Source organism: Sturnus vulgaris, chromosome W, assembly GCF_052056855.1.
Source record: "Sturnus vulgaris isolate bStuVul1 chromosome W, bStuVul1.hap1, whole genome shotgun sequence".
Classification (NCBI taxonomy): domain Eukaryota; kingdom Metazoa; phylum Chordata; class Aves; order Passeriformes; family Sturnidae; genus Sturnus; species Sturnus vulgaris.
The window spans coordinates 45,336,882-45,481,060 of NC_142282.1; the positions used below are offsets into that span (position 1 = coordinate 45,336,882).

General features: G+C 44.7%; 1 protein-coding gene and 1 long non-coding RNA gene across 7 annotated transcripts; one reads left to right on the forward strand and one right to left on the reverse strand.

Annotated features, from left to right (window-relative positions):
* Window positions 1-1,943: 1,943 nt before the first annotated feature.
* LOC148220236 (spindlin-Z-like) lies at window positions 1,944-100,682 on the reverse strand. 6 transcript variants are annotated; one of them, XM_088155472.1, is made up of 7 exons: window positions 100,305-100,601; window positions 51,515-51,740; window positions 48,822-48,873; window positions 34,664-34,712; window positions 8,709-8,962; window positions 7,490-7,723; window positions 1,944-5,652 (listed from the first exon to the last, which is right to left on the reverse strand). In XM_088155472.1, exons 4-7 carry the CDS (start codon window positions 34,687-34,689, stop codon window positions 5,453-5,455), a joined length of 714 nt encoding a protein of 237 aa, XP_088011598.1. In that variant the 5' UTR covers window positions 34,690-34,712; window positions 48,822-48,873; window positions 51,515-51,740; window positions 100,305-100,601; the 3' UTR covers window positions 1,944-5,452. The 6 variants fall into 6 exon arrangements, with proteins under 6 accessions (XP_088011598.1, XP_088011596.1, XP_088011593.1 ...); XM_088155470.1 differs by lacking the exon at window positions 48,822-48,873 and having other exon boundaries at window positions 100,551-100,682; XM_088155467.1 differs by lacking the exon at window positions 48,822-48,873 and having other exon boundaries at window positions 100,305-100,600.
* On the forward strand, window positions 100,606-104,999 carry LOC148220237 (uncharacterized). The gene is made up of 2 exons (XR_015798848.1): window positions 100,606-101,126; window positions 104,281-104,999. It is a non-coding gene; the product is annotated as an uncharacterized LOC148220237 (long non-coding RNA).
* The last annotated feature ends 39,180 nt before the right edge of the window (window positions 105,000-144,179 follow it).

Below are 144,179 nucleotides of genomic sequence, written 5' to 3' on the forward strand. Positions count from 1 at the left end.
CATAATTAATGCCATTAGGCAAATAGTCATTCTCTGTGACTGAACTGGGCACATATCAGTCCCATTTTCCCTCATCAGGCCTTGAAGGTCCTGTGCACTAGGCAGACTTCTCCCATTTCCTATCAGTCTCCAGGTTCCCTGGTGCCAGGCCAACTACTCTCCTCCTTATTGGCCTTGAAGGTCCCAGGCACCTGGCCAATCAGGTGGTTGTGACCCCGATACAGAACAGGGAAGCTTAGCAGCACACATAGCACTGCCTATAAAATCAAGCAGTTAAAAGTATTAAGTGAGACATGGACTGAAACAGCTGCTGGACAGCAAAACTTATGATCCTCTGATGGTCAGGGATGCCGCCAACATCATCTTCTTCTACTGAGGATTTAGTGACTCAAATTCTTTTACATCTTTCAAGCCTATATTATGATTGTTATATTGATATGGAAAGTCATGTATTAAGATTTGACCTGACATGCAGAAGATCCAGGTGATTAGAAGCCATAAGCTAAGCTATGCCTTGAAATTCTGTGCTATGCTACTTATAAAATTGTGCTACACTGATTCTGCTTATTAAAACACCTGTTCTACTCTGATCATACCATTCTATGCTGATCATAAAAGTCTGGTAAAAAATAAGACTTTAATTGTAACTACAATTTAGTTTCATCATCATTCTGCCAAGGATTTCCAAAATAATGTCTGTCCCTATAAAGCCAGGTGACAGCTTTTCCGCATAAGACAGATGCTCCAATCCTTTATTCATTTTTGTGACTCTTCACTGGTCTCTCTCTATAATGTCCATGACTCTTGTACTGGAGGGCCCAGAACCGGCCATGGTACTTTAGATGCAGCCTTACCAGTGCTGAATAAAGGGGAAGGATCACCTTCCTTGACTTTCTGGCAACAATAGCCCAATGCAGCACAGGATGCTGTTAGCCTTCTTTGCCACAAGGACACATTGCTGGTTCATGTTTAGCTTGGTGTCCACTAGGATGCTACAAACATACAGGCCTTTACTGCAAAGCTGCTTTCCAGTTGGTGAGCCCTCATCATGTACTGGCTCATGGGGTTGTTTTTCCCAGGTGTGGGACTTGGCACTTTCCCTTGTTGAAATTCATGAGGTTCCTGTCAGTCCATTTCTCCAGCCTGTCAAGGTACCTCTCAATAACAGAACAACCTTCTGGTGTATCAGCCATTCCTGCCAGTTTTGCATCACCTATGCACTTGCTGAGGGTGCACTCTTTCCCACTGTCCAGAGGTGTCAGCAACTTGGTGTCAAAAATATATTTTGGGCTATTCCTATAAGATTTTTCCCTCTATAATCAGATTTCAGTATTCAAAATCAAGCTTGGTAATTTACCTTAAACAACATAAAATAATTAAGTGTTCATGGATTAGTATGAAATACTTTATGTGCCTCAAGGAAATTCACAGCACTGTGCTATTATTCTCTTCACTGCTCATCATATCTAGTTTTGGATAAATTCTGCTTTTTTTTTTTAATGTAGTGAGTAAAATAAAATTCAAATTTTAGTTAAGCCCATTAATTCAAAGCAGTCCAATCTATCAGCTAAACACTGACAAACACTTCTACTGTTCCCTACTGCTGAACTACTGCTTACAGTGTGAGCTAGTGTGTTCTGGAAATAAGATGCTTCTTCATAGACTTGCATAAACCCCTGAAGAGGAATTTTTCTTTTTTTTTGTGAAATAAAATTTAAGCATTATGCTTTACCTCAGTGAAATTCCATCTTACTGACATTCATACAGATGAGAAAAAAAATTGACTTAGCAAGCAAACTTATTTCTTAGGGGAAAGTATTATACCAGCACACATGGCCCAACTAAAATACTAAGCCTTTTAAAATACTGAAAAAACTGATTATTTGCAGTCTGAAGTCGCATCACTACATTTTGCTCATGAGAATAAAATTTAAAGTCATGAGTTGCACATAAAGGATTTATTTTAAATGTTTTAAGGATAGAGTTACATCATAATTATAAAAATTACTTACAGAATTAAGTAACAGATTTAGTGTTCATACTTCTAAATGCAAAGAAAATAAAAATAATGAAACCAAGCTCTAAAGATGAAGTCACTACTTAATTTTAAAATGTGAACACGAAGACCTTTGAACTATACACATACCAAGAACCATCCAAATTGCACTAATGATATAAAATACAAAATGCACAACATTTTCAAGGAACCAGAAACTGTTTTTTACCATAATTATTTTTCCCTGGACCAACTGTAATTTATTCTATTTGAAGATAAATCCTCCACTTTAAAGAATACTTTAAATAAGATGTATACCTATTGTAATAAATAGGATTTTCCCCAAAGTATTTCAGTCTTTATGTAGTCCCACTTAGTTTAGGGTTTGGCATTCAAAAGAAAAAAAAAATCATTGTTTTATTTATCAATTATGATTTTATTTATTCTTTAACAGAATACATGGTCCCTTCAAATGCTGTATGATACATACAACTGGAAAATTACCTTTCGTTGGAACTATGTTTGCCTCACCGGTGCATTTAATCCTATTAACGACCATTCAAACAGCACAATAAGGAAATTCACAAAAAACTGAACACAAAATAAAAACAGAACAAACCCCAAACCTAAACATTATAACATGCAACTTCCGTTTGTTACATTGAATGTTCTAACCTTCTAAGCATGCAAAAAAGGATGATCTGCATTTAAGGTCATTTTTTTCCTTTTAAAAAGTTTTCCATGGCAGCTCGACATCATGCACACACAATATACAATACTACAGCAGGTAAATGAGAGGCCAATAACTTTTATACAAAGATCCATGGCTTGTGTCATCACAAGACCTATGATAAATTTGGAAAGTAATGTTGAACCCTTAAAACAAGGGACCAACATGTAGTTACTAGGGTAATGCAAGCACTGCATGCAGATCTGAAACATGAGCCTAAAATAAGCCCAAAACAGATGGCAGGGAGTAGAATAAGTCTCAAGTCTCAAAAAGGTGGTTTAAGCTATTAAAAAAACCAACCACAAAACCAAAAACACCCCTCCACACAAACCTTAAGGAAAAAAAAAGATGAAAAGAAAAAACCCATGCAACAGATAGTGGGGACATCTAAAAACAACCATAAAATTTGACAGTATATGCTGTATAGATTATATTCTAATTAGCAAAATATGTGGTATATTAGAGTGGCTAACATAAAACCTCACAAATGCAAGCCAAATGATAAAAATGTTCCAGTAGACCTAAACCTCAAATATTTCAAAACAAACCTCGTTGTTACATCCTTAGATATAAAGCTCAAAATTCATTGTACTAAGTTATTAGTGTATTTTGTGTGTAATCAATACACTCATTCTTGTGCCACAAATATCAACTTGGGCTCATGGAGCCAGGCTCAGCTTTGAGATTTACATGCAGGACTCTTAAGAGTCAATAGAAAGCACATAACAGATCTGCAGGATGAAAGCACTATGTTGCAAATCTGCTAATTTTGTTGAAAACACAATGAAAATTTACTGACTCAGATACTTGGTGCTTAAAGACTGGATTGAGAAGTTGTGAACTGAAAGACAATAGCCTGCCTTTGGCTGCCCATGATGAAATACAGGACATAATGCAAAATAGTAGCAAGGGACAAAGAATTGATACCATATTTATACAGTATTAACATTTAACAGCATAATGATGCACAAGCCTTAAGGCTAAAGCATGAAATCAGGCAAAAAAATGGACAGAAAAGGACTTAAGCCACTGAGTCTGATATTAATACCCACAATAGAGGTCAGACCCCTGATCTCTGATTAGCAGTATCTCTCCTGCATCCTTCCACTAATATCATAAGGTTGGATATCTATGTATTCTTCCTTTTCATCAATAGCGTTGCCTGTATTCACATTCTTCACATACTGTATTTCTGTGAAGCAGTAGTTTGAAGCTTGTAGAGCTCTGCTTCAACATGAAAATTTTGTTGCTGTGCTGTGCTGATCCTCATTACAATTATGATGCTTTTAAAAGTTGCTATTCTTAAAAAACCCAAAATACCCTAACCTTGATTTACAACTATCTTGCAAGATTAAAACTGTGAAAGGATTCTGCTGTTGTGGGGTATTATTTGCATCCACAATCTAATGCAGATGACTGAACCACTGAAATAGCCTATAGCTCCCATTAGATAGTACACCACTGGCATGCAAAACTCTAGTGTTCTGAGAATGAAATTCATGTTAATGGCATACCTCAAAGCAAGTACACCACAAAAGGCAACAACAGGTTTAAACTGTAGATTTGTCTGGACACTCCTTACGTGGAAAAGACAAAAATAGAATATATTGAAATGATGCCTTCTTGAACAAAAATGGTTAAAAACAATAGCAAACCCCAACACAAAACAAAGGAATACAGCAGACTGGGGAGAAGGCAACAAATGCTTCTCCTTCTCTAAAGGAGGTCATCAGTGTAAAAGGACCCCCTCCCCTATAAACTTGTATTTACCGTGTAAAAGATTAACTAATACTAGGTTTCTAAGTCTAGGTTGCTAAGTTCTGATATTAAATGAGAGACTACTGATTGCCAATGTGTAGTCCAAAGTCTGCTTAAATAGCATTATATACTGTTAAACTTGTGGCACCAAGCACTTGTATTCTGCTATGAAATGTGTATAACAAAACAGAGCACAACCTTTAGGATTAATGGCAGCTTTGTTGTGTATATTTTACTGGTTCCTACAACTTGTAAACACAGACCCTTAACCTTTATTTTCTAATTAACTGGATATACAGATTAAATATATTTTTATAGTTTAAAGCCTTTTCACTGAAAGGTGTATAAGTCAAACACGATATCCTACTGCCCTGTGACTAGTAAAAACATACAAGTATTTCCATGTACTGCAAGTTCTTAAAAAACTTAATTTGAAACAGAGTAGAAACACAGTAAATTGATGTTACTTGCGTTAGATACTCCTTACTGCTGCACAAACTGTTTAAACCTTTCAGAAAAGTCACCTCTGTCCCAACCCAGAAAACAAGGACTGCCAGTAGCCAAGAAATTAAATTTAATGTTGCAAAAGAAGGCATATGGAAAATAGCAAACTACACTTGCATGTGGCAGTTGAACAGGTGATGTAAGGTTGAAGAAAAAGTTAATCTAAGAAAAAATCTAGATTACAATACTAGATTCACTTCACACAGCTTGAATTTGCAACTGTTCTTTGCTTTTAACTCCCTACCACCCAAATATATTGATTTCCTTCAAGAAAAGGAGCTCTCTTACACAAGATGTGTCATGTTCATATACATTTGTATTATTCAGAACAAAACAGTTGCTGGCAGAGATTGTGGGTTCGCAGGGACATTTAAGCTTTCATTCAACTGAAAAACAGTCAATTCTGTGTCTACAAATTTTACATTTAATAGTTCCACAAATTTGGCAGAAGTTCATGATGATGTCTAGGATGTCTTCACCAAATCATAGACATAAATATGGAAATCATCATCAAACTTGATGAAATAGACAGATGGTTTGGCTTCAACTTGATGAATGACCATGCCAGTCCGTTTTGAGCCATCTTCTTTGGCATATTCCACTTGTTTGCCTACCAGGCTGTCTACAACTTCACCTGGTTCTCGTTCTGCAGGAGGTGAATCATCTGTAATATGAAAATAAAATGTACTTTGGTAGACATTTATGGATTTTCTTTTTCCAATATACAAAACTGCAGACTACTTTATAAGTTAAGAAAGTCACAAGTTCAAAATGCAAATTATGTCTAAAACAAGTTGTTTAGACATGTGCCTATTGCCATGCTTTTAGAGTAATCACAGATTTTATTTTTTTAAGTAATACTGTCTTCACTTTTATGAATTAAAAATTAGCACTTAAATTGGTTAGAAAAGTAAATCTTTTGACATGAAGGTTTACACATCAATTACAAAAATTGTTTATAGATAATTGAATTTGAGCCTCCAGCAGAACAAGGCACTGAGTATATTCAACAGAAAGGCAGGTGTACTAGAACTCACTATCCAAAATGTCATTGCAAATATGTCATTGCAACAAAACCACATCTTCCAAGCTAAGTGTAACCTCCTTAATCAATAATGCTTTAAAAAGGAGCTTTCAATTTTACACTAGAATAGATACTGTTGAGAAGTTTAATATTTGCTTTTCTAGCAAAATCTACCCAGAAGTATCCTTAAAGAGACGATTCTCATTGTCTGTAAAGGACCCAAATTCAGGGAAGGTAGCTCATAGTTTGGAGTGTCTTAAAAACAGAGGTAAGGAATCATAAAATATCCTGAGTTGGAAGGGACCCACAATAGATAGGAAAAAAAAAACACATTAAAAACTTAATTCTTAAATATGAGAAGCATGAGTCTTTTAACTTATTTTTCTAAGAAAGAAGAAAGCAAAGCAGAATTTAAAAATTAATTGCAAGGTATTTTGGGGTGCCAACTCTGAAAGAGCCTGCTTTGGTTTTTTAATAATGAAAGTCAGTTTTTCTATTAACATTTGTGGTTCTCTCTCAGGCCACAGATAAGTTGCTTTTTGTTAGGCTGGAAAAAATATAAAACTATAGGATTACTACAGAGGTTATGCAAATAAGTCCCACTTGTTTGCTCAGCCAGTGCTAGATCCGAAGGAAGACAGTCTCAGAAACTCAATGAATTAATTTTTAATGATATTTATGTAGTGCATTGCATAATTGCTGTTTGGCTATCAAGTTAATGATTTACTTTAAAGCCAAAGTTGCCTCTCTGTCAAAGAAGCACTTTTGAGGCACAAGACAAGTGAGATTACAATATTATCGACAAACTTTTTTCTTCTTTTTCTTTTTATATTTGCTGAAATCCCTTGAACAACACTGATTCTGCAAAAAATATTTATAGAAAAAAGACAATAACTTTCACATTAAAAAAGGAAGAAAAAATATCCCTCCTAACCTATTGAAATTTTTTTCCTGTTTATGTTTAAACATGAGAGAAAATGAATTTTGAAAAGACTAGTGCTTCTTTCCTCCAAGAAACTATTCAAAAACTTTCCAAATTGATGATGCTTACCAAATTAAATAACCTATTTTAGTTAGCCCCAAAACATTATTTTTATAACAACTGCTTCAAAAATACAAGTCCTTGATTTGTGACGCTTTTGTAAGACAATAGCAATGGAAAGATTCTAGTTTGTCCATGTGAAAAAAACTAAGTGTAATTTCTTCATAACAGTATGTATATCTTTATCAGAATTAGGAGTTATAATGGAAAATGATTCTCCAGTATTTATTGCATATTTCACCACTGACTCAAGAAAAATATTTCTGAAATTGTTTAATACAGTTGTTTTTTTCAGTTGTGTTGTAACCTTTGCTATTTTTGATACTTTAAAAGATACTTGTTTGTCAACTCTCTTTTCCATATATAACCCATAAGCTATATAATAATACAGAGGGATGCCACTTTTCAGAAGAAAAAAGTAACCAGTCTACTTACTAGAATCAGGCATTATGCGAAGGTCACCTTCTTTATAGTCATCTAAGAGTTGGTACATATACAACACAGGATCTTTTTCGTAGGTAATATAAAACCATGTGTTCATAATAGGAGCTCGAGCCAAGACCATCCCCCTCCATTCATCTTTTGAGCCATCCTCTGTCTCAAACATATGTTCCACAGCTTTGCCAATCATTGTGTCTGCCAGGTGGGCATCACTAATTCGAGATGAAGCTGAAATGGTAGCAGTTCATAAGTATGTCCATTCAAAAAGTACAGAAATAAATCTTTACAAAAAATAATCTTTATCCAGATTCATGAATAAATTAATTTGAAAGTTAGTCAATTCACATAAAAAACAAATAATGCCCATTTCAGAGTTGAAGACCGAAGAACAGCAGAACTTGAAGAATTATTTTAACATGTTAACACTCTTTATTGACATTTTCCATCATTGCACCCCCCCAATCACACTATCATAATGCAAGGTAAAGGGAGACCAATATAAGCCACAGCAAGGAATAGCATCTGTATTTTAAATATTTATACCAAAGAGGGGGAGGAGGGGAGGCTAAATCACAGAGCAGCTGTATGAAGTTATTAATGAAGGTGTTAGGTGTGGTTCCCCCTAACCCCATTCTAGAGACTGCTACCAATTTCTTTGCAGTCAGGAAACCCAAGAATTGATTCCATTCAGAAAAAAAAAATATTAGGTCAAACTTTGAACTTTAGTGTTTTGAAACACCTGCAGTTTAACAATTCTGTGTTAATTATAAAAGCAATAAAGCCTTGTTACTAGTTACTATGTTATTTCACTTAGAAAATGCTTTTTTCCCCTTCTCTTGTATTAATACTTAGTGAAAGCACATGAAAAAAATCCCCAACCAAACACATAATTAATGTCAAACACACACAAGACAGCATAGCCAGGACATTTCTCAGCTGGCTCAGAGATTAAATTTTAATAGAAATATCAACACTACATGTACATAAGCTCATTAGGGATAAGACTCTCAAAAAGAAAACCCACAGAATTTTCTGCATACCATTTAAAGACAAGACACAGCACTAATCTCTCTGCTATCATCAAAACTTTGTGAACTAAAAAAAAATAAAAATTGAACAGAGCATTTAGATTATCTGCCATGTACTGAAAAGTAATTTATTAAAATTTAAATGTTGTGACAACATATGCATATATAGGAAAAAAACCTCTTACCAACTCTGTCTGGAAGGACTTCAAGTGCTGAAACTCTTTCGTCTTTGTGCAGTTCTAGTCCATACACACAATCAAATCCATCATATTTTATAAGATAGAGGGAGGGATTTACAGGAACTTGATCAAGAACTGTGCCCTTCCATTGCGTTACAGGTCCACTCCCTTCTCTCCAGCCATGCTGTATTCTGCAGCCTACAATGTTCCTTCGTGGCTGAGAAATAGGTTTGCTTGGTCCAACATTGTTTCTATGCTTTCTGTGCACAGATACAAACATAACATTAAACAAGTACATACTCAAAATTCTACTCTGGACACGAGTTGCATGCTTTAGGAAGGCAATATATTATTATTATATATTAATATAAGATACATTAATTTATACAGCTTAGTGCACCTTATTCAAATTAGGGTATAAAGAATACTACATTGCCCTGGAAAAAGAAAAAATCCACAATGAAAAGTAGTGTAATACTTTCAATATTTTGTATAAGGTTGCTTTAATAATAGTAGTTTCTAAAACTAGTTTGCTTAAGCCAAAAGAACTATTTTAGGCATTGCTACACAGGACATCAAAAGTAAAACTTGCTTGTTAAAATCCTAAATCATCTCTGAAAGAGCAATGTCACCTAATAGTATATACTTTGGCTACTTTGTTGCTCTCCGCAGAACGGTAAACATAATTTCCTCACTCCAGTAGGAAGACTTCAGTGGAAACATTAGTGGTGGTTGATTAAAATTCTTCAGAGGATTTGTTTTCCCTAACTTGTCTTGTCACCTGAAGGAAATTTCACTTCCCTCTGCACTTACAGGTATCTTTGACTTCAAGTGTTTTTAAAGGCACATGGTAGCAACAACATTTTTCTAACATTCCTTTTTAGTACAACACAAGAAAAATTATATGCAAATGTCACAGCAAGAGAAGTGATAATTTTTAAAGCAGATAATAGATTAAATATACTTTTACCCTTCCTCATTTTTGTAATCTAACTTGCACGGGAAGATTCCTTCTGGTGAATGGCAGTTGCTCTGATAAACAGTCATGTAAGCTATTTGACAGTTTCAACCCACTAAAACAGTGTTACACAAGTTTTATTCTATTGAGTTAAATAAACTCAAACAGTAACTTGACATTTGTGAATACAACATATGAAGAAACACGAACATTATAACATTACATTGGTGATAAATGTGTATAATCATCTTTATTTAGCATGTTACAATATGCATATTCATTACTAGAGTGATACTTAGTGGGTTGCCTGATTAAAATTCTCATGAATGTTAGCTAATTCCAAAATAAATTTTTGGATTAATTACCAGTTATAGTACTCTTCATTTAAATGGTAATATACACATTAGAAGCATGCTTAAAAACAACATCTAAAAAAAGAAAAAACAGTTGCAGAAAACAACATCCATCCTTAGATTAGTGACAGTGACCAAAGAAAAATGTCTCTAGGAACAATGAAAGCTCAAAGAACAGCCCATGTATGATAGAGATCCAAAAGGCACAAACAACAATCTTATCAATGAAGTCTCATGAGTCTTAAAAACCAATAAAAACAGTATATAAAATTACTAATGCTGAAGATGTAATCATAACTATTAAAAACAAGATGTACAATTCCTTCAACAACTTGTCCCACCTCAAGACTTTCATTCTTCATGAAAGTCTTAGTAGAGGTCCACAGTATATTTTGTCAAATTTAATTTCTGTGATGATTTAACCTGATTAAGGTCAGTCTGCATTCACAATTTATCTTGTCAAAGTTAGTAGTATTATACAAATGCTAATCTCTTCCAGTTAAGTGGAATTCCTCTGCAGAGTTGGTTCTAATTTTCCACAGAAACTTGAACATATGTTCAAATACTCATTCTTGCTCAAGTCTTACTTTAAAAAAATTATAAGTCTCTGAAGAGTTTTATTCTGAATAAATGAGATTGAGAGAATCTGGTTCTTGGGCACAATTAAAATTACTTTATTTTGCATTAAATTAATCTGTTTAATTTTAACGAATCGCAATTCCATTTTAAGGCATCCTCACAGTGATGCCTGGAAAGGCTGACCTGGAACAGAGACTAGACGGAGCAAAAGGAATAAAATAGGTATTTATTGAAAGGATACACCTTGGGCAGTGCAAGAGCCTGGCTGGGGCTACACCCAAATCAAATCCAAGATGGATCCCAGTCAAGAGTTTTTACACTTTTATAAGTTTTAGTTCATCTACATATTGGGGTCAATTATCCAACAACAGCCCCAGGCCATGAAATCATAGCCCCCTGGCTTGCCCCTTTCCCTTAGCTGTTGTTTATGCTTTTTGGGTACTGGTTGTCCTTGATTCTCTAGCTAGGAAGGGATTGCTTTGTCTAACTACCCTGTGAAGAGAACTTACTAACACCTAATATAAACTTTCAGTTACACACTAAGCAGCAGAGATTCTGGAAAAATATAAAAGCTAAAACCCAAGGCATCAACAGAATAAAACCAACTGCTACTGAAGTTAAAAAGTTAAAGTTGAAAAAGGTAAAATAATAGTGTTCATGTTTAACCACACAGTTAATTTCACTTTCTGCTTATAAATCATAACATTTAAATTTGCACAATTAAGTGAAAAGCTTCAGTCACTTAAAAAATATGACAAAAAAAGCTACACAATACAGTTCAATTTGGTCACTACCTTTTAAAACACCTTGGAGAGAGCAAAAAGCATCATAAATGCAATTACAAATCAAGGAGCAGCTAAGTACACTTGCAGTTCAAGTTTTCCTTTGTTTGAAGTCTGGTACTACTGGACAGCCACTCATTGTCATTTGTATTACTATTTGTTATAGCAGGAAATATGATTTTCAAACAAATAAATTGCCAAAGAAGAACTATTTTTGCTTCCTACTGAACATGTAATAAGAAAGAAAACAGATTTCTAATTGACAAACAACAGAATTATAGAATGATCAGCCTTTAAAAAGAATTTAGAACAAATTCTTCTACCCTCTGCTATGGGCATCTTTCATTAAATCAGGTTGCTCAAAACCCCATGCAAACTGACCATGAACACTTTTCAGTGATTGGGAATCCATAGCTTCTCTGGGCAACCTGTTCCAGTGCCTCATAACCCTCATCATAGGAAATTTGTTCCTTATTTCGAATCTAAACCTATCCTCTTTCAGTTTAAAACCATTGCCCTTAGTCCTGTCAATATAGACCTTGGTAAAAAGTCCCTGTCTTTTCATATAATCCCCTTTTATATATTGAAAAGCAGCAGGTCTCCCTGGAACCTTCTCTTCTCCAGGCTGAACAAACCCAACTCTCTCAGCCTGTCATCATAGGAGAGGTGTTCCAGTCCTATGATTTCATTTTCATGGCCCTCCTCTGGACCCACTCCAACAGGTCCACATCTTTCTTGTACTGGAGACCTCAGAGCTGGATGCAGTATTCCACATGGGATCTCATTAGAGCAGAGGGGCAGAATTGCCTCTCCTGACCTGCCAGCCACACTTTTTTGATTCATCCCAGGATACAATTTGCTTTCTGGGTAGCAAGCACACATTGCCAGCTCATATTCAATTTTTCATCCACCAGTACCTCCAAGTCCTTCTCTACAGGACTGCTCTCAATCCATTCATCCCCCAGTCTGTATTGATACTGGGGATTTCCCTCACCCAGGTGCAAGACCTTATACTTGGCCTTGTTGAACTTTATGAGGCTCACATGGACTGAGCCTTTCAAGGTCCCTATGGATGGCATCCCTTCCCACAAGTGAGTCAACTGCTCTGCTCAGCTTGGTATCATCTGTAAACTTGTGGGTGGACTCAATCCCACTGTTTATCATAGAATCATAGAATTGTTTGGGTTGGAGGAAGACCTTGAAGATCATCTAGTTCCAACCCCCCTGCCACGGGCAGCAACACCTTCAACTAGACCATGTTGTACATAGCCCCATCCAACCTGGCCTTGAACATCTCCAGGGATGGGGCATCCACAACTTCTCTGGGCAAACTGTTCCAGTTTCTCACCACCCTCACAGCAATGAATTAATTCCTAATATCTAATCTAAACCTACTCTCGATTTAACCCATTTCCCCTTGTCCTGTCACTACATGCTCTTGTAAATAGTCTTGTCCCATCTAACCTGCAAATTCCCTTCAGGTACTGGAAGGCTGCAAGTAGGTCACCCAAAAGCCTTCTCTTCTCCAGGCTGAATAACCCCAATTCTCTCAGCCTTTCCTCGTAGAAGAGGTGCTGCATCCCTCTAATCATCTTTGTAGCCTTGTCTAGACTTGGTCCAACAGGTCAATATCTTTCCTGTGCTGGGGATCCCAGAGCTGGATGCCGCACTGCAGATGGAGTCTCACAAGAGCCAAGTAGAGGAGCAGAATCACCTCCCTTTACCTGCCGGCCACACTTTTGATGCAGCCCGAGATACAATTGGCTTTCTGGGCTGCTAGTGCACATGGCCAGCTCATGTCCAGCCTCTCATCCACCAGCACTCCCAAGTCCTTCTCTGCAGGGCTGGTCTCAATCTGTTTATCCCCCAGCCTGTATTGATACTGGAGTTTGCCCTGGCCCAGGTGCAGCACCTTGTACTTGGGTCATGTTATACCTCATGAGATTCCCATGAGCCCGCTTCTTGAGCCTGTCTTAGGTCCCTCTGGATGGCATCCTGTCCTTCAGGTGTGTCAACAGCACTATGTTGTTGATAAACATAATGAACACTACTTGTCCCAGTATGGACCCTTAAGGGACACCACTCATTACTGGTTTCTACTTGGACATTGAGCTGTTGAGTTTGAATGCAGTCATTAGCCAATTCCTTATCCAACAGTCCATCTATCAAACCCATGTCTCTCCAAATTAGAACAAATAAGTCCACATAGATAACATCAGTTGCTCTTCCCTTGTCCACTGATGCAGTCACCCCATCATAGAAGGCCACTAGATTAGTCAGGCATGACTTGCCCTTGCTGAAACCATGTTGGCCATCTCTAATCACCTCCCTGTTTTCCATATATTTAAATATGTCTTCCAGGCAGATATGTTCCATGATCTTACCGGGCATAGAGGTAAGACCGACTGGTCAGTAGTTCCCAGGAAACTCAGTACTACCCTTTTAAAAAATGGGTATGTAATAACCATGACCAGTATACTTCCATATAAGATAATAAGCAACTTTCTCAAACCTCTTTTTAAATTAATAGTATGTTGTTTCTGTGATAAGCATAGGAACACAAAGGATGTAAATTTTGAGATGGTATTATGAGAAAATCCAAAATGTTTCCCTTCTGTTTTATTAGAATTATCCTTAAAATTTCACAAAGTTTTGTTCCTAAAGACTGGAATAACATTTCAAAGCCCTAGGCATTCAAAATTTAAGTCGTCGTACATACATAAAACACACAGAGCCAGGAAAAGCAAATAATACCAAGTCCTGAAAACAATTCCTGGTGCTTCAGTTATGCACTCATTGTAAAAGGTCCTTCAATTCCACTAAGTTTCAGATCCTCTTATTTCAAAGGAATTATAGAATCATTTAGGTTGGAAAAGACCTTTAAGATCACTGAGTTCACCTGCAAACTTAACACTGCCAAGTCCACCACTTAACCATGTCCTGTGCTGGTTTTGCATTGAAGCCAACCCATGGAAGTGATTTTTCTGAGAGAAGCTGGTGAGAGCTTCTTCTATGTCTGACAAAAAACAATCAGTGATAGGTTTTGAGAACTGACAACCTGTTAAACCATGGAGGAAGTTGAACACGCCTCTGTGAACACACATTTTAAAACGAACAAATCCCAGGAATCTCTCTTTTGGTTCTGGCTTCTCAGTAGGTAACTAGTCTGGCCAGGCCAGACCCAGCACTGCCCATGGACAGAGCCGGGCCCTGCCTCTGCTGCAGCCCTGGCTGGGCTGGGTTCCTCCCCCCAGCGCAGCCAGGCAGGCCTGCGGCACGGCTGAAATGCTTCCACTGCTGAGTTTTGCCAGAAACCACCAGGCAAGGGGGAGGGGAAGCCATTGGCCTGTGGGTGCTGCCTCTGAGTTCTGGCCTGGCTGTGAATATCCTGACCACCCCCTCCCCCCAAAGCAGCTACTGCCGTTCTGGCCCAGGCCCCCAGCATGGCTGCTGAAAAATTCTCCATCATAAGCAGCTCTGATCACCACTCGGCAGGGGTCACATGACACTCTGCAGGCCTCTGGCAAGATATGAACTCTTTCACTGCACAGATTAAACCTGCAAACATTGATTCTCTCTCTTGAGTGAAAGAAAAGGACAGAGTGAAGACACAGAGAAACAACATGGAGACATCAAGGTCAGTAAAAAAGGAAGAGTAAAATCCCAGATAGGAGGATGAGAAGATGCTCTAACTTGGACTGTAATTCTGTTGTAAGGCTATGGTAAAGATATGATTGATACATCAGACTTTTTCCCTGTAAATCATGGAATGCATTTGGGGGGATGAAGCATTCTAACCACAGCCATGAGCAGAGGCACCAGTGCTGAAGCAAGGAGATGTTGAAGTAGCTGTGATTTGATGAGAAGCTTGAACAGAAAGAGAGAGAAGAGTGATGAAGACTCTTTGCCCCCAGGGAAAGAAGAAGACGACCTTGGTTCCCAGAGATGAAGATAATTTCAGAGCCAGAATAAAGAGAACCTTTGCTTTTGAACAGTTCGTCCTTAAAATAGTACCCCATAAATTGACATGGCCCTTGAAAACAGTTGTGGGAAAAGCTGTAAATCGAGGGGAGGGACTTTTACACAGTGATCAGATTTCCATTCTCCCTGGTGGTGGATTCGCTGTGACATTGAAGCCACGAGAGAACTGTTTTCTTGTGGAGAAGTCTCCATAGCATAATGAGAGAGACTCCTTTCCCTAAGTGAACTGGCAAAAGACTATTTTAGAGGTGGTAAACTGACTGATTTGTTTCTGTACATTGTCAGTGTGAGAGAAAAGAGGGTGTGGGGGGAGAAGTGTTCTGAAGGTTTTAGTCTGATTCTTATTATTTTTTAGTTTCTGTTAATAGTTTTCCTTTATACCCTTTAAAGTTTGAGCCTGCTTTGCTTTTTCTCCTAATCCTATCTCACAGCAGGAAATGAGTAATTAATTCTAGTGGGTACACTGGCAATTTGGCCAGCACTAAACCCACCACCTAAGCAACACCTCTACACATCTTTTCAATACCTCCAAGGATACTGACTCCAACACTTCCCTGGTCATTCTGTTCCAGTGCTTGAAAACCATTTCAGCAGAGATATTTTTCCTAATATCCATTTTAAACCTCCCCTGGCTAAACTACTGCTTGTTATTTTGGAGAAAAGACCAACATCCTCATCACTACAACCTCTTTTCAGGTAGCTGTAGAGAGATATAAGGTCCCTCTGAGCCTCCTTTTCTCCAGGCTAAACAACCCCAGTTGCCTCAACTGCTCCTCATAAGACTTGTGCTCTAGACACTTCCCCAGCTTTATTGTCCTTCCCTGGACACACTCCAACATCTCAATGTGTTTTTTGTAATGAGGTGCCCAAAACTCAACACAGTTCTCAAGCTGCAGCCTCACCAGTGCAGAGTACAAGGGGACAATCACTTCCCTAGTCCTGCTGGCCACACTATTGCTGATATAAGCCAGGATGCCATTGGCCTTCTTGGCCACCTGGGCAAACGCTGGCTCATGTCCAGCTGGCTGTCAACCAACACTCCCACATCCTTTTCTGCCAGGCATCTTTTCAGACACTCTTCCCCTAACCCATAGTGTTGCATGGAGTTTGTTGGGACCTAAGTGCGGGACCCAACACTTGGCCTTGTTGAACCTCAAACAATTGACCTTGACCCATTGATCCAATCTTTCCAGATCCCACTGCAGAGTCTTTCTACAGTCCAGCAAATCAACACTCACAGCCAACTTGGTGACACCTTGTAAGAGTTGGTCCGGAGTTCCCTCATATGCCTCACGACTGTTGGGAGGATAGAGGCTATCCCAAGGACCCCCACCCGCTTCTGAACAGGAGTTCTGGCCTGGTCGAGGTGGATGCTGACCAAGTGACTTTTTGCTGCTGCACTGTGCTTGCTGTGCTGCTACAGTACAGTGCCTTCAAACAGATAATGCACCTACAGCTGCTTCTCGGAGCACCACTGCATGTTCTGTCTCGGAGCACCTTACAATGGCCCACAAATCTCCCAACCTCTTGGCCAACCACCACTCGCTTTGGAAAAGGACTATAAAAAAGTGACCCTCTGGAGAAGCCTTTGAGATCTCCCCACAGATGAAGACCCGTCCATTGGCTGGCCCTTGAGGACGTCCGTCTCGTCTCGTTGGTAGCTATTTTCCCATCCCCCTCTTTTTCTCTCTCTCTATACTTTGTTTCCTATATCTCTCCCCTCTATCGCAACTGAGTTGTTGGCATTTAATAAAAATGCATTGCTGTTGTTGAATAAACTGATTTTGTCCCCTGCATTTTGCCTGTTTGCACCTCAGAGATCAAACGAACCATCACGACCCCCTCTCTGTATTAATAGAGGATCCTGACATTAAATTGGCGTCACGGACATGATATTCTGGCAGACAGAAGGGATGCAAGGTTGTGTGTATTCTGTAGCAGGGGAAGGAAGTCTTACTCCAGCCACACCTAGCTGGCCACCTTGAAAGGGTGAGCCTGTCTAGAAAGCAAGGGGGGCAATTCTGATTTCCCTCAGACTGCAGACACCTTGGTGTAAAGCATCCCCAGACTCGCTTGAGGGCTCTGTCGTCAGAATTTCACAAAAGATCTACTGGTGCAAAAGGCGGGACACTGTTGTTGTTGTCATTGTTGCTGTTTTATGATGTTTGACTACTTGGTGTAGTGAAGAGACAACCTGGTGTTTTGTAACTAAGGAGTGCCTCCCAAGTAGTTTGGTCTCTTCACCCTCACAGGGAAGCGAAGGGGGGCACGCAGTGAAAGCTGTTTTGTTGTGTGTAACTTAAGCAATAGACCTCCCTGTTGTGGTTTTTACCTATCCCTTCACAAAATGACTGAGAATTCCACTGTAACAGATAAAGCTGCATTTTATGCTCTATTAGCTAAGTATAGCACCAGACCATCCCAGGGTGGGGAGGAATGGGAGAACAATAATTGGTTTAATCTAGAAAATGTGATTGATAGAATATGTTCTTTGCAACATGAATCAAAGTTCAAACTGGGCAAAAATAAAATCATACTCTGCTCAGTTTTGGAAGCTTGTCTTATGGCAGCTATAGAAACTCGCTCTAAGCGAAGAAGTGAGGAAAACACAATTATAGACTCTTTACAAAACCTCGTTCAAATTTGGCAAAAAACAATTAGATGAAGAAAGGAATGAGAATCATTTGTTACGAGCTGCCCTAAGAGTAGAACGAGCCAAAAATTCAAAGCATGCTGACTCACCGAAAGAAACACAGGAGAAGGAAATTGTTCACATTAATCAAATATACCCTCAAAAAGACCTAACTTTGACAAAAAATTGTGGGGGACACTGCTGCCCTAACTTGAAACCTGTGATTAAAATGGAATATGATTATATCAATGATGCACCCCCCAAGCAACATTCTCCACAAGTTTTGAACAATGTACCAAAGCAATCTCCTCCACAGGTTCTGGGAGTTGAGCCAAAGCAATACACCAGCACTAGGCTTTCCCAAGGGTATAAACATTCCCCCACTTTGGCCCACCACTCTTTAGCCCAGGAATTAGAAAAGATACCCAATCCTGACAATATAGCTGTTTATCAATATATTGATGATATTCTTGTGGGAGGAAATGAAATAAAAATAGTGGGAGATATCCAACAGAAAATAATCTCTCATTTGGAAAGCCTTGACTTACAAATTCCCCCAGAGAAAATTCAAAAACCTTCTTGGGAGGTGAAGTTCTTGGGAATTTGGTGGAAAGGAGGAATGACATATATTCCACCTGACACTCTAACCTCCTTGGATCAAATTAAATTGCCTGAATCCAGGAAAGAGCTCCAACAAGCTCCAGGATTATTAGTGTTCTGGAGAAAACACATCACAGTCATTATTGAGACCCCTGCACCTCACGGGGTGGCCCAGAGATCCTCAGTTAGGAAGTGGTATGCCCAGATAGAACATTACTGTAACATCTTCTCAGTAACAGAAGGAGCTGCAAAAAATCTGGCAATACAAGAAACTGAGAGCTTGGCTAATAGCCATGACAAACCTGCCTTGGTAATTAAAGTAGCCCCTCCTTTCTCTCCTGAACAATCAGAAAATTCTTGTTTCACTGATGCTTCTGCCAAACGAGAGGGAAAGGTGGGGAAATACAGGGCAGTTGGGGAGCTGACAGTTGTTTGGAGTGTTTTCCAACTTGAGGTACAGAATACCTCTCTTGTTTACATCTACACTGACTCTTTTGCTGTGTTTAAAGGAGGTACACAGTGGCTTACTTTTGGGCAGCAGAATGCTTGGGAAGTTAACAGAATTCCAGTCCATGCTACATGCCGTATAGTTCCATCATTTTAATCTCCTGCCTCCTGGAGGCAGACTCTGTGTTTACTTTTCACAGAAGAATGCCGAGGGACATGAAGAAGCACCCTCTTAGTGTTGGATAGCAAGAACAATGTTTTTTTTCCTCCCTTTATAGTAACACAAGGTGATGATGTCACGATAACATGTGAATTAATTGCTGAATCCCTCATTGAACCTGCATACAGTTATGACACAGGACTTTATGGTCATGTTTTATATTGTGAAATTCAAAATTAGAATTGTTGGCTAAATTTAACTGCTGTACAATTTTCCTATAAAATCATGTGTAGTAAAAACAATATAAAATACTGGGGAGAACTTGATGTTGATGTTGTAACACCTACCACCCAACCACTGGTTATGCTGAGCACTAGAATTTTTTTAAATTGGACCATTTGTAATTAGGAAAACTGGCAAACAACAAATATTGTTTAACTCGACATGGTTTCTTAAACAAGTCAAATTGTTAATGCAATGCAATGTCTCAGAAATTCAGCCAGCTTGTTCACCTTTTCTGTAAAGGGGTGGACAACCTGGTTGCGAAAGCGGAATCCTTTTAAGAAACAAACAACAAGAGACATAACTGGTGTTGTGGGAACAGAATTGGGAATTTTGATTAGCATCGATTCAAAAGTACTAATGAATAAATTGGCTACCACAGCTGGAGATGTAACCAAATTACAACAGCCCCTGCAATCGTCCTTAACAGCTTTGGGAACCCAACAGTGGTCGTTATCAAACATATTGCCAAATTGGGAAAAGGTAAATGTAAATGACCACAAATTGATAATTGATGCACTTGGTGCTACTCAAAATAACATCTCTCTGGCTCTCAGCTTTATCCAGGCTCAGTTGTGGATGCAGTCAGTTGCTGCTTCAATTATAAGAGAAGGTGAGGAAGGCACTTTTCTCACTGAAATTCAAAAAATAGTCTGGGACAGTGCCACCAATTTTGAAAGAGAATTCCAGTCCTGGTGGAACTTAGTAAATTTTACCTATGATCCCAGCACAAACACAGCCACAGCCTTTGTACTGACAATTCGTAATGCTTCAGTGTATTCAATATTCCCTATCATTGCATTAGGGCTGAACCATGACGGAGCTATTCTCTATCCTTTCGAGTATAGGGAATGGGCCCGTCAAATTGGTGAAAAATGGCAAACTGTTAATTTGGAAACTTGCATTGTCTGGGAACAACAAGGGTTTATCTGTGAAAGTAATGCAATCAGAGCTCAAGATATCTGCTTGGACACAGAACAGAATGTTTGTAACTTTGAAATTCATCCAAACGAGATTCCTGAAACTGTACTGGTATATATAGGCAATGGATGTGTATGCTTTAGAACTGCTTGTGATAGTATTTTTATAGAAAATTTAGTAGTGAACACTAAAAATCATTCAAACCTTTGTGTCTGTAACTTTACTAGGATTGCAGGATGTGATTTTTCTTATGTAGCTCCAGTTACTTCTTATCCAAATCGGTCACTGTTGATAAACATGATTTTAACTAAAATGGCTTTTTTTTTAAATTGTATGGTATTTTGAAATAAAAAAATTATTTTCTTTGTAATCAAAAATTGATTTATTTGTAATCTAAAATTGAAAATTCAAATAATTTAAAAAATTGTTTAAAATTGTTATTCCTAAGCAATCAAAAATTGAATATATATGTATATGTTAATTGATTTGTTTTATTTTCCTTTTTCTCCTTTTCCTTTTCATTTTCTCTTATCTTTTTCCTACTTTTCTATTCTGTCTGACTCTGTCTCTGTTTTCCGGGATATGCTACCAACTTGAACGGGTCCTGACGACTTCACAACTGAAGGCTCCACAACAACACTACAAAGGAGCGGTCCTGACGGCGATCGTGAGTCACGGGGTGGTGTAAGAGTCGGTCTGGAGTTCCCTCATATGCCTCATGACCATCGCGAGGATAGAGGCTAGCCCAAGGACCCCCACTCACTTCTGGACAGGAGTTCTGGCCTGGTCGAGGTGGATGCTGGCCAAGGGACTGTTTGCTGCTGCACTGTGCTTGCTGTGCTGCTACGGTACAGTGCCTTCAAACAGATAATGCACCTACAGCTGCTTCTCGGAGCACCACTGCATGTTCTGTCTCGGAGCACCTTACAATGGCCCACAAATCTCCCAACCTCTTGGCCAGAAGCCACTTGCTTTGGAAAAGGACTATAAAAAAGTGACCCTCTGGAGAAGCCTTTGAGATCTCCCCACAGATGAAGACTAATCTATTGGCTGGCCCATGAGGACGTCCGTCTCATCTCGTTGGTAGCTATTTTCCCATCTCCCTCTTTTTCTCTCTATACTCCGTTTCCTATATCTCTCCCCTCTATCGCAACTGAGTTGTTGGCATTTAATAAAAATGCATTGCTGTTGTTGAATAAACTGATTTTGTCCCCTACATTTTGCCTGTTTGCACCTCTGAGATCAAACGAACCCCCGCTCTGTATTAATAGCGGATAGTGACACACCTGCAAACTTGGTGAGCATATGCTTGATCTCCTAATCCAGATCATTGATAAAGATATTAAACAGGACTGGTCCCAATACTGGGCCCTGTGAATGATGCTGAATTGAGTTTTGCCTTTTTTTCTTTTATATATTTTCTATATTCTTTACGTGTATATTTGTAGCTCTGTAGCCTATCATAGTATTTGTAGCTAGCGTTTTACCTATTCTATTAGACAGAAAGACAAAATAAATTCCCCAGCGGGTCCAAGCTGAGGGTCTAAGGTTAGATTCTCTGTGAAGTCAAGGTTGAAAATAGCTTTCTGGGGCACATTTTCATAAACCAAGTTTAGTTCCTATCTAAAAGAGGGGGAATTCAAAGAGGGTTGAACGGGGGGAAAATTGCCTCACCACTTATGTCTCTAATTGGGGACTTTTGTCATATGTGGTAATTTGCAAAACATAAAAATTGTATGCACATTATGCTACATGTGCATCTTCAGCATTTTCCACCTGGTGAATTGTGCACCTAAGGATCCTTATAAGGGTAACTCATTTTTATCACCTGTGTCTGGCTCATGATTTTAGGGCCAGCAAAAAGGCATCAGGGAACTCCACTAGTGACTGGCCACCAACTGGATTTAATGCCATTCACCACAACTTTTTGGGCTTGGTCATTCAAGTGGTTTCCCACTCAGTGAAGAGCACACCTGTTCAAGTCACAGGAAGCCAATTTCTCCAAGAGAATGCTGTGGGAAATGGTATCAAAGGCTTTACTGAAGTTCAGGTAGACAACATCCACAGCTTTTCCCTTGTCCACTAAGTGGGTAACCTTGTCATAGAAGGAGATAAGGTCAATCAAGTAGGGCCTGCCTTTCATAAACCCAAGCTGACTGGATGTGATCAGTTGGTTGTCCTGTATGTACTGCATGATGACACTCAAGATAATCTGTTCCATAACATTCCCGAGGATCAAGGTCCTGCTGACAATCCTGTAGTTCCCTGGATCCTCCTTCCAGCCCTTCTTGTAGATGGACATTCCATTTGTGCACTTCCAGTCAAGTGAGACCTCCCCAGTTAACCATGGTTAACTGATGGTAAATGACTGAAAGTGGCTTAATGAATACTTTCATCAGCTCCCTCAGTACCCTTGGATGGATCTCATCCTGCTCCATAAACTACTGGATGTTTAAGAGGTGTAGCAGGTCTCTGACCATTTCCCCTTTGATTGTGGAGACCTCATTCTGCTCCCTGGTTGTCTTCCAGGTCAGTGGACTGGGTACCCTGAAAACAACTGGTTTTGCTATTAAAGACTGAGGCAAAGACGACCTTCAGTACCTTGGCTTTTTCCCCATCTTTTGTCATTATGTTTCCGTCCATTTCCAATAAAGGATGGAGATTCTCCTTAGCCCTCCTTTTATTGCTAATGTATTTATAGAACAGTTTTTATTGTCTTTTACAGCAGTAGTCAGATTAAGTTTTAGTTGGGCTTTGGCCCTTCTAATTTTCTCCCTGCACAACCTCTCAACATCCTTGTAGTCTTCCTGAATTGACTGCCCCTTCTTCCAAAGGTCATAAACTCTCCTTTTTTCCCTGAATTCCAGCCAAAGCTCTGTTCAGCCAGGCTGGTCTTCCCTGTCAGCTTATCTTCCAGCACACTGGGATGGCCTGAGACTTTAAGATTTCCTTCTTGAAGAATGTTCAGTCTTCCTGGACTCCTTTGCACTTCAGCACACCCTCTCAAGGGACTCTTTCAACCAGGCCCCTAAACAGGCTGAAGTGTGCCCTCCACAAGTCTAAGGTGGCAGTTCTGCTGACTCCCCTCCTTACTTCTGCTACACCAAGCAGGAACTTGTCACCATTGTCCCCTATCGTTTCAGTCACCACATTCTGCCAAGCAGAGAGGATAGGAAATCTTTCATATCATGTGTCCTGTCTGCCTGACAGCTCTGCCCCAGGGAAGGTAGAGGGAAATTCCAGCAGACTCTCTTTCACTCTCCCTGTTACTCCTTAACAACCTACTCACCACGTCCTAGAGCTCTGTCGCTAAGTGGAGGAGTTCCTCTACCTGGGTGCACCTCCCCCAGTTGTGCTCACTGCTGCTGTCCAGTAGTGGCATAAGAGTAGGATATGCCCTGCAGCCCCACACTTGGGTAGCAGTGTCTTCCTACCAGAGCTTTGTCTGGAAAGCTGTGTCATTCAGTGTGGGTGCAGAGTTTAGAGTGTTCGTAGCCTTCTGCCAGCTAGATACTATTGCTCTCTGGTTGTGTTGGCAGAGCTACAGTACCTTTTTTGAATGCCCTTCCCTGCAAACTGCCCTGTTGGCTTGCCCTGGTCACTAGCACTCCCTAGGGGCTTCTTTCATACCGAGGTGGGGGGGTTGACCACTGTGGCTTCTGGCCCCATCCAGGTCATGTCAGCAGCTGTAGCACAAGTGTGAGCTCCTGGTGGCTCTTGTGGCTCTCCCAGGTTCAGGAATCCCCCTTATGCTATGGATCATGCTGGCACCAGAGCTACTCATCTCAGTGACTAAGTATTTATCTTGAAGATATTAAGCTGATAAATAAAGTCTTGTTACAAGAAAAAGTTTTATTAGCAGAACCAGATAATGGAAAGTTCAAAGAAATTTAGAAAAGAGTGCAAATGAAGCAAATTAGCAATGGTCAGTATAATTTCTTGTCCTAGGGTGATGTTATGGTGTTTCTATCTCCAATCGTGTGTCCTGATTATGTTTGGTATTATGTCCTGTGCTTCCAGGACTGACTCTGAGAGTGAAGCTTTGTTTTGTCTTGTTATCAGCCGGCTCACCTCCCCCATGGTCTATGTTTAGGAGAGGTTTTAGCTCGGTTTGCTTGCTTGCTTGCCTGCTTGCTTGCCTGCTTGCTCGCTTCTGCCTCTTTTTCTTTCCTTCGCTTTGCCCTTGCTTTTTTTTTCTTACTAGTTAGTTCAGCTAGGCAGTCCAACTTTTTTCCCTGGACTGTTTTTTTCTCTTCCACCCCGTCCCCTCCCTCTCCTGGATACCATCTGAACCTGTTCCGGACGGGGACCTGGGAAACCCCAAGAAACACCGGGAGTCTACACTCTGTCACCTGTAGCAGTCATCCCCAGCGCCAGAGACTGATAACTGAGCGACCACTCGCCAGAGAGACTGAACTTGTCATCCCTTCAGAACGGTGAAAGAGTTTTTTTGTCAGCTGGTGTTGTCTTTTTTCCCTGTGCTGGGGAGTGTCTTGCTTGTTAAATAAACAGGTTTTTTCTCCCACTCTTCTCCGAGGAAATTCTTCCCGAACCCGGTGGGGTGGGGGGGAGGAGTCGTGGGGTTTGCTGTCTGGGGGCTCCTTCTGGAGGTTTTCCCCCAAATTTGCCCAAAACCAGGACAAATATATTGGCGCCCAACTCGAGGCTCGAGAAAGTGGGAAAAAACCCTGTTCTAATAATAATAATTTGGTTCAAATTCTTTTGTGTTGGTATAGAGCAGTTATTGGCTATGTTGTTGGAATTCATGTCTTTTGGGGTGGAGGCCTGCATGGGTTTTTGGTCCTTAGGGTTTTTTGAAGTCTTAATACCTCTGTGGTCCCTGGGTTTATTTGCTTATCCAGAAATAGCTCCGGTATTGTCCCTAATGCGTAGTTTCTGTAGCAGAGGGGCATTGACCAAAATATCCATCGGGCTGGGCTTGGTTTTAATGGCCTGCAGGAGATTTATAAAGGTGCTGGAGTCTGTTCCAGGAATGTATGGTTCTTGGTTGTGGTTGTGCACTCAGTTTGTTAGAGGAGAAGCAGGGGATGAGGCTTTTCAGCCTTTGTTCTCCTTCTTCTCCTCTGAATTTGTTACATCCTTATTAGAGAATGTTCAGTTCCCCCTGAGTGTTAAAGAGACCATCTTTCTGGTGTTTAATATAGTAAGCTTTCTCTATACAGTCTGCAGTTTCTGTAGAATGAGAGCTGAGATTTCTAGAGGGGCTGAGACCCCTGACCCCAGAGTAGAGCCAGGCGTGAGGAATCCTGAATGGTGTGGGAAATGGGAGGATATGGGCCAAATCTTAAAGGAATTTTCTGACCTACATCCTGGGATTTTCCATGTGAACAAATTCAGAACCCAGCTGAGGTGGCAAAGTACCTGAAAGAGAAGTGCCATGGTAATTCTAAGGAGAAGAAGATCATTGCAGTGAGCTGGGCCCTGGCATATGCTTACCGTACCCTGCTAGATACTGTAGGGCAGCAGACAGAGGAAGGGGAGCAGGCAGATAAATCAGCCACTATCCCAGTCACTCAGGCTGCAGCCAACACCCCAGGCTCGAGGCCAGCAGCTAAACCAGACAGTGAGCCTAAGCCAGCAGCTAAACCTGTCAGTAAGCCTCAACCAATGGCTGTTGCTACCAGCACGAGAAGTGGAAAGTGCACAGACAAGACTGATAGACCAGTGGATGACGATGATGATGATGATGCAGGAGAAGGACCCTCAACGCCTCCTGACATAAAACCAGGAGTTAAAGCAACTGGTACAAGATCAGAGGCCAATATTGAGTCTTTTTCCCTAAAGGACCTCCGTGGCCTAAGAAAGGATTACACCCGACGACCTGATGAGTCTATAATTAGTTGGTTGGTCCGTCTTTGGGATGCTGCAGGCGAGGCTACAATTCTGGACGGCACTGAAGCCAGGCATTTGGGATCCCTGTCACATGATCCGGTCATCGACCAAGGAATGACGAGGGGGCCTAACCCTCACAGCCTCTGGGCACGGGTCCTGGACAGTGTAGCACAAAGATACCTGTGTGCAGACGATCTTTATATGCAGCAGACCCAGTGGAAGACGATAGAACAAGGGATCCAACGCCTGAGAGAAACGGCAGTGGCAGAGATTATCTTCTCAGATGACATAACAACTAGGAATCCGGACTTGGTACCGTGTACATCTGTGATGTGGCGAAAACTTGTACGACTTGGGCCCCATGAATATGCTTCTGCTTTAGCAATAATGAAGCGGGATGAGAGGGATGAGACCGTGCTTGATATGGCAAAGAAGCTCCGAGCATATGCAGATGCTGTGCATGGCCCAACACATGCCAGAATTGCAGCTGTGGAAACACGTCTGCAGAAATTAGAAGACAAGATAGAGGAGAATCATAAAAGACTCAAGAGGAGATTAAAGAGGACCTTCTCCAAATCTCAGCAGTACAAATTAGAGGCCCTGGTATCCAACGCAGACGTTCCCCTGATGGGGAGAGGAGGTACACCCCACGAACTGAGCTGTGGTTCTTCCTACGTGATTGCGGAGAAAACATGAGGAGATGGGATGGAAAATCTACTGCTGCTCTGGCACAACGGGTGCGTGAGTTGAAGGAAGGCAAGACTCAAAGAGGAAGTTCCACCAAAAGGAGAGCAGCTCCAGTTGCCCGTAGCCAAGCTGCCAAGTATGATGATGATGATATGTCTGATCCCCTTGAAGGAACCTCTAAGACATATGCCCAAGGAAAGAAGGATAAACAGGCTTAGAGGGGCCCTGCCTCTAGCCAGGGAGAGGCGAGGGAAAATCGTGTCTTCTGGACTGTGTGGATTCGTTGGCCTGGCACATCGGAACCACAAAAGTATAAAGCTTTGGTTGATACTGGTGCCCAATGCACATTAGTCCCATCAAGATTTATGGGGGCAGAATCTGTTTCTATTGCTGGTGTGACTGGTGGATCACAGGACTTTACCTTGGTGGAAGCTGATGTGAGCTTGACTGGACGTGAATGGAAAAAACATCCTATTGTGACTGGCCCAGAGGCCCCATGCATTTTGGGCATAGATTACCTCCGAAGGGGGTATTTTAAAGATCCAAAAGGATTCAGGTGGGCATTTGGGATAGCAGCTGTGGTGACAGAGGGCATCCAGCAATTGAACACCTTGTCTGGACTGTCTGAGAATCCAAGTACTGTAGGACTTCTGAAAGGAGAAGAGCAAAAGGTACCAATTGCCACTTCCATAGTGCATCACCGACAATACAGAACAACTCGAGATGCTGTGGTTCCCATCCATAAAATGATCCGTGAGCTGGAGAGCCAAGGGGTGGTCAGCAAAACCCACTCACCCTTCAACAGCCCCATCTGGCCTGTGCGTAAATCTGAAGGAGAATGGAGACTGACCGTAGACTATCGTGCATTGAATGAGGTGACTCCACCACTGAGCGCTGCCGTGCCGGACATGCTGGAACTGCAGTACGAGCTGGAGTCCAAGGCAGCAAAGTGGTATGCCACTATCGATATCACCAATGCATTTTTCTCCATTCCTCTGGCAGCAGAATGCAGGCCTCAGTTTGCTTTCACATGGAGGGGAGTGCAGTACACCTGGAATCGACTGCCCCAGGGGTGGAAGCACAGTCCTACTATCTGCTATGGACTGATCCAGACTACACTAGAAAAAGGTGAGGCTCCAGAACATTTACAATATATTGATGATATCATTGTGTGGGGGAACACAGCAGCAGAAGTGTTCAAGAAAGGAGAGAGAATCATCCAAATCCTCCTGGAAGCCGGCTTCGCCATCAAGAAGAGTAAAGTTAAGGGACCTGCTCGAGAGATCCAGTTCCTGGGAGTGAAGTGGCAAGATGGACGGCGTCAGATTCCTACTGATGTCATCAACAAAATCACAGCTATGTCCCCACCAACCAACAAGAAGGAGGCACAAGCTTTCTTAGGCGCCATAGGTTTTTGGAGGATGCACATTCCTGAGTACAGTCAGATCGTGAGCCCTCTTTACCTGGTTACCCGCAAGAAGAACGATTTCCATTGGGGCCCTGAGCAGCAGCAAGCCTTTGCCCAGATAAAGCAGGAAATTGCTCATGCAGTAGCCCTTGGCCCAGTCAGGACGGGACCAGATGTGAAGAACGTGCTCTACTCTGCAGCCGGGAACCATGGTCTGTCCTGGAGCCTGTGGCAGAAGGTGCCTGGTGAGACTCGAGGCCGACCATTAGGATTTTGGAGCCGGAGCTACAGAGGGTCTGAAGCTAACTACACCCCAACAGAGAAGGAGATCTTGGCCGCCTACGAAGGGGTCCAAGAAGCCTCAGAGGTGGTTGGCACAGAAGCACAACTCCTTCTGGCACCCCGACTACCGGTGCTGGGGTGGATGTTCAGAGGAAAGGTTCCCTCCACCCACCATGCCACCAGTGCTACATGGAGCAAGTGGATTGCCCTCATTACACAGCGCACCCGGATTGGAAAACTGAATCGCCCTGGGATTTTGGAAGTAATTACAAATTGGCCCAAAGGTGAAAGTTTTGGTGTCACAGATGAGGAGCAAGAACCAGTGACCCGGGCCGAAGAAGCCCCACCATATAACCAACTGCCAGCAGAGGAAACACGCTATGCTCTATTCACCGACGGTTCCTGTCGCATTGTGGGGATGAATTAGAGGTGGAAAGCAGCCGTATGGAGCCCCACACGACGGGTAGCAGAGGCCACTGAAGGAGAGGGTGGATCCAGTCAACTTGCTGAACTCAAAGCGGTTCAACTGGCCTTAGACATTGCAGAAAGAGAGAAGTGGCCAAAGCTTTACCTTTATACCGATTCATGGATGGTAGCCAATGCTCTGTGGGGATGGTTGGAGAGATGGAAAGAGGCTAACTGGCAGCGTAAAGGAAAACCAATTTGGGCTGCCGAAGAGTGGAAAGATATCGCTACCCGGTTAGAGAAATTACCTGTGAAGGTTCGCCATGTAGATGCCCATGTTCCCAGAAGTAGGGCTAATGAAGAGCAGCAAAACAATCAGCAGGTAGATCAGGCTGCAAAGATAGGGGTGTCAAAGATAGACCTTGATTGGGAACACAAGGGAGAGTTGTTCCTAGCACGATGGGCCCATGATGCCTCAGGCCACCAGGGTAGAGATGCCACCTATAAGTGGGCACGAGACCGAGGGGTGGATCTAACCATGGACAGTATTTCTCAGGTTATCCATGACTGTGAGACGTGCACTGCCATCAAGCAGGCCAAGAGGGTGAAGCCCCTCTGGTATGGGGGGCGGTGGTCCAAGTACAAGTATGGAGAGGCCTGGCAGGTTGATTACATCACACTGCCCCAGACACGCCAAGGCAAGTGCTATGTACTGACCATGGTGGAAGCCACTACTGGATGGTTGGAGACCTACCCTGTGTCTCACGCTACAGCCCGTAACACCATCCTGGGCCTTGAAAAGCAGGTCCTTTGGAGGCATGGCACCCCTGAGAGGATTGAGTCAGACAATGGGACTCATTTCAAGAATAGCCTTATCAACACTTGGGCTAGGGAACATGGCATTGAGTGGGTGTACCATATCCCCTACCATGCACCAGCTGCAGGGAAAGTGGAAAGGTACAATGGACTGTTAAAAACCACCTTGAGAGCATTGGGTGGGGGATGTTTCAAAAACTGGGAGCAGCATTTAGCAAAGGCCACTTGGTTAGTTAACACCCGGGGTTCCACCAACCGAGCGGGCCCTGCCCAGTCTGAGTCCCTGAATATAGTAGATGGAGACAAAGTCCCAGTGGCACATATCAGAGGTTTGTTAGGGAAGGCAGTTTGGATCAATTCTGCCCCGAGTACAGACAAACCCATTCGTGGGATTGTCTTTGCTCAAGGACCAGATTGTACATGGTGGGTAATGCAGAGAGATGGAACAACACGATGTGTGCCTCAGGGAGATCTGATTGTGGGGTGAGGCAGCATGAGACAGAAGGAAATATGTAAGTGTCAAAGGTCTGAGTAAGTGAGATAGAAGGAAATGTGTAAGTGTCGAAGGTTTGAGCAAGTGAGATGGAAGAAAATGTGTCCGAGTAAGTGAAAGATGGAAATTTCTACTTGCTGAAGTTTTTACATGCTGTTTAGTATGTTCACGATATGGAGATAAGGGGTGGAATGTCCTAGGGTGATGTTACGGTGTTTCAATCTCCAATCGTGTGTCCTGATTATGTTTGGTATTATGTCCTGTGCTTCCAGGACTGACTCTGAGAGTGAAGCTTTGTTTTGTCTTGTTATCAGCCGGCTCACCTCCCCCATGGTCTATGTTTAGGAGAGGTTTTAGCTCGGTTTGCTTGCTTGCTTGCTTGCCTGCTTGCTCGCTTCTGCCTCTTTTTCTTTCCTTCGCTTTGCCCTTGCTTTTTTTTTCTTATTAGTTAGTTCAGCTAGGCAGTCCAACTTTTTTCCCTGGACTGTTTTTTTCTCTTCCACCCCGTCCCCTCCCTCTCCTGGATACCATCTGAACCTGTTCTGGACGGGGACCTGGGAAACCCCAAGAAACACCGGGAGTCTACACTCTGTCACCTGTAGCAGTCATCCCCAGCGCCAGAGACTGATAACTGAGCGACCACTCGCCAGAGAGACTGAACTTGTCATCCCTTCAGAACGGTGAAAGAGTTTTTTTGTCAGCTGGTGTTGTCTTTTTTCCCTGTGCTGGGGAGTGTCTTGCTTGTTAAATAAACAGGTTTTTTCTCCCACTCTTCTCCGAGGAAATTCTTCCCGAACCCGGTGGGGTGGGGGGGAGGAGTCGTGGGGTTTGCTGTCTGGGGGCTCCTTCTGGAGGTTTTCCCCCAAATTTGCCCAAAACCAGGACATTTCTATATTTCATGGAACCATGCAGAAAAATTATTTAAAATAGGGCCTGAATTAGAATTTTGATACTACTACAAAATGTCAGTAATGGGAGATCATGTGATCAGAGAATTGTTATAAACTATTTTTCCTTAATATTCAGATTGTGAGGCACATTACTAAAGACAGAAGTTGTAAAGTACTTTCTGTACTCCTTCAAAAGCCATAATTCAGTTGTGAAATTAATTTTCTAAGGATTACAGGTGTATTGGGCATACATGGCAAAGTTTTGGTAATGGACACACATACACATACAGACGTGACAACACCTGCAGGAGTAGCCTCTATGAGAAGGAATCGGGCTATCCTGTGCCAGACACAGCTGGTTCCAGCTGGCTTGGCAATGGTCCCACTGACAGCTAAAGTGGAGACAATCAGCAAAGTTTATGGTGCCTTTGTGAAAACATATTTAACAAAGAGCAAAAAGAACACCATTGGACAGGAAGAGGAGGGGAAGAAAAGGATCCATGCTGGAGCAGTTAGGTATTTAATGAAGGAACTGAGGCCCATGGAGAACCCACAGAGAACCCATGCCAGAGCAGAGTTTAACTAACAGGACTGTCTCCCCTAGAAGAGACCATGCTGAAGCAGACTTTCCTGACAGGAACTGGGACCTGTAGAGAACCTATGCCAGAGCAGGAGGAAATTAAGTACAAGACTCTAAACTCCCCTCCCTCATTTCCCCTGCACCCTGGGGGTGGTGGTGAGTCTGGAGTGAAGGAATGAATTTAAACATGGGAAAGGAGGAAAGAAAAGTGTTGTTTTAATGTTTGTCTTCCTGTTTCTTACCACCTGAATTTATTTAAATTTGCAATAAATTAATCTTCCACAAGTCAAGCCTGTTTTGCCTGTGATAGTGCCTGGTAAGTGTAGAAGGGCATCTCCTCCCCACAAGGCCTTATCTGCTGCTTGTTAGCTGGTGAAATAACTCAGGGCATCTTGCCCCTCACATGAGCTTCACATGAGCTTTGGTAAAATAACTAAATCAGGACAGCTTTTCTTGTAGTGAGTTATTTCAGCACCATGGCAGTAAGACTTTCAATAAACATCTTGCTGTGGAAGTGAGATGTGGACAGATAAACTGGAATTTCTGACTGACAGACACTTCACTTTAGAAACTATAAAAGCTACACAGAACTTTCACAAAGCAGAAATCTACACGTTCCTTGGAAATGTGTGGGGCTTTCTCCCCAAAGTTGGGACACCTCCTGATCTGCCATTCTTAGAACTTGGAGGCCAGAGCAATTTTAGTTGCAGGCCACCTAAATTTTGGCTGCTGCCAAAAATCTGAGGCTAAGGCAGGGCTTGTCTGAAGCTCCCATTTGATCGGTAACAGTAAGCAATCTTCTTGTCTTTATCTTGACCCATGAACTTTCTCATTCTGTTTTCTCCCCTTGTCTCACTGAGGAAGGGGAATAAGCAGGTAAGTGAGAATTTGGCTCATAGTCAAGTATAATCCACCACAACAAGTTAGTTTAAACTGTAATAAGAAATTCACAAGGGATAAGTACAGTGATAGTTAAGTGGCAGATAGAACCTCCACCTCAAAGTCCTTAAACTGCCAACTATGAGAAACTGGTAAGATGTTATACTTACACTGTGCACTATTTATGCACCCAGAGTGGAAAGGATAAGAGCCAAGAGACTGCTGACTGATCTGACACAAACAGAGTCAACTTTTTATTCACAAAGATCATCACTACCCATTGACACTGACAGAACATTCAGAAGAACTGCCCTTTTGTAGCTGACCATGTGATCCCCTTCCAAAAGGGTCGATGGTTAACTAACATTTTAGTTAAAAAGAATTTAGAAGACTAATCCACACAGCTCATTTTATCCCTTCCTCAGTTACTGGACTATGTCCTGTTCTAGCCCGTTGGGTTTTCCCTCCCCTATGAACTTATGAACTGAGTTTAGAATCTCCACTATGGCCTTCAAGTGCCAGTAACTTGTTCCTCTTTTTCTTTTAATGAGGAATGTAAAAGTCATCATAACTAAATCAATGACAAAGTATGCATTATTAGTTCATGGTCTGCTGTAACGGCTCATGGTAGTATCAGCATACATTTTTAAACAGTGATTCATATCTCACTTGTTTACTATAAACATGTCTACAGTGCTACTTACTGTTCATTTCAAAAATATAAGCAATAAATATCAAATAAAAACAACTCTATACTAGTGTCTGTCATTTGTAGAGAAGTCATTGAGCAGCACACAAAGTCATCTTGGTTTGGTACAAAATAAAACCTTTACCAAACAATTCTTAAACAATTAAACTAGACTAAATCCATATAAAACTCAGTTGGGCACTTAAGTTAAATACCTCAAAATCACTTGACTTAATATGCCCCATAAAAGCCTTTATGCTAAAAAAAATATATAACCTATTTAGGTATTTAAATAAGTGTATATCAAACAACAAATAAAGACAAATCTAGCCACCCTCAAGTACAAAAGACAACCCACCTCTGATAGTCTTCCCATCATATACTCCTTTCTCTGAGCGGTTGAAAAAGAACAAGAGAAATTAAATTTTAACTCTACCTGTCTCTAGACAAATAAATGTTTATCTCTGCCTTGTAAGGAGACAGACAAGACTGAATAGTGAAGAGTTGGTGGAAGGAATTAAGAGTAGTTTTATATCAGGTGTTGTGTCTGGGAAATAGTTAATATTAATTCAAATGTTAATCATGGAAGATATTTCTGCCAGACAAATTGTTTTGGATTGATGCCTCTTGTATATCAGCATTATAGGACTTCATACTCGAAATATAACTAATAGCATTTTAATAAATTTCACTTTTTTCCACTTTGTTTTAGAATTCACCCACCAGAGATGCAGCCAGATCCAACATCTAGCTGTTAGAAAAGAAGGTAAATTTTGTCAAAGCTACTACCTATATCTTCTCACATTTACTCATAGCAACATTTAGCTACTACTATCTCAAATTCCAGCAGAATGAATAATAAATGTGATGAACTCATAGGATAAGCAAGTAGCCTTCACACAAATAGTAGCCATACTACAGTACATTGATTATTTTTTTAAAAAGGTAAAATAATCCTTTTCAAAAACTAAAGCCGTAATGAATCCTAGAGTACATATGCCCAATTTCTGGCTTGCAGTCTCTTGTTTCTGAATTATAATTTACAGAACTTTACTGACACAGTATTTTCTCTCAGAATAACACTCAAAATGATGTTTAGAACTTTACCAATTGTGCATTCTTTTCCATTGTCCTCCCAAAAGAATTAAAGTCTGATTCTACACACATACACTGTTTGAATACTGCTCCACATTTTTTTCAAAATGACTGGAACAATACAGATACATTTCTAGAATGGTACTGTCAGTTATTGAGAACTACACTTGAGGAAGTATTAGGAACTTACTTGTGGGAAGTTCTTTTCTTCATCATGCTCGCAGAGACTCCAGCATGACCTACAATATAAATGAAGGAATTATTGAAAAATAAAATGTGTTCATATACAATGTCAAAAAGGTATAGAAAAGTTCTCCTTTTCAAGTAAAAAACTTAAACACATCATGATGTGGTTTATCAATGAGTTTCTACAATGGAAGAAGGCTGAGAAGACAGGCAAGGACTATGTACTCATAAAGCTAAGTGAATTAGGGAGTTACTGATGACAACTTTTACAAAAAGATGAACTAAACACAAAGGAGACTGAAGGTAGTCTTTGTTATAGATAAATGGCTACAACAGTTAAGGGATTAAAATGGCTGTATATCTGCCCTTGAGTTGATAATATCATCAAATACATATATTCCTGCATTAGTGAGGCCAGAATGGGTGGTTGTATACACGGCTCAGCCAAACTCATAAAAACTTAGTATAGAGTCAAAACCAAGTATAAAAACTAAGTATAGCATATACAGTATAAAAACTGTATGACTAACAGACAGAAAATTAAGTAGAGCAACAGGCTTAAGTCAGTTTCAACCCACATATTTCTTCCCAACAACTGGGGATACCCAGCATTGTGATGGAGACCAATAATGACAAACACATTTGTATTGTGATACAACTGTACTTGCAACTGCTATACTCTGCTGTATGTAACTTGTACTTGCACTGTGATTTAACTAAATTGCTGTATCATTCTGCTAAATCCAAGTTCCATGTAATGTCAAATAAATAAATTAATGTATTGGGTTTGCATGGCCTGTTTTTCGCAGTGGGGGGGACTACAGGGGTGGCTTCCATGAGAAGCTGCTAGAAGTTTCCCCCATGTCCAACAGAGGCAATGCCAGCCAGCTCCAGGATGAATTTGTTGCTGGCTAAGGGTGAGCCAATCAGAAATGGTAGTAACACCTCTGTGACAACATATTTAAGAAGGAAAAAAAAGTTATTGTGCAGTTGTAATTGAAGACAGAGAAGACAGGAGTGAAAATATGTGAGACAAACAGTTCTGCAGACACCCAGGTCAGTCCACAAGGAGGGGCAGGAGATGCTCCAGGTGCTGGAGCTGAGATTTCCCTGCAGCCCATGAAGTAGACCCACGCCAGAGCAGGAAAATGCCTGAAAGAAGGCTGTGAATCTGTAGGAAACCTGTGCTGGAGCAGGGTCCTGGCAGGGATCTGCAGACCCATGGAAAGACAAGCTCATGCTGGAGCAGGTTTCCTGGTAGGACTTGTGACCCCATGTCAGACTCATGCTGGAGCAGCCTTTTCCCAAAGAACTGCACCCCATGGAAGGGACCCATGATGGAACAGTTCATGAAGAACTGCAGCCCATGGGAAGGACTGCCACTGGAGAAGTTTGTGGAGAGTTGTCTCCCATGGGAGAGACCACATGCTGGCACAGATAAAGGACTCCTCTGCCTGAGCAATGGCAGAAGCAACCTGTGATGAACTGACTGTAACTCCCTTCCCCATCTCTCTGCACTGCTGGCAGGGAGGAGGCAGAGATCAGGAAGGAGGGAGGGATGGGGGGAAGGTGTTTTTAGGATTTATTTTACTTCTCACTATCCTGCTCTGATTTTGTTGGCAATAAATTAATATCCCTAAGTTGAATCTGTTTTACCCATGATGGTATTCAGTGAGTGATCTCTCCTGATCCTTAACCCATGAGCCTTTCACTATATTTTCTCTCTCATGTCCAGTTGCAGAGGAGAGTGACAGAGCAGCTTTGGTGGGTACCTGGCATCCAGTGAGGGTCAACCCACCACGCTTCAAAAAACTAACATTGGCATTAAAGCATTAAACCCTCTACACATGGAATATCTAAAAAAACACAGTCAGAGAGTGTTGGACACATGCATGTTATCAATAAAAAACCCCCTCATATATCTGTAGAAATGTTCAGAATTTCATCTATGGACATTTAAATTCACACCTACATAGAAATACTTAATTGAGGTTTCTCTACAGATCCAAACAAATTCTTAAACATTATGTGCATGTTCCAAGCACAGCTTTGGCATATGTATTCAGAAAATTAATTTTCATAATACCAATAGTATCACACAAGAGTTAAGCACTGAAAGTGCAATTAAAGCTTTAATAAATATTTTAATATTTGGATTTTCCTATGGAGAAATAAAAGGACATATCACGTGACAGAAGTGGCAAAATTAAAATATGACTACATACATTTTGCTTTTCAACACTCAAGCTTGTACTGAATCCATGGAAAGATGTGTCTCCAGTTTTAACAACAGCTGGAATTTCAAGTTTTCAAAAATTAAGCCCTCCAGGCACATAGCTAGAGGAAAGATGCTATTTGCAATAAAGACCAAGTAAATAGAACTTCCCTTGAACATGTTTATAAGAACTAACAGCTAGAAATTAAAAGATATCTCAAAAAGTATGACTAGAAACCCAAAAGACTTTTAAGATTTGACTGCACCAACTAAACAAGCATTTTCACCCTGTCATTAGCCACCCCTAGTATAATAATGAGGAAACAAGTTTAAAAACATCCTTATTAAAAAAAAAAATCTGTTCTCACAAAGTAAAAAGACCACGAACACACAGATTTCATGTTTTCCATTACTGGTTGATGAGAAAAAGTAAGATTTAACTAAATCAGTTCAAGTAGTTAAAACACTATAAAAAGCATACCCACATATTTAGCAGGATGGTTCAACACAAAACTTGTTTTCTGTCCTCTGCTCAGAGACTCTGAATCTTACTATACAGCGCAACACATTTAGCCTTCCAGAACAAAAGTAGCTCAAAAGATACACAGAAGGAAGATCTATTATAGAAGCTGCAAAAATTACTAAGGACAAGCTATGCACTCTAGTCAAATGAGTGTTTGCCCTGTTCAGTAACTGTTCACCTTAGGCACCTCTTATTTTTGATAAAAGTCAAGTTTTACAGCCAGATGTCTTTTTTTCTCTCAAATTCACTTAAGTGCAAAATTTCTTGACTATTCATACACCGTCTCCATGAATGAAATTACATGTACCAAACTAACAAATATTTACAACACTGAATTGAGAGTTTGAGAGTAGATTACACTATATTGCTGTCAGATAAAAATGAGCTTGACAGGTTGTCCTGGATTAGGGCAAATTTGAGAGGAAACATCTGAATGGGGTCCCTCTAGGAAACAGACTCAAGCGACCCCTCTCCTAACTGGTTTGAGAATAGACTTCCTCGGAGAGAAGTGGAAAAAATTGTTTATTCAACAGGCAAAGCACTCCTCAGCACAATAATGAACAATACTAAGCAACAAAACCTCTTGCCTCTCCGAAGAGATCACAGATTCAGAAGAGTCCCTTCCATGGGTTGCAGCCTGGCTCACTCAGTCTCTTATCAGTCCCTCCAGCATTGGGAAATGCCACGGCCCAGGTGAGGCCCGGTGGGCCACAAGTGCAAGCTCCCAGAGATCTTCTGGGTTTTTTCAGTCCAGAGCAGGTTCAAACAATTCCAAGAAAAAAGAAAAAAAATACAGTCCAGGGAACTTCTCTGACTCAGCTAGTCAGAAACTAAACTAAAAGCAAAGGAGCACTCTCTCCTGCTGTCCACTGCAGACAACACAGTCTGTGTGAAAGATGTAAGGGAGCAAGTGTAATCTCTGATAACAAACTCTGTACCTCTTCTCCCCCCCTTCACTATTGGAACCAGTCTTAAAGTTGCAGAACTTAATATACAGCACAAACAGAACAGACGATTGGGGATACAAGCATCATAAAGTCACCCCAGGACACAGATCCTGACTGATTTTAAGAACTTGCTTGCTTGTATACCTAGCTCTAGGGAAAAAACAACAGAGAAAACTGTGTACTGCTCAGTTTCTTGGTTGGTAACTTGAGTTAGTCCCCAGTTTATTAAAAATTGACAGCATTTAGATGAATAACGTGAATACAGCCTACTAACAAGAAGAGATGGTAACAAGGTACATGAAGAACCGAGCACAAGAAAGACATGGACCTGTTAGAGTGAGTCCAGAGGAAGGCCACAAAAGCAATGTCCAAATGCCTCTTAAACACTGACAGGCTTGGGGCATCAACTGCCTCTCTAGGAAGCCGGTTGCAGAGTCTGACCACCCTCTAAGTAAAGAAATGCTTCCTAATGTTAAGTCCAAACCTCCCCTGATGGAGCTTTGAACCATTCCCACATGCCCTGTCACTGGATAAGAGAGATGAGCTCATCACCTCCCTTTCCAGTTCCCATACTCAGGAAGCTGTAGAGAGCAATGAGATCACAGTTTAGCCTTTTTTCACAGAATGACAGAGAACCACTAGGTTGGAAGAAACCTCCAAGATCATCGAGTCCAACTCATGCCCTAACACCCAAACTAGACTATGGCACCAAGTGACATATCCAAACTTTTTTTAAACACATCCAGGGATCATGACTCTACCACCTCCCCAGGCAGACCATTCCAGTACTTTATTATTCTTTCTGTGAAAAACTTTATTCTTATATCCATCCAATATTTCCCTTGGCACAGCTTGAGACTGTGTCCTCTGGTTCTGTCGGTTGCTGCCTGTTGAAAGAGACCGACCCCCACCTGACTACAACCACCTTTCAGGAAGTTGTAGAGAGTGATAAGGTCACCTCTGAGTGTGCTTTGCTCCAGGCTAAACAACCCCAGCTCCCTGAGCCGTTCCTCATAGGGCTTGTGTTCCAAGCCCCTCACCAGCCTTGTTGCCCTCCTCTGGACACGCTCAAGCATCTCAACGTCCTTCCTAAACTGAGGGGCCCAGAACTGGACACAGTACTCAAGGTGCAGCCTCACCAGTGCCGAGTATAGGGGAAAAATGACCTCCCTGCTCCTGCTGCCCACACTATTCCTGATACAGGCCAGGCTGCCATTGGCCTTCTTGGCCACCCGGACACACTGCTGGCTCATGTTCAGACAGCTATTGACCAGCACCCCCAGGTCCCTTTCTGCCTGGGCACTGTCCAGCCACACCGTCCCCAGCCTATAACGTTGCAGGAGGTTACTGTAGCCAAAATGCAGGACTCGGCATTTGGACTTAGTAAACTTCATCCTATTGGACTCTCTCCATTCATCCAACCATTCCAAGTTTCTCTGCAGAGCCCTCCTACCTTCCAACAGATCGACACATGCTCCCAGCTTAGTGTCATCTGCAAATTTACTCATGAAAGACTCAATACCCTCATCCATGTCATCAATAAAAATATTGAACAGAACTGATCCCAGCATAGACCCCTGAGGGGCACTACTGCTGACTGCCTGCCAGCTGGATGCAGCACTGTTCACCACCACTCTCTGGGCCTGGCCCTCCAGCCAGTTCTTAACCCAGCAAAGAGTGCTCCTGTACAAGACATGGACTGCCAGCTTTTCCAGAAGTATGCTGTGGGACACAGTGTCAAAGGCCTTGCTGAAGTCCAAATAGACAACATCCACAGCCATTCCCACATCCACCAGGTGGGTCACCTGGTCATAAAAGGAGACCAGGTTGGTCCATCATGACCTGCCCCTCCTAAACCTATGCTGGCTGGCTCTGATATCCTGGCCATCCTGTAAATTCTGCATGATGGCTCTTAGTATAAACTGCTCCATTACCTTACCAGGTACTGAGGTCAGGCTAACTGGCCTATAATTACTAGGATCCTCCTTCCTACCCTTTTTGTGAATGAGTGTCAAATTGGCCAGCTTCCAGTCATCTGGAACCTCACCAGTGAGACAGGACTGTTGGTAAATGATGGAGAGTGGCTTTGCAAGCTCATCTGCCAGTTCCCTCATCACCCTGGGATGGATCCCATCTGGTCCCATAGATTCATGAATATCCAAGCATCTCAGCAGTTCTCTGACTGCTTCCTCTTCGATAACAAGGGGGCCATTCTGCTCCCTAACATCATCTGCCAATCCAGGAGGACAGTTGTCCTGAGGACTAACCGTCTTTCCACTAAAGACTGAGGCAAAGGTGGTGTTAAGCACTTCCGCCTTCTCCTTATCCACAATTACTAAGTTCCCTGTCTCATCCAATGAAGAACAAAGGCTGGTCTTACGCTTCCTTTTGCCATTAATATATTTGTAGAAACATTTTTATTATCATTTTCAGTTCGAACTGAGCTTTGGCCTCCCTAATTTTTTTCCTACATGCCCTGGAAGTCCCCTGAAATACTTCCTAAGACACCTGACCCTCCTTCCAAAGATGATACATGCTCTTTTCATTCCTAAGTTCCTTCAAAACCTTGTTGCCCATCCAGTCTGGATGTTTGCTTTGTTGACTCATTTTTTGGAACACAGGGACAGTCTGCTCCTGTGCCCTCAAGATCTCTGTTTTGAAACACATCCACCTTTTCTGAACTCCTTTGTTTTTAAGGGCTGCTTCCCTTGGAACTCTTTGCATAATTCTCCTAAATAGACCAAAATCTGCCCTCCGGAAATCCAATGTAAATGTCTTGTGTTCCTCCTGATATCACCAAATATCGAGAACTCTATAATTTCATTATCACTGTGCCCCAAGCAGCCTCCAACCACATCTCCCACCAGCCCATCTCTATTCGCAAACAATAGATCTAATATAGTTCGTCCTCTGGTGGGCTCAGTCACCAGCTGCGACAAAAAGTTGTCCTCCACATACTCTAAAATCTTCCTGGACTGCCTTTTTTGTGCTGTATTAAGTTCCCAGCAGATGTCTGGCAGGTTGAAGTTGCCTACAAGAACAAGGGCTGACGGTCCTGAAACATTCTCCAGCTGCTTATAGAATAAGTTGTCCACCTCTTCTTCCTGGTTGGGTGGATAATAAGAGACTCCCAGTAGGATGTCAGCCTTGTTGGCCTTCCCCTTAATTCTTACCCATAGGCATTGAACTCCATTATCATTAGTTTCAATACCTATGGTGTCAAAAGCCTCCCTAATATAAAGGGCCACCCTTCCATCTCTTCTCCCTTTCCTGTCTCTTCTGAAGAGCTTGTGGCCATCCAGTGCAGTGCTCCAGTTGTGAGTCGTCCCACCACATTTCCGTGATGGCAACTACATCATAGCTTTGCTGTTGCACCATGGCCTCCAGCTCTTCTTGTTTGTTCCCCGTGCTTTGTGCATTGGTATTCATGCACCTCAGCTGGGCTACTGATTTCACCCCTAACTCAGGCTTACCACCCTTGGGCCTTCTCCCAAACAGCCCAGCTGCATCCCCTTCCCCCTTCAAACCTAGTTTAAAGCCCTCTCAATGAGTTCTGCCAGTTCATGAGCTAAAATTCTTCTGCCCTTAACAGAGAGATGCAGCCCATCCAGTTCCAGCAGGCCAGATGCCGTAAACATTGCCCCAAGATCAAAGAACCTGAAATTCTGCTGATGACACCAACTCTTGAGTGACTTGATGATGTGAACTCTCCTATTCCTTTCACCGTTTTTCTCAGCTGCCAAAGGGAGTTAGGAAAAGACTACCTGCGCCCCTCCGCTATCAACCACTTGACCCAGTGCCCTAAAGTCACTTTTAATTGCCGGTACTGGTTTGAAAGCAAAACCACTGAGAGACTCCAAGTCAGTAATACAATTTAATAGGAAAAAAGAGAAAAAAAATTTAATACATGCAATAATACAAAAGAAAAACACTGACAGAGTCAGAATACAACCTGACACCCTGTAAGTCAGGGTGTTGGCAGCAGTCCATATAAATGGTGGCTGCAGTCCTCCTGGATGACAGATGTGGTTCAGTTGAAGCAGTGGTCCTGTAGAAGGTGCAGTTTTCCTCCAAAGGTCCAGCGATGATGTGGAAAAGGTCCGACTTCCCTCTGGGATCCAGTGGAAAGGGCTACCTTGGTGTTCCAAATCTCATTTTTTATCTAGGTAGGAAAGGCTTGGCTCCTCCCCCTGGCTGGAGCATCTCCCAATGGGATGATGTAATCTTATCAGTCACACAATAGGACTTAATGGCCCATTAACAGAATATATCTTCTGGAGGAAGGATGGGTTGTGAAAAGATAAATATGACTGTCCCCCTGATTTTATCAGATGGCACATCAGCAGAGGATATCTCCCACAGAGATAAGGATCACCACCCCTCCCACATTTCAACAGATGGTGATAGAATATACATTTTTGCATTGCAACCCAGGACATTGCCCTGACACTCCTCTTTTCAATCTCATCACTGCCAGCCTGGAGTATCAGTAGTGGGTAATAATCAGAGGGCTGAATCAGTCCAGTGATATCCTGTACCCAGGCCCCTGGGAGGCATCAGATCACCCTGTGGGATGGGTCAGGTCAAAATATGGGGCCCTCTGTTCCCCTCAGAAGGGAGTCACCCACTACAACTACCCTTCTTTCCTTTTCATGTTAGAGGTGGTGATCCATCTGACAGTTTAAGCGTAATTGGGAGGCTCACTGGGCAGATCATTTTCTTCTAAATAATCTGGCTGACTCTCTAGATCCAGGGTCTCATACTGATTCTGAAGTAGAACCTGGATAAGGGATGGGGGTCAGGTGGAATTTTTATTATTACCTCCCCGAGCAGGGATCCATTTCCACTCTATCCACCATATGGCCTCCTATTTCCTGACAGTGTGAGGTATGGGAGTCCTCTGACTCCTGGTGGGCCTCCCTCAAGGATGGAAGGGTGGAACTCCACCAATCTATTTCCCTTTCACTTTCCATAATACTCCTTAGTCTTTCAACTTCCCCTCTAAGCTCGGCCACCAGTGAAAGGAGATCATTCACCTGTTCACACCGCAGACAGGCTTCTTCTGCAATGCCATCTGGTACCAATGATATGCGCAAACACTCCTCGCAGGAATGGGTCTGTACAGACACGTCCTTTTTGGAGGGTTCCATTTGGTTACACACACTTGCACTAACTACAGTTTTCGATTGTGTAAAAACCATTAATAACAGAAACCCCGAAAACAACCAACCAACAGAAACACAGGAAACAACATACAGCAAATCTTACTAGCAGGAAAAAACCTGCAATCCTGTCTGCCTGCTCTGCCTGCACGAACTGCCCCACAAACTGTTGTGCCACACCCTCAGAGACATGCCATGTCCCTGTTTGTCTGCTCCTGTTTGCAGCGCTCCCTAGAGGCCTCTTTTGATCAGCCTGCTGCTCACGGATGGAGGAAGCCCCTCCTCGCATCTCCTTGACTCACAAGAGGTAATCTAGATAAGCCCAAAGTCCTTTGCCATTCCTCATAGTACATTCCTTCAAATCCTGTCAACAACAATGTTGCCCTCCTCTGGGAGCAATTCAAGGACCTTCACATCCTTTTTTAATTGGGGGGCTAAGAAGTGCACACAATACTCAAGGTGAGGCTGCACCAATGCTAAATACAGAGGGATAAGCCCCTGCTTCTAGGCTGGAGCAGCCTGTCCTTGGAGGATAGCACCCCATGCAAGAGTGACCCATGCCACTTCAGTTTTGGGAGGACTGTTTGCCCATGGGGGGAATTCACATTGCAGTAGTTTTGGGAGGACTGCTGCTCGTGAGATTGAAACCACATTGGAGAAGTTCACGGAGAACTGTCTTGCATAGGAGAGACCCCATAGCGTAGCAGGGGAAGGACTTCTGTCCCTGAGCAGTGGACGATCTCTGGTGACAAACTGACCAAAACCCCTATGCCCTGTCTCCCTGTGCTGTCGGTGGGAAGGATGGAGGGGTTGGGGGTAAAATGGTGTTTTTAAGGGCTTATTTTACTTCTCATTATCCTCCTCTGATTTTGTTAGTAATAAATTCACTTTGTACTTCTGAGTTGAGCCTGTTTTGCCCTTGGAGTGTTTTCTCCTGGTCCTTAACTCATGAAGCCTTCCTTAATTTTTTTTTTCTTTTCTCTGCCCAGCTGTAGCAGGGGAGGGCGAGTCAGTGGCTATTGTGGGTGCCTGGTGTTTGGCCATTGTCAAACCATGACAAGTGGTAAAGCTCATTAGAACAAATTCATAATAGAAATGCCTTTCTGTTTTTGTTTTTCCTACAGGAATAGGAATACTAAACTTCTAATCTTTTAGGATATCTTTCATCCTGTATATTTTACTTTTCCCCCCCAGGTATTAAAGGGAGAAATAAACTCTCACAGCACAAGGTAGACATAAACCTTATCTTACACTAAGGCAACAAATGAGCTGTGCAGAAGACTTTTAAAATTCCAAACAGCTTGTACAGCTTCTTTACAAAAATATTTATTTGTAAATACATGATGTTGTAAGTATTACTGTCTAAATGATTTAAAACATTTGAGAGCAAATAAAAATATTTTAATACATTAATGTTTAACATAATTAAATCATAGAATGATTTGGGTTGGAAAGGACCTTTAAGATCATCTAGTTCCAACCCCCCTGCCATGGGCAGAGACACCTTCACATCCAATCTGGCCTTCAACACTTCCAGGGATGGGGCATCCACAACTTCTCTGGGCAACCTGCTCTGGTGTCTCACCACCCTCACAGTAAAGAATTTCTTCCTAATATCCAGTCTAAACCTACCTTCTTTCAGTTTAAAGCCATTCCCCCTTGTTCCATGCCCTTGTGAAAAGTCTCTCTCCAACTTGCTTGTAGGCCCCCTTTAGGTACTGAAAGGCTGCTATAAGGTCTCCCTGAAGCCTTCTCCATGTTGAACAACTCCAACTCTCTCAGCCTGTCATCCTAGGAGAGGTGTTCCATCCCTCTGATCACCTTTGTGGCCCTCCTCTGGACTCACTCTACTTGATCCACGTCCTCCTTATGTTCAGGGTCCAAGATCTGAAAGTAGTACTCCAGGTAGGGTCTCACCAGAATGGAGTAGAGAGGGATAATCACCTCCCTCAACTTACTGGCTACACTTCTTTTGATGCAGTCCAGGATACAATTGGCTTTCTGGGTTGCAAGCACACATTGATGGCTCATGTCAAGCTCCTTATCCATTAACACCTCCATGTCCTCCTCAGGGATGCTCTCAATCCATTTTCCATTTAGCAAGTATTCGTGCTTGGGATTGTCCAAACCCAGGTGCAGGACTTTGCACTTGGCCTTGTTGAACTTCATGAGGTTCACAGAGATCCACTTCTCAAACCTGTCAAGGTCCCTCTGGATGGCATCCCTTCACTCCAGCATGTCGACCACACCACACAGCTTGATGTTGTTGGCAAACTTGCTGAGGGTGCACTTGATCCCACTGTCCATGTCCCTGAAAAAGGTGGTAAACAGTGCCGGTCCCAATACCAACCCCTGAAGAACACCACTTGTCATTAATCTCCACTTAAACATTGAGGTGTTGACCACAAGTCTGAGAGCGACCATCCAGCCAATCCCTTATCCATTGACTGGTCCACCCATCAAATCCATGTCTCTCCAGTTTAGAGACCAGGATGTCAAATGCTTTGAACAAGTCCAGGTAGGTGATGTCAGTCGCTCTTCCCTCATCCACCACCTCTGTAATCCTGTCATTGAAGGCCACCAAATGCATCAGTCACGATTAGCTGATGATGTTGATAGTCACCTTTAGCAGAGAATGCCAAACAAGAATCAAAGCAGAAACTTTGCTTACACAAATCATCCTGAAATGTCTAGCAGAACCTAAATGGCTCCTGACAGAAGCATAATTGGCATTAGTCATTCACTGTCAAGTGTCCAATTCAAAGGAAGACATTTAAAAATTTGCCAACAATTTCAAGGGCAATTGTGGTAGTTTGACCTTGGCTGAATGTCAGGTACCCACCAAAGCCACTTTCTCACTTCCCTCCTCAGTTGGACAGGGGAGAAGAAAATACAATGAAAGGTTCATAAGTCGAGATAAAGATGGAGAAATCATTCACCGATTGCCATCACAGGCAAAAAAGACTCAACTTGGGGATATTAATTGAATTTATTACCAATCAAATCAGAGAAAGATAATGAGAAGTAAAACGAAATCTTAAAAACATTTCCCCCCCACTCCTCCCTCCTTCCCAGGCTTAACTTTATTACTGATTCTCTACCTCCTTCCCCCCAGTGGTGCAGGGAGACAGGGAATGTGGGTTAGGGTGAGTTCATCACGTCGTTTCTGCTGCTTCCCCCTCAGGGAGAGGAGTCCTTCCCCTTCTTTAGTATGGGGTCCCTCCCACAGGAGCCAGTCCTCCACAAACTTCTCCAACATGAGTCCCTCCCACAGGTTACAGTTCTTCATGAACTGCTTCAGCATGGGTCCCTTCCATGGGGTGCAGTCCTTCAGGAACAGGTTGCTCCAGCACAGGCTTCCCACAGGTTCACAGTTGCCTTTCAGGCAGATGCCTGTTCCAGAGTGGGTCTCCTCCATGGGCTGCAGAGGAATCTCAGCTCTGGCACCTGGAGCATGTCCTCCCCCTCCTTCTGCATTGACCTTGGTGTCTGCAGAGTTGTTCCTCTCCCATATTCTCCTCTCTTCTCTGGTCACAATTACTTCTGTGCAATAACTTCTTTCCCTTCTTAAATATATTACCCCAGATGCATTGCTACCATTGCTGATTGGCTCAACATTGGCCAGTGGTGGGTTTGTCTTGGAGCTGCCTGGCTTTGGCTCTGCCAGACATAAGGTGAAGCTTCCAGCAGCATTTCACAGAAGCCACCCCTGTAGCTCCCTGCTACCAAAACCGTGCCACACAAACCCAGCACAGCAATACATTCAGATAAATATTTCAAGTGAAAAATTAGTGTATCAAGTATTTTGGGGTCAAGCTTGGTTTGGTCTCAAGCAAGAATGTGACTTCAAAGATGTTAACCGTAATTAGAAAACAATAATGGAGCGTTATCAGATTCTATATACCATGAATGTCACTGAATGTATTTAAGTTCATATCCTTTACTTTGTCCTGACTATGGAATGACAAGTGCTACCGTTTCAACTTGCATATTCCATGAAATTCCATGTTCTGGAAACAAAAATTAAACATCGTTGATATAATTTGCCATGAATACAAAAACCAGGAAGTTAATCCTGAATATAAAACAAAACAAAACAAAACAAAACAAAACAAAACAAAAAACAAACACACAAAGTGATTGGATTTGTTTTATGCTTCTTTATAAGCAGCAAAGAGTCAAACTTGGATAGATATGAGGAAGAAGAAAATATATATGGCTCAATCTCTCATGACTAAAATCCTAAGTATTTTCAGTAATAAAAAGTCAAGAACAAAGTAATTAAGCATTTAATTGCCAGTTGGCCTTTGCTTTTCAAGCCTGGATTAATTCTACCTAATGTATCCTTAAAATACTGTTAAATTCAATAGCAAACCTAGGACCCATGTTTCTGAATGCTTCTACCTTACTCATAGTGAAAGAAAAAGGGTAAAACAACACAGAAATAAAATAAACATTATTTGAGGGTGTGGGCTATAGAGGAAGTACACACATTTCAACTGGGGCAGGTAGGAGGAGAGAAAAGGAAGAGAGATGGGAGAAAGCTACTAGCAGTGTTTTTAATTGTCATCATATCAGATGGTACTCTCCATTCTGTCTATCAAAATTAGACGGACTCTTCAAAACACACCACAGCTGCTTATATCTCAGAATATCCTGTCTTTATGACAGGCAGCAAAAGCTGGACATTTAAAAATTATATTTAAGTATCTGCTGTGGAAACACCATACAATCACATGAGAATTAATCTTGATTTTATGTCTTTCAGAATTACTTTGAATGACCTGAAAATTTCAGAGATGTGTTTATTCACACCTAATATTGCCTGCCCAATGTCAACTCTAAGAGTTTGGGAAACTGGACCAGGAGAAGAGTGGTAAAATGAATTCCTGACTCTCCCAAATGATTTAATTGCATCTTAAAGTAGTCGAATCTGAGAGTAGGATCTCTTCATAATTCCCAAGGACAGTACTGGTAACAGCTAGGAAGGACTGTAAAGGACCATGCATTACATTTGTACAGCATAAAACAAGTGATCAGTAGGCTCAAAAAGTTGAAATATAAATGTAAACACAAGGTGTCATGGTTTAGGAATGGTATTCCCCAGTTTAGTGTTCTCACCGAAAACACCCCAGACCATGCGCCACTGGCTCACTTCCCTCCCCCATGGTGGGATGGAGAGGAGAATAGGAGGCACAAAGCAGTAAAGATTACGGCTTGAGATAGAACAATTTACTGTAAAATGCAATGAAATAAGAAAAACAAGCAGCAACGACAATACTAATAACCAGGACACCAGGGTAATCACAACTTACCTCACAGACAATTAAACTGGATTATGTTAATAAAAAAAAAATCAGGATTCACCTATATTGAGGAGAAACATGCTCTAATTAGAAGCACAAGCACAATGCCAAGCACTAAGAAGCTGCCTGATCTAGTGAAACGGTATCCTGGGAGGCTGCTCTATATTTTAACAAAATACTGAGACTGCAGACACACGCTTGACTGTTGTGGAAAAAATAAGAAACAAGTTTGGCTTTCCTTTGTTTCTCCATTTTGGATGTTATCCTTTATTTCTCAAGATGGAACTATTAATTCTGTTTCCCAGTAGAGGTAAACTTCAAAAACCTGGATACTTCAGTCAAATATATTTTTTTCCTCTTTTAAACCTACTTTACAGCAAATAAAAGCCTTTTGTTTTGGTAAGATCTGATTAGTGAGAGATGCCTCTGACCGAGTAGCAAATGAGACCATATGCAATATGGATTTTATTTTACAATAAACGTTAGGTAGAGAGATAGAAAGGAATAGTAAAGAGTAAAGGGTGGAGAGGGAGAGAGAGATCAAGCAGAAGACAGTCACCACCCATGAATACAGTGGGATCCCATTGGTCCTTCTTCACCCCAGGCTTCTCAGTGGTGGGGGTCCCAGAGTTGTTCTTCTGAGGGTACCACCTTTATACAGTCCAAGTTCCAAGTATCACGGAGTGGTCACAGATGCTGTTCCCATAACTTGGGGTGATATGTGTATGAGCAGTTGCTCCCTTTTCCACAGTGGGAATTATTGTCCGAATGCATTAACCAGGATGTGCTAACAAGATCTTGCCTCAGCAAACCTGAAATTAGTGCCTTCCTGTTGCAAATTCCTCCCTTCTGTGCTTATCTCAAGTTCCCACTGTGGTGGCTTATCTTATAGCAAGTTCCTTCTGTGGCCTTGTGTCGTGGTTTAGGAATGGTGCTCCCCAATTCAGTGCCCCCATCGACTCTCCAAACCACACACTGTTCTCTCTTGCTCCCCTGATTTCACCTCCTCCTCCCCACTTTGGATGGCTGGAGAGGAAAGTTGGAGGCACAAAAGGCAAAGATCATGGGTTGAGATAAGAACAATTTACTGAAAACAGCAATGAGATAAGAAAATGAACAGTAACAGCAACAATATTAATAACAAAATTCACAAGAAAATAAATTATTCACATGGAAAAACTCCACAATAACAGACAATACCAGAAGGCTCCCTCTACCATATTTTCTCTTCCAGAAGAGCCCCTTCTCCCCGTAAAAGAGCCCTTTCCCCTGCCCCCAGCAATGACATGAGGTGATATAGAATAACTTCCAGACCCCAGTCATGCCCCCTCCTGGCTACTGAAAAAAATTAAATCTGTCCTGGCTGGAACCAGGATACCTTGACACTGTTCGAGACAGGCAATTTGTGCTCCTTGCACCTTTGTAGGCAAACAGGCAGGCCAGAGGAAAACTAGCTTTTTCAAAGAAGTCACCACTTCTAAGTCTTTACTACTGATTTGGATTTCTAATTCCAGCTTCTTGTCACTTGACTTAGTTGTGCTTCTGATAGCTTTTTTCTCCCAGTCGTTTGTTTAAAAATTTATTTTAATAAAATACAACAAACTCACTATAATTTTAATTTATATCAAATTGCAAGTTCTTTCATCAAGAAAAGAACAAGAGAGCCCCTGCCTCACGCTGTGTCACAGGAATCAGCATTTCAGCAGCATTGGAGCCACTCTCCATGAGTTTCAAGCCACTGAGGGGAGGCTGGGTCTGCAACTGCCAGGAAGTTTCTTCCAGTGTGGCAGCACTGGAGCCTTTTGGACAAAAATAATTTTTTCCAGGTTTTCTTTTTCCCTGTTTCTGTTGTTGTTTGGGGGCGAGGAAGGAGTTCTGGAACCACAGAGGCTTGGTTGCTGTGTTTTTTGCCTTTGTTCTGTCTCTTGGCTGCATGGTCTGGAGAATAGGGCTTCTCCACCATCTTGTCTTTGTCCTCTGGGCCACTAGGCTGTCCAGGTGGTGGCCATATTGTTTTCTTTGTTCTAGGGGAGACGGCCATGTAACTCAGCAGCTTTGTATCTAGTGGTTATTGCTGTTTTTCTTTTAGTAAATTGTTATTTTTTCACTTATCTCTTCGTGTTTGACTCTCCTTATTGTTGAAAGGGGAGTGGTTAAAACTAAGGGGAGACAACATTTCAAAGTCTGCATCCCATAAAATTGTATTAAACTAAGACAGGTTGGTTTTGCAGTCTCCTAATAATTACTACCTGGTACACTTTCATAATCTACACCTGAAATTAGGAAACATCCAGCAAATAATTCCATCACCATCTATGTTTGTCCTTCTCTTGCAGCATGAGAAAGAGAGGCCTCGACACTGTGTAAACACCATTCAGCAGTAGCAGTGTGTTATCAACACTTTTCAGCACAAATCCAAAACATAGCACCATGCCAGCTACTACAAAGAAATTTAACTCAATCCCAGCCAAAACCAGTACAACTTCATAAATGTAATTCTATACAGCTTAAATTTATGTGTCCTTTCAGTTCCACAGTTCCAATAATTCTTATCTTAAAAAAAAAACCCCAACAACCATCAACCTTCCCAATCAAAACCAAACAGTAACAGTTTCATAAAACCATGAGTACATAGGAAAAATCTATAAGGACACTTTTTACACAATAAAAAACATTAACCCTCAAATTCAGTAACACCTCACCTGCATCAGCTCTGGACCGCTGACCTGGTGATTTTCCAAATGGGGTCTTCATTCATCTGTGTTTAAGTGAGCAGCAAAGCTGCTAGACTAGGGTGAAAATCCAGTTCTTCCCAACTCCCCAAATATCTTCTTATTCTCGTAATACAACAGCTACTTATTCATATACCATCCAATCATCAATTTGTTCTTCCTCAAATATAGGAGAAGCACTTTCAGTTATATCACTCTGAAAAACAAATCAGAAAATATAGTCTGATTTGAGACTTGGTTAAAATAAACAATGAAGTGAAACAAAATATATTTTCTTTCATGTTCAATGAGAAGTCTCTTCATATCCTGTTATTCTGGATGCATTCCATATTATGCACTAATTTTTAGAACCCCCATACTACATTTGAAAATTATAATGAAAACAGCAGTAGAGAGAGCATGAAAGCATAGGATTCTCACACTCCCCAAGTCACAAAGCAGCTATTCCTGTTTCAAAAAATTTATTGTATTTCAGGGACAAAACCCTATATTTCCTCTGAAACATTCTATAATAGTTTTTAGATTAGTCTATACCACCCTTATTATTACACAGATGGTTACTGTGAGAGATGCAAGGCACGGAAGTTAAACATTGTTATCTGCATTACAGCACCCATCTGTCAATAGATTTGAACAAAAAAACCCAACAAAACCAAGTGGGATTTTTCCACCTTCTGTGGAAAAAAAACCCAAAAACAGTGTGTGGCATGGTGTGGCAGTTTGCGTGGCAGATCACGAGGAAAAGTGTGCAGGGAGAATACTGAGGCTCTGCAGCTGGAGTAGTTAGCTGAGTTGATGGCCATCGCCCTTGCCAAGGCGGCTCAGATATGGTTTCCACTCGGACAGAAGCTGTTTCCTCTGTGTGCACCAGAAAGGATGTGGCCACCCAGATGGAGTGTCCACAAAAACACACAGCCATCCAGGTCTTAGGCTGCAAGGAGTACCAGTCTGGCACTGCTCTCAGAGGGCAACAGAGAAAACAGCTGTGTGAGGTGCAATCAGGTCAACAATCTGCTCAGCCCAGTGGCAGAGCTGAGAGAAGTAGAAAGGCTAAGAAGTATCAGGGACTCTGAGGAGATTGACCAGTGGAGCCACACTCTACTGTGCCTTGGACAAACGACCCACCATCTACTTCACAAGAAACAATAGATCTCCTACCCTCTCCCCACCAGGAAGAAGGAGGGGACTGTAGAGATGAAGGGGTATAGAAATGGGTTTCTACTCAGGGTGGAAGGTAAATCCCCTCCTGACCTACTTCACCTTCCCAGGTGCTCTTATCCAATAGTTATGAATCCTGGAATCTGAGGACCAGGGAAATGAGAATGTGGATGAAAGTCCATCCAGGCTGGAGGGGTTACCTAGGGCAGAGTAGCCTACCCACTGCATCATAACCTCCTCAGTTAAGAAAAAAAGAAGGGTTGTAGTAGTAAAGAAGTAGTAGTCATTGATGACTCTCTTTTGAAAGGAACAAAGAGCCCAATATGATGACTGGACCCAACCCATAGGGAAGTATGCTGCCTTCCTGGGGCCTGGGTAAGGGACATCACCAAGAAACTTCCCAGCCTGGTACATCCCACTGATTATTATCTGCTACTGCTTTTTCAGGTGGGTAGTGACAAAGTCCCGACAAGCAGGCTGCAGACAACCAAGAGGGGCCTCAGGGCCTTGGAACAACTGGTCGAAGGATCTGGAGCACATGTTATGTTCTCTTCTGTCCTGCCAGTTCCCTGCAGGGAATGATGGGGCAATAAACAGGAAAATCATGCAGATGAACACCTGGCTTTGAGACTGATGTTGCCATTACAATTTTGGGGGTTTTAATCATGGGTCAGTTTATGTGACACCAAGCCTGCTGGTAACAGACCGGGTCCATCCATCTCAAAGGGGGAAAAAAGGATTTTAGCTCAGGAGTTAGCAGGAGTCATTGAGACAGCTTTAAACTACGTTTGAAGGGGGATGGGGACAAAACCAGGCTCAGCAGAGATAAGCCTGGAGGTGCCATGCAAATGTTTGAGGGACAGTGTGCTACCAAAGCCCTTCAGTCTGCCATATCAGTGGAGATAGGGGATGGAGATCCATGCAAAAGGAAGGATGCAAGGGTTAATGATGTGTTAAAAATCCCAGAAGTACCTGAGAATGGTCACGCATGAATTAGGGCTTGTCCCTGTAAAAAGGCAGTAGGGTTATTAGCCCAACTGAAATGCATTTACACCAATGCACACAGCATGGGCAACAAACAGGAGGGAAGCTACTGTATTGTACATCAGGAAAACTATGACAGTCACCATCATGGAAACATGGCAGGATGATTTGCACGACTGGAATGCTGCAATGGATGGCTATAAACTCTTCAGAAGGGATAGGCAAGGAAGGAGAGGCAGTGGGGTAGCCCTGTAGGGAGTGTTTTGATTCTTTGGAGCTTGATGATGTGTTACAACCTGGTCCTGAAGGCGAGGTAACTGAGGTTCTTGTTAATAGATCCCTTGGGGCAGATTAGAGGGACACTGAATGACCGGTGTATATATATGTTTTCCACCTGAGCCTTATCGAGAGGGAGGACATTGACATGATAAAAAGCATTATCCCACCACATAGGATCTGCTTCTTATGGGCCTTTTCCCTTATCTGGCTTAAAACCCAGCTTGTTAACAACATTAGTCACAAGTTATCCAGTACACAATCGCAGGGCTCAACAAGTTTATCTAAACAAAGGTCAGTTTGTAGTGGTCATCCTCCAGTGGTAAATGTGCACCCCCTCTGCGCCTGGGCTGATTTTTGCAGATCAGAGGCTTTGCCACCACATATGCAAAAACTCTTCTCCTCCCCTTCGGTTGAGGGGTGCAAACCTGCCCACAGCAAAGCACCCTGTTGCTTTTGCAAAAGGCTGATTGAGTTATTAACCTTTACCATTTCAGTCTCTCACATGATGGTAGTTATGTACAGTGTCGTGACTCAGTTTCCCTTCTAAGGTATTTAACATAGAATATGCTGCTCCAGAATCTACAAAAATTACTTGATGTCAACTTTCCCCAGCTTAGTTATAATCAAGGGCTCTGCTGGGGAATAGCCCTTGGTTGCCATCACTCAGAGCCTGAGCCACTTGAGTTTTGTACTACTGAGAGTTGGGGAACTGAGGATTTCTCTTTTAACACTGGACAATCCTTTTTCCAATGTCCCCACTTTCTACAGTATGCACACTGGTCCTTCTGTGTAGGGGAAGCTTTGTTGTGTGACTTTTCCCGAGTTGCCTTCTTACTAGGTTGGGATTTAACTCTTTCAGTTGAACCTCTGTCTCAAAACACCTTCCAGGCAACCTCTAGCAGTCTCTCCATATCTCGGACCCCCTCTATCTTTTGCAGCTTCCTTCTTATATCATTTGAGGCCTGACCCATAAACAACAAAACTAAATGCGCTTTACCATCAGCTGATTCAGGGTCTAAATCAGTATATTTGATAGTAGTTTCTCTTAACCTGTTCAAAAAAATCAGAGGATGATTCATCATAATTTTGTCTCACTTCATAAAGCTTTGACCAATTTATAGCTTTAGGTACTCCATGTTTTAACCCATATACTACAAGACTTTGATATCTTTTTAGCCTTGCCATATGTTCTGGTATATTTAGATCCCACCCAGGATTCTCAAGGGGAAATATCTGAGTGACAGTACCCTGAAGCAATCCACTGGCTATGTTCCCCTCCACGGAGGTTGTGATGGCTTTATTAACCATCTGTCTTTCAGTGGGGTCAAGTAATGTATCCAACATGGAGTTCAAGTCTTCCCAGTCAGGGTTTTGTGAATTAATAGCCTGTTCCACCAATTTTGCCACTTTATTTGGGTTCTCTTTATATTTTCCTACGGTAGCTTTCCACTGCTCTAACTCTATAAGGGAGTATGGTACTTTCACGTATACTGGCCCCTGATTACCGACTGCTTGTCGTAAGGAGGCTTGCAAAATTGGTTCTCTTTCTGTCTCCCTTTTTGATCTAGTATGGTGAGCGATTGGACTACATTTTCTGAGGGCTTCTCTTGCTATCTTTCCCCTCCTCCGCCTGTTTAAGGCAGCAATAATCTCGTCCATTTCCTCATCCTCTTCTTCCTCCTCAGACTCATTTGAGTAAGGGCTGTCTGTCTCTGTTGTAGCCAAGAGTCTATCTCGGCTAGTCCCAATCCTAGAAAGCATCATACAAGACCTGTTGCGACTCCGCTGCTGGGCTGTGTGTCTGCGATCTTTGATGATGTCACCTTCCGAGGCAGCTCCCTGGCCTTTGGGGTTGCCATGGCACCTCACAGGTCTGAGAACAGAGGAGGCGCGGCTCCCCCTATGGGAGGTTCCTTCTCTGCCTTCCCTGTAAAAGGCCCTGTTCCCCGGCCTCTCCTCTCGGGACAGTGCCGAGGGCTGCACACACTGGCTATCTCCCACCCCCTTCCTCACCCCTCGGGCTGCTGCCGGAGGTGGCACGGCCTGGCCTGAGCCTGCGGCCTGGCCCGGCCCCCCGCCCAGCGCGGCCGGAATCGATCCTGTCCTCATGGCAGGAGCAACCAGGTCTATCTCTACCTCCTCTGGATTTTTATATGTGTTTCTGAAAGTTGGATCTTTCTTTTTACCTTTTAAGACTAATATATGTTCTTTCTTCTTATCTAGGTCCTGCTCACATGCTAATACCATAAAAGGCTGGGCATACTCTAACTCTTAAAACAATCTGTCTCCATGTATTCGGGATATTAAACTTGATATTAACTTTCGGTTTAAATTCCCAAATTTAGGCCACGTTTCTCCATTATCTAGTTCAAATGTTGGCTACATTTTCTCAGAGAGTCTAATAAGTTTAGGTTTTAAAAACATAGACTCTTCCCCGATTAAATTCGCCCAATTTTTCAATATTAACCCCAAAGGGCTATCTCTTGGAATACTACCATTATCATGTTCACCAGAAAATACACAACCCATTCTGATGCCCAAAAATAAAGAGTAAAAGACACAAACAGAGACTCGAGATTAGAACTCACAACCCTCAGAGCCACAGCTCAGAAACTAATGAGCTGTGCCACCTTTTGGCTTTAGGCCAATGGCGCTACAATTTAAACCTGTTCTTTAGGAAGGTGTTCCTTCTTACCCACAGATAAAGAGCAAAACAATTCTACTTAGAACCCTAAGGTTCCCCAAAATAAATTTACAATTTGCAAAATTATAATCTACAAACCCTCTTAGCACTTAACCCAGATGCTAAACAGAATACCCTTTTTATTCGGTCACTCACGTGACTCCATTCCCAGGGTTCTTGGCTCTGATACCTCTGGACCTCTGCTGAGCCTTTCTGGGGCTGCCGGCAGGGCTTCAGTCCAGGGGGTTTTCCAGATGCCTTCCCTGTCACACCAGAGTCGCCAGCTCTGATGCCTAGAGGAGCTGGAACAGAGGCTACACACGCAGAATAAAATGGGTATTTATTGAGAGGCCTACAAAAGGCCACACCCTAGCAGTATGAGTGCCACAGTCATGGCCCCTGCCTGGATGGCTCCAAGATGGAAGCAAAGGAGGGCTTGGTCACAAAATCTCACACTTTTATAGGTTTTGGTTCATTTGCATGAACCCGCCCTCCTCTCTCCACGTTGTTTATGCTTAGGGCCCGAAGTTTGCAGAAACTGTCCTTGAGTTCTCAACTGGAATAGGACTGTTTTGTCTTCATCACCCTAGCACATCAGAAAAGCACATCCAAGCAGAATATAAAAACTTAAATTTTAAGGCATCAGAGTTGAGTGTTTATCAGTGAGTGTACTGGGTTTTTATTGCCAGGTTTTGGTAGCTCCTGGCAGGGACCTGCAGACCCATGGAGGGAGGAGCCCACGCCGGTGCAGGTTTCCTGGTAGGACTTGTGACCCTGTGGGGGATCCATACTGAAGAAGCTGTTCCTGAATGACTGCACCCCGTGGAAGAGTGACACATATTGCAGCAATTTTGGGAGGACTGTTGCCCATGGGATGGACTCACACTGGAGAAGTTAATGGAGAACTGTTTCCTGTGGGAGAGACCTTACATTGGAGAGGACTCCTCTCCCTGAGAAGCAGCAGAAACAACTTATGATGAACTGAGTATAATCCTCATTCCCTGTCTCCCTGTGCTGCTAGGGGGGAGGAGATAGAGCTTGGGAAGCAGGGAGGGGTGTGGGGAAGGTGTTTTTAAGGTCTTACTTTACTTCTCATTGTCCTACTCTGATTTTGTTAGTAATAAATTAAATTAATACCTCAAATTTGAGTCTGTTTTGCTCATGACAGTATTTGGTGAGTGATCTCCCCCAGACTTTATCTCAACCCATGAATCCTTTTGATATATATTGTGTCTCCTGTCCAGTTACAGAGGGGAGTGATAGAGCAGCTTTGGTGGGTGTCTGGCATCCAGCCAGGGTTAACCCACTACAGTAAGATTCAGGGAGAAGTCTAACAAGGCAGATATCCTGGTAGGAGTATTATAGACCACCTAACTAGGATGAAGAGGCAGATTAAATATTCTATAAGCAGGGGAAATATTGTAATTACTGGATATTATTCTCATGGGAGACTTCAACCTACCAGATGTCTACTGAAAATACAACAGAGAAGAGAGGAAACAGTCTAGGAGGTTCCTGGAGTGCATGGAAGAAAACTTCCTGACACAGCTAGTGAATGAGACAACCAGGGAAGGTGCTCTGCTGGACCTGCTGTTTGTAAATAGAGAAGAACTGCTCAAACTGAAAGTCAGAGGTCATCTTGGGCAAAGCAATCAAGAAATTATAGTTTTCAATTATGAGAGAAATACGGACAGAGGTCAGCATAACTGCCAAATTAGACTTCTGGAGGGCAGACTTTGGCCTATTTAGGAGACTGGTTGAGAGAGTCTCTTGGGAGGAAGTCCTGAAGGGCAAAATAGTCCAGGAAGGCTGAATGTGCTTTAAGAAGGAAATCTTAAAGGAGCAGGAGCAGGCTGTCCCCATGCTGAAAGATGAGCCAGCACAGAAGACAATTGGCATGTCAGAACAGAGAGCTTTGGCTCTGCCCACTGCTGTAAAAGACAACAAAAAGTGTTTCTACAAATATATCAGCAACAAAAGCAGGGACAAGGAGAATCTCCATCCTTTTTTGGATGTGGGGGGAAGCATAATAACAAAGAATGAGGAAAAGGCCAAGGTACTGAATGTCTTCTTTGCCTCAGTCTTTAGTAAGACCAGTTTCCCCTCAGGGTACCCAGCCTCCTAAGTTGGAAGACAGAGACAGGAAGCAGAATAATCCATAATCCAGGAGGGAATGGCCAGTAACCTGCAGTTCCACTTAGACCTCCACGCGTTGATGGGGGTAAATGGGATTCACCCAAAGAGTACTCAGGGAGCTGGCCAAAGTGCTTACCAAGCCAATTTCCATCATTTACCAGCAGTCCTGGTCAACCAGGGAGGTCCCAGGTGACTGGAAATTATCAAATGTGACACCTATCTATAAGAAGGGTTGAAAGGGGGATCTGGGGAACAACAGGCCTGTCAGCCTGACCTCAGTGCCAGGGAAAGGCATGGAGCAGATAATTTTGAGTGCCATCATGTGACACGTACAGGACAACCAGGGGATCAGGCCCAGCCAGCATAGGTTCATGAAAGGCAGGATCTACTTGACAAAGCTGATCTCCTTCTATGACAAAGTGACCTGCTTAGTAGATGACAGAATAGCTGTAGATATTGTCTACCTAGATTTCAGTAAAGCCTTTGCCACCATTTCCCACAGCATTCTCCTGGAGAAATTTGCTTCCCATGGCTTAGACAGGTGAACTCTTTGCTGGGTAAAAAACTGGTTGGATGGCTGGGCCCAGAGAGTGGTGGTGAATGGAATTACAACCAGCTGGTGGTCAGTCATGAGTGGTATTCCCCAGGGCTCAGTATTGCAGACAGTTCTGTTTAACATGTTCGCTGACGACCTGGATGAGGGGATCAAGTGCACCCTAAGTAAGTTCACAGATGACACAAAGTTGGGCAAGAGTGTTGATTTGCTGAAGAGTACGAAGACTCTTCAGAGGGATCTGGCTTTTGCTCATACACTTGCTGATGATTTTTTAAGTGATCTCAAACACTCTCGTTCATAACAATTGACTAGATCGATGAGCTGAGGCTGACCATATGGAATTCAATAAGGTGAAGTTCCGAGTCCTGCACTTGGGTCATGACAACCCCGTGCAGTGCTACAAGCTTGGGGAAGAGTGTCTGGAAAGCTGCCCAGCAGAAAACAATGTAGGAGTATTGGTTGACAGCTGGCTGAACATGACCCAGCAGTGTGCCAAGCTGGCCAAGAAGGCCAACGACATCCTGACTTGTATTGAAAATAGAGAGGCCAGCAGGACTAGGGAAGTGATTGTCTCCTTGTAGTTGGCACTGGTGGGGCCACACTCCGACTACTGTGTTTGGTTCTGGGCCCCTCACTTCAAAAAGGTCACTGAGATGCTGATGCACGTCCAGAGAAGGGCAACAAAGCTGGTGAAGTGTCTGGAGCACGTCTTGGTCTTGAGGGGAAGTCATAAGAGGAGCAGCTGAGATAACTTTGTTTGTTCAGCCTGGAGGAGACTGAGGGGAGACCTTATTGCAGTCTACAGCTTCCTCATGAGGGGAAGAGGAGGAGCACACACTGATGTCTTCTCTCTGGTGACCAGTGACAAGACCCAGGGGAATGGCCTCAGGCTGTGTCAGGGAAGGTTTAGGTTAGATATTAGAAAAAGGTTGTTCACCCAGAGAGTGGTTGAGCACTGAAAAAGGCTCCCCAGGGAAGTGGTCACAGCACCAAGCCAGTCAGATTTCAAGAAGCTTTTGGATAATACTCTCGGGCACATGGTGTGACTCTTGGGAATGATCCTGTCCAGGGCCAGGTATTGGACTTGATGATCCTTGTGAGTCCCCTCCAACTCAGCATATTCTGTGATTCTGTTGTTTAGCCTGGAGAAAAGGAAGCTCAGGGGAAACCATATTGCTCTCTACAACTACCTGAAAGGTGGTGGTATGAGGTGGGTGTTGGTCTCCTCCCAGGTAACAAGTGACAAGATAAGAGGAAATAGTCTCAAGTTGCACCAGGGGAAGTTTAGATGAGATATGAGAAAAAAACCTTTTCACTGAAAGGGTTGTCAACATTGGAATAGGCTACCCAGGGAAGTGTTCGAGTCACCATCCCTGAAAGTGTTCAAAAAAACATGTGGATATGGCACTTAAGGACATGGTTTAGTGGTGAACATGGTGCTAGTGCTAGGTTGGAGGTCAGACTTGTGGTCTTAGAGGTCTTTTCCAACCTTAATGATTCTATAATTCTAAACCAGGACACAGGTGTACGTTGTCTGTTGCCAACAGACCTGGCGTGGTGTAGACCAACCCAATGATCAAAGAATGCAAAATACTGCCGGTGACACCAGCCTCAGTGCCAGGTTGTCATGGTTTAGGAATGGTACTCCTCAATTCAGTGCCCCTGCCGAGACTGTCCAAACCACATGCTGCTCTCTCTTGTCCCCTGCTTTCCTCTCCCCCTCCCAAAATGTAGATGTACTAGAAATGTAGATGTACAAAAAAATCCCAGACTAATTCCTTCCCCTCCCCAAGCAAACAAACTAATCAGAGCCAGTTAATTTTTGCATTTGAGGAATTGCTAAGAAAAAAACCCAAAACAACAGAAAAGGGGAAAAGGGGTGACTAACTTCACTTTCATCAAAAGAATGGTGTGCTTTTGTTATATTTTATTTATTTTTAATCCTTTGCTTTTCATATAAAATTCAGAAAGAATTTATTAGGAAAATAACCATTGATGATATAACATTCACACCAGTATTGTGGTGTACAAGTTAGATGGTCTCTATCCAGAACTTTCCAAAGTGCTTAATCTTTCTTTGATGAATAGTTAGAAGTGCCTGCAAAAAGGATGATCATCTTGGCTGATCTTGCTCAGTAGTTCACCAATTATGGCTTCTCCCACTGTACTGGGCTTTGAATAAGCTGGAAATACTATTGGAACATCCACTCAGTCTTCTTCATTCTATTTAATTGCATGCTGCTCTATATCTCCCTGCAATTCTTGACAGAAAGAAAGGGGGAAAAAAAGACCAAGAAAGTCCTTATAACCCACTACTGAAGGAACCATACCAGTCATTCCGGACTTAAAACACTAAACCTGAAGACACACAGGCTAATTATAAAATAAGTGACAATGATAACACTACATGTTCACTAAATCAGACAAACTATCAATATGTCAACTGATGCTTACAATTAGCTATAGGCATAAGATTCTGCCAAAATGAATAAAAAACCTGTTTATCAACACAGAGGCAAAAATTTAAAGCATGAATACAATACTGAAGTGATGAAAACAGTACACAAAAATGAAGGTAATAGAGATAGCAATGGGAAACATGCATACCATATTCAGAAAGAGATGAGAGGGAGGGAACAAAACAGATAATTTTCATTATAGGTTTTAAATTTAGTCTCATGCCAAATTAGCTTTCTGAAATTCCCTCTGGGTTTCAGGGGGAAAAAAGCTACATGGTTGCAATTTTTAAAACTAACTAACCCTAAAACTAGAAGAAATTTAGGTTCTTCAAGATAATGTATTCAAAAAAACCTTTCAGTTTTGGTCAGGATTGAAGGGTTCATAAATAGCAAAGCCAGCTATTAACCATTAGTCTAAACTTAAAATAATATAAATGATGCTTATTTGATCTGCATCCCACATGAGCAACATTACCAGATTCAATAATATCTGGCTAATGGCCTGAATGACATTTTGCCATATACTTGCCCTATGAAGAATTTTTTGTTTCTATTATTATTTCAAAAGACATATACTAAAATTGAAACAAAAATTGAATCTGAAGTTTGGTATTAAAAACACACACTTCCTCTATTCCACTAAAAAGGAATCAGGCTATAGGAAGAATAGGAGAATTGGCTAGTGCCAACTGAGCTTGCAACAACTTAATTAAAAAAGTAAAATGTACTTTTATCATCATATAATTTAAATTAAAACTCCAATTTCTAGTAATTTCCCTCCCAACACTTGTGAAGAACTAGTGAAACATCTATCTATACACAAACCTTTAACAGTCATTCATTGCAGAATTATTTACACCTTAGGTACTAGGACACTAAAAACATATGCATAGAGTATTTTTAAAGAATTCTTTTAGAGCTCTACCCCCTCATGAAGCATGGATGCATATTGACTCTGAAACGATCTGTCTATGACAAAAGAACAAGGATTAGGAAGGCAGGAATTCAACAGTCCAATATTCTACCCTCTATGGAACCACTGTAAGCATCAATGACAGCTTAGCCAATCAGCTTTCTAAAAGTTTATTGCTTATTTGGAAATATAAAAGATGTAACTTAATTTCTATTCATCCTTTTGCTACAACTTTGTTTGACAGAGCTCTATAAAAAACAATAAGTTTTTAAATCATTCATATACTTAGAGGTAATAAAAATCTGCTTGTTGAGTCAACTTTGTATATGTTACACCTTAGTAACTGTTCATTTAATAAATTCAGTCATCTATATTTTAAAAATTTTAAAAATTCTTACAAAATAATGCTTTAATCAACAACTTGAGATTTACTATTTATTTAAACACAAGAAACTGCCTTAATCTGCACATTTTTGCAAGTATGAAGTAGCTTAGTGTCTTTGTTTTGAGTTGCCAATTTAAATAAACTCATTTTTTCTGTTGTGAGACAGAGCCAGGAGCAAAAGAGCAAGGCAGGCCTAAAACTTGAGAGAGTATAAAAGAAAATTTATTAACTACACAAACAAAGAGAAAGGGAAAAAAAATTCAGAATAGGATTTTTCAGATCACTCCTTCCCTCCCTCTCCCAACCTTCATAACAACAAAACAAACATATAACAAATACTTCAGTCAGTCTCCAATTTAGTCTTTCTCAGTTCACTTTTGGAGAGAGAAGCCTCTTCTTGTTGGAGTTGTAGGGATTTTTCCCACAAGAAGGAAAAAGACAGTCCTCTTGTGGTTTTATCTTTCACGATTTGCATCTGCCCGGGAACCTGCAACCGTGACGCTCCTCCCAACTCTATAGCCATCCTAAAGTTGTAGATGTGGGCCATGTCTGTCTCATGGGGTATTACTTTTAAGAATGAAATGTTCCACAGCAAAGATTCTCTGTCTCCTTTCTCTGCTCAGGCTTCATTTTCAGAAAACTGAAATCCCCTTCTTTTCTCAGGGCAGAAATTCTCAACACAGGTGCTCTTTAGTCCAATCATCTATGAAATGGAACATTTCCATCCCCCCATGTCTCTTTCCATGGTTTATAAGAATATTCAGTACATCAGTTCATCCCTACAATTTTACAAAAAGATTTTCAGCCATTTCAGCATCTTCTCATTCTCCTTCCATCTTAAAAACTTAGCTCTTACGTCACTGACTTCAGAAATCTTATTTCCTTTCATATTCAAAGGAAAGGTTGGAGGCTTTGCAAATCTTATCTGAGCACTAAAGAGTTAAAGTTTACCACAACTACAAAAGTTGGGCAGGCTCAGGCCGTGCTGGGGGGGCAGCTGAGGTGTTAATCAGCCTTTCTGGGGCTGGGCTGCAGCCCCACGGTACTCATGGCCACCGGGGCAGGCCCGGCCCGGCCGACAGCAGCAACAGTTGGCCTCCCCCCCCACGCCAGAGCCGCAGGCCCGTGGAGGAGGAAGCCATGAAGATCTTATCACACAACTTCTTCTCCCCCTGTCCATTGGGTCCCCTCGTTGGCAAACAGGGCCCAAGCAGCCTCCTGAGCCTCCCCCCCCGCATGGGGGAGGGGGAAGCTCGGGTTGATGTTACCTGCTCAGCCGCCGGAAAGACAAAGAGACAGTTCCGGATTACTTCCTTCAAAATGTGTGTTCACGGAGCGAACTAACTTTCTCTAATTGGTTGTTGCAGGTGTCCCAACCCCCACAGAGGAAATTCCCTTAGGAAGAACTTCTCTCTGCGTTTCTTCTTCCTAAGTCAACCTATCACACTTAGCTTCTCACTAAAAACAACTAATCACCTTCCTCTGAACCCAACATGTGCAGAAAGATAACCACTACCCAGGATATGATAGCAGCATCTTATTACTATAAAACTTATGTGTTTGCTACAATTGAGTTGTGCACTTGAGTCACAACAACCCCATGCAGCGCTACAGGCTTGGGGAAGAGTGACTGGAAAGCTGCTTGGCAGAAAAGGACCTGAGCGATGTTGGTTGACAGCAGCTAAACATGAGCCAGTGTGTGCTCAGGTGGCCAAGAAGGCCAATGGCATCGTGGCTTCTATCAGAAATAGTGTGGCCAGCAGGACCAGGGAAGTGATTGTCCCCATGTACTTGGCACTGGTGAGGCTGCACCTTGAAAACTGTGTCCAGTTCTGGGCCCTTCACTACAAGAAGAACATTGAGGTGCTGAAGCATGTCCAGAGAAGGGCAACAAAGGTGATGAAAGGTCTGGAGCAGCTGAGGGAACTGGGGTTGTTTATTCTGGGGAAAAGAAGTCTCAGGGGAGACCTTATCACTCTGCAACTACCTGAAAGGAGGCTGTGGTAAGGTGGGGGTCAGACTCTTCTCCCAGGCAACCAGCAACAGAACAAGGGGAAATGGCCTCAAGCTGCACAAGGGGATATTCAGGTGGGATACTAGAAAAAATTTCTTCACAGAAAGAGTGGTTACGAATTGGAACAGGCTCCCCGGGAAACTGATGGAGTCACCATCCCTGGAAATGTTCAAAAAAACTAGTAGATGTGGCACTTTGTGATATGGTTGAGAATGGGCATGCTAGTATTTGGTTGAAGAAAGACACATGCTAAGAAGGAGGCACCGTGGCTTGACACTGGCCCAACGCCAGGCACCCATGAGAGTTGCTCACTCACCCTCCCCTGTCACAGCTGGGAAGAGGAGGGAAAAGGAAAAAGAATTAACAAAGGCTTCACAAGTTGAGATAAGGATCGGGAGAAAACACTTCAAGGGCAAAACAGGCTCAACTTAAAGTTGCAAAGTGAAATTTATTACTAACAGAATCAGAGGAGGATAATGAGAAGTAAAATAAGCCCTTAAAACACCTTTATCCCCCCCCAGCCCCTCCCTCCTTCCCACCGACAGTGCAGGGAGACAGAGCGAGGGGGCTTTGGTCAGTTCATCACTGAGATTTTCTTCGTCTGCTCTGAGAGAGGAGTCCATCCCCTGTGAGGCCGTGGGGTGCCTCCCACGGGAGAGAGTTCTTCATGAATGTCTCCAGTGTGGGTTCACTCTTACAAGGAGAAGCCCTACCACACCTGCTGCAGGGTGAACTCCCCCCATGGGCAGACAGTCCTCCCAAAACTGCTGTGACATGGGTCTCTCTTTCCATGGGGTGCAGTCCTCCAAGGACAGGCTGCCCCAGCCTGGAAGCAAGGGCCCTCTCCACCGGGTCTCCCGCTGGATCACAGCCTCCTCCAGGCATCCACCTGCTCTGGCATGGGCACCTCCCCCATGGAATGCAGGTGGATCTCTGCATCCCCCATGGATCCCCATGGTTCTGCAGGGGGACAGCCTGCTTCACCATGGTCTTCACCACGGCTTGCAGAGGAATCTCAGTTCTAGTGCCTGGAGCACCTCCTCCCCCTCCTTGTCCACTGACCTTGGTGTCGCCATGTTGTTTTCCCTCACGTATTCTCACCTCCTCCTCCTCTCTGACTGGAAGCAAAATCTTGTGACTTGGTTTTTATTTCCTTCTTAAATATGTAATCAGAGGCATTACCAGCCTCTCTAATTGGTCCAGTTTTGGCTAGCAGCATGTCCATCTTCAGAGCCATCAGCCATTGTCTCTGCCGGACATGGTGGAAGCTTCCAGCAGCTTCTCACAGGAGCCATCTTTGTGGCCCGCTTTGCTACCAAAAACCAGGCCATGCCAAACCAATATAGGGGGCCATCCAAGAAGGCCATCAGTTTAATTGCTGTTGAGACACAAGAAGGCAATTGTCAATCTCCCACACATAGAAGAAAGACTGCAATCACTTTCCTTGATTCTGGTCAAGGGACTTCTCATCTGGCAATGCAAAGGTCAGACAGTGAATATGCCAATCAGAAATAGAAAGAGAGGGTCTCTGTCTTCAGCTAGAAGGAGGGAAGGGATGACTGGGTATACAGTATGTGTAGATTTGATGGCCTGAAACATCAGACCTACAAAAGTACAAGGCTTTAGTAAACATCAGTGTACAGGAGACAAGTCCAAATGCATCCTATTCTGACTGGCTTGGATGCCCTGTGTATACATAACATAGACTACCCCAAGAGAGGGTACTTCAAGGACCTAAAAGGGTACCAGTGGGCTTTTGGTGTAGCCACCATTAACACACAGAAAGTTAAAGAGCTGTCTACCCTGCCTGTCCTCTCAAGCAATCCTGTTGAGGGGTTGCTTCAGGTCAAAAACAGCAGGAGTCAATTGCAACCAGGACAGTGCACTGGTGACGGTATCACAGAAATCAAAACTCCCTGGCTCCCATACATAAGCCAATTAATCAATTGGAGAACCAAGAAATGATCAGCAAGACTCACCCATCCTTTAATAGTCCCATATGGCCGGTGCCAAAGTCTGATGAAGGCAGACTAGTACAGCCTAAATGAGGTCACATCACCACTGAGTGCTGCCATACCAGACACACCAGAACTCCAATATGAAATGGAGTCCAAGACAGACAGGTGATATGTTTTGTTTTTTTCTCAACTCCTTTGGCAGCAGATCACAGGTTCCAGTTTACTTTTGCATGAAGGAATATCAAATACACCTGGAATCAACTGCCCCAGAGGTGGAAGCACAGCCCTTCAATTTGTGATGGACTAATCCAAACTGCACGGCAACAGGGTGACGCCCCTGAACATTTACAATACACCAACAAAATCAGTGCGTGGGGCAACAAAGTAGAAGCCTTTTAATAAGAAAAAAAATAAATTCAGATTCTTCTGTAAATTGCTTTTGTCATAAAATTTTTAAAAAGCCACATCAATAGACCTGCACAGAAAATCCATTTCTTGGGAGCAAAATGGCAGGATTGACATCCTCACATCCCTATGGATGTGAACAATAAAATAGGAACTATGTCTCCACCAGCTAACAAGGAAGAATCAAGATTTCCTAGGCCTGTTGGGATTCTGGAGAATGCATATTCCAGGTTATAGTCAGCTTTTGAGCCTTCTCTATTAAGTAACCTGAAAGAAGAACTATTTTGAGTAGGACTGACATGGTTTAACCACAACCAGCAAGTACCACACAGTTGCCTCCTTGCTCGCTCTCACCCAGTAGGATAGGGGAGAGAATCAGGAGACTAAAAGTGAGAAAACTCATGGGTTGAGATAAAAACAGCTTAATAATTGAAATAAAATAATAATAATAAATAACAACAAAGACAGAAAAATAAAATCCAAGAAAGAGAAGTGATACAAAAGAAAACAACTGGTCTCCCCAACCGACTGATGGATGCCCAGTCCCATAGCAGCTCCCCTCTGCCAACCTCCCCCCTAACTTTATTACTGAGCATAATGCCATATGGTATGGAATATCCTTGTGTTGCCAGATGGAAAATCATCTGCACCTTGTGGAAATGGGTCTGGTGGGGATGGACAGGGGAGTGGCTTCACCTGCATAACCAGAAAGCATCAACCCCCAGCCCTGGGAAACACCTTGCTAGGGGAGAGAACATCGTTTTGAAGCTAATATGTTAATCAGTTTGTTACAAATAAGGTTATGTTCTTAGTTTCAATACATGGTTGGCTGACTTCCTTTTTCATATATGACTCTGTTCCTTATCCTCGTCATTGATTGGACAATGAACTCTCTACCTCTACCTATATATAGTTATGTCTTCCTGGTTCCGGGGTCCTAGAGATATGATCCCTTGTACTATGCACAGCTTTTTTGTTTTTTATTTTAACCGTTATTAAATTCCTGTGTTTTGGGATCGTTCTCACTGTTCCGGTCTCTCTACGATGATCCAAAGACTCTAAGAGACCTACACAGCCTGTGTGGATCCATCAACTGGATTCGCTCCTGTGCTGGGTTGAGCTGGGAAGAAGAAACTCAGAGAGAAGTTCTCTCTAAGGGGTCTTCCTCTATGGGTTGATTGCAACCATTGAAGGCTGGCTTGGTTATTGACAGCCTGAAAATCCAATTAGAGAAGTTAGTTCGCTCTGTGAACACACATTTTCAAAGAGGTAACCCAGGAAAAAGCTCTCTTTTATTTCCGGTGGCTGAGCAGGTAACATCGACCCGAGCTCCCTCCCATGCGGGCGGGGGGGGGAGGCTCGGGAGGCCGCTTGGGCCCTGTTTGCAAACTAGGGGACCCGATGGCTGGGAGGAGGAAAGGCTCATTGATAAGACCTTCACGGCTTCCTCCTCCACGGGACTGCAGCTCGGGGAGGGGCCCGGTTCCTGCTGCTGGCTCAGAGCAGCTTCGGAAGGGCCGGGCCTGCCCAGCCCCCACACAGCCTGGGGGAGGCAGCCAGGCCCTGTCTGGGAAGCAGGGGTGACCATGGGCAGTGTGGGGCTGCAGCAAGCCCCAGAAAAGCTGATTGACATCTCAACCATCCACCCCAGCGCGGCCTGGGCCTGGCCCAACTCTTGCAGCTGTGTGAAACTTTAACTCTTTAGAGCTCAGATAAGATTTGCAAAACCTCTGGCCTTCCTTTGGATATGAGAGGGGAAAAAAGAGATTCTCTAAAGTCAGTGAAGCAAGAACGAAGTTTTTTTTAAATGGAAGGAGAATGAGGAGATGCTGTGAAGATGGCTGAAATGTCCTTTTGTAAGACTGTAGGGATGAACTGATGTACTGAATATTCCTATAAACCATGGAGAAAGACATGGGGGGTTGGAGATGTTCCATTTGATAGATCATTTGACCAGAAAGCACCTGTGTTGAGAATCTTTTGTCCGGAGGAAAGAAGGGGATTCTCAATTTTTCTGAGGATGAAGCATGAAGAGAGAGAGAAAGATGAAGAGAACCTTTGCTTTGGAACATTTAATTCTTAAAAGTAATACCCCATGAATCCAAATGGCCCACATGTACAGCTCTGGGAAGGCTGTGGAGTTGGGAGGAGTGCCACGATTGCAGGTTCCTGGGCGGATGCAAATCGTGAAAATGAAACCACGAGAGGACTGCTTTTTTCCTCCTTGTGGAGAAAAATCCCTATAGTCTCACAAGAGGAAACTTCTCTCTCCGAAGTGAACTGAAAAAAGGACTATTTAAGTTGGGAACTGTCTGAAGTAGTTTTTTGTATGTTTGTTTTGTTGTTATGAAGGTTGGGAGAAGGAAGGAAGGAGTGGTCTGAAAATCTTATTCTGAATTTGGTTTTTTTTTCTTTTCTTTGTGTAGTTAATACATTTCTTTATATACCCTTTTAAATTTTAGGCCTGCCTTGCTTCTGCTCCTGGTTCTGTCTCACAACAGAAAATGAGTATATTTAAATTGGCAAATCAAAACCATGACAGCCCCCTACTGGGACTCACAACAGAAGACCTCACCCCTCTGTTCAACCTTCTCCGTGGCAACGAAGACCTGGATTCCCCACGCACACTCACCCCAGAAGCCCGACAATCCATCATCAAAGTCCAAGAAGCCCTGTATTCACGTCAAGCCCATCGATTCGAGCCCACCTTGCCTTTCCAGTTTGTCATTTTAGGAAAGGCCCCTCGTTTCTATAGACTGATTTTCCAATGGGACCCTCAGCTCACAGACCCCCTGTTAATCCTTGAATGGATTTTCACAAGCAATCAGCCCACAAAGACAATTACCACGTTTCAAGAAATCATGGCACATCTGATAAAAAAGGCCAGCACCTGCCACCGCTCTCTTTCAGGGTGTGAGTTCACATGCATTTACTTTCTGCTAACCACAGGAGATCTGGAGCACTTGCTCCAAACCAATGAAAATCTTCAATTTGCTCTAGATAGCTATACAGGCCAAATTTCTATTCACATACCAAAACACAAACTTTTTAATCGAAATGCAACCTTCAATCTGGTCCCGAAATTAGTTCAAAGTAGAACATCTCTCAATGCTCTAACTGTTTTTACAGATGGCTCAGAATCTTCTCACAAGTCTGTCATGACTTGGAAAAACCTCAAAAGTAAAAATTGGGAATCTGATGTCCAAATTGTGGAGGGATCTCCACAAATTGCTGAATTAGTAGCTGTTGTTAGGGCCTTTGATAAATTCAAAGACAAACCCTTTAATCTGGTCACAGATTCAGCCTATGTAGCTGGTATAGCTATGAGAGCAGAACATGCTTTCCTCAAGGAAGTTTCCAATCAAAAATTATACCAATTGATTTCTACATTGACATGCCTAATCTCCAACAGAAAACTACTATACCATATTATGCATGTAAGGTCACACATCGACCTCCCAGGTTTTATTACAGAGGGAAAGAAGAAAGCGGACGTACTGGCCATGCCCATTGAAACTGCAAACATCCCTAACATCTTTGCTCAGGCAAAGTTGTCACATTCATTTTTTCACCAAAATGTGCCTGCCCTCATGAGAATCTTTAAAATTCCAAAATGTCAGGCAAAAGTGATTTGTTGCAACATGCCCAAATTGTCAAAATTACCAGATACCCTCTATGGGTACTGGAGTAAATCCCAGAGGCCTGAACAGCTGCCAGCTGTGGCAGACTGACGTGACCCATTTCCCACCTTTTGGAAAGTCTAAGTATGTGCATGTGTCAGTTGACACATTTTCTGGAGCAGTTTTTGCATTGGCTCATGCAGGAGAAACAGCCACTCACATTATGAAGCATTTTCTCCTAGCATTTGCCACTCTGGGAGTTCCAAAAAAGATCAAAACTGATCATGGATCCGCCTACATCTCTCACAAATTTGAAGAGTTCCTCAGCGAATGGGGAATTGAACACATTCAGACCATTCCTGGAAATTCCCCAGGACAGTCCATCGTAGAGAGAACTCATCAGAACATCAAAAGAGTCCTTCACCAGCAGTGAAGAGACACAGAAATTTTATCTCCAGTGGAAAGACTCTGCAAAGCTCTCTACGTCATCAATTTCCTAAATGGCATCGAGTCAGAACCAGACCCTCCAATACTTTGACACTTTGCAAACTCAACCCAAGCAAAACTCACTGAGAAACCACCAGTGCTGGTGAAAGACCCTGAAACACATCAGGTCTCTGACCTTTCCAATTAATTCCCTGGGGAAGGGGGTACGTTTGCGTCTCCCTGCCATCTGGACTAAGATGGTTCCCAGGAAAAAACATAAAACCATACCTAGGCACAGCAAAACCTACCCCAACAGACAACAACAAAAGCTCCCCAGAGTCAAATACAAGACCTCCTCAAAACCAGACCAGCTCTGCTTGGAGACGAAGACACGGTCGAAAATCCGCATACCAAAGAAAAGACTGTCCTGTCACATGACAGCAGACGAAACAAAAAACTAAGCAGCACTCTTCTGCTTCAGGCAAATCATAAGCCAGACATAGTCTGGCCACAAAGTAATTTTTAGTTAGATGTTACTACCCCTAATGAAAAACCCTGTAACTTTTACTAAAAAGCCCTAATCCTATATTCACTTCCCTATCCTTAGGAAAAAAAAAAAAAAAAAAAAAAGGTAGGGGAAGGAGGGACAAAGGAGGGAGATGAAGGAGAAAACCCTAACCCTCCCTCTCCCCCATCATAAAGATAACTAATTTTACTTATATTCCCTATAAGAAGCCCCATCCTTGTCCAAAGATGAAAATTATCTCCGTTGATGCTGTCCTCACTTCCTCACTGCTGCCTGGATCCTCTTCACCGTGCCACATGCCTTCGGCTGGATCAGTCCACAACCCAAACACAATGTCTGGGTGACCTTAGCAAAGACATTAAAACAAGATAACATGTGCCTGTCCATGGGCAACCTTGATAACCCACTTTCCACATGTTTAGTAGGAATTCCCTTTGTAGGAGATGAAAGACCCGTCTATAACTCAGAGCTCCTCCGCACCACTGGTAAGAGACCAAATCCAGTTGACACTTGGGACCAGTGGACAAAATTATTGCCAAATGCTCCAGAGGAACCCCAAGAATTAGATTTGCTGGGGTCCTCCAAAGCAACATACTGTGTCAAATTCTACTTCAAAAGTCCAAAGCAAAACTGGCCAGGATTGAGTCAAATTAGAAACATTGAAAAGACATATCACCCATTAACAAAGCCTATCATTATCCAGATTGGTGCAATTACACCACTCACATACTCTCTGAGTCCTCTCTCCACCCCAAAATGTTACCCCGGGGAATGTTTCTTAACTGTGGTGATCGGGTTTGGGCTGGAATCCCCTCTCGCCTTCAGGGGGGACCCTGTAGCCTTGGCAAGCTTTCTACCTTCACCCCCAACGTTAACTTATCACATAATTGGAAAAAGGAGAGCGAATCAAAATGCAAAAAAGGATCCTACACTGAATTTGATGAGAGTTGTGACCGTAAATTGTACAATTGGAAGAAACCCACAAGGGCTGCTGTCTCCCTGTTCTTACCATGGGTGGCTGCAGCAAAAGCTCTTGGTGAAATTACTCATTTGGGGTGTTGGCTCAGTAAGCAAGCCAATGTTACATCTGCTGCCTTGAGTGATCTTTAAAAGGATGAAAAAACCACGAGACATGCATCCCTGCAAAACTGAGTGGCAATCGACTTCCTGCTGCTCGCCCACAGACATGGCTGAGAAGAATTTGAAGGGATGTGCTGCTTCAATCTCTCATCACGTTCAACATCCATCCAGGCAAACATCCAGAAACTGAGAGATCTCGTGAAGGATTTGAAAGTTGGAAACCACCCCAGACTGGCTCAACAACCTTTTTGGACAATGGGGACTGACGGGGTGGGCCTCATCTTTGGTCAAGGGACTTTTATGTATTTTGATTGTAATTGTCATTATATTAGTTATGTTTGCATGCCTTGTTCAGTGTTTTAAGAAAGTTGCCGGGAGCGCCTTTTTTTAAATACAGAGAGAGGAGTTGTAGAGAGAGCAGAGAACATCTCTGAAGAAAAGGCAAGCTCCCAAGATAGGGCTCCATGGAAAACGACACCTTAGATAAGAAATTGTTTATTTAGAATGACTAATACCAAGAAGCATCTCGCCCCTCTGTAGACCCCTGTGTTATCTTTCTGTAATTCTAGTGGTCGATTTTTCTCTTAGATAATTGGTTCTTTTCTCCCTAAAGTCTTTTGTAGATTGGTTAGTTATAGAATTCCTTAGTTAATTGGTTCAAATACAAAACCCTTAAAACCTATAAAAAGTCCCCCTAGAACCCCACCCATTGGATTTGCCGGACCAGACCCCCTTTGTAGAAGAAATAAAGATTCTATGGTATCTCCTCAACGGCATTTCTCGATCTCTTTCTCTGCTGGCTAAGAAGGTACATGCAAGCCTGATTTCACAAAAGAGCTTAAAGTCTGAATCTGGGCACAGCTTGCAAGTGTACCTTGTTGCCAAGAACTGCCTGGGACTCCAGGAGAAACTATCCCTTGCGAGATAAGTAACTCTGGCTCAAGCAGGCAGTTTTGGGGTCTAACAGAAACCCCCCCACTGGCAACACAGAACAGAGGCCCTGAGCAACAACAGGCCTTTGAGCAGATCAAACAGGAAATAGCTTGTTTGGTAACTCTTGGGCCTGTTCAGACAGGACCAGCCATGCAAAATGTACTCTACACTGCAGCTGGGGAGCAGGGTCTCACCTTGACCCTCTAGCAAAGAGCATTAGGAGAAACAAAAGGTTGAGCTCTAGGAATTAAGGGTGTTTGAGTTGATTCAGAAGTTGTTGGGACAGAGGCATATCTCCTCTTGGGACCGCGATTGCTTGTACTATACCGGATGTTCAAAGGAAACCATCCCCATGACACATCATGCAACCAGTGCTACATGTAGTAAGTGGGTAGCATTGAACACACAACACACTTGATCACACAACATACTTGACTGCAGAAACCCAACCACCCCAAAATCCTGAAAGAGATAATGGACTGGCCAGAAGGTTGAGATTTTGGAGCATTGCCTGATGAGGTGGCTCATGCCATATAATGAGTTATCAGAAGACAAAAGTCATTATGCTCTGTTTACTGATGGATCCTATTGTATTTTAGGAAACCATCAGAAGTGGAAAGTTGCTGTGTGAAGTCCAACATGACAAGATGCCAAAGCCACTGAAGGAGAACATGACCATTTGCCAAAGTGAAAACCATCCAACTAACCCTACAGATTGCTGAACAAGAAAAGTGGCCAGTATTCCATCTCTGTACTGACTTCTGGATAGTGGTTAATGCCCTATGGGGGTGGCTGTAGCAATGAAAGATGAATTGGTAGCAGTGTGGAGATAAACCCATCTGGGCTGTATAGTGAATGACTGCTCAACACCTGCTTGGATTTTGGCTATCACAGCTCATGCTAAGGCCTGATGCATGCTGAGAGAAGTGACATTAGGTCAAAGGAAGAGTATCAGTAGGCAGGACAGGTGGCCAGAAAGAGCTAAAAGGCCATTATACAACCATTATTGCTTGCTGTCTCCTGCAATCATTATCTTTGCATCCTGATTGTCTGACAGTTTCATCACTATCTGCTAGCTCATAGAAATGGTATAGACCAAGGTTCCAAGGTCAAAGGAGGTGATTGTCCCACTCTACTCTTGTCTTAGGGGTGATTCATAATGATAGCCTATTCTGTAATCATCTGTGATCAAAAATTGTTGCTGCATCTTTAAGACCCTGCAGCCAGGGACCTTGTGGGGGTGGGGTAGAGTTTGCTTTTGCATAGGGCTGTTTTTTGAAAGCTCCCCGCCCAGGTTTTTCACAACTCTATGCTTCTCTGGCTTTGTCTTCGCCCAGGCATAAAACTTCCTTTCTTTGGTTCAGAGAAGCTGCAGTAGCGATCTTTGGGCTGCCTTGAGGTGAATTCCGTAGCCGGAGGCATCATGCCAAGAGAAGTGGAGCGGAGATGCTCCCATCCAGCCCAAGCCACTGTTAACCATGCTGAGGTGGGGAGAGGATGACACCGAGTGGCTCCAGCCGAGCTGCTTTGCCTGCCATGACCACTCTGCTGTGCATTGCCATGGGAAGGAGGTTGACGCTGGATGAGCCATCAGGCCTTTGCTTCTGGAACTGCTCCATGAAGCTCCTCCTTTCCTGAGAGAGAGCTGATGCCATCTTGTATCATGTATTGAGAACAGGTATTATCCAGTCTCTCTTTGTTCCAGAGGGTGGTGAGGTCTAGCAGTTTGATACCTAGCAGTTATTTTTTATTTATGTTTTTCCCTGCCTGTTGGCATTCTGTTTGTTAATAAACCATTGTTTTTTTCACTTTCATCTATTAGTATTGTGAGAAATATAATTATGATTTGTGTATATATAAGGATGAGATTGTACCATGAGAATGAGAGCTAATACAAAGATGAATTCTGACAAACTGCCAGATAAGTTGTAAGAGACGGTCCAAATTTTCCCTCTTTTTTTTTGCCTCACGACCTTCGCAAGAAGACCCTCAGGACCCCCACCCTGGTCGGCTTTGGACAGGAGTTTTCTGGCCTGGTTGAGGTGGATGCTTGCCAAGTGACTGTTTGCAGGTGTGTTGTGCTCACTGAATCTGCTGTCATAGTACCAACTGAAAACTGCATGCCCTGCATGTCCACACCTGCCTCTCGGAGCACCTCACAATGGTCCATAAATCTTCCCACCTCTTGGCCAGAAGCCACTCGCTTTGGAAAAGGACTATAAAAAAGCAACCCTCTGGAGAAGCTTTTGAGATCTCCCCACGGATGAAGACTCGTCTATTGGCAGAGGACCACGAGGACATCCATCTCATCTGTTGGTAGCTATTCCCCCATCCCCCTCTTTTTCTCTCTATACTTTGTTTCCTACATCTCTCCCCTCTATCGCAACTGAGTTGTTAGCATTCAATAAAAAATGCATTGCTGTGAGTAAACTGATTTGTCCCCTGCTGTGTCTTTTGCACCCGAGATCAAATGAACCATCACGACCCCCGCCTGTGTTGGTGGATTGTGACATAAGGCTAGAGGGGAAACAACTGGACGGAATATGGTGAACAATAGGTGGAAAACTGAGCAAACCAGTAACTATATGAAACTGCTTATGTAAGCAAATAGCATGAGAACTAAAAGATCAGCAAAAAGTGAATAAAGATTTCTGAATAGACTTCGCCTTCCTCCCAATGACCACAAGAGGGAGCTAAAAGGCCGCCAAAAAAGGAGCCCACGCATGCGCAGCTTGTGCAGACCAAAAACAGTAGGCACCACAACGGGAAATGGGGAGGGGCGGGGAGGGGAGAGGGGCTACTGAAAACTGCTGAGAAATGCTTATGCATATGTATAAATATTTGCAGAACTAACAAATCAGCGAGCGTGTTGGTAGAGAGAAAAGACTCCCCCGCACCCAGCTAGCTGCCTTGCTCGCTTTTTGCCGAACATATTTTAATAAATAACTAAAATTTTGATTAAAGATTGGAGTACAGATTTTAATTTCTAACAGTATTCATTTCTTATTGGTGGAAAGGGAGTGTTGGAACCCTTAGAGGAGACGATTTATTCCAGAGTGTTCTTTAAATTGTCTCAAACCAAGAAAACTCTGCACTGGTGAGGCTTCACCTTGAGTACTGTGTGCAGTTTTGGGCACCATGATATAAAAAAGGCAATAAACTACTAGAGAGCATCCAGTGGAGGGCCATGAGAATGGTAAAAGGTCTGGAGGGGAAACCATATAAGGAGTGGCTGAGGTCACTTAATCTGTTCAGCCTGGAGGAGACTGAGGGAAGACCTCATTGCCGCTGTCAACATCCTCACGAGGGGAAGTGGAAGGGCAGGTGCCACTCTCTTCGCTCTCATGACCAGTGACAGGACTCAAGGAAAGAAATGGCATGAAGCGGAGTCGGGGAGGTTTAGGTTGGATATCAGGAAAAAGTTTTTCCAGCCAGAGGGTAGTTGAGCACTGGAACAGGCTCCCCAGGGAAGTGGTCACAGCACCAAGCCTGACAGAGTTCAAGAAGTGTTTGGACAATGCTCTCAAGCACCTGGTGTGATTCTTGAGGTGTCCTGTGCAGGGCCAGGAGCTGGACTTGATGATCATAATGGGTCCCTTCCAACTCAGCATATTCTATGATTCTATGAGTCTAAGTTAGAAGTTATAAATACATCAGTTTATCCAAAAAGATTTTGAAGTGGATCCAACAGCAGCTGGACTGCTGAGGCTTTCATGCTTCCTGGTGTGATACAGGGGATGGGGTACTGTGATGGAACAAGAAGGATGAGCACTCCCACCATCAGCTAGGTAACCATCTTGCTCATAGGTGCAGGAGTTAAGAGTTATGGGTTATAAGTTAGGAAACTTTATCATGGCAAATAATTGAATTCACATGATAAACTAGTTTGTGCAAGGGGGATTGACCCCTTTTTTGTCAGGTTTGTTATATTTCTTTTATAAGCGAATAAAATAAAAATTTACTGAGTATGTTGTCCTGAAAATTTGAGAGATCCAGAGGGACCATGACACACTGTGACAAGACATGGCTGCTCAAGTAGAAAATATTGCTGTGAAGGTACAGCATGTCAATGCTCACATGCCCAAAACCCATTCCACTGAAGAACATCAAAACAAAAAACAGGTAGAGAAGACTGCCAAAATTGAAGTGGCTCAGGTGGACCTAAACTGGGAGCAGAAGGGTGAACTATTTGTAGCTCAATAGGCCTGTGAAACATTGGGAAAGGTAGGGAGAAATGCAACACACAAATGGGAGAGAGATGGACCTGAACATTGAGGCCATCACACAGGTCACTCATGAATATGAAACATGCACCACAATCAAGCCAGTCACATGAGTAAAGTCTCCCTGAAATACAGAGCAGTGGCTGGATTTTCAACATGTTGAGGCCTGGCAAATTAACTACATTGGACCACTGCCATGAACATGACAAGGCAACTGCTACATACTCACCATTGTGGAAGCAACTACTGGTTGAATAGAAACATACCCTGTAAACCATACCACTGCTCAAAACACCATCTTAGGTCTTGAAAAGCAATTTCTGTGTCAACATGCCATAGAAATGAGAGGGCACCCCTGAAAATCTGAAGAGGTTGACAGACCAGCTGAAGTGTCTGCACCAATGCACACAGCATGGGAAACAAGTAAGAGGAGTTAGAAACCATGGTGCAATTAGAAAACTACGACCTAATTGCTATCACAGAAACATGGTAGGATGAATCACACAACTAGAGCACTGCAATTGAGGGCTACAAGCTTTTCAGAAGAGGCTAGGAAGGAGGGGTGGGGCATTGCCCTCTATGCTAAGGAATGGATAGATTGTGAAGAGTTGCCTCTGAGAAACAGCCACAAACAGGTTGAGAGCTTGTGGGTAATAATCAAGGACCAGACCAATAAAGGACACCTTGTGGTTGGGGTCTACTATAAGCCACCTGTTGGAATTCAAAATGCAAGGAATTCTCAGAACATTGGGCCTGTAAGCCAAAGTTTAAAAAAAAACCCAGAGGATTTGACCTAAGGCCTTGGGAAAAGCTTCCAAGCTTAGGTGCTAGAGGCAAGAATGTAGATTTAAAGCTTAAAACAGAAACAAGTTAAATAAAGAAAAGTTTAGCTATAGAGTTTAAGATATAAAAATAATAAAAATAATTGCAAAAGTGACAAAAACATCTTAGAATAGGTCTGTGTGTCAAAACAGGATTGACTAAAAAAGGTCGCTGTAATTAAATGAAGTTTCTTATTATTGGTTTAATAATGTAAAAATCTCTGTTGGCAGTGTTTTATTGATTAATAAATCCTTAAAAGACCTTGTAACCATAAGTCTTGTGACTTCTAGCCATACTCTCAACACCTGCAACAAGAACTCACGCTTTCTGTAAAAGATAAGAAAAATAAACTGCCCTTTCTAAACCAACTAGAAGTCCCGTCTCTCTGCCTCATTCGGAAATAAAACCAAAAACCCCGTGAAACGTTGTACCGTGGGAACAATAAGCCCACAGCCACCCAATCAAGGGGAGCCTGTTGACGAGGCCTTATTGCTCCAGCTACAGGAAACATAACACTCGCAGGCTCTTGTCCTGATGGGAGATTTCAACCACCTGGACATCTGCTGGGATAGCAATTCAGTTGTCTATAAGCAATCCAGGAGATTCTTGGAGTGTGTAGAGGACAACTTCCCGGCCCAGGTATTAGACGAACCAACCTGAGGTGAGGCATTACTGGACTCGGTACTCAGAAATGCAGATGAGGTCATTAAAGGAGTTAAGATTGGAGGCAGCCTGGGCTGTAGCAACAGTGCCCTGGTTGAGCTTGTGATCTCAAGGAGTGTGAGGCTGGTGAGAAGCAAAGTTAGGACCCTGAATTTTGGAAGAGAAAACTTCCAGATATTTAAGGAGTTGGTGAATGAGATCTCCTGGGAAACTGCCCTTAAGGACAGAGGGGCTGACTAGAGCTGGCAGCTCTTAAAGGCTACTTTTCTCAGAGGGAAAGTGTTACATAGAGGTAAAAACCTTATAAAAGGAAGGCCTTGTAAAATCAGGCCTTATTACTTTGGCTACGCTAACAGCTAGCTTGATAAGTTCCTGTGAGAACCTGCTAGCTTTCATGAGAATGGAATCCCGTAACGGTGGAAATCTTATTCTCGTGAGAAAGATTTCTAAAACTGTGATAGTTAATGGCACCTGTGAAAACTATCCTGAATCGTTGAGAGAAAAATGCAAACAATATCTAAAATGAAACACTAGCAGGCATGTAGCCACCAATGACAAACTGATCAATCAAACAGGGTAACAACTAGCTACCAACCAATTAAAGTTAGGCACAATGCTTTTAGAAAACCCTATATATTTGGGGCTGTGGTTAATAGACACCTTTTTCACTGCTTGAAGAAGTGTGTGTGTGTTTCGTCTATCTCTAATGCGAGCTCATAGCGACAGGAAAGAGCTCTCATCACAGTGTGTAGGAAATTGAACAAGGCAAGTGTAGTGGTTAGACCCTGGCTGGATACCAGACACCCACCAAACTCTCCCTATCACTCCCTTTCTCAGCTGGACAGGGGAGAGAAAATATAACAAAAAGGTTCATGAGGTGAGACAAGGACACAGAGAGCTCAGTCACCGATTTCCATCATGGGCAAAACAAACTCAAATTAGAGATATTAATTGAATTTATTATTAACAAAATGAGAGCAGGATAATGAGAAGTTAAAAACACCTTCCCCACATCCCTACCTGCTTCCCAAGCTCTACCTCCTCCCTCAAAGTGGTGCAAAGAGATGGGGAACAGGGATTACAGTCAGTTCATCACAAGTTGTTTCTGCTACTGCTCAGGTAGAGTCCTTCCCCTGCTCCAGCATGTGGTCCCTCCCATGGGAGACAGTTCTCCACGAACTTCTCCAATGTAAGTCCATCCTACAGGCAAGAATTCTCCACAAACTGCTGCAACATGGGTCACTCTTCCACAGGGTGCAGTCTGCATCCCTGTGGTCCTTCATGGACAACCTTAGAGAGCAGAATGATCATGGGGAGCTTTTGTAGTAATTCTGGTGAAGGTGGATTTTGTGTAAATTTTACACTTTGGTTCTGCATTCTGATAATGTTATTTTGATTTTTGTGGGAGGAATTTTTGTCTGGCTTTCTTTGGTTGGTTTTGTTGATGTGAGAGCAGGTTGTGTGATGAATGTGGATTTTGGTGATAATTCTTAAATATGTAATTCACAGAGGAGAGGGGTGGAATGTATTGGGTTTGCACGGCCAGGTTTTGGTAGCAGAGGGGGCTACAGGGATGGCTTATGTGAGGATCTGCCATAAGCTTCTTCCATTTCCAGCAGAGCCAATACCAGCCGGCTCCAAGATGGATGTGCTGCTGAAAAGGCTGGGCAAATTAAAAATGGTGGTAATGCCTCTGTGATAACATTTTTAAGAAGAAGGGGAAAAAGGTTATTGTGCAGTTGTAATTGCAGCCAGAGAAGAGAGGAGTGAGAATGTGTGAGATGAACAGTTCTTCAGACACCCAGGTCAGTGCAAAAGGAGGGGCAAGAGGTGCTCCAGGTGCTGGAGCTGGGATTTCCCTGCAGCCCATAGTGCAGACCATGGTGAAGCAGGCTGTCCCCCTGCAGCCCATGGAGGAGACCCACACCAGAGCAGGCAAATACCTGAAAGAAGGCTGTGAATCTGTAGGAAACCTGTGCTGGAGCAGGGTCCTGGCAGGGATCTGCAGACCCATGGAGAGAGGAGCCCACAGTGGAGTAGTTTCCTGGTAGGACTTGTGATCCTGTGGGGGATCCATGCTGGAACAGCCTGTTCCTGAAGGACTGCAGCCAATGGAAAGGGACCCACATTGCAGCAGTTTAGGGAGGACTGTTGCCCATGGGATGGACTCACATTGGAGTTCATGGAGAACTTTCTCCTATGGGAGGGATCCCATGCTGGAGCAGAGGAACGACTCCTCTCCCTGAGCAGTAGCAGAAACAACATGTGATGAACTGACAGTAACCTCCATTCCCTTTCTCCCTGTGCCGCTGGTGAGGAGGAGGTAGAGCTGAGAAGGAGAGGGGTGGGGGGAAGGTGTTTTTAAGGCTTTATTTTACTTTTCATCATCTTGCTATCTGTTAGCAATAAATTCAATTAATATCTTTAATTTGAGCCTGTTGTGCCGGTGACAGTGTTTGGTGAGTTATGTCTTTCTGTACTTATCTAACCTCATGAACCCTTTGTCATATTTTCTCCTCCCTGTCCAGCTCCTGAGGGGAGTGATAGGGTGGGCTTGGTGGGTGCTTGCCATCCAGACAGGGTCTACCCTGTACAGTCTTTTTTGGTGCTGAAACCTGGGATCTGGATCTCTGAAGTCACAGGAGGGTGCCAGGAGTTGTCTGTATTAGAGGCCAAGCTGAGTTTAAAAGGGGACAAGTGGGAAAAGCACCCCATTGTGACTGACTCAGAGGCCCCTTGTATCCTTGGCATCGACTACCTCAGGAGAGGGTACTTCAAGGATCCAAAAGGTTATCAATGGGCTTTTGGTGTAGCTACTGTGAATACAGAAAAGATCAGTTATCCATCCTGCCTGGCCTCTCAGAAGATCCCTTCATCATGGGATTGCTGCAAGTTGAAGACGAGCAAGTGACAATTGCTACCAAAAAGGTGCACCAGCGGCAATATCACACCAACCGAGTCTCTATAATTCCCATCCATAAACTAATTCATCGACTGGAAAGCCAAGGAGTGATCAGAAGGACCCACTCACCCTTTAACAGCCCCATATGGCCAGTACAAAACTCTAATGGAGAATGGAGGCTGACAGTAGACTATCGGGGCCTGAATGAAGTCACGCTGCCTCTGAGTGCTGTCATACCAGACGTGTTGGAACTCTAATACGAACTGGAGTCAAAGGCAGCCAAATGGTGCCACAATTGATATCGCTAATGCATTTTTTTCAATCCCTGTTAGCAGAGTGCAGGCCACAGTTTGCTTTCGCTAGAATGGGTGTCCAGTACACCTGCAATTGACTGTCCCAGAGGTGGAAACACAGCCCCACTATTTGCCATGGATTGATCCAGATTGCACTGGAACAGGGTGAAGCTCCGAAATCCCTGCAATACATTGATGATATGACTGTGTTAGGGGAATACAGCAGCAGAAATTTTTGAGAAAGGGAAGAAAATAATCCAAATTCTTCTGAAAGCTGGTCTTGCCATAACAAAAAGTAAGGTAAAGGGACCTGCACAAGACATCCAGTTCTAGGGAATAAAATGGCAGGATGGACGCCATCACGTGCCTATGGAGATGGTTAACAAAATAGCAGCTATGTCTCCACTGGCTAACAAGAAGGAAACAAAAACTTTCTTAGGCCTTGTGGGGTTCTGGGAAATGCATATTCCAGGTTATAGCCAGCTTGTAAGCCCCTCTATTGAGTGACCCAAAAGAACCATTTTGAGTGAGGCCTTGAGCAACAACAGGCCTTTGAGCAGATCAAACAGGAAATAGCTCGTGTGGTAGCTCTTGGGCCTGTTCAGACAGGACCAGCCATGCAAAATATACTCTACACTGCAGCTGGGGAGCAGGGCCTCACCCAGAGCCTCTGGCAAAGGACTGCAGGAGAAATCCAAGGTTGACCATTAGGGTTTTAGAGCCAGGGTTACAAAGGATCAAAAGCTCACTATACTCCAACTGAAAAAGAGATAGTAGCAGCTTATGAGGGAGTTCGATCCGCCTCAGAAATGGTTGAGACAGAAGCGTATCTCCTCTTGGCACCACGATTGCCCATGCTACACTGGATGTTTAAAGGAAACATCCCCTCAACACATCATGCAACCAGCATTACATGGAGCAAGTGGGTAGCATTGATTACACAACAAGCCTGACTGGGGAAACCCAATTGCCCAGGAATCCTGGAAGAGAAAATGGACTGGCCAGAAGGCAGAGATTTTGAAGCATTGCCTGAGGAGGTGGCTCATGTCCAAGAAGTACTACCACATAATGAGTTAGCAGAAAACAAAAGAGGCTATGCTCTATTTACTGATAGATCCTGCTATGTGATAGGAAACCATCAGAGGTGGAAAGCTGCTGTGTGGAGTCCCACATGATGAGTCGTTGAGGCTGCTGAAGGAGAAGATGACTCAAGCCAATTTGTAAAAGTGAAAGCCATCCAACTAGCCCCAGAGATTGCTGAACAACAAAAGTGGCCTGCACTCCATCTCTATACTGACTCTTGGATGTTGGCTAATGCCCTATGGGGGTGGCTGCAGCAATGGAAGAAGACCAATTGGCAGGGCAAAAGTAAACCCTGTGCTGGTTTTACCTAGGGAGGAGAAACTCAGAGAGAAGTTCTCTTTGTGAGAACTCCCTCTGGAAGTTGATAGTGACCAATTGAAGGCTGGTTTAGTTATTGACAGCCTTAACAACCAATTGAAGAAAGTTAGTTTGCTCCGTGAACACACATTTTGAAGGAGACAACCCGGAATTGAGCTCTCTTTCTTTTCCGGCAGCAGTGCAGGTAACATCGGCCTGGCCTGGCTCCACTGCAGGCCTGCAGACCTGGCAGGGGGGCAGGGCCGGGCCCCTTTGTCTGGGGAGCTGGCATGGCCCGGCAGAGAGGAGGGGTGGCCATCAACAGTTGACCAGGGAGACTCAGGCTGATTTAAGATCTTAGCCACTTTTTCCCCCCTTCTCCTTCTCCAGCGTGGCCGGGTTTTCTGAGATTTTGGCACAGCTCCAGCATTGTAGCCTTGGTTTTTTTCCTTTTCCCTGTGTGAAATCTAAACTCTTTCAATGCTCAGATGAGATTTGCAGACTTTTCAATCCTTCCCGGAGTGAGAAGGGAAAGAGGAAATACTCCAAAGTCAGTGAAGCAAGAGCTAAGTTAATTTAGATGGAAGGAGAATGAGGAGATGCTGTGAAGATGGCTGAAAATCCTTTTGCAAGCTGTAGGGATGAACTGATGTTACATTGAATATTCTTATAAACCACGGGAAAAAAACCATGAGGGGTTGGAGTGTTCCATTTGATAGATCATGTGACTAAAAGTACCTGTGTTGAGAATCTGCCTTGAGGAAAGAAGGTGATTTCGGTTTTCTGAGGATGAAGCATAAACAGAAGAGAGAAAGATGAAGAGAACCTTTGCTTTGGAACATTTAATTCTTAAAAGTAATACTCCATGAGTTTAACATGGCCCATAGACATAGCTTTTGAAAAGCTGTGAAGATGGAAAGAGCTTCACGACTTTGCAAGGTTTTTTCCAGGAGGATGCAAATCATGAAAATGAAACCACATTTCTTCCTCCTTGTGAAGAAATCCCTATAGCCTAACAAGAAGAAACTTCTCTCTCCGAAGTGAACTGAAAATAAAAACTATTTAAGTTGGGAACTGACCGAAGTAGTTCGTGTATGTTTGTTTTGTTGTTATGAAGGTTGAGAGAGGGAAGGAAGGGGTGGTCTGAAAATCTTATTCTGAATTTGTTTTTTTTCCTTCTTTGTGCAGTTAATACATTTCTTTTTATACCCTTTTAAGTTTTAGGCCTGCCTTGCTTCTGCTCCTGGTTCTGTCTCACAACAGAAAATAAATATATTTAAATTGACAAATCAAAACTATGACATTATTTAGTGCATTGGCCGGGAAATTCAAATTAAACCAAGACAATATATAACATCCCTTACCACCCACAAGCATCTGGAAAGACTGAGAGGTATAATGGACTGCTGAAGACTATGTTGAGACTGCTGGGCAACAGGGTATGGAAGCACTGGGATGCAAATTTAGCAGAAGCCACTTGGCTGGTTAACACCAGAGGATCTGCTAACTGCCCTGGTCCTGCCCAAACAAAACCCCTACATGCTGTGGGAGGAGATAAGGTCCCTGTAGTGCACATAGCAAAGTGACTGAGGAAGTTGGTGTGGATTTCTCTTCCCATGGGAAAAGACAGACCCATTCATGGGATTGCCTTTGCCCAAGGACCAGGATGTTCATTGTGGATAATGCAGAAGGATGGGGAGACCTGGTGTGTGCCTCAAGGCAATTTAACCTTGGGGGAAAAATCATCTGTGGTGTAAGTTGTATGTTGCAGGAAGTAAAGTAGCAGGAATGACATGAACCAATAAAGAATGAATTTTGCAAGGAGCAAGGAGCACGTGATAATGACCTGGGCAGGGCCAATGTCGTTGCCCAACACTCAGTTGTTCTCTTCTCCTGTCCTTCGTACCCATTCTGATGAAATGAAGCCCAAGTCATGGATCTGGAGGGGTGAAGGAACCCCATGAAATGGGAAAATAATACCTATCTGTGAAAAGACAGGGGACAGTAGTTAATGAAAATGTATAAATGTGTATGTTGGGTAGAGATGGTTTAAGGATGTAGTTTAAACTGTATGTGTGGGTAAGAAGGGATTCCAGTAATGAGAAATAAATACAATGGCACAGTTTGAAGGTTTATAAATTATGTGGGTTCTGAGTATAATGCAAATGCTGTGGAATAAAGGCTGGAGATTTTATTGGGTCTGGCTGAGCTGGAGTTAATTTCCCCATAGCAGCCCTCACAGGGCTGTGCTTTGCATTGGTAGCTAGAAAGGTGTTGATAACACACCAGTGTTTTAGCTCCTGCTGAGCAGCACTGGCACAGCATCAGCGCTGTCTCTCAACATTTCCCCTCCATCAAGGGGCTGGGGGTGGGCAAGATCCTGGGAGGGGACACAAGCAGGACAGCCAACCAAAGTTCACCAAAGGGATACCATATGATGTCAGCTCAGATATAAAAATTAAGGGAAGTAGGAGGAATGGGGAGGAGGATTCATTATTTTCAGTTTTTGTCTTCTGGAATAACTAATCCGCATGGTGAAGCCCTGCTTCCCAGAAAGTGGATGAATGTTGCCTTCTGATGGAAAGCAGAGAATTCACTTTTTTTCTCTTTGCTTATGTCTGCCCAAACTTTCGCTTTTGCTTTAGTAAACTGCTTTATCTCAATTTAAGAGTTTTTTTCTATATTATTTTCTTTCCCTTGTCCATCTGGGAAGGGGAGTAGTAGAGTGGCTTGAAGGGCACCTGGCATCCAGCCAAAGTCAACTCACCACAGCAGCCTGAAAACCTGCACAGTTAAGCAAGGATCTGCTCCTCAAACTGAGGAGTAAGAAGGAAATGCATAGCCAGTGAAATAAGAATATGTAACCTCAGTCTTTACAGGCAGTCAGGCTTCCCACATCTCTCAAGTTTCTGAACTTCTAGGTGGAGGTTGGGGGAGCAAAATCCCTCCCACTGTATGCAAAGAGCAGGTTCAGAACCACTCAATGAAGCTGAATAGCCACAAGTCTATGGGGCCTGATGACATGCATGCCAGGGTCCTGAAGGAACTGCCTGATGATGTTGCTAAGTCACTCTCCATGATATTTGAAAAATCATGGCAGTCAAAGTCCCCTGTAACTGGAAAAAGGGAAACATTGCTCCCGTTTTTAAAAAGGGAAGAAAAGAAGACCCAGGGAACTATAGACTGGTGAGTCTCACTTCTGTGCCTGGGAAGATCATGGAGCAGATCCTCATGGAAGCAATGTCAAGGCATATGAAAGACAAGGAGGTGATCCAAGACAGCCAGCATGACTTCACTAAGGGCAGATCGTGCATGACCAATAAGGTGGCCTTCTACAAGAGTGACAGCAATGGTCTACAAGGGAAGAATGACTGATGTAATCTACCTAGACTTCTGTAAGGCATTTGATACGCTCCCACACTACATCATTATCTCTAAATTGGAGAGACATGGATTTGATGTATGGACTATTCAGCAGATAAGGAATTGGCTGGATGGACACAGTCAGGGACTTCTGGGCAATGGCTCTATGTCCAGGTGGAGGCCAGTGATGAGTGATGTCCCTCAGGGCTCTGTCTTGGGATCTGTGCTCTTTAATATCTTTATCAATGACATAGACAGTGGGATCAAGTGGACCCTCAGCAAGTTTGCAGATGATACCAAGCTGAGCAGTGCAGCTGACACAAATGAGAACTTAAACTGCTTACTATACTGGTGTGTTGTGAGTTTGGTTTTTACACACACACATACACAAAAGATTACTCCTCAGCATCATAGCACTGTATGTTATTTTCTATTTATATACAGGTCTTTCAGATTTTTAATGGAAAACAAGTAACATCCTGCATAATTAAAAAGGAAAAATAAAAGGAATGGAAGGGAAATAAAGTCGTAAAACTGACAACCCTTCCCAGAAAAGGAGGAAAAAACAACAGTGATCATGACACTGCTGGTGCTTTAAGAAGTGGAAGAAAAAATGTACAAAGAACTGGCTCTGAAACTAATTCATATTTGCATATCCATGAAAATAAATGAGAACCAGAAGAGCTTAAGAAAGTATTTAAGAGGAAAAATAATAATTTTAAGTTATTTGGTGAAAATTTGTATATTGGGCTATGAAAAAAATCTACTTTCAGAGAACACCTGCATAAGTTTCTAAGTATATGAACAGTTTTTCTTCAGAAATTAGCAAAACTGGTTTAAATTTCTTGTAACTGAGCTGTAAAAACCAACCTGTAGCTCAAGAATTCACACAGTATTATATGCTTATCCCCTCTTGCTAGAATGTTTTTTCAGAACACAAAATACCTAGCATCTTGGAAAAACAACACTCCACTTATGAACTGGACCAGTATTTGGTAGCACTTACCAACACCTAGAATAATTTACAGATGTGAGAATTCGGCAGAGAAATAAGGTAATTTTATTATGTTATTGTACTTCAAAAGATTATATAACTGGAACGACTGTCTGTGAATAGACTGAGGAATTGCCTCTACAGACAAGCAAAATATATGCCTCAAACATTTAGTTCTTCTTGTCCTGTATTAGCAGAGAGGTAAAAAAATATGACAAGAAGGAAGTCAAGACTCTAAGAATGAAGACCATCTTGGAATCTTTTTTTCCCTGGTATACCTTGTTTGTCCTACAAAAAATGTGTATTAATTTCTTACTTTGATAATAATTTTTATTAAAAACTCTTGCTTCTAAATTATTTTATTTATTGTACATGTGACACAAATGGAAAAGAAATGGGAAAGTACATTCACCAAGATAGGACTTCAGAGTGAAAATTTTTGGCAGGGACAAGAGATAGATCCTCCTCCTCTTTGCTTGAAAACATTTTGCAAAAAGCTTTATGTCTGACCTGAATTGGATTCAACAACATAAACAATTATGTCCTGGATTTCCTGAGATTTTGCATAAATATATATATTGGCAATAACAAAAAAACTCACAGAAAGGGAAAATGTTAGGATCTCAGAAAGCAGGATATCCCTCCCCTTATATACAGGTATGGCTTTCTGGAAGTCTATCCTATGGATAAATAGAGCACACACAAAACAGACACTTCCCTCTGCCTTTCATAGTCCATTGGGTGTATGTGGCAAGAAGTTAGGGACTACCCTGCACCTGCCACAGCCAGTTCCAGCCTGCTCAGAAACAAATCCATCACAGGCCAAAGCTGAACCAATCAGCAAAGCTGGCAGCACCTCTGTGGAAACATTTAAAAATAGGAGAAGGGAACAAAAAGAAGTGAAAAACAACAGAGGAAACACCAAGGTCAGAATAGAAAGAGTTTCATAGTACAGCAAACATTCCTGAAGGAACTGCAGTCTGCAGAGAACCCATTCCAGAGCAGATATTCCTGAAAGGACTACAGCCTGTAGAGAACCCATGCCAGAATAGAAAAAAAGTGACAAGGAATGAGCAGCAGAGAAGCTGCTATATGCTGACCATAACAACTTACACATAGACACTGCATCACTGAAGGAACTGAGTTTAATCTGCAGACATAAGGGGCAAGGGGAAGAGTTTGGAGTAAAGCAGAGGCCGGGAAAAGGGGAAGGAAAAGTGTTTTCCTAAGTGTGTTCTCCATAAGTCTTTTAATGTTTGTTTTGATTCTCTTTCCCAATATTTGAATTAGTAATTTTATATATATATATATGACTTGGCAATAAATTAAGCTTTTTCAAAACCTTACTTCTCTGGTGATTAAATTCCCCAAGTTGTCTGTGGAGGCTGAAAGCCCTGCAGAGAAAGAGCCTGCCTCTCTCCCATGGAGGGAATGCCCTTATGCACTCCCTCCCCATAATGATTATAATAAGGTTTCCCCTGCCATGCCTCCCTGTTTCATGTAAAATGTTTGTAACCTATTGGTTCTTCCCCCTTTGTACTGCCCCTGTGCCCTCAGATGATTCGTTAGTTGTTTTACCCCGACCCCTGGCTCTCCTATATCAACTCCGCTCCCTCTGCTCCTTCGAGCCATTTCGTCCCTGGACCTTTCGAGAAGGAATAAACTCCGCCTTAGATCACCACACGCGGCTCCCGTCCCTCTCTCCACCGTCAGCAGAAGCGGGGCTCACACAAGAGAGCTGAAATCACTCTCCTCCCGAGAGCGGGAACGTGCCTGTAACCACCAGTACGTCTTTCTAAAGACGCTTCTCTGGAAGGTCGCGGCACCAGCGCGCGCCCTGCGCCCACCGGCACTTTCCCGCCGGTTCCGCGCTGCCGCTCCGCCGCCGCGATAATTGTCTGTTTTGCTCATGGCAGTTAATTGGCAAGTGACCTCCCTCTCTTTGTTTTGACCCACAAAACTTGCTCCTGTTCTTCCTATTTTCTCCCGCCACATCTCTGCTTCATATTTAAACTTGCTCTACCCCCACTCAAACATAGTCTCCCAGAATTGTGGTTAGAGGCCTCAGCATGACTGACAACTAGGATGTTTATTCACAGCAAAGAATCCTGTCCCAAGTCATTACCATTTAAAAATATACTTTTCATCCAACATTGACAGCTACATCTCTAGTCATATGAATTAAATTTGCCTCATTATCCTCTCTATACAAGCCAACACTGCTATAACTGAGGGTAGGAGTCAGTCAATCCCTCCCTCCCCCCAACTTCAAACAAGTGAATTGTTAGTGATAAATAACATAGAGAATAGAAATTTTCAGTTTCTCTGAATTTGCTGAATAGACCTTAAAGACTAACTGGCAAAAAAAAAAAAAAAAGATAAAAGGATGTAAAGGTATGCACACAGGATGATAAATATAGCTGGAACCAGTTGAGAACCAGACAAAGAGACCTACAGAAGGTTTTTATGCAAGTTACTTAACAAGAAGCAATAGCACATGCCCAAAGAAAAAGTTCAAGGAAAGGCTACCTTTAATATTGAAGCATTCAGTGAATACAACCACCAGAGACCCCTTTTAATGACCCTGAAGGGCCATAAAAGGACTTCCAGTGAGGCAGATGCATGCAAATTAGTTCTAGGAAAGTGATGTTTATGTATCAGATAGGATATATGCTGTAATGAATATGTATGATGATGATGATGGATAAATACCTTGTTGTAAAGTCTCATTGTACACACTGAATAAGGAGAGATCCTCTGTGTGTTCTATGCAGATAAAGAATGCCTGCTATTTAATGCTTCAGGTTTTGTTAGAAAGTTTATTCTGGCCAATTTCAGTGTCATTAGGACAGCACATAAATCAGAAGAGAGGCTGCTTGCTCTGTCTTATGGTTGACACCTAACGGTAAAGTATATTTATAATTATAAAATGGGAGGAAACTGAGGACACACATAGAAGATCAAAAGAGATTTCATTCACAAATACTAGCAATAAAAATAAGCCTGTAGTCACCTGAGGTGCCCTTAGCAGTCAGTGGACCAAGAGAGATTCCTATCTTGAGTCCCTTCTAGAAAAAGCCTTTTCCTTAGTAGAGATGACTCTATGGGACCTGAGGGCAGCTTTTGTGAATGCTCCCCCTACTCACAAAATGTGAAGCAATAAGTACTCAATGATTTTCAGTTTCCAAATATGTCAAACACCCGTGTATTCCCTAACTCCAAAAGCATTTAAGAGTCAGACTTTTGAAAAGTATTTGCACCACGCATGTGCTGGTTTTGTACATTTGACATTTGGTGAAGAGGGAAGAAGTCATCCACAGAATTGATTTTTCTGAGAGGAGCTGCTAAGAGCTTATTCCGTGTCTAACAAAAACCAATCAGCGATTAGTTTTGAGAACTGACAACCTGTAAAACCACTGGGAAAGCTGAACATGCCTCTATGAACACACATGTTAAAAACGAACAAGCCTAGGAAAAAAGTCTCTTGCTTTCTGGCCTTTGGAGAAAGAAGTTCTTCCCCTTACCAACCCGGTGGCTGGGCAGGGGAGGGGAGACCGCAGGGCTCCGGGCAGGGCGCCGGCCAAGGCTGGGCCAGGCTGCGGCTGCTAACATCTTTCAGACATTGAGCCCTGCCCTGCGGCCGGCCCGATCCGAGCCAGGGTTCCACTGGGCTCCGGGAGCAGCTACGGGCTGGGCCAGGCCCCTCTGCCGAGGCCGAGCAGGGGCCAAGCCGGGCCCCAGCGGCTGCCGGGCAGGGGGAGGGAAGACCATCAACCCCGCAGCTGGGATTGAACGCAGCAAAAGCCAAAAAACAGCTGTGTGGCCAGAGTGGCCACCTCCATTCTGGCCAGGCCCCTTGAAAATCCTGGCACAGGCCCCCCAGCATGGCCGTCAAAGAATTCTCCACCATAAACAGCTCCAGCTGCCACCTGGCAGGGATCACATGACTATCTACAGGCCTCGGGTGAGATATTAACTCTTTCACTGCACAGATGAGACTTGCAGACCTTCAATTCTCTCTCGAGTGAGAGAAAAGGACAGAGTGAAGACATGTAGAGAAACAACATGAAGACACCAAGGTCAGTAAAGAAGTCAGGTCCCAGATGGGAGGAGAAATGAAGAGATGAGTTAGACTGAAATTCTCTTGTAAGCCATGGTGATGGACTATGATATACTGAATATCCCTATAAATCATGGAAAAAGCATGGGAGTGTGGAGCGTTCACATTGCAGACACGAGCAATTGCATCCATGCTGAACAAGCAGATGTTGAAGTAGATGTGATTTGATGAGAAGCTTGAACAGAGAGAGAGTGATGAAGACCCTTTGCCCCCAGGGAAAGAAGACCTCTGTTCCCAGAGATGATCTCAGAGATACATAGAGAGAACCTTTTCTTTTGAACATCTTATCCTTAAAATAGTACCCCATAAGTTTGACATGGCCCATGAACACAGCTGTGGGAAGGCTGCAAGAGATGGGAGGGATTCACAATTGCAGATTTCCGGGCGGCTGCTATTCATGGAAATTAAAAGCCACGAGAGAACTGTTGTCTTGTGGAGAAGTCTCCATAGCATGACAAGAGAGACTCCTCTACCTAAGTGAACTGAAGAAAGGCTATTCTAGAGGTAATAAACTGACTGAATTGTTTCTGTATATTGTCAGTGGGAAAGAAAAGGGGGTATGGGGGGGAGAAGAAGTGTTCTGAAGGTTTTATTCTGATTCTTATTATTCTTTTAGTTCTGTTGATAAAGTTTTTTTTTATACTCTTTAAAGTTTGAGCCTGCTTTGCCTTCCTCCTAATCCTATCTCACAGCAGGAAATGAGTAAATAATTCTAGTGGGTGCACTGGCAATTTGGCCACCACTAAACTCACTACATAAATTGGTGCATTGGCTGGGAAATCTCAAATTGGCGAACCGAAACCACTACAATGCAAGAGACAGATTTTCTCTTAAGCTGTTTTTTGAAGACACTCCTGTCAGTGGATATTTTGACAGATCAGATATCCTATCACTGCAGTTCTGCTGATGGCAAATCAACCATTAATGAAACCTTGTGTCTTCTTTCAACATTAAGACAGAGGTCTTATGACCAGCCAGTATACAAATTAAGGAACAGGATAGGCAAACAAGCATCCCAAATCATACAGATGTAGCTGTCTTTTGAGTAAATGTGTTAGACAACCTACATTTTCCAAGTCTTATTTTCATTATTTGTATAATTCCTAGAAAATTTAAAGATAGTTTACTCTCAAAACATTTTACAATTCAAGTTGAAGACCAGATAAGTTACAAATATACAGAAGAACCAAAAAAAATTGTTCATTGGCATGATGATGTCCATTATCTAAGTATACCAGAGAACCAAGAACTGTACTGAATTTTAGTTATGTTTGACACAGTATTTGAAAAAGGATAACAGGAAAACTTAACATAAATGTGTTATGAGCAAAACATTTACTCATATTTTTGGGAATTTCAATCAATTTAATTTGTTGTCATTTAAAAATTTCTAATTACCAATTCTGTTACTATAACAAACAAAATTCCATGCTCATTCTCCCTCAGAAATCACAAAATAACAGAATGGTTGAGGTTGGAAGGGACATCTGGAGGTCATCTCGTTCAACCCCGCTGCTCAAGCAAGGCCACCTAGAGCCAATTGTCCAGTACTACGTCCAGACAGATTTTGAATATTTCCAAGGACAGAGACTCCACCATCTCTCTGGGCAACCTGTCCCAGTGCTCAGTCACCCTCACAGTAAATAAGTGTTTTCTAATGCTCAGATGGAAACTTCTGTGTTTCACTGTGTGCCCATTCCCTCTGGTCCTGTCCCTGTGTACCACTGGAAAGAGTTTGGCTCCATCTTCATTACAGCCTCTCTTCAGGTATTTATAGATAATAAGATTCTACCTGAGCCTTCTTTTCTTCAAGCTAAACATTCCCAGCTCTCTCAGTCTTTCCTCAGATGCAAGATGCTCTAGTCCCTCAATCATCTTGGTCGCCCTTCACTGGACTCTGTCCAGTATGTCCATATCTCTCCTGTACTCTGGAGCCCAGAACTGGACATGGTACTCTGTGTGCGACCTCACCAGTGCCTAATATAAGGGAAGGATCACCTCCCTTGACCTGCTGGCAATACTTTGCCTAAAGCAGCCAAGCATAACATCAGGCTTCTTTGCCACAAGGGCACATTGCTGGCTCATGTTCAACCTGGTGCTCACCAGGATCTCCAGGTCCTTTTCTGCAAAGCTGCTTTCCAGATGGGTGGCTCCCCGCATGTACTGGTACATGAAGTTGTTCTTCAGGGGCAGAATTTGACACTTGCCTTTGGTGATTTTCATGAGGTTTTTGTCAGCCCATTTCTCCAGCCTGCCCAGGTCCCTCTGGGTGGCAGCACAACCCTCTGGTATATCAGTCACTTCCTCCCTTGCTGAGGGTACACTCTGCCCCATCCATCCAGGTCATTAATGAAGATGCTGAAAAAGACTGGATCCAGTATTGACCCCTGGGCTACACTACTAGCTACTGGCTCCCAACTAGACTTTGTGCTACTGATCACCACTCTCTGGGTCCAGCCATTCAGTTTTCAATCCACTTCATCATCCCTTGCCTCTGCAAAATTTCTCCTTCTCTCTGTTCTTTCTCTAATCCTATCACCACACACAAAAGTCTCTTTGATGCGGCAAGAGGCAGCTCAGGAAATTTGGGTCAGTGTGTGGTGGTTCCTGTGCTGGTAGCAGTCCCTTTAGAGTCAGGTCTCTCAACTCCTGCTCAGACTACCACTTGAGCTCCTGCTCTCTTCCTGTTCCAGCATGGTCTTCTGTCTCCTCTTTCTTCTGCTCTGCTGTTTCTTCCTTTCTTTCAGCATTTACCACCCTTCCTTGCTTTATTTTCACAGAGGCACCACAAAGTTTACTGATTGGCTCATCTTTGACCTGCAATGGGGTTGCTGATGAGCTGTCTAGAACCAACTCTAACCAGTACAGGGAAGTCAACAAATTTCTCCCACAGAGGTCACTCGTGAAACCACACTCTGCTCTCCCCCCACACCCCAACCTTGCCAATTATACCCAATTAAAAAAAATGTCACAAGAGAAATATTCTAGAACATGCTTTCTTCTATGCTGCTGCAAAATTCCAGATTTAAAAAAAAAAAAAATCTCAACAGCAAGCTTGAAATTATACAGTGCAGTTACCTTTTTTGAACATACTAGGGAAGTTGTTTTTTAATAAAGAAAATACATACTAAACTAGGAAACTGTTTGTGTTGTGAAAATTATTATTTGATCTTAACACATACCAGACAAGAAATCTGATGTTTTATGTCTTTCGGTTGTGCTTCTTGGAGTAGGAGGTCATGATCTAGTAAAGTTCATTTTTACATTTAAATGTGATTAATACAGGTTAAAAAAAAAATTATATTTTTGAAAGGGGGGTCAACTTAAGGTATAGATAGGTGAAGGCTTTTTTGCAGAAATTAGCATAATCACAGTTTAGTATGCTTTAGATCAAGTAGATTTTTACTGTTGCTAGATATTTACTGTTGGAGTGACTACCTAGAACAGAAGCTAGAAAGAGTTAAAAGAATAAAGTAGGTATTTATTAAAGGCCTTCAACAGATACACCTTGGGCAGTGCAAAAGCCTCGAAGAGACTACACCCAAGATGGATGATGGTCACAAGTTTCTCAGACTGATATGTTTGGTCTATTTGCATATCAGAAGTTAATTGTCCAATTATAGCTTCAGGTAATGAAGTCACATTCCCCCAGTTTGCTCCCCTTCAATTCACTTTTGTTTATACTTTTCAGGGCCTGAGGCAGATAGTGTCCTTGGTTCTCATGCCTGGAAGGATTGTTTTGTCTGACCAAAATGTGAAGAGAGCTTACTAACACACTATATGGAGTTCAGAGTTATACACTAATGCAGTACAGGATCTGAAAAATATAAAAGCTAAAGCTTAAAGCATCATTCCCTCCCTTTAGAGGCTTGACAAGGCCTCTACCTTGTCGAGTGTCTATACTAAATATCCACTAGTAGTATGCATTTAACAAGAGTATATATCTAACAACAGTAAACCCCATCTTGGGTGCAGTCTCTGCGAGGCTTTTGCACTGCCCAAGGTGTATCTGTTGAAGGCCTTTAATAAATACCTACTTTATTCTCTTAACTCTGTCTAGCCTCTGTTCTAGGTAGCCACTCCAAGGCATCAAGTGAACACTACTGAAAATGTCAAGCTTACTTCTTCATTTTAGAAGTGACTGGCAACATCTGGGCAAAGCAATATTACCTTAAGAAGCAGCACCAGTGGTAGACATCAGTTTGCTAAGTAAGGTTATACTTTACAACCGAGTCATCAGAGTAATCTTAAAACAGAATAGTTACCCATGTTCCCTATATTCATTACTTGTTCTGACCTAATAGTAATGTGGGGAAAACAAAAAAAAAAAAAAAACCAAACCCACCAAGGAATCCAGTGGATAGAATTAAAAAGCCTTTGAGGTACACATTCAGAGGGAATTATCATCTTAATAGGCTATACCCAAAGTTACATAGCAAACTTGGTATTCAGGACTACCTCTGAACCACTAAGAAGACTCTGAAAACAGAAGGATGAGGTCAACCAGTGACCTTAAACATTAACAGTATATTTTATTGGAGCACTTTTATCCTAAAGTATTTCCAAACTTGCAGATACAAGCAGTCTTAAACTTAAGCAGATAGGCTCCCCAGAACTCTGACACAAAATCAAACAAACCAAAACCTCCAGAAAGGAATATTAAGACTAGCCAGGTTACCACACACCACTGATCACTCCCAGAAAATGGAACTGCAGGGACTGAATCCAAAGCACGTCAATTAAAGTAGCTGGCACTGTTAATACAACGGGACTATCAGCTACAAAATGGTCAAATAATAGGAAAACTTTCTCCTCAACCTCTCAAATAGTCAAATCAATTCACCTCCTACATTTCTGCATGTCATCACCAAATTCACATTTTAGATTAAAAGAAAAAGTTAAATCCAACCCCTGTCACATGAAAAAAAGTAATAAGTACTGTATACTATTCAATTAAATAATTTCACCATTACCTGAAAATTACTTTAGGAAGGCCAGGCCCATTTTACACTGTTCATAGATAAAATAAAAATTAGTTAACTAACGTTTTGATTAGTTAATGATAGTTAGAGTAACTGAGTGCTGCACAAATTCACCGATATATCAAGTATAGACTTTTGCTCAGACTTTTCCATCTAGAAATATTACAATTGGCTTGGGATCCATGGCATGAATATATATTTCAAAATGCAATTTGGATTACTCCACTCAAGTTTTACATTGTGGTAAACTTGATCCTATAATTTATTGTCCTCTCCAGTTAATCAACACTTGTTAATGGTGAGGAAAAAAGCAGGAGGGAAAAAATAAAGAATGTATTAATATATGATACTTAAGTCTAACATTAAAATGCATTAACTACTTCTAACTCAATAAGAACTATGATTATGCTATGCCAGTGCTCCTCCACTAGAAGCTTCTAAAGCAAAATAGCAAAAGCAAACCAAGAAAAAGGACATTACTTTAGGGCATTGCTCTGATAGAAGCTATGGCTATTGATGTGTTCATACTTTGAATAAAGAGTGTGTTTTTAAATATAATCTTTGAAAATGAAACATTGACCATGAGTTACAGTAACACATATTTAGAAAGCAATAGAAAGCATCACATTCTTTGCACCTTGGGTACTCATCCATACAACCTAGATATGCTGTTCCCTGGCAGATCATTTTAGGTATGCCCAAGAAATTAAAATGTTATTTTGGCTTTAAGTCATTAAAAAATCCAACAACCTAATAAAATATATGTTATTTTCTTTGAAGTCAGAAGAGGGTACTCTGAATAAATTAGGTTGGTAGGTGCTGAACTGAATATTTGTCTTGTGTTAGAAGTCAGAAATATGCTGTTGTGTAGTTCAGTATCACACTTCAGTTCACAATGCCATGCCTTTTTCCTTTTTAAGAAAAAATGCTCCTATTAACAACAACACACTTCTGTTTATACTATTGTCATCACAAGGGCAAATAATTCTGTGACAGAAAACTAGCAACACAAAGAGACCTGGAAAGTGTTAATTTCAGTTTTATATCCTGTGATCTGTGAGCGATTTAAGATACTGACAAGGAGATACAGAGAAAGCCAAGAACACCTATGTTATATTTTTCACTACGCAATGCCTATTCTAACATAAGTAGCTCAGGATTTTAATAAGACTGTGCCAAGTTGATACCTTATACTGAGCTACATCTCAAAATGAAAGAAATTACTAGATCATTTTGCAAGCATAATACAATATTTCATCTCTGGCAGCACTTTAGTGCACCAGCCCCCCTTCCCCAAAAGAGATACGCGCATTCCAACCGAGCCTCTCAGCAGGGTTCAGTCAATTCTCACCCTCCCTCCAGGCCTTGCTAGGTTCCCAAACCAACCCCCTCTGATTTTAGGTTTGGATTTTGTTGTAAACGGCAAAACGAAAGGAGAAAGCCTCCAAAGTGATGATCCTTACCCTTGAAATCCCGTCATGGGCACAATAAGGAGGGTGATTTTTTTTTTTTTTTATGGGAGATGAATGAGAAGAAACAAAAGACTAAATGGAGAAGAGGCTAAGCAGTGGAGACAGAGGCAGAAAGAGGAGAGCCCGTTAAAGGAACAGGGCGAACGTCAGCCATGTTGTGTGTGTTAGTCCAGTATTTACAAACCTGCAGCTGCAGCAGCGTTTTGAGTCTGGAAGAGAGGGGAAAGAAGGGAGGGGGAAAGAAAGGAGAGGAGGGAGGAGAGAGAGGGGATCGAGGGAGGGGAAAGCGGCGACAGCAGCAGACAAAGGAACCCAGAAAAGCGCGAGCAAAGCGCGCGCATACGTCCACACACTCTGGATGTCCCGGACAGCAGAAGTGGCGTGTGTAACTCCAGTGCTGCCAGCCCGAGGCGTTAGCAACTTTCACAGCTCCAGCCTTTGGCCACTGAGGCGAGGCCGAGCCCGGCCACCACCCTCACATCCCCTTCACCACATTTTCTCATGAGGGGAGCCAATAGATGACAGGTCAGAGACATAGCTATCTCCCTCAACGTGCACTATCGACAGAGAGGCTTATCTGCTGGGAGCCCCTTAGCGGGCCCCAGCCCACAGTACAATAGATCCACAGAGAGGAAGGGGGAATATGCAGTTGGAATCCCTTCTCTCCAGCAACGGACGCGATGTGGGCGGGGTAGATACCGGGAAGGGCCATGCTAAACGAGACCAGCAGTCCCCCGGAGCCCAAAAGAGTGGTGGTTGCCAAGGAGTCGGGGCGCTACGTGGAAAGGGAGCCCGAAAGCCCCCACTCCCGCCCGCCTCCCGCGGCTTTTAGGCAGGCTGCTGAGGCAGACAGTGAAGAAAGGGTTAACAGAGACGGAACACCGCAAGTATATAAATAACGTCAGCCGCAGAGAAGGAGGAGAAAACTACGAACAGCGGCTCCGACCTCATTCCACAGCGACTCCCTCCGGTTCTACCCGGTCCTAGGCTGCGCTTTCCTTTCCCTTCCCCCTTCCCCCGCATTCACTCACCTGCTGGGGGGATGGGCCCCTGGGAGTGCCAGGAGGATAGTCTAGAAGCGTTAGCACTGCAGCCGCAGCAGTCCTCCTGTGTCACTAGGCCACTCAGATTCTCTGCGGCATCAGTATGGGGAGCGGCTCCCCTTGTTTCGTTTGTCCCACTCCGCAGTCACCACTGCTGCCTCCAATTCGCCTCTGCTACATATGGATCCTCCTCTCCGTACACGAACTCTACCTCCAGGATAAAGGCCTCCTCACCTTCCTGCCAAATAGTGAGCTGCCCGCATCGAGACGTTCAAAACACGGGACCGGACACCGCCCTCTTCCCATCCACCAACACGCAGGCGCACTTCAAATTCCGAACTGCGACAGGAGCGCAGGGAGCAATCCTCCACCTAGTCCACCGCTACTCGTTACCGCGCAGGCGCTTCTTTTCCTCCACTGCCGTCTCTCGGCACTCCGTCGAGGAGAGCGGCGTCGTAGCGGAGAGTGGTGTGAGCTTGTCCCCAGTTGGCTGTCGGTTAGCCCTTCTTCAAACTCAGGCCACTAGGCCCTGGGGCGGTGAATGTCCGTCTTTCCCCTCCCATTCGCCCACCCACCGCGGTGGATCTAGTGCTGCTTCGTGAAGTGGCCACAGTGCTTTATGGCAGCGGTACCGCTTCCTTAAACAGGCCTTGGGAGCCAGTGGCTGTACACTGCCCTCTCGCCATCGTAGGAAAGAAAATGTGTAAGCCATCATAAGAAAGAGAAATCAGCTATGGATATCCTGTGTTACAAATTTGGCTCGTGGCGACTGAGGAGACAGGCTAGGACGCAAAGTATAGATTTACAAAGGTATGTATTTATTCAAGTGCATGAGATGTCTCAGCCAAACAAGGGATTTTTAGGGGCTTTATACCTTATGCTACAAGGGTATGATATGAATCACCCACCTACTGTTATAAATTCACGAGAAATTATGATTTCTCTAATGACTATTTATTAATAGAAAAAGCAGCAAGCAAACAGCGCTGGATGTGCCCGGGAGTCACCGCTCCACCAACGAAACTCACCACGTAGCATTAATTCAGCTTTTTCATACAGTCTGAGTTTTCGTTTTCCTGATAACTCCCGCCTTCTTTCGTTTCCTTGATTTCACGTCGATGGTGGTCTTCTGCGCAGACGTTGGCTGTTACTAGGGGGTCGTTTGCCCTCTTTCGGTGGTCTTTTGGATGAAGGCTCCTCGTCTTCCTCAATGTCTTTTTCATGACCTTTTCTCTCCGCATGCGTAGTTATCAGCTATTTATATATCTACAGTTATTTGCTTAATACAGTTTTCACAATTTGCTTATTTTTTGCTCTATGCAAGCAAATATAACCACAAGTTCCTTATTTTTATGCAAGCAAGCATAACCACAAGTTCCTTATCTCTTATGCAAGCAGACATTGTTCCATGCTTTATTTGGCTTTCTTAAAACTGACTCTTATAATCATCCCAGGCACTTTTTCTGCTTAGCATACAGCATTCGCATGGTTTTATTTCTACTATCGCCTCGTGACATGAATCACACATACATTTCTCACACTACTAATGCAGATTTCTAATTGTCTAATCATAAACGTGGTACAGCATAGCAACATATTTTTTAAAAAAATGTATTTTGTAGGTAGTGCCGTACAATTATCTGTCAGCATCCTTGTGATTTGTCTGTTAATCCAGATGTTTCCATCATTAACTTCTGAAAATTTATTAGGCATCAGTAATTCATGTTTCTCTTAGATATAAATCCTTCAGATAAGAAACCTCTGTTCTTGCAAAAATTTAGTTGATCACTTGCCCTTAGTAGGGGTCTTGGGTCTCCAGAAAATGATTCAGCAATTATACACTAATAATGCTCTTAGCTCCTATTGACTGTGTGGTCTCAATAATTTATATCATGCCTACTAGAAATGAAAATAAAGATTTGACCAGGTGCCTTGGGACCTTCAAAGCAAGTAAGGCAGGGAGAAGTCAGCATGGTGCCCAAAAATCTGGAGGCCAATAGGGAAGAGAAGTCTGCATAGTGTGAAGGACCTTCAAGACCTTGAGGATGCAAAAAAGGAACAATACATGACCAGCTCAGTCACAGAGAATGGCCATTTACCTTATAAAATGATATTAGTTATGCTAACCATATTACCAGAGATCAGGAGCAGGAGGTACCGGTCACAGTTGTACATAAACTTCCTAGCTTTTTTGGATGCTTTGAGGTACTACCTAGTTTGGTTAGAAATAAAATGACTGAACTCTTACACAAGCTTTGAATGCTATTGAGTAGCTTTGTGTGAGAACTAGGTTCCTTCTGGTCTCAAAATTTTGCTTTCTTGATATCCTTCCAAACTAAAGAGAAACAGCCTTAACTGATGAAAAAAACCCTCAGCCCTCTTGATTTGATGGTAGAACCAAGAACACTCAGAAATCAAGTGGCTAGATGTTTCCTTGATCTGAATTTGAAGGAGGAATGATGTCTTGATTCTGATCTTGATCTTCAATTAATATCTTTAAATGCAAATACCACTTTTGCTTTAATGTAACTTTAAAAAAGCAATTATCTACTTGAGATAACTATCTGGCTATCTGTCTAATTTCTCTTTTTCAATCAAGCTACTGTAGAACTATCACAAGAATTATTTAAAGTCAACAGAAACAGAAGCCTCCTTCCAATGTGTTTCCTTTCTGACATGGTTAGAACTGATTAAATTTATTATGCCAGCAGGAACCAACCTATCTTTTAGCAACTTGAATAAAACATAAATAAGTTTCAAATTCAGATGATGTAAATTAAATAAATACAATAGTTCCAGTTGGAAGTGAAAGGAATGAGAAGGAGGTATCTTTACAAACAAACTGTAGGCCTGATGGTAGATAAGGCCAGATACAGAGAGGTGAAAGAAGCAATGAGGGGAACCATAAATTCCATAGAAATTCCACTAATTGACACAGACTTACTCAAGACTGTGCTAAATCTCTAGATTTAGAGAAAAAGAACAGAGACACAAGGAAAAAGAAAAAGGGGGGGAGTATACATTAGAAAGGGGGTGTATTAGTTGATTCAGAAAGTCTGTACCTCTCAAGTACCTCAGACAATGGGGAAAGAGAGAGGGGAATCTGGCTGGGAAATTAGGATAAAAAGGAGGCTGCATCCTCTAACAGTTTGAGAGACCCCATGGGGAATGCCCCATGGCCTGTCCCTTTATTCAAATAAAGTTACAGGGCTCCTCAGTCTCCTTTTTGGACAAAAACCTCTGGTGTTTGTAGATTAATTTTCCTGACAGAAGAGACCTACAATGATCAACTAGTCAACTGTGTAACTATTTCTAAAAAATATGCCGCCTTTAATGAATTCTTGCATACTACTGGAAGTAGTGAATAAAGCCAATCTTTTAAGATAAATACTCCAATTACTACTAAATTAAAACTCAACTGTATCAGATATTACTTCCTTCTGCTAGCAGTGACTTCCAGATAACATATTTAACTTCTAGGAACAGGCTTGTAACAAATTAGCCTTATTTAGAATTGGAAAAAAGATTAACATTTAAAAGAAAGAGTAGTTACTTCAATTTGAGTAAAATCTGAAAACTTACTGAGATTTAATAGGTTGGATGAGTTCAGCCTCCAGTTTATTAGGCCAGATGAATTTAACTCAGTAAAAAAGGTTTTAAAAATTGAACAATTAATACTACATTTGGTGGATTTTCTGTAGAAATATATATAACATATAGGTCAATATTTTAATTCTCAATATTTGGTTGATATGGGAAAGTTTTAGTGCCTTCTGTATTGGTTTGGCATACCCTGGCTTCTGGTAGCAGGGGAGCCACAAAAATGGCTCTTGTGAAAAGCTCCTGGAAGCTTCTACCATGTCCAGCAGAGACAATCTCTGATGGCTTTGAAGATGGACATGCTGCTGGCCAAAGCTGGGCCAATTAGAGAGGTTGGTAACGCCTCTGTGATGACATATTTCAGGAGAAAATCAAAACAAAGTCACGAGTTTTGCTCCTATTCAGAGAAGAGGAGGAGGTGAGAACATGTGAAGGAAAACAACGTGGAGACACCAAGGGCAGTGGACAAGGAGGGGGAGGAGGTGCTCCAGACATCGCAGCCAAGATTCCTCTGCAAGCCGTGGTGAAGACCATGGTGAAGCAGGCTGTCCCCCTGCAGCCCATGGGTCCACGGGGGATGCAGAGATCCACCTGCATTCCATGGGGGAGGTGCCCATGCCAGAGCAGGTGGATGCCTGGAGGAGGCTGTGATCCAGCGGGAGACCCGGTGGAGAGGGCCCTTGCTTCCAGGCTGGGGCAGCCTGTCCTTGGAGGACTGCACCCCGTGGAAAGAGAGACCCATGTCACAGCAGTTTTGGGAGGACTGTCTGTCTGTGGGAAGGTCTCACATTGCAGCAGATGCAGTAGGGCTGCTGCTCATGAGAGTGGACCCACGCTGAAGAAGTTAATGGAGAACTGTCTCCTGTGGGAGGGACCCCATGGTCTCACAGGGGAATGACTCCTCTCTCAGAGCAGTGGAAGAAAATCTTGATGATGAACTGACCAAAACCCCCATGCCATCTCCCTGCGCTGTTGGTGGGAAGGAGGGAGGAGCTAGGGGGAAATCGTGTTTTAAGGGCTTATTTTACTTCTCATTATCCTCCTCTGATTCTGTTAGTAATAAATTTTACTTTGCAACCTTCAGTTGAGCCTGTTTTGCCCTTGAAGTTTTTTCTCCTGGTCCTTATCTCAACTCATGAAGCCTTTGTTAACTTTTTTTTCCCCCTCTCCTCTGCCCAGGTGTGGCAGGGGAGGGTGAGTGAGCGACTTTTGTGGGTGCCTGGCATTGGGCCAGTGTCAAACCACGGCACCTTCCCTTCCCAAATTTCAGTATCAATCCATTATTAGATTTTTACTTTTACCAGTTCTCTTAGGTCTGTTTGAGATGGAGTTCATTTTCCCATAGCAGCTCTCACAGTGCTGTGCTTTGCATTGGGAGCTGGAAAGGTGTTGAGAACACACCAGTGTTTTGGCTATTGCTGAGAAGCACTGGCACAGCATCAGTGCTGTCTCTCAACATTCCACCCCCCATTAGTAGACTGGGAGTGGGCAAGATCCTGAAGATGCTGGGAGGGGACACAACCAGGCCAGCTGACCCAAATTAACCAAAGGTATATTCCATACCATATGATGTCAGCTCAGTTATAAAAGCTAAGCGAGGGAGGAGGAATTGGGGGAGTTGGGGGGGGGAGGAAGGGGGCATTTGGTATTTTACAGTTTGCCTTCTGGAATACCTGCTACACATGCTGAAGCCCTACTTCCCAGGAAGTGGTTTGACATTGCTATCTGATGGGAAGTTGAGAATAAACTTTTTTTCCTCTTTGCTTAAGCGTGTGCAATTTTTCACTTTTTTGTTTTGGTTAACTGTCTTATCTCAACCTACTAGTTGTTTTCCATCTTATTTTCCTCCTGTCCTGCTGGGGAGTGATAGAGTGGCTTGGTGAGCATCTGGTGTCCAGCCAAGGTCAACCCACTAGACCAGTGTAGTTACATTGATTTTTGTGAATAAATGATCCCTATTATGTTTCAAAGAATGACAAACCACTGAAAGGAAAAAAGGAAGTCTAATAAATGTCCCTGGAGGGAAAAGTCACTGATAGTAGTCAGAAATCCCTTTGAAGCAGATATGACTTACTGTTATTTGAGACCAATTCTTCAACAGACTGTCTGGTCACAGCAAGACAATACTAAATGAATCATACTACTATTTCAGAAATTTAAACCCTTCTCTCATTCTTCACTTGTGTCTTCAGTTCTCCATTACACAGATGCAGTACTCCTCAGGCTTTTGGTAGACAATGTATAGCATTTTTTCCCCTAAATAATTACATTTAGGTAGAGAAAATCTCTATGATAGTTAAGTCCAAACTATACCTCTTATTTCCTCTTTATTTTCTTTAGATGGACTTGGAAGCATAAAAGGCTTGATGAGCAACTTAATTTGCAAATACTATTAAGAGATGTTAGGAGCCTAGCAACCTCCCTGTCTTGGCGATGGTTTATTATCCCATACCATTTTGGGGGGGGGTTGATCTGTTTTGTTTTGTTTCTGCCCAGAGGTAGCTGCTGGCCCCGCCCCACCCTCCCTGGCTCTGGGACCATCTTGATGAATGGGAGCCACGCCGGAGTTTCCAGAGGGAGTTGGGAGCAGGGCGAGAGGCAGCCCTTCCTTTTCGGCACGGGCTGTACGACTGGACACACGCGGCCGGTATCTCTGACCAGGGATCCTGCTGTTTCTGTGGGTTTTGCCTGCTTCTTTTTGTTGGTTTGGTTTGGGTTTTTTTATTTCCTTCGGCACTGTGACTGAGCTTGCCAGCTTGGCTTCTTTTGCTGCTCTGCTGTCGGGAAGCCCAGAGCCAGTGTGTGCCCCACCAGAACCTGGGAATACCCTCGTTTTTCCCGCCGGGGGGCTGCCCCCCCATCCTCCGTACAGCCCGGACCCGAAGAACCAGCCAGCGCCAGTGAGAAATCCCGGGGACCCTTTTCCCTACTGTGTTCGGGAGCTGGACTGCTGCTGCCCAACCCCCACCGTACTTCTGCTATTGCTCTGGGTTTGTGCTACACTGTAGCTTTTCATCCCCTGCCTGCCGGGAGGTCCTGCCGTTCCAACTTCCCTCTTCTGAGGTTCCTGCTACAGCTCCTTTTGCTATCCAGAGGGGGCACCAAGATCGGCTCTCCCTGTGAATTTATAAAGGAAACCCTTTCCCCTTCCCGTCCCGCTGGCTGCATCCGCCATTGCCCACATGAGAGAAAGATGGCTGGACTCGTGCCACAGCGCCCCCTGCAGTCGCAGGTGAATCATCGCACCCACCTTGCCCGGCTGGGGATCCACCATCCCCCCCTGCCGGCTACGACCGTAACTATACCAAAGGGGAAAGTGCTCACAGACTGGAGAAGGCTGTTACTTGGGTTTCTGGGGAGGGGTGGGTAAGGTTCCACAACTCCAATATCTAGCATTTATTAAAAATTTTTTCTTTCTTTTCCTGTGCCTTGCGGGCACCCTTATTTTTTTAATAATAATCAGGATTTTTTTCACTTTCACCCGGGTATTCATTTCTCTCATTGGCAAAAAGGAATTAATGGAGCCCTTCTCTTTAGAGGAAACATTCATTCCAGGGCGTTTTCTCCTGAAATTTGTCATGAAACCGAGACACTCCTCTAGCCCAGGACTCCCTCCTGCCCAGTTGCTTAAGCCCAGCCCAGTATCCTGGGCACCCAGAGTCTCTGCCTAGGTTGAGGGACTCAACTCTCATTTATCTGTTTGCAGATTCAACCAGTAGCAAAACTGAGCATGTGTCTTGGTTTGAAAGACAGGTATGGTCTAAGGAAAGGCAAGCGCCCCTTTTCTGCAATGCAGAGTGCAACCCCCCTCCCTTTTAATTATTTTAGGTCCAAATCAGAGGCCTTCAGGCAGGAGATGTGGGGATAAGGGTAACAGTTCTTTACTGATATCTAACAAGGCAGAAAAACAACAACAGCTATAAAAATTGACAACAGAACAGAACAGTATAGCTCAGTTCCCGTCCCTTTTGGCCAAGGCCCTCTCTCCCTGCGCTGTTACCGGTGCTGGGGACAGGGCAGGTCCCGCGCAGTTGAAGAGGGGCTTGGGTGATGGCGGCGGCCCAGGGGTGAGAGGGGATAGAAAAGTGACTCCCCCTCACAGTGTCGGTCGTGGTGCTCAGCAGAGTGTCCGGAGACAGTAGGGTGAGGTGGGAGAGCAGCAGAGCGATGTCCAACGGCAGGGAGCGTGGATCTCAGCGCTGGGATGGCAGGGGAGATGCCAGATCGGAGCCCGGGCTGTCCTCCCACCACGCGAGCCAAGCGAGAGAGCCTTTCCAGCCCGCCCCCGACCCCCCGCCCACCTTTCCTTTTTCCGGTTTCCCCCCCTCCCCCTCCACCCACCCCCCTACGAGAGAACATTATCTGTCGTTTTAAGGTGTAGCCACAACTACTTAGCATAACAAAGGGAGAAATTCCACAGAAAGAAAAGGGAAGCATTCAACCCCCAACAAAACCTAAAACTCAGAATAAAACTTTAGACCACTTTTCCTCTTAATTAATCTTTATCTCACAGCTTTCATAATTTGTCTGCATTCTTTACTAAAAGATGTTTTGGTTTTAATTCAAAATTGGGCATAAACACTAATTCACTTGGGAGAGGAGACTCCCCTCTTCGGTCTATGGAGATTTCGCCACAAGAAACAGTTTTCTCTTGGCCTTGATGTCACAGTGATCAGCCTCCCGGGAGAATGGAATTCCGATCACTATGTAAAAATCCCTTTGTTATAAATGAGAGACAAAAGTCTCGATATTCAGCAAAATTTAGATTGCTTTATTTGATATAGAAAGAGCAAGCAGCGCACTGGGGAATGTGAGGGGTCACCACCCACTCCACGCTCCACTGAACCTTGGTTTGCAGCCTCTTCTTATACTGTGTTTTCTCGTTGTAATCAATAATTTTTGATTTTTTTGTTGTCATAAGCCGTGGTGTTCGAATAAACATCCTTAGACAAATTCACAAAGCCTCCGGGCGATAATTAGTCACAGATAGCCATCTGGTCCTTGTAGATGACCACCAGAGAAGTTCTGGAAGTCTGGTCCTTGAGATAGGCAGCATTGGTCAGACAAAGGCAGGAAGGGCTATTGGGAAGGCTGATTTTGCAAGCTGGTAGCTGATACAACTTATTTGGAAAACATAACATACTATAATATAACGTAACATAACATAATGTACCATAACAAGGTGATTTTAAACAGAATGATTTTATCATATAATTTCCTTTATCTAGTGTCCATGCTTCACTTCAGAGCTTAGTATTCTGGTTTATACAAACCCTAATGCTTTTGTGATTAACACGAATCTTTTATCAATTATCACAATTTCCCCACTTCTTTTTTTTTAATCCCATTGATTTGTGTTCTGGCTTCAAGTTTTGTCAGTACCTCTCGTACTAGATTTAATTTATTTACTGCCATTAATTTTGTTGCCTTCTCAGGGTTTATTGGTGTGATAGGTTGACTTAGGAAGAAGAAACTCAGAGAGAGATTTTCTCTAAGAGAATTTCCTCTGTGGGTGTTGGGATACCTGCAACAGCCAATTAGAGAAAGTTAGTTCGCTCTGTGAACACACATTTTAAAGGAGGTAATCCGGAACTGAGCCTCTTTGTCTTTCCGGCAGCTGAGCAGGTAACATCAACCCGAGCTTCCCCCTCCCCCATGTGGGGGGGGGGAAGGCTCAGGGGGCCACTTGGGCCCCCTTTGCCAAGGATCCGATGGCCGGGGGAAGAAAAAGTTGTGTGATAAAACCTTCACAGCTTCCTCCTCCATGGGTCTGCGGCTCTGGCATGGGGGGAGGCCGACTCTTGCTGCTGTCGGCCTGGCCGGGCCTGGCCGGGTGGCCATGAGCAGTGTGGGGCTGCAGCCCAGCCCCAGAAAGGCTGATTAACACCTCAGCCGCCCCCCCCCCCCCCCCCCCCCCCCCCAGCACGGCCTGAGCCTGGCCCAACTTTAGTAGTTCTGGTAAACTTTAACTCTTTAGTGCTCAAATAAGATTTGCAAAGCCTCCAGCCTTTCCTTTGAATATGAAAGGGAATAAGAAGATTTCTGAAGTCAGTGACGTAAGAGCTAAGTTTTTTAGATGGAAGGAGAATGAGAAGATGCTGAAATGGCTGAAAATCTTTTTGTAAAATTGTAGGGATGAACTAATGTACTGAATATTCCTATAAACCATGGAAAATACATGGGGGGATGGAAATGTTCCATTTAATAGATGATTTGACTAAAGAGCACCTGTGTTGAGAATTTCTGCCCTGAGAAAAGAAAGGGATTTTGGTTTTCTGAAGATGAAGCCTGAGCAGAAAGAAAGGAGACAGAGAGAATCTTTGCTGTGGAACATTTCATTCTTAAAAGTAATACCCCATGAGACAGACATGGCCCACATCTACAACTTTAGGATGGCTATAGAGTTGGGAGGAGCGTCACGGTTGCAGGTTCCTGGGCGGATGCAAATCGTGAAAAATAAAACCACAAGAGAACTGTCTTTTTCCTTCTTGTGGGAAAAATCCCTACAACTTCAACAAGAAGAGGCTTCTCTCTCCAGAAGTGAACTGAGAAAGACTAAATTGGGGAATGACCAAAGTATTTGTTATATGTTTGTTTTGTTGTTATGAAAATTGGGAGAGGGAGGGAAGAGTGATCTGAAAATCTTACTCTGAATTTTTTTTCTCTTCCTTTTTCTTTGTTTGTGTAGTTAATAAATTTTCTTTTATATCCTCTCAACTTTTAGGCCTGCCTTGCTCTTTTGCTCCTGGTTCTGTCTCACAACAGGAAAAATAAGTTTATTTAAATTGGCAACTCAAAACGAAGACAATTGGTATTGTAGCAACTTGCATTTTTTGAACCACCGACTGGATTAGTCGAATGAAGCATGGAACAAGACAAGGGATGAACAGCAGTTAACATAAACCCTAAATTCTTCCACCAGCTCCCCCCAACAGGGTATTCCACCAATTATCATTAAGCATAGAGTTTCAGGTTTGTACAGGTACATGGGCTATTCGTTTTATTTCTTCTGCAATTTTAGTAATTACTTCACCATTATCATCAATTTCTAAGCAGCATTCACAATTATTAAACTTCCCACACACTCCCCCTCGATATATCTGTTTGATTCCACTGTAACAACTGTTCTGGCCCTAACCCTTCCCCACCACCATGGCCATTGTTCAGTCATCTGCATTCCTCTACAGATCCAACAGTGAGTTAAGCTCAGTAGTAATTTCTTTCATTAATTCTACAAATAATTTTTTCCCCAAGATGGCTAAGTCCCATTTGCTGAGTTGTTGTTTTATTTTCTCATACAAGTTAAAACTTCCCCCACGGTTTGTCCTTGTTCCTTTGAACATTTTAGTAATAATATTTTTTATCAATTCTTCTTTGTAGTGATCTTGCACTCCTCCCTGATCTGAATATCCCCACATACCTTCTTTTGTGAAGCAAAGGTATGTCTCTCCTACTGGGCAGCTTTGGTATGCCGATGGAGCCCACCCTCCTTTTCCCAAATTGGTGGCTACCCAGTAACTTCTTATAATAGTGAATAATGTGCTTATTATAGCAGGCCGAATTGATATGTGTATGGAAGGCAAGGGTGCCCGTGAGTCCTCCGTACCTAATTGTCTGGTAACGATTGGAACAAGCATCAGCATTATTTCCTTTTATCATCATTAGCAATAGGATGACTCCCATGACCATTTTCATCCCTCTGCCTCCCTCAAGGCCTGTGGGGTTGATGCCAGTAGCTGAGGTTTGTTTGATCTTCTTGGCAGCAGGGAGTATGTCCTGGGGTCTCTCACTTTGTCTTTCTCTTTTGGTAGCGTTTCTTAGTTTTGTCCCAAATTATAGCTTTAACATTTCACTATGAGGTACAGCAGTAACAGCACGGTATACGCAACCATTCCAACACTCTTTTGTCAATACCTCTGCTCTGGCTTACTTTTTTTTTTCCACGTTCCATTCTCAAATAACTCCCACCAGTTATGACTAGCAATTTCGATTTCTCCTTGTGCTGATAGGGTATTAAGTACCTTAATAGTTTCCTTACATTCATTTCTTCTACACTGGACACATAATGTGAATGGGGGATACCCACCATAGGAATGACACCACCACAACTCAGTACAATATGGACACCTTCTTTTTTTTTTTTTTTTTTTTTTTTTTTTTTTTAATGAACGAGCTACAATCACAGCCCTTCTGGTGACTCAAGAGACTGTATTAATTCTTCCAGGGCTTGTCCAAAGATAGGGGATTCTGTAAAGCCCTGAGGCAATACTGTCCAATGCAGTTGTTGTTTCCTGCCCTTATCAGGATCTTGTCATTCAAAGGCAAAGTAATCTCTACTACTTTCCTCTAATGGGCATGCCCAGAAGGCATCTTTTAGATCTATTATGCTATACCAAGTGTAGTCAGGGGACAACTCTTTTAAGAGAGTGTAAGGGTTTGCTACTACAGGAAATTTGGTAACAGTTCGCTGATTTATAGCCCTCAAATCCTGTACCAATCTCTAATTCCTGTCTGTCTTTTTGACAGGCAGAATAGGAGTATTATGTGGGGACATACATGGTTCTAAATCCCCTTGTTGCAAAAGGTTTTCTATGAGAGGCTTAATGCCCCGTCTCCCTTCCAGTGATATTGGATATTGACGAACTCGGATAGGTAAATCGGGATTAGTGATTTGCACTTTGATAGGTTTCATTTTTAACTTCACTATTTCCCCAGGGGTGTACCACACCTCAGGACATATTTGCTTCTCATCCTTTTGGGTTAAAGCAAAAATTTAAGCTGCCCTTGGGATACTTCAATTTTCAAATCCAATGCTATTATTAAATCCCTCCCCAATAAATTATTTTCTGCCTCTGGCAGTAACAGCAGATCTTTTAATTCACTTTTGTTCCGGGTCTCAATTTGCACATTTTTAATAATCGGGACCCGAAATGCTCCAACTAGGAGTGCTGTTTCTCTGCTAGGTTTACACCCTTTTGGTAGATGTTTAATTGTGGATTTTTCGGCTCCTGTATCTACTAAAAATTCCACCTCCTCTCCCTGGGGGACCAATCCTTAATTTTATCAAGGGCTCTTTAGATGGTATGGTCCCTAATACATACAGCACCTGACACCCCTATTTGTCTTCCTGGAACATTTTGTTTTCATCCCGTATCCGTTCTTTACAATTTTTCTTTATATGACCTTTCTTGTTACAATAAAAGCAGGTTCGCCTTGGTGAATTATTTCCTGCTTCATTTCCTTGTTTCGGTGGGGGTTTTCGTGGTTTCCCTCCCCCTTTCTGCTGGGTTTCTTTCTGTGTTTCATGAACCGCACCTATAAAGATTTTAGCTTTTCCTTTCTGCTTCTCTTAGCAATTCTTGTAACCACCGATCGTGCCAATCGTCTAACTTTTCTAATTTCTTTCTAATATCTCCCCATGATCAAGCAACAAATTGGGTTTTGAGGACTGCCTGACCCACTTGTGTGTCAGGGTCTATCGCGGAGTACATTTGGAGATCTTTTGTCAGCTGCTGCAACCAGTCAGTCGGGGAGTCGTCCTTTTTTTGTTGTTCACTAAAGACTTTATTAATATTTTGTCCTTTAGGAACTGATTCTCAGATACCTTTAACGAGTATCCATATTAAGTCCATCATATTCTGGCGATAGACATAATTTTGATTATCCCAGTTAGGATTATTTAATGGCCATTTCTGGTCTCCCCTAGGTCCAATCTGATGCTCCCGGTCCCATACCCTCATTCCAGCCTGTCTGATCATTTCCCGTTCTTCCGTGGTGAATAGGATACTTAATATAGATTGTAATTCCATCCAAGTATACATACTTGGTCCGAGGAATTGATCTAGTCTCTTCAATACTCCTGTAGGATCCTCTAATAGTTTTCCCATTTCTTTTTTAAAGTTCCTCACTTCCCCTGTGTTCAAGGGAACGTTTACAAATCCAAATAATCCAGCCTGTTGTCCTGCTAATGGGACTTCCCTCAGGGGGTAAAGGTGAGCTGTGGTGTCTTATCTCGCTCCTCTCTGGTGATGCTATCTCTCCTGGTATTTCTTTGACTGGAGCGAGTTCTTAGAGCTATGGGAGTACCAGGAGGAGAAGAAGTGGGTGCGGGGGGGCGGGGGGGGTGGTATGTGTCTCTTGTATTTTCGGTATTATATGAAGATGGGAGATTATCAAGGGGTTCCCAGGTAACCTTGTTTTATCCTCTTTTTAAGTATATATATCAAGGATGGCTTGGACTGGTTTGCCCACAGAGCAGCATAATCACATTCCTCTCTGTTAAATGGTTCTTTACAATCCAGGTATGTGTTTAATGCCTGACAAATCCAACCCTCAAATGATCCGAACATGGGCCAGTATAGGTTATCTTTACGGATCATTTCCTTGGTCCATTCCACCATGCAATATTGAATCAATTTTTCTTTACTTTTTCCTCTGTATATTGTCCCTGTGTCTCAACGTCTTAATATTACTCCCAAAGGGCTGCCTGGTGGTATTTCTGGCAACCTACTTTTCTTATCTTTATCTTCCCGGTCTCCTTGCTGACCAAATGAACTTGAATCTCTTCGTGGGTCTCTGGGACTCAGAATCTTACTCTCTCTTTGTCCCATTTTTACCTCAAGGGACTGTCTTGAGGTGTTTGTACTCCCCGATGTGTTCCGCCCGAACCCCTGCCTCTCCTTGGGTCAGGATGGACTGGAACCCGCCTAAACCTGGGCTGGGATGGGAAAAGCAGCTTTTCCCTTCTCCCTCCATGACTGGTGTGTTGCCATCTGCTTTTCTTTTCCTCCTCCTTCCCCCCTTCCCCGGGTCCCGCCTCTGCCTGGACTAGGATGGGAAGGACCTAGCCTCTACCTGGGCTACGACAAGAAAAGCAGTTTCTCCCTTTGTGCTCACTGCTTCGTCCGGTCACCGGCCAGGCCCCTCACGGGATGATGGAAACGCAGATAGAAAGACTCCACTCTCGCTTCGCAGCAAAGGCCACGTCTCATTCAGGCAAGCAGACAGTCATCCCCGCCAAAGCAGACAAATAGGTACATTCCGATGCTCCTGTCTGGGTCTTCGTGCACGAGAATTACAGGTGATTTTGCCGCGGTCTTTTGGGGAGCTTTTTCTTTGCTCAGTCTATATGGTGCGGTACGTCGATGGGTCCCAAGAATCCCTGACGAACCGGGGCCACAGTAGTGGGGCGCCTCCCCGAAATCACAGTGCCTCTTAGGGCTCCAAGGACGTCCTGGGTTTCGGCACCAAATTGTTATAAATCAGAGACAAAAGTCTCGATATTCAGCAAAATTTAGATTGCTTTATTTGATATAGAAAGAGCAAGCAGCGCAATGGGGAACGTGAGGGGTCAGCACCCACTCCACGCTCCACTGAACCTTGGTTTGCAGCCTCTTCTTATACTGTGTACGTTGTAATGAATAATTTTTGGGTTTTTTGTTATCATAAGCAGTGGTGGTTGAATAAACATCCTTACACAAATTCACAAAGCCTTCGGGCGATAATCAGTCACAGATAGCCATCTGGTCCTTGTAGATAACCACCAGAGAAGTTCTGGAAGTCTGGTCCTTGAGATAAGCAGTATTGCTCAGACAAAGGCAGGAAGGACTTTTGGGAAGACTGATTTTGCAAGCTGGTAGCTGATACAACTTATTTGGAAAACATAACATACTATAATATAACGTAACATAACATAATGTACCATAACAAGGTGATTTTAAACAGAATGATTTTATCATATAATTTCCTTTATCTAGTGTCCATGCTTCACTTCAGAGCTTAGTATTCTGGTTTATACAAACCCTAATGCTTTTGTGATTAACACGAATCTTTTATCAATTATCACACCTTCAACAGTTTTCCCAGAACCATTATTGAGGACCATATAAACTATGGGACACACTTTAAAGATTATAACAGTTTAAACAAAAGCTCTCTTCGTCTTTGAAAAAAACCATAGGTCTTTCTTCTTCTTCTTCCCTGGTGAGCAGCAGGGGTCTTCATCTTCTCACTATTCAAACTCAGCGAATCATAGCCATTTCAAAATATACTTACTCTAATGCCTCTGCTTATATCTGAAATTAGAATAGTCACATCCACCCCATCTGTTGGGGGTTGAATGCTTCGCTTTTCTTTCTGTGGAATTTCTCCCATTGTTATGCTAAGTAATTGTGGCTACACCTTAAAACGACAGATAATGTTCTCTCGTAGGGGGGTGGCTGGAGGGGGAGGGGGGGGGAACCGGAAAAGGAAAGGTGGGATAGGGGGGTCTGGAGCTGGGCGCTCTCTCGCTTGGCCCCTGGAGTGGGAAGACAACCTGGGCTCTGCTCTGGCATCTTCCCCTGCCATCCCAGCGCTGAGATCCACGTACCTGCCTTTGGACATCGCTCTGATGCTCTCCCATCTCACCCTACTACCTCCGGACACTCTGCTGAGCACCACGACCGACACCGTGAGGGGGGAGTAACTTTCCCCATCCCCGCTCACCCCTGGGCCGCGGCCGCCATCACCCAGCCCTCTTCAACTGCGCGGGACCTGCCCTGCCCCCACAGCACCGGTAACAGCACAGGGAGACGGCCTGCGGCCAAAAGGGACTGGAGCGGAGCTAGACTGTTTCTGTTGCCAATTTTTATAGCTGTTGTTGTTTTTCTGCTTTGTTAGATACCAGTAAAGAACTGTTATTCTCATCCCCATATCTCCTGCCTGAAGGTGTCTGAATTGGACCTAAAATAATTAAAAGGGAGGGGGGTTGCACTCTGCATCGCAGAAAAGGGGCTCCTGCCTTTCCTTAGACCATACCTGTCTTTCAAACCAAGACAGATTTTGGCGCCCGGAACGTGGGGCATTGCCTGAGGGCATTGAGAGAGGGGTAGAAAAGGGGATAACAGTTCTTAAATTACCCAAGCTTGTGGTAGGTGACACCATGCTGTCCAGCTTACCCTGGATTGGCCTCCATGTGGTCACTGCTATATCTCTCCCATTTGCAAGCCCTTTTTTAAACATGAGTTTCATAACCAAGGTTACTGTGGCTATTATCCAGTTTATTATGTGGGTTGATCAGTTGAGGAATTCATGGATTTTTAATTTTCTCTGGAAGATGGCCACATGGATTCAGAGCTATCACACTCTAAGTGTGTGTTTCTGGGGCTACTTCAATAATGGTACTTACTGTGAGGAAGTGGCAGCAGGTGAAATTTTTTCTCAACCCATCACAGGGTTTTTGAAGTTCACCCCACCAGTCTTCAAGGGGTTCCAATCCACTTTAAATGCTAATGACATTATATTGTGGCTAGTGTTGCTTATATCCCTGTTAAACCTGTTCTATCTAACATTCAGAGATAAGGGGAGATTGACTTGGATAACAACCCTGATACCTACCCCAGGGATTAGTGATGTTACCCCAGAGCCTGATCCTGTCCCAGAGACTAGGGAGGTTACCCCAGAGCCTGATCCTATCCCAGAGACTAGGGATATTACCCCAGAGTTTGACCCTGCTCCACAGCCCACCTCGGAAAGGAACCACCCAGAATGGGTGGGGGTGCTAGCAAAGGAGATACGTGAGATGGGCCAGATGCTGAAGGAGTACCTCTCCCCAGCTGGTGAGAAACCCTCCCCCTGCCTTAAAGAGGGAGACTCTGATGGTGCAGCAGTGGGACCCACAGATGTTACATCTGTCCAGGTTCCAGCTGAACTGCAAGGGCACTCACAGCCAGCAGCAGTTGCCCCTGTGGAAACTAGGAAGTCTAAGATGAAAACAAGGCACCTAGATAATAAGGGTCAGGAAGGGGGCCCCTCACAACCAGCAGGGGAGCCAGAAGTTGAGATCATCACCGAGTCCCTGTCATACGAGAGTCTCCGTAACCTGCGAAAAGACATTGTACGACGGGGCCGTGAGGCTTTTACAACCTGGTTATTGCGGGTCTGGGACCTTATGGGTACAGGTGTGCAACTGGATGGTACTGAGGCAAGGAATTTGGGAGCCTTGACCCAGGACTCAGGTGTGGACCAGGTATTTGTAAGGGAGACAGGTCTCCTTTCCCTCTGGGAGCGACTTTTAATGAGTGTGAGAGAGAGATTTGTCCACAGGGAAAGAATGCAGGAGTACCACCAGAGAACACGTTGGAATACCCTTGAGGAAGGGATCCAAAAGCTGAGAGAAGTGGCAGTACTGGAGGTGCTCTTTGGGAGGGATGGACAGCATGACAATGACCCTGACAAGGTCAGGTGCACAGGGCAGATGTTGTGGAATCTGGCAAACCTGGGCCCATCTCAATATACCCCCTTTATTGCAATGATTGATGCTGATACCAACCAAGTGACAGTGGGTTCTGTTGCCAACAGGCTCAGGAATTATCAGAGTATGATGGCTGGCCCAGTGCAGGCTCATGTCTCTGCTGTGGCTAAGGACCTCAGAGAGGAGTTTAAGGAGGAGATGAAGGAGATAAGGGAAGAGGTGAGGAAGATCAGTGCAGCACCAGTGCGAGTCATGGACCCCAAAAGTAGAGCCCAACGCCCCCCAGCTAGGGAGAGAGGGTACACCCCACGTGCTGACCTGTGGTTTTTTCTACGTGACCACGGGGAAGACATGAGAAGGTGGGATGGGAAACCCACTTCTGTCCTGGCAGCACGGGTGTGCCAACTCAGGGAGGGGAACACCAACAGAGGGAACTCCACTAAAGTGAGGGTAGCCTCAGCCTCCCATGGAGGTGCAGGGTATTACATAAGGGAGGATGATCTGTCAGATCCCCTTGAAGGAACCTCCAGTATGTATGCCCAGGAGAGAAATAATAACCAGGGCTAGAGGGGCCCTGCCTCTAGCCAGGGAGAGGCACGGGAAAACCGGATCTTTTGGACGGTGTGGATCCGATGGCCTGGCACATCAGAGCCACAGGAACACAGAGCATTGGTTGACACTGGTTCACAATGTACATTAATACCATCGGGACATGTCGGGAAGGAACCTGTTTCAATTGCTGGGGTTACAGGGGGATCTCAGGAATTGACTTTGCTGGAGGCTGAGGTGAGCCTGACTGGGAAAGAGTGGCAGAAACATCCAATTATGACTGGCCCAGAGGCACCATGTATCCTAGGCATAGACTTCCTCAGGAATGGCTATTACAAAGACCCAAAGGGACTCAGGTGGGCTTTTGGAATAGCTGCTGTGGCAGCAGAGGGCATTAAGCAGTTGAACACCCTGCCTGGGCTATCAGAAAACCCATTTGCAGTGGGACTCCTCAGAGTGAAAGAGCAACAGGTGCCAATTGCTACCTCAACAGTGCACCGCCGGCAGTACCGGACGAATCGAGATGCCGTGATCCCCATCCACAAGATGATCCGTGAGCTGGAGAGCCAAGGGGTGGTCAGCAAAACCCACTCACCATTCAACAGCCCCATCTGGCCTGTGCGTAAATCGGAAGGAGAATGGAGATTGACAGTGGACTATCGTGCACTGAATGAGGTGACTCCACCGCTGAGCGCTGCCGTGCCGGACATGCTGGAACTGCAGTACGAGCTGGAGTCCAAGGCAGCAAAGTGGTACGCCACCATTGACATCGCCAATGCATTCTTCTCCATTCCTCTGGCAGCAGAGTGCAGGCCTCAGTTCGCTTTCACCTGGAAGGGTGTGCAATACACGTGGAACCGACTGCCCCAGGGGTGGAAACACAGCCCCACCATCTGTCATGGGCTGATCCAGGCTACACTGGAGAAGGGTGGAGCTCCAGAACATCTGCAGTACATTGATGACATCATTGTGTGGGGGGATACGGCAATGGAAGTATTTCAGAAAGGAGAAAAGATCATTGAGATTCTGCTGGGAGCCGGCTTCGCCATTAAAAAGAGCAAAGTCAAAGGGCCTGCCCAAGAGATCCAGTTCCTGGGAGTAAAGTGGCAAGATGGACGGCGCCAGATCCCCAGTGAGGTCATCAATAAGATCACTGCAATGTCTCCACCAACCAGCAAGAAGGAAACACAAGCCTTCCTAGGTGCCATAGGCTTTTGGAGAATGCACATTCCTGAGTACAGCCAGATTGTGAGCCCTCTTTACCTGGTCACCCGCAAGAAGAACGATTTCCACTGGGGCCCTGAGCAGCAGCAAGCCTTTGCCCAGATCAAGCAGGAGATTGCTCATGCAGTAGCCCTTGGCCCAGTCAGGACGGGACCAGATGTGAAGAACGTGCTCTACTCTGCAGCCGGGAACCATGGTCTGTCCTGGAGCCTTTGGCAGAAGGTGCCTGGTGAGACGCGAGGCCGACCACTGGGGTTCTGGAGCCGAAGCTACAGAGGGTCCGAGGCCAACTACACTCCGACGGAGAGGGAGATCTTGGCCGCCTATGAAGGGGTCCAAGCTGCCTCAGAGGTGGTTGGCACGGAAACACAACTCCTCCTGGCACCCCGACTGCCAGTGCTGGGGTGGATGTTTAAAGGAAAGGTTCCCTCAACCCACCATGCCACTGACGCCACATGGAGTAAATGGATTGCCCTCATCACACAATGCGCCCGTATTGGAAACCCGAATCGCCCTGGGATTTTGGAGATAATTACCAACTGGCCGGAAGGGGAAGACTTTGGTCTTGCCGACGAAGAGGAACAGGAACAAGTGACCCGGGCCGAAGAAGCCCCACCATATAACCAACTGCCAGCAGATGAAACACGCTATGCTCTTTTCACTGATGGTTGCTGCCGCATCGTGGGGATGAACCGGAAGTGGAAAGCAGCCATATGGAGCCCCACACGACAGGTCGCACAAGCTACTGAAGGAGAAGGTGGATCGAGTCAACTTGCTGAACTCAAAGCTGTTCAGCTGGCCCTGGACATTGCTGAAAGAGAGAAGTGGCCAAAACTCTACCTTTACACTGATTCATGGATGGTAGCCAATGCTCTGTGGGGATGGCTGGAAAGGTGGAAAAAGGCTAACTGGCAACGTAGGGGAAAACCAATCTGGGCTGCCAATGAATGGAAAGACATTGCCACCCGGGTAGAGAAGTTGCCTGTGAAAGTCCGTCACGTAGATGCCCATGTCCCCAAGAGTCGGGCTAATGAGGAACACCGACACAATGAGCAGGTAGATCAGGCTGCACAGATAGAGGTGTCGCAGATAGCTTTAGACTGGCAGCACAAGGGAGAGTTGTTCCTGGCTCGATGGGCCCATGATGCCTCAGGTCATCAGGGCAGAGATGCCACATATAAGTGGGCACGAGACCGAGGGGTGGATCTAACCATGGACAGTATTTCTCAAGTTATCCATGACTGTGAGACATGCGCTGCCATCAAGCAAGCCAAGCGGGTGAAGCCCCTCTGGTATGGGGGGCGATGGTCCAAATATAAGTATGGAGAGGCCTGGCAGATTGACTACATCACACTGCCTCAAACCCGCCAGGGCAAGCACTATGTACTGACCATGGTGGAAGCCACCACTGGATGGTTGGATACCTACCCTGTGCCTCATGCCACTGCTCGGAACACCATCCTGGGCCTGGAAAAACAAGTTCTTTGGAGGCATGGTACCCCTGAGAGAATTGAGTCAGACAATGGGACTCATTTCAAGAACAGCCTTATAAACACCTGGGCTAGAGAACACGGCATTGAGTGGGTGTACCATATCCCCTACCATGCACCAGCTGCAGGGAAAGTTGAATGGTGCAATGGCCTGCTTAAAACCACCTTGAAGGCACTGGGTGGGGGAACTTTCAAGAACTGGGAGATTAATCTACCAAAGGCCACCTGGTTAGTGAACACCCGAGGTTCCACTAACCGAGCAGGCCCTGCCCAATCTGAGCCCTTGGGAATATCAGATGGAGATAAGGTTCCAGTGGTACACATGAGAGGTATGCTAGGAAAAACTGCTTGGGTGAATCCTGCCTCCAGCAAAGACAATCCCATCCATGGAGTTGTATTCGCTCAAGGACCAGGTTGCACCTGGTGGGTGATGCAAAAGAATGGAGAAACCCGATGCATACCCCAAGGAGACCTTGTTTTAGGGTGAAATACCTATAGTACTGTGCCTATGTCTCTAACTGCATGTATGTATATATAATGTAACAGTTTAATTTGATATAGCATATTAGTATGGGAGAAATTCAGGGGTGGATAATGTTGGGGGTTGAATGCTTCGCTTTTCTTTCTGTGGAATTTCTCCCATTGTTATGCTAAGTAATTGTGGCTACACCTTAAAACGACAGATAATGTTCTCTCGTAGGGGGGTGGCTGGAGGGGGAGGGGGGGGGAACCGGAAAAGGAAAGGTGGGATAGGGGGGTCTGGAGCTGGGCGCTCTCTCGCTTGGCCCCTGGAGTGGGAAGACAACCTGGGCTCTGCTCTGGCATCTTCCCCTGCCATCCCAGCGCTGAGATCCACGTACCTGCCTTTGGACATCGCTCTGATGCTCTCCCATCTCACCCTACTACCTCCGGACACTCTGCTGAGCACCACGACCGACACCGTGAGGGGGGAGTAACTTTCCCCATCCCCGCTCACCCCTGGGCCGCGGCCGCCATCACCCAGCCCTCTTCAACTGCGCGGGACCTGCCCTGCCCCCACAGCACCGGTAACAGCACAGGGAGACGGCCTGCGGCCAAAAGGGACTGGAGCGGAGCTAGACTGTTTCTGTTGCCAATTTTTATAGCTGTTGTTGTTTTTCTGCTTTGTTAGATACCAGTAAAGAACTGTTATTCTCATCCCCATATCTCCTGCCTGAAGGTGTCTGAATTGGACCTAAAATAATTAAAAGGGAGGGGGGTTGCACTCTGCATCGCAGAAAAGGGGCTCCTGCCTTTCCTTAGACCATACCTGTCTTTCAAACCAAGACAGATTTTGGCGCCCGGAACGTGGGGCATTGCCTGAGGGCATTGAGAGAGGGGTAGAAAAGGGGATAACAGTTCTTAAATTACCCAAGCTTGTGGTAGGTGACACCATGCTGTCCAGCTTACCCTGGATTGGCCTCCATGTGGTCACTGCTATATCTCTCCCATTTGCAAGCCCTTTTTTAAACATGAGTTTCATAACCAAGGTTACTGTGGCTATTATCCAGTTTATTATGTGGGTTGATCAGTTGAGGAATTCATGGATTTTTAATTTTCTCTGGAAGATGGCCACATGGATTCAGAGCTATCACACTCTAAGTGTGTGTTTCTGGGGCTACTTCAATAATGGTACTTACTGTGAGGAAGTGGCAGCAGGTGAAATTTTTTCTCAACCCATCACAGGGTTTTTGAAGTTCACCCCACCAGTCTTCAAGGGGTTCCAATCCACTTTAAATGCTAATGACATTATATTGTGGCTAGTGTTGCTTATATCCCTGTTAAACCTGTTCTATCTAACATTCAGAGATAAGGGGAGATTGACTTGGATAACAACCCTGATACCTACCCCAGGGATTAGTGATGTTACCCCAGAGCCTGATCCTGTCCCAGAGACTAGGGAGGTTACCCCAGAGCCTGATCCTATCCCAGAGACTAGGGATATTACCCCAGAGTTTGACCCTGCTCCACAGCCCACCTCGGAAAGGAACCACCCAGAATGGGTGGGGGTGCTAGCAAAGGAGATACGTGAGATGGGCCAGATGCTGAAGGAGTACCTCTCCCCAGCTGGTGAGAAACCCTCCCCCTGCCTTAAAGAGGGAGACTCTGATGGTGCAGCAGTGGGACCCACAGATGTTACATCTGTCCAGGTTCCAGCTGAACTGCAAGGGCACTCACAGCCAGCAGCAGTTGCCCCTGTGGAAACTAGGAAGTCTAAGATGAAAACAAGGCACCTAGATAATAAGGGTCAGGAAGGGGGCCCCTCACAACCAGCAGGGGAGCCAGAAGTTGAGATCATCACCGAGTCCCTGTCATACGAGAGTCTCCGTAACCTGCGAAAAGACATTGTACGACGGGGCCGTGAGGCTTTTACAACCTGGTTATTGCGGGTCTGGGACCTTATGGGTACAGGTGTGCAACTGGATGGTACTGAGGCAAGGAATTTGGGAGCCTTGACCCAGGACTCAGGTGTGGACCAGGTATTTGTAAGGGAGACAGGTCTCCTTTCCCTCTGGGAGCGACTTTTAATGAGTGTGAGAGAGAGATTTGTCCACAGGGAAAGAATGCAGGAGTACCACCAGAGAACACGTTGGAATACCCTTGAGGAAGGGATCCAAAAGCTGAGAGAAGTGGCAGTACTGGAGGTGCTCTTTGGGAGGGATGGACAGCATGACAATGACCCTGACAAGGTCAGGTGCACAGGGCAGATGTTGTGGAATCTGGCAAACCTGGGCCCATCTCAATATACCCCCTTTATTGCAATGATTGATGCTGATACCAACCAAGTGACAGTGGGTTCTGTTGCCAACAGGCTCAGGAATTATCAGAGTATGATGGCTGGCCCAGTGCAGGCTCATGTCTCTGCTGTGGCTAAGGACCTCAGAGAGGAGTTTAAGGAGGAGATGAAGGAGATAAGGGAAGAGGTGAGGAAGATCAGTGCAGCACCAGTGCGAGTCATGGACCCCAAAAGTAGAGCCCAACGCCCCCCAGCTAGGGAGAGAGGGTACACCCCACGTGCTGACCTGTGGTTTTTTCTACGTGACCACGGGGAAGACATGAGAAGGTGGGATGGGAAACCCACTTCTGTCCTGGCAGCACGGGTGTGCCAACTCAGGGAGGGGAACACCAACAGAGGGAACTCCACTAAAGTGAGGGTAGCCTCAGCCTCCCATGGAGGTGCAGGGTATTACATAAGGGAGGATGATCTGTCAGATCCCCTTGAAGGAACCTCCAGTATGTATGCCCAGGAGAGAAATAATAACCAGGGCTAGAGGGGCCCTGCCTCTAGCCAGGGAGAGGCACGGGAAAACCGGATCTTTTGGACGGTGTGGATCCGATGGCCTGGCACATCAGAGCCACAGGAACACAGAGCATTGGTTGACACTGGTTCACAATGTACATTAATACCATCGGGACATGTCGGGAAGGAACCTGTTTCAATTGCTGGGGTTACAGGGGGATCTCAGGAATTGACTTTGCTGGAGGCTGAGGTGAGCCTGACTGGGAAAGAGTGGCAGAAACATCCAATTATGACTGGCCCAGAGGCACCATGTATCCTAGGCATAGACTTCCTCAGGAATGGCTATTACAAAGACCCAAAGGGACTCAGGTGGGCTTTTGGAATAGCTGCTGTGGCAGCAGAGGGCATTAAGCAGTTGAACACCCTGCCTGGGCTATCAGAAAACCCATTTGCAGTGGGACTCCTCAGAGTGAAAGAGCAACAGGTGCCAATTGCTACCTCAACAGTGCACCGCCGGCAGTACCGGACGAATCGAGATGCCGTGATCCCCATCCACAAGATGATCCGTGAGCTGGAGAGCCAAGGGGTGGTCAGCAAAACCCACTCACCATTCAACAGCCCCATCTGGCCTGTGCGTAAATCGGAAGGAGAATGGAGATTGACAGTGGACTATCGTGCACTGAATGAGGTGACTCCACCGCTGAGCGCTGCCGTGCCGGACATGCTGGAACTGCAGTACGAGCTGGAGTCCAAGGCAGCAAAGTGGTACGCCACCATTGACATCGCCAATGCATTCTTCTCCATTCCTCTGGCAGCAGAGTGCAGGCCTCAGTTCGCTTTCACCTGGAAGGGTGTGCAATACACGTGGAACCGACTGCCCCAGGGGTGGAAACACAGCCCCACCATCTGTCATGGGCTGATCCAGGCTACACTGGAGAAGGGTGGAGCTCCAGAACATCTGCAGTACATTGATGACATCATTGTGTGGGGGGATACGGCAATGGAAGTATTTCAGAAAGGAGAAAAGATCATTGAGATTCTGCTGGGAGCCGGCTTCGCCATTAAAAAGAGCAAAGTCAAAGGGCCTGCCCAAGAGATCCAGTTCCTGGGAGTAAAGTGGCAAGATGGACGGCGCCAGATCCCCAGTGAGGTCATCAATAAGATCACTGCAATGTCTCCACCAACCAGCAAGAAGGAAACACAAGCCTTCCTAGGTGCCATAGGCTTTTGGAGAATGCACATTCCTGAGTACAGCCAGATTGTGAGCCCTCTTTACCTGGTCACCCGCAAGAAGAACGATTTCCACTGGGGCCCTGAGCAGCAGCAAGCCTTTGCCCAGATCAAGCAGGAGATTGCTCATGCAGTAGCCCTTGGCCCAGTCAGGACGGGACCAGATGTGAAGAACGTGCTCTACTCTGCAGCCGGGAACCATGGTCTGTCCTGGAGCCTTTGGCAGAAGGTGCCTGGTGAGACGCGAGGCCGACCACTGGGGTTCTGGAGCCGAAGCTACAGAGGGTCCGAGGCCAACTACACTCCGACGGAGAGGGAGATCTTGGCCGCCTATGAAGGGGTCCAAGCTGCCTCAGAGGTGGTTGGCACGGAAACACAACTCCTCCTGGCACCCCGACTGCCAGTGCTGGGGTGGATGTTTAAAGGAAAGGTTCCCTCAACCCACCATGCCACTGACGCCACATGGAGTAAATGGATTGCCCTCATCACACAATGCGCCCGTATTGGAAACCCGAATCGCCCTGGGATTTTGGAGATAATTACCAACTGGCCGGAAGGGGAAGACTTTGGTCTTGCCGACGAAGAGGAACAGGAACAAGTGACCCGGGCCGAAGAAGCCCCACCATATAACCAACTGCCAGCAGATGAAACACGCTATGCTCTTTTCACTGATGGTTGCTGCCGCATCGTGGGGATGAACCGGAAGTGGAAAGCAGCCATATGGAGCCCCACACGACAGGTCGCACAAGCTACTGAAGGAGAAGGTGGATCGAGTCAACTTGCTGAACTCAAAGCTGTTCAGCTGGCCCTGGACATTGCTGAAAGAGAGAAGTGGCCAAAACTCTACCTTTACACTGATTCATGGATGGTAGCCAATGCTCTGTGGGGATGGCTGGAAAGGTGGAAAAAGGCTAACTGGCAACGTAGGGGAAAACCAATCTGGGCTGCCAATGAATGGAAAGACATTGCCACCCGGGTAGAGAAGTTGCCTGTGAAAGTCCGTCACGTAGATGCCCATGTCCCCAAGAGTCGGGCTAATGAGGAACACCGACACAATGAGCAGGTAGATCAGGCTGCACAGATAGAGGTGTCGCAGATAGCTTTAGACTGGCAGCACAAGGGAGAGTTGTTCCTGGCTCGATGGGCCCATGATGCCTCAGGTCATCAGGGCAGAGATGCCACATATAAGTGGGCACGAGACCGAGGGGTGGATCTAACCATGGACAGTATTTCTCAAGTTATCCATGACTGTGAGACATGCGCTGCCATCAAGCAAGCCAAGCGGGTGAAGCCCCTCTGGTATGGGGGGCGATGGTCCAAATATAAGTATGGAGAGGCCTGGCAGATTGACTACATCACACTGCCTCAAACCCGCCAGGGCAAGCACTATGTACTGACCATGGTGGAAGCCACCACTGGATGGTTGGATACCTACCCTGTGCCTCATGCCACTGCTCGGAACACCATCCTGGGCCTGGAAAAACAAGTTCTTTGGAGGCATGGTACCCCTGAGAGAATTGAGTCAGACAATGGGACTCATTTCAAGAACAGCCTTATAAACACCTGGGCTAGAGAACACGGCATTGAGTGGGTGTACCATATCCCCTACCATGCACCAGCTGCAGGGAAAGTTGAATGGTGCAATGGCCTGCTTAAAACCACCTTGAAGGCACTGGGTGGGGGAACTTTCAAGAACTGGGAGATTAATCTACCAAAGGCCACCTGGTTAGTGAACACCCGAGGTTCCACTAACCGAGCAGGCCCTGCCCAATCTGAGCCCTTGGGAATATCAGATGGAGATAAGGTTCCAGTGGTACACATGAGAGGTATGCTAGGAAAAACTGCTTGGGTGAATCCTGCCTCCAGCAAAGACAATCCCATCCATGGAGTTGTATTCGCTCAAGGACCAGGTTGCACCTGGTGGGTGATGCAAAAGAATGGAGAAACCCGATGCATACCCCAAGGAGACCTTGTTTTAGGGTGAAATACCTATAGTACTGTGCCTATGTCTCTAACTGCATGTATGTATATATAATGTAACAGTTTAATTTGATATAGCATATTAGTATGGGAGAAATTCAGGGGTGGATAATGTTGGGGGTTGAATGCTTCGCTTTTCTTTCTGTGGAATTTCTCCCATTGTTATGCTAAGTAATTGTGGCTACACCTTAAAACGACAGATAATGTTCTCTCGTAGGGGGGTGGCTGGAGGGGGAGGGGGGGGGAACCGGAAAAGGAAAGGTGGGATAGGGGGGTCTGGAGCTGGGCGCTCTCTCGCTTGGCCCCTGGAGTGGGAAGACAACCTGGGCTCTGCTCTGGCATCTTCCCCTGCCATCCCAGCGCTGAGATCCACGTACCTGCCTTTGGACATCGCTCTGATGCTCTCCCATCTCACCCTACTACCTCCGGACACTCTGCTGAGCACCACGACCGACACCGTGAGGGGGGAGTAACTTTCCCCATCCCCGCTCACCCCTGGGCCGCGGCCGCCATCACCCAGCCCTCTTCAACTGCGCGGGACCTGCCCTGCCCCCACAGCACCGGTAACAGCACAGGGAGACGGCCTGCGGCCAAAAGGGACTGGAGCGGAGCTAGACTGTTTCTGTTGCCAATTTTTATAGCTGTTGTTGTTTTTCTGCTTTGTTAGATACCAGTAAAGAACTGTTATTCTCATCCCCATATCTCCTGCCTGAAGGTGTCTGAATTGGACCTAAAATAATTAAAAGGGAGGGGGGTTGCACTCTGCATCGCAGAAAAGGGGCTCCTGCCTTTCCTTAGACCATACCTGTCTTTCAAACCAAGACAGATTTTGGCGCCCGGAACGTGGGGCATTGCCTGAGGGCATTGAGAGAGGGGTAGAAAAGGGGATAACAGTTCTTAAATTACCCAAGCTTGTGGTAGGTGACACCATGCTGTCCAGCTTACCCTGGATTGGCCTCCATGTGGTCACTGCTATATCTCTCCCATTTGCAAGCCCTTTTTTAAACATGAGTTTCATAACCAAGGTTACTGTGGCTATTATCCAGTTTATTATGTGGGTTGATCAGTTGAGGAATTCATGGATTTTTAATTTTCTCTGGAAGATGGCCACATGGATTCAGAGCTATCACACTCTAAGTGTGTGTTTCTGGGGCTACTTCAATAATGGTACTTACTGTGAGGAAGTGGCAGCAGGTGAAATTTTTTCTCAACCCATCACAGGGTTTTTGAAGTTCACCCCACCAGTCTTCAAGGGGTTCCAATCCACTTTAAATGCTAATGACATTATATTGTGGCTAGTGTTGCTTATATCCCTGTTAAACCTGTTCTATCTAACATTCAGAGATAAGGGGAGATTGACTTGGATAACAACCCTGATACCTACCCCAGGGATTAGTGATGTTACCCCAGAGCCTGATCCTGTCCCAGAGACTAGGGAGGTTACCCCAGAGCCTGATCCTATCCCAGAGACTAGGGATATTACCCCAGAGTTTGACCCTGCTCCACAGCCCACCTCGGAAAGGAACCACCCAGAATGGGTGGGGGTGCTAGCAAAGGAGATACGTGAGATGGGCCAGATGCTGAAGGAGTACCTCTCCCCAGCTGGTGAGAAACCCTCCCCCTGCCTTAAAGAGGGAGACTCTGATGGTGCAGCAGTGGGACCCACAGATGTTACATCTGTCCAGGTTCCAGCTGAACTGCAAGGGCACTCACAGCCAGCAGCAGTTGCCCCTGTGGAAACTAGGAAGTCTAAGATGAAAACAAGGCACCTAGATAATAAGGGTCAGGAAGGGGGCCCCTCACAACCAGCAGGGGAGCCAGAAGTTGAGATCATCACCGAGTCCCTGTCATACGAGAGTCTCCGTAACCTGCGAAAAGACATTGTACGACGGGGCCGTGAGGCTTTTACAACCTGGTTATTGCGGGTCTGGGACCTTATGGGTACAGGTGTGCAACTGGATGGTACTGAGGCAAGGAATTTGGGAGCCTTGACCCAGGACTCAGGTGTGGACCAGGTATTTGTAAGGGAGACAGGTCTCCTTTCCCTCTGGGAGCGACTTTTAATGAGTGTGAGAGAGAGATTTGTCCACAGGGAAAGAATGCAGGAGTACCACCAGAGAACACGTTGGAATACCCTTGAGGAAGGGATCCAAAAGCTGAGAGAAGTGGCAGTACTGGAGGTGCTCTTTGGGAGGGATGGACAGCATGACAATGACCCTGACAAGGTCAGGTGCACAGGGCAGATGTTGTGGAATCTGGCAAACCTGGGCCCATCTCAATATACCCCCTTTATTGCAATGATTGATGCTGATACCAACCAAGTGACAGTGGGTTCTGTTGCCAACAGGCTCAGGAATTATCAGAGTATGATGGCTGGCCCAGTGCAGGCTCATGTCTCTGCTGTGGCTAAGGACCTCAGAGAGGAGTTTAAGGAGGAGATGAAGGAGATAAGGGAAGAGGTGAGGAAGATCAGTGCAGCACCAGTGCGAGTCATGGACCCCAAAAGTAGAGCCCAACGCCCCCCAGCTAGGGAGAGAGGGTACACCCCACGTGCTGACCTGTGGTTTTTTCTACGTGACCACGGGGAAGACATGAGAAGGTGGGATGGGAAACCCACTTCTGTCCTGGCAGCACGGGTGTGCCAACTCAGGGAGGGGAACACCAACAGAGGGAACTCCACTAAAGTGAGGGTAGCCTCAGCCTCCCATGGAGGTGCAGGGTATTACATAAGGGAGGATGATCTGTCAGATCCCCTTGAAGGAACCTCCAGTATGTATGCCCAGGAGAGAAATAATAACCAGGGCTAGAGGGGCCCTGCCTCTAGCCAGGGAGAGGCACGGGAAAACCGGATCTTTTGGACGGTGTGGATCCGATGGCCTGGCACATCAGAGCCACAGGAACACAGAGCATTGGTTGACACTGGTTCACAATGTACATTAATACCATCGGGACATGTCGGGAAGGAACCTGTTTCAATTGCTGGGGTTACAGGGGGATCTCAGGAATTGACTTTGCTGGAGGCTGAGGTGAGCCTGACTGGGAAAGAGTGGCAGAAACATCCAATTATGACTGGCCCAGAGGCACCATGTATCCTAGGCATAGACTTCCTCAGGAATGGCTATTACAAAGACCCAAAGGGACTCAGGTGGGCTTTTGGAATAGCTGCTGTGGCAGCAGAGGGCATTAAGCAGTTGAACACCCTGCCTGGGCTATCAGAAAACCCATTTGCAGTGGGACTCCTCAGAGTGAAAGAGCAACAGGTGCCAATTGCTACCTCAACAGTGCACCGCCGGCAGTACCGGACGAATCGAGATGCCGTGATCCCCATCCACAAGATGATCCGTGAGCTGGAGAGCCAAGGGGTGGTCAGCAAAACCCACTCACCATTCAACAGCCCCATCTGGCCTGTGCGTAAATCGGAAGGAGAATGGAGATTGACAGTGGACTATCGTGCACTGAATGAGGTGACTCCACCGCTGAGCGCTGCCGTGCCGGACATGCTGGAACTGCAGTACGAGCTGGAGTCCAAGGCAGCAAAGTGGTACGCCACCATTGACATCGCCAATGCATTCTTCTCCATTCCTCTGGCAGCAGAGTGCAGGCCTCAGTTCGCTTTCACCTGGAAGGGTGTGCAATACACGTGGAACCGACTGCCCCAGGGGTGGAAACACAGCCCCACCATCTGTCATGGGCTGATCCAGGCTACACTGGAGAAGGGTGGAGCTCCAGAACATCTGCAGTACATTGATGACATCATTGTGTGGGGGGATACGGCAATGGAAGTATTTCAGAAAGGAGAAAAGATCATTGAGATTCTGCTGGGAGCCGGCTTCGCCATTAAAAAGAGCAAAGTCAAAGGGCCTGCCCAAGAGATCCAGTTCCTGGGAGTAAAGTGGCAAGATGGACGGCGCCAGATCCCCAGTGAGGTCATCAATAAGATCACTGCAATGTCTCCACCAACCAGCAAGAAGGAAACACAAGCCTTCCTAGGTGCCATAGGCTTTTGGAGAATGCACATTCCTGAGTACAGCCAGATTGTGAGCCCTCTTTACCTGGTCACCCGCAAGAAGAACGATTTCCACTGGGGCCCTGAGCAGCAGCAAGCCTTTGCCCAGATCAAGCAGGAGATTGCTCATGCAGTAGCCCTTGGCCCAGTCAGGACGGGACCAGATGTGAAGAACGTGCTCTACTCTGCAGCCGGGAACCATGGTCTGTCCTGGAGCCTTTGGCAGAAGGTGCCTGGTGAGACGCGAGGCCGACCACTGGGGTTCTGGAGCCGAAGCTACAGAGGGTCCGAGGCCAACTACACTCCGACGGAGAGGGAGATCTTGGCCGCCTATGAAGGGGTCCAAGCTGCCTCAGAGGTGGTTGGCACGGAAACACAACTCCTCCTGGCACCCCGACTGCCAGTGCTGGGGTGGATGTTTAAAGGAAAGGTTCCCTCAACCCACCATGCCACTGACGCCACATGGAGTAAATGGATTGCCCTCATCACACAATGCGCCCGTATTGGAAACCCGAATCGCCCTGGGATTTTGGAGATAATTACCAACTGCCCGGAAGGGGAAGACTTTGGTCTTGCCGACGAAGAGGAACAGGAACAAGTGACCCGGGCCGAAGAAGCCCCACCATATAACCAACTGCCAGCAGATGAAACACGCTATGCTCTTTTCACTGATGGTTGCTGCCGCATCGTGGGGATGAACCGGAAGTGGAAAGCAGCCATATGGAGCCCCACACGACAGGTCGCACAAGCTACTGAAGGAGAAGGTGGATCGAGTCAACTTGCTGAACTCAAAGCTGTTCAGCTGGCCCTGGACATTGCTGAAAGAGAGAAGTGGCCAAAACTCTACCTTTACACTGATTCATGGATGGTAGCCAATGCTCTGTGGGGATGGCTGGAAAGGTGGAAAAAGGCTAACTGGCAACGTAGGGGAAAACCAATCTGGGCTGCCAATGAATGGAAAGACATTGCCACCCGGGTAGAGAAGTTGCCTGTGAAAGTCCGTCACGTAGATGCCCATGTCCCCAAGAGTCGGGCTAATGAGGAACACCGACACAATGAGCAGGTAGATCAGGCTGCACAGATAGAGGTGTCGCAGATAGCTTTAGACTGGCAGCACAAGGGAGAGTTGTTCCTGGCTCGATGGGCCCATGATGCCTCAGGTCATCAGGGCAGAGATGCCACATATAAGTGGGCACGAGACCGAGGGGTGGATCTAACCATGGACAGTATTTCTCAAGTTATCCATGACTGTGAGACATGCGCTGCCATCAAGCAAGCCAAGCGGGTGAAGCCCCTCTGGTATGGGGGGCGATGGTCCAAATATAAGTATGGAGAGGCCTGGCAGATTGACTACATCACACTGCCTCAAACCCGCCAGGGCAAGCACTATGTACTGACCATGGTGGAAGCCACCACTGGATGGTTGGATACCTACCCTGTGCCTCATGCCACTGCTCGGAACACCATCCTGGGCCTGGAAAAACAAGTTCTTTGGAGGCATGGTACCCCTGAGAGAATTGAGTCAGACAATGGGACTCATTTCAAGAACAGCCTTATAAACACCTGGGCTAGAGAACACGGCATTGAGTGGGTGTACCATATCCCCTACCATGCACCAGCTGCAGGGAAAGTTGAATGGTGCAATGGCCTGCTTAAAACCACCTTGAAGGCACTGGGTGGGGGAACTTTCAAGAACTGGGAGATTAATCTACCAAAGGCCACCTGGTTAGTGAACACCCGAGGTTCCACTAACCGAGCAGGCCCTGCCCAATCTGAGCCCTTGGGAATATCAGATGGAGATAAGGTTCCAGTGGTACACATGAGAGGTATGCTAGGAAAAACTGCTTGGGTGAATCCTGCCTCCAGCAAAGACAATCCCATCCATGGAGTTGTATTCGCTCAAGGACCAGGTTGCACCTGGTGGGTGATGCAAAAGAATGGAGAAACCCGATGCATACCCCAAGGAGACCTTGTTTTAGGGTGAAATACCTATAGTACTGTGCCTATGTCTCTAACTGCATGTATGTATATATAATGTAACAGTTTAATTTGATATAGCATATTAGTATGGGAGAAATTCAGGGGTGGATAATGTTGGGGGTTGAATGCTTCGCTTTTCTTTCTGTGGAATTTCTCCCATTGTTATGCTAAGTAATTGTGGCTACACCTTAAAACGACAGATAATGTTCTCTCGTAGGGGGGTGGCTGGAGGGGGAGGGGGGGGGAACCGGAAAAGGAAAGGTGGGATAGGGGGGTCTGGAGCTGGGCGCTCTCTCGCTTGGCCCCTGGAGTGGGAAGACAACCTGGGCTCTGCTCTGGCATCTTCCCCTGCCATCCCAGCGCTGAGATCCACGTACCTGCCTTTGGACATCGCTCTGATGCTCTCCCATCTCACCCTACTACCTCCGGACACTCTGCTGAGCACCACGACCGACACCGTGAGGGGGGAGTAACTTTCCCCATCCCCGCTCACCCCTGGGCCGCGGCCGCCATCACCCAGCCCTCTTCAACTGCGCGGGACCTGCCCTGCCCCCACAGCACCGGTAACAGCACAGGGAGACGGCCTGCGGCCAAAAGGGACTGGAGCGGAGCTAGACTGTTTCTGTTGCCAATTTTTATAGCTGTTGTTGTTTTTCTGCTTTGTTAGATACCAGTAAAGAACTGTTATTCTCATCCCCATATCTCCTGCCTGAAGGTGTCTGAATTGGACCTAAAATAATTAAAAGGGAGGGGGGTTGCACTCTGCATCGCAGAAAAGGGGCTCCTGCCTTTCCTTAGACCATACCTGTCTTTCAAACCAAGACAGATTTTGGCGCCCGGAACGTGGGGCATTGCCTGAGGGCATTGAGAGAGGGGTAGAAAAGGGGATAACAGTTCTTAAATTACCCAAGCTTGTGGTAGGTGACACCATGCTGTCCAGCTTACCCTGGATTGGCCTCCATGTGGTCACTGCTATATCTCTCCCATTTGCAAGCCCTTTTTTAAACATGAGTTTCATAACCAAGGTTACTGTGGCTATTATCCAGTTTATTATGTGGGTTGATCAGTTGAGGAATTCATGGATTTTTAATTTTCTCTGGAAGATGGCCACATGGATTCAGAGCTATCACACTCTAAGTGTGTGTTTCTGGGGCTACTTCAATAATGGTACTTACTGTGAGGAAGTGGCAGCAGGTGAAATTTTTTCTCAACCCATCACAGGGTTTTTGAAGTTCACCCCACCAGTCTTCAAGGGGTTCCAATCCACTTTAAATGCTAATGACATTATATTGTGGCTAGTGTTGCTTATATCCCTGTTAAACCTGTTCTATCTAACATTCAGAGATAAGGGGAGATTGACTTGGATAACAACCCTGATACCTACCCCAGGGATTAGTGATGTTACCCCAGAGCCTGATCCTGTCCCAGAGACTAGGGAGGTTACCCCAGAGCCTGATCCTATCCCAGAGACTAGGGATATTACCCCAGAGTTTGACCCTGCTCCACAGCCCACCTCGGAAAGGAACCACCCAGAATGGGTGGGGGTGCTAGCAAAGGAGATACGTGAGATGGGCCAGATGCTGAAGGAGTACCTCTCCCCAGCTGGTGAGAAACCCTCCCCCTGCCTTAAAGAGGGAGACTCTGATGGTGCAGCAGTGGGACCCACAGATGTTACATCTGTCCAGGTTCCAGCTGAACTGCAAGGGCACTCACAGCCAGCAGCAGTTGCCCCTGTGGAAACTAGGAAGTCTAAGATGAAAACAAGGCACCTAGATAATAAGGGTCAGGAAGGGGGCCCCTCACAACCAGCAGGGGAGCCAGAAGTTGAGATCATCACCGAGTCCCTGTCATACGAGAGTCTCCGTAACCTGCGAAAAGACATTGTACGACGGGGCCGTGAGGCTTTTACAACCTGGTTATTGCGGGTCTGGGACCTTATGGGTACAGGTGTGCAACTGGATGGTACTGAGGCAAGGAATTTGGGAGCCTTGACCCAGGACTCAGGTGTGGACCAGGTATTTGTAAGGGAGACAGGTCTCCTTTCCCTCTGGGAGCGACTTTTAATGAGTGTGAGAGAGAGATTTGTCCACAGGGAAAGAATGCAGGAGTACCACCAGAGAACACGTTGGAATACCCTTGAGGAAGGGATCCAAAAGCTGAGAGAAGTGGCAGTACTGGAGGTGCTCTTTGGGAGGGATGGACAGCATGACAATGACCCTGACAAGGTCAGGTGCACAGGGCAGATGTTGTGGAATCTGGCAAACCTGGGCCCATCTCAATATACCCCCTTTATTGCAATGATTGATGCTGATACCAACCAAGTGACAGTGGGTTCTGTTGCCAACAGGCTCAGGAATTATCAGAGTATGATGGCTGGCCCAGTGCAGGCTCATGTCTCTGCTGTGGCTAAGGACCTCAGAGAGGAGTTTAAGGAGGAGATGAAGGAGATAAGGGAAGAGGTGAGGAAGATCAGTGCAGCACCAGTGCGAGTCATGGACCCCAAAAGTAGAGCCCAACGCCCCCCAGCTAGGGAGAGAGGGTACACCCCACGTGCTGACCTGTGGTTTTTTCTACGTGACCACGGGGAAGACATGAGAAGGTGGGATGGGAAACCCACTTCTGTCCTGGCAGCACGGGTGTGCCAACTCAGGGAGGGGAACACCAACAGAGGGAACTCCACTAAAGTGAGGGTAGCCTCAGCCTCCCATGGAGGTGCAGGGTATTACATAAGGGAGGATGATCTGTCAGATCCCCTTGAAGGAACCTCCAGTATGTATGCCCAGGAGAGAAATAATAACCAGGGCTAGAGGGGCCCTGCCTCTAGCCAGGGAGAGGCACGGGAAAACCGGATCTTTTGGACGGTGTGGATCCGATGGCCTGGCACATCAGAGCCACAGGAACACAGAGCATTGGTTGACACTGGTTCACAATGTACATTAATACCATCGGGACATGTCGGGAAGGAACCTGTTTCAATTGCTGGGGTTACAGGGGGATCTCAGGAATTGACTTTGCTGGAGGCTGAGGTGAGCCTGACTGGGAAAGAGTGGCAGAAACATCCAATTATGACTGGCCCAGAGGCACCATGTATCCTAGGCATAGACTTCCTCAGGAATGGCTATTACAAAGACCCAAAGGGACTCAGGTGGGCTTTTGGAATAGCTGCTGTGGCAGCAGAGGGCATTAAGCAGTTGAACACCCTGCCTGGGCTATCAGAAAACCCATTTGCAGTGGGACTCCTCAGAGTGAAAGAGCAACAGGTGCCAATTGCTACCTCAACAGTGCACCGCCGGCAGTACCGGACGAATCGAGATGCCGTGATCCCCATCCACAAGATGATCCGTGAGCTGGAGAGCCAAGGGGTGGTCAGCAAAACCCACTCACCATTCAACAGCCCCATCTGGCCTGTGCGTAAATCGGAAGGAGAATGGAGATTGACAGTGGACTATCGTGCACTGAATGAGGTGACTCCACCGCTGAGCGCTGCCGTGCCGGACATGCTGGAACTGCAGTACGAGCTGGAGTCCAAGGCAGCAAAGTGGTACGCCACCATTGACATCGCCAATGCATTCTTCTCCATTCCTCTGGCAGCAGAGTGCAGGCCTCAGTTCGCTTTCACCTGGAAGGGTGTGCAATACACGTGGAACCGACTGCCCCAGGGGTGGAAACACAGCCCCACCATCTGTCATGGGCTGATCCAGGCTACACTGGAGAAGGGTGGAGCTCCAGAACATCTGCAGTACATTGATGACATCATTGTGTGGGGGGATACGGCAATGGAAGTATTTCAGAAAGGAGAAAAGATCATTGAGATTCTGCTGGGAGCCGGCTTCGCCATTAAAAAGAGCAAAGTCAAAGGGCCTGCCCAAGAGATCCAGTTCCTGGGAGTAAAGTGGCAAGATGGACGGCGCCAGATCCCCAGTGAGGTCATCAATAAGATCACTGCAATGTCTCCACCAACCAGCAAGAAGGAAACACAAGCCTTCCTAGGTGCCATAGGCTTTTGGAGAATGCACATTCCTGAGTACAGCCAGATTGTGAGCCCTCTTTACCTGGTCACCCGCAAGAAGAACGATTTCCACTGGGGCCCTGAGCAGCAGCAAGCCTTTGCCCAGATCAAGCAGGAGATTGCTCATGCAGTAGCCCTTGGCCCAGTCAGGACGGGACCAGATGTGAAGAACGTGCTCTACTCTGCAGCCGGGAACCATGGTCTGTCCTGGAGCCTTTGGCAGAAGGTGCCTGGTGAGACGCGAGGCCGACCACTGGGGTTCTGGAGCCGAAGCTACAGAGGGTCCGAGGCCAACTACACTCCGACGGAGAGGGAGATCTTGGCCGCCTATGAAGGGGTCCAAGCTGCCTCAGAGGTGGTTGGCACGGAAACACAACTCCTCCTGGCACCCCGACTGCCAGTGCTGGGGTGGATGTTTAAAGGAAAGGTTCCCTCAACCCACCATGCCACTGACGCCACATGGAGTAAATGGATTGCCCTCATCACACAATGCGCCCGTATTGGAAACCCGAATCGCCCTGGGATTTTGGAGATAATTACCAACTGCCCGGAAGGGGAAGACTTTGGTCTTGCCGACGAAGAGGAACAGGAACAAGTGACCCGGGCCGAAGAAGCCCCACCATATAACCAACTGCCAGCAGATGAAACACGCTATGCTCTTTTCACTGATGGTTGCTGCCGCATCGTGGGGATGAACCGGAAGTGGAAAGCAGCCATATGGAGCCCCACACGACAGGTCGCACAAGCTACTGAAGGAGAAGGTGGATCGAGTCAACTTGCTGAACTCAAAGCTGTTCAGCTGGCCCTGGACATTGCTGAAAGAGAGAAGTGGCCAAAACTCTACCTTTACACTGATTCATGGATGGTAGCCAATGCTCTGTGGGGATGGCTGGAAAGGTGGAAAAAGGCTAACTGGCAACGTAGGGGAAAACCAATCTGGGCTGCCAATGAATGGAAAGACATTGCCACCCGGGTAGAGAAGTTGCCTGTGAAAGTCCGTCACGTAGATGCCCATGTCCCCAAGAGTCGGGCTAATGAGGAACACCGACACAATGAGCAGGTAGATCAGGCTGCACAGATAGAGGTGTCGCAGATAGCTTTAGACTGGCAGCACAAGGGAGAGTTGTTCCTGGCTCGATGGGCCCATGATGCCTCAGGTCATCAGGGCAGAGATGCCACATATAAGTGGGCACGAGACCGAGGGGTGGATCTAACCATGGACAGTATTTCTCAAGTTATCCATGACTGTGAGACATGCGCTGCCATCAAGCAAGCCAAGCGGGTGAAGCCCCTCTGGTATGGGGGGCGATGGTCCAAATATAAGTATGGAGAGGCCTGGCAGATTGACTACATCACACTGCCTCAAACCCGCCAGGGCAAGCACTATGTACTGACCATGGTGGAAGCCACCACTGGATGGTTGGATACCTACCCTGTGCCTCATGCCACTGCTCGGAACACCATCCTGGGCCTGGAAAAACAAGTTCTTTGGAGGCATGGTACCCCTGAGAGAATTGAGTCAGACAATGGGACTCATTTCAAGAACAGCCTTATAAACACCTGGGCTAGAGAACACGGCATTGAGTGGGTGTACCATATCCCCTACCATGCACCAGCTGCAGGGAAAGTTGAATGGTGCAATGGCCTGCTTAAAACCACCTTGAAGGCACTGGGTGGGGGAACTTTCAAGAACTGGGAGATTAATCTACCAAAGGCCACCTGGTTAGTGAACACCCGAGGTTCCACTAACCGAGCAGGCCCTGCCCAATCTGAGCCCTTGGGAATATCAGATGGAGATAAGGTTCCAGTGGTACACATGAGAGGTATGCTAGGAAAAACTGCTTGGGTGAATCCTGCCTCCAGCAAAGACAATCCCATCCATGGAGTTGTATTCGCTCAAGGACCAGGTTGCACCTGGTGGGTGATGCAAAAGAATGGAGAAACCCGATGCATACCCCAAGGAGACCTTGTTTTAGGGTGAAATACCTATAGTACTGTGCCTATGTCTCTAACTGCATGTATGTATATATAATGTAACAGTTTAATTTGATATAGCATATTAGTATGGGAGAAATTCAGGGGTGGATAATGTTGGGGGTTGAATGCTTCGCTTTTCTTTCTGTGGAATTTCTCCCATTGTTATGCTAAGTAATTGTGGCTACACCTTAAAACGACAGATAATGTTCTCTCGTAGGGGGGTGGCTGGAGGGGGAGGGGGGGGGAACCGGAAAAGGAAAGGTGGGATAGGGGGGTCTGGAGCTGGGCGCTCTCTCGCTTGGCCCCTGGAGTGGGAAGACAACCTGGGCTCTGCTCTGGCATCTTCCCCTGCCATCCCAGCGCTGAGATCCACGTACCTGCCTTTGGACATCGCTCTGATGCTCTCCCATCTCACCCTACTACCTCCGGACACTCTGCTGAGCACCACGACCGACACCGTGAGGGGGGAGTAACTTTCCCCATCCCCGCTCACCCCTGGGCCGCGGCCGCCATCACCCAGCCCTCTTCAACTGCGCGGGACCTGCCCTGCCCCCACAGCACCGGTAACAGCACAGGGAGACGGCCTGCGGCCAAAAGGGACTGGAGCGGAGCTAGACTGTTTCTGTTGCCAATTTTTATAGCTGTTGTTGTTTTTCTGCTTTGTTAGATACCAGTAAAGAACTGTTATTCTCATCCCCATATCTCCTGCCTGAAGGTGTCTGAATTGGACCTAAAATAATTAAAAGGGAGGGGGGTTGCACTCTGCATCGCAGAAAAGGGGCTCCTGCCTTTCCTTAGACCATACCTGTCTTTCAAACCAAGACACCATCATATCTTTACGTGTTATAGGGAAACAAGAGTCTCTTCTCCATAGGTTAAAAAAAGAGAAATTTCAGTCCACAACTCTCCTCCTTCCCTCATCTGAGACCTGACTCTTCCTTCTGTCTGACCTCGGTGTTTTCATGTTGTTTCTGTGGGTATCACCATCTTGGTCCTTTTCTTTCACTCAGGAGAGAGAACAAAGTATCTGCAAGTCTTATTCTGGACAGTGAAAGAGTTAATACCTTGTCCGGGCAGCGAACAGTTCTGTGATCTCTTCCAAGCCGAGGCCAGGAGTTGTTTTATGATATAGTCTTTCAAGGCCGCACTGGGGCTGGGCAAGGATTGTAAGGGTCCAACCAGAAAACGGTGATGAGTTTCTGGCTCCATGGCTGTTGTTGGTCTTTGCTGCATTCAATTTCAGCTGCGGGCTGGGGGGTTTTCCCTCCACCCTGCCTAACAGGAAAGCGTGAGGGAGGGGCTTGCCAGAACAGGGCCCAGCTGTCTCTCCCCCAGGCCGCGTGGGCGGCGGGGGTGAGCCTGGCCGCCCTGGAGCCTCTCCGGGCCGGCGGCAGGGCAGGGTTTTGCCGAGCTGCAGGCTCCCTGGCCACGCCGGGGGGGCTAGGATTTTAGCAATGGGCCTCTCCTCCCCCTGGCTATCGGGGCCCCTGGTTGAAAACGGGGCCCGGCAGCTTCCTGAGCCCTGCATCACAGCCAGCCCCGCCTGGCCCAGGCCACATGGAGGGGACCGGGCTGGTGCTACCTTCTGAGAGGCCGGAAGGGAAAGAGAGCTTTCCCGGGTTTTTTTGTCTTTACATGTGTGTTTCACAAAGACGCATAAACTTTCTCATTGGTGTAACAATGTGTCAGTCTTAAAAATCCGACACTGATTGGTCCTTGTCGGGTACAAGGGAGACTGCCCAGGTCTCGGCAGGTAAAAATTTCAGGAAACCTTTACAAACCACCACAGAGGGGCACCAGGATCAGCTGCCCCTGTGCGTTTGTAAAGGAAGTCCCTTTTCTCTCTCTTCCGCCAGCTGACCCACCATTACCCACATGGAGAGAGATGACTGAGCTCATGCCACAGCACCCCCTGTAGCTGCAGGGGGATCATCGCACCTACCCTGCCCACCAGGAGCCAACAGCACTCCTGCTGGGTGTGACCATAACTACACCAAAGGGGAAAGTGCTTGACAGCTGAGAGAAGGCTGTTGTTGGATTTCTGTTTTTTTTTTCTGTTTGTTGTTGCTGCTGTTGTTTGTTTGCCTTGTTTTATATATTTTTATTTATATATATATATACACTAGTTAAGAACTATTATTCCTTTTCCCATATCTTTGCCTGAAAGGCCGATAATTTCAAAGTTATAATAATTTGGAGGGAAGGGGGTCATATTTTCCATTCCAAGGGAGGTTCCCACCTTCCTTGGCAGACACCTGTCTTTTAAACCAAGACAATCCCATTCTGCAGGGTTGCACTCCAACGTCTTGTCCCCCAGTCTATGTGTACATCCAGGATTGCACCTTTCCAGGTGCAGAATCTGGCATTTGTCCTTGTTAAATTTCATAAGCCTGGTGATTGCTCAGAGCTCTAATCTATCAAGATCTCTCTGTAAGGCCTCTCTACCTTTGAGGGAATTGGCTTCTACTAGTTTATTATCATCAACAAACTGTGTACTCAACTTCTATGTCCAGGTCATTGATAAAAGCATTGAAGAGAACTGACTCTAAAATTGAGCCCTGTGGAACACCACTAAGTGACTGGCTTCCAGCCAGATGTTCCCCCATTTACTAGAACTCTTTGAGTCTGAATCTTCAGCCAATTATCCACCTATTGTATTGTTTGCGTGTCTAGCTGTATGCCGGACATTTTGTCCAGAAGGATACTGTCATGGGTTGATGCTGGCCAGATGCCAGGCACCCATAAAAGCCACCCACTCATTCCCCTATGCAGCCAGAGAGAGGAGAGAAAATATAATGAAGGGTTCATGGGTTGAGATATGGATTGGGAGAGATCACTCACCAAATACCATAATGGGCAAAACAGGCTCAGCTTAGAGATATGAAGTAAATTTATTACTAACAAAATCAGAGCAGGACAATAAGAAGTAAAATAAATCCTTAAAAACACCTTCCCTCCACTCCTCCCTCCTTCCTAGCTCTATCTCCTACCCCAGTGGTGCAGGGAGACAAGGAATGGGGGTTATGGTCAGTTCATTGCACATGACTTCTGCTGCTCAGGGAGTCATTCCCCTGCTGTACCATGGGGTCCGTCCCATGGGAGACAGTTCTCTGTGAACTTCTCCAATGTGAGTCCATCTCACGAGCAACAGCTGCCTGCAAACTGCTGCAACATGAGTCCATCCCATGGGCAAAAATCCCCCTCAAACTGCTGTGGCATGGATCACTCTTTCACAGGGTATAGTCCTCTAAGGACAGGCTGCTCCAGCATGGGAGCAGGGCCTCTCTCTCCACGGGGTTCCCACAGGATCACAGCCTCCTCTAGGCATCCACCTGCTCTGGCGTGGGGCTCTTCCACGGGCTGCAGGTGGATCTCTGCATTGCCATGGACCTCCATGGGCTGCAGGGGAAGAGCCTGTTTTATCATGGTCTTCACCACAGGCTGCAGAGGAATCTTGGCTCTGGCACCTGGAGCACCTCCTCCCCCTCCTTCTTCACTGACTTTGGTGTCTGCATAGTTGTTTGTCTCACATGTTCTCACTCTGCTCTTCTCTTGCCAAAATTAAAACTTCACAACCACTTTTTGATTTTTTCTTAAATATGTTATCATAGAGGTGTTACCACTATTTCTGATTGACCTAGGCTTGGCCAGTGGCATGTCCATCTTTGGAGCCACCAGGGATTGGCTCTGCTGGACACTGAGGAAGCCTCTAGCAGCTTCTAACAGGAGCCACTCCTGTAGCCCTCCTGCTACCAAAAACCAGGCCATGCAAACCCAATACAGATACTGTGAGAGACAGTATCGAAAGCTTTGCTAAATTTCCCCAAACCCTACTGCTACTGCCTTACCTTTTTCCACCAAGTGGGTAATTGTGTCATAAAATAATGTTAAGTTAGTAAGGCATAAGTTTCCCTTCATGAACCCATGTTGGCTTTGACTGATGACTCTCAAGTGTTTTTCAATAACTCCACAAATAATCTTCTCCCTAATATTACCAGGCACCAAAGTAAGATTGACAGGCTTATGATTAGCAGGGTCTTCTATATTGCCCTTCTTGAAAATGAGAATAATATTTGCTATCTTTCAGTCGACTGGAATGTCTTCCATTTCCCAAGACCATTGATAAATAACTGAGAGAGGTCTTGCAAGAACATCAGCCAACTTTAAGTACCATGGGATGAATCCCATTGAGCCTCATAGACTTCTGTGCATTCACTTGCAGCAGTAAATCCCATAAAAGTTCAAAGTTGACTGGAAACTTGTCACTCCCATAGTCATAGCCCTCCAGTCCAGGGCTCCAGGGGTCCCAGGGCCCATCATTGGTGT

Excerpts from the sequence above, each read along its gene's own strand:
- LOC148220236 (XM_088155470.1), bottom strand. The coding sequence starts at position 51,566 with ATGAAGACCCCATTTGGAAAATCACCAGGTCAGCGGTCCAGAGCTGAT. Across the intron at positions 8,963-34,663 it reads AAGAAAAGAACTTCCCACAA|AAAGCATAGAAACAATGTTG; the intron begins GTAAGTTCCTAA and ends ATCTGTGCACAG. Across the intron at positions 5,653-7,489 it reads TCGCATAATGCCTGATTCTA|ATGATTCACCTCCTGCAGAA; the intron begins GTAAGTAGACTG and ends TTCATATTACAG.